Source organism: Diospyros lotus, chromosome 14 (assembly GCF_014633365.1).
Source record: "Diospyros lotus cultivar Yz01 chromosome 14, ASM1463336v1, whole genome shotgun sequence".
NCBI lineage: Eukaryota > Viridiplantae > Streptophyta > Magnoliopsida > Ericales > Ebenaceae > Diospyros > Diospyros lotus.
Window position 1 is genome coordinate 32,815,173 of NC_068351.1, and position 126,815 is coordinate 32,941,987.

At 35.1% G+C, this 126,815-nt stretch overlaps 7 protein-coding genes, 1 long non-coding RNA gene, 1 other non-coding gene and 1 pseudogene across 12 annotated transcripts; 5 read left to right on the forward strand and 5 right to left on the reverse strand.

Annotated features, from left to right (window-relative positions):
- Positions 1-16,174: 16,174 nt before the first annotated feature.
- LOC127790737 (nucleolar protein 56-like) lies at positions 16,175-20,969 on the forward strand. 2 transcript variants are annotated; one of them, XM_052320379.1, is made up of 8 exons: positions 16,175-16,447; positions 17,700-17,914; positions 18,032-18,189; positions 18,397-18,584; positions 18,923-19,175; positions 19,610-19,758; positions 19,837-19,971; positions 20,315-20,969. In XM_052320379.1, exons 1-8 carry the CDS (start codon positions 16,243-16,245, stop codon positions 20,656-20,658), a joined length of 1,647 nt encoding a protein of 548 aa, XP_052176339.1. In that variant the 5' UTR covers positions 16,175-16,242; the 3' UTR covers positions 20,659-20,969. The 2 variants fall into 2 exon arrangements, with proteins under 2 accessions (XP_052176339.1, XP_052176340.1); XM_052320380.1 differs by having other exon boundaries at positions 20,321-20,969.
- Positions 20,970-27,594: 6,625 nt separating this feature from the next.
- LOC127789552 (adenylate kinase 4-like) lies at positions 27,595-36,251 on the forward strand. Of its 2 annotated transcripts, none has more exons than XR_008020615.1 (6): positions 27,595-27,858; positions 32,524-32,669; positions 32,758-32,877; positions 32,988-33,243; positions 33,558-33,647; positions 35,430-35,488. XR_008020615.1 is itself a non-coding variant. In XM_052318460.1 (6 exons), exons 1-6 carry the CDS (start codon positions 27,747-27,749, stop codon positions 35,529-35,531), a joined length of 738 nt encoding a protein of 245 aa, XP_052174420.1. In that variant the 5' UTR covers positions 27,597-27,746; the 3' UTR covers positions 35,532-36,251. The 2 variants fall into 2 exon arrangements, 1 of the variants encoding a protein (XP_052174420.1); XM_052318460.1 differs by having other exon boundaries at positions 27,597-27,858; positions 32,988-33,155; positions 35,430-36,251.
- A 1,188-nt stretch (positions 36,252-37,439) lies between these two features.
- LOC127791251 (U5 spliceosomal RNA) lies at positions 37,440-37,557 on the reverse strand. Its single transcript, XR_008020893.1, has one exon. It is a non-coding gene; the product is annotated as a U5 spliceosomal RNA (small nuclear RNA).
- Positions 37,558-43,285: 5,728 nt separating this feature from the next.
- On the forward strand, positions 43,286-45,788 carry LOC127790312 (O-fucosyltransferase 37). Its single transcript, XM_052319753.1, has 6 exons — positions 43,286-43,866; positions 44,324-44,492; positions 44,652-44,741; positions 44,846-45,129; positions 45,207-45,465; positions 45,570-45,788. Exons 1-6 carry the CDS (start codon positions 43,286-43,288, stop codon positions 45,786-45,788), a joined length of 1,602 nt encoding a protein of 533 aa, XP_052175713.1.
- A 54-nt stretch (positions 45,789-45,842) lies between these two features.
- On the reverse strand, positions 45,843-49,403 carry LOC127790311 (transcription factor GTE10-like; annotated as a pseudogene).
- A 2,173-nt stretch (positions 49,404-51,576) lies between these two features.
- Positions 51,577-71,463, forward strand: LOC127789937 (transcription factor GTE10-like). Of its 2 annotated transcripts, XM_052319046.1 has the most exons (11): positions 51,577-51,979; positions 52,320-53,666; positions 53,779-53,827; positions 53,954-54,109; positions 69,310-69,383; positions 69,550-69,598; positions 69,721-69,798; positions 69,878-69,993; positions 70,093-70,159; positions 70,265-70,395; positions 70,500-71,463. In XM_052319046.1, the coding sequence occupies exons 2-11, from the start codon at positions 52,338-52,340 to the stop codon at positions 70,773-70,775; spliced, it is 2,325 nt and encodes a 774-aa protein (XP_052175006.1). In that variant the 5' UTR covers positions 51,577-51,979; positions 52,320-52,337; the 3' UTR covers positions 70,776-71,463. The 2 variants fall into 2 exon arrangements, with proteins under 2 accessions (XP_052175006.1, XP_052175007.1); XM_052319047.1 differs by having other exon boundaries at positions 51,577-53,666.
- A 1,140-nt stretch (positions 71,464-72,603) lies between these two features.
- LOC127791125 (3-oxoacyl-[acyl-carrier-protein] reductase 4-like) lies at positions 72,604-80,183 on the forward strand. Its single transcript, XM_052320912.1, has 11 exons — positions 72,604-72,897; positions 73,611-73,753; positions 74,371-74,424; positions 76,028-76,108; positions 76,203-76,248; positions 76,326-76,420; positions 76,493-76,525; positions 78,891-79,025; positions 79,139-79,232; positions 79,625-79,707; positions 79,820-80,183. Exons 1-11 carry the CDS (start codon positions 72,705-72,707, stop codon positions 79,850-79,852), a joined length of 990 nt encoding a protein of 329 aa, XP_052176872.1. The 5' UTR covers positions 72,604-72,704; the 3' UTR covers positions 79,853-80,183.
- Positions 80,184-82,918: 2,735 nt separating this feature from the next.
- On the reverse strand, positions 82,919-92,750 carry LOC127790864 (protein PLASTID TRANSCRIPTIONALLY ACTIVE 10). The gene is made up of 12 exons (XM_052320590.1): positions 91,967-92,750; positions 91,427-91,486; positions 91,292-91,321; positions 89,404-89,477; positions 88,481-88,562; positions 87,792-87,865; positions 87,554-87,620; positions 87,147-87,239; positions 85,382-85,558; positions 85,239-85,289; positions 84,513-84,664; positions 82,919-83,564 (listed from the first exon to the last, which is right to left on the reverse strand). Exons 1-12 carry the CDS (start codon positions 92,708-92,710, stop codon positions 83,108-83,110), a joined length of 2,061 nt encoding a protein of 686 aa, XP_052176550.1. The 5' UTR covers positions 92,711-92,750; the 3' UTR covers positions 82,919-83,107.
- A 2,609-nt stretch (positions 92,751-95,359) lies between these two features.
- Positions 95,360-99,109, reverse strand: LOC127790409 (glyceraldehyde-3-phosphate dehydrogenase, cytosolic). Its single transcript, XM_052319923.1, has 12 exons — positions 98,972-99,109; positions 98,838-98,861; positions 98,643-98,743; positions 98,062-98,177; positions 97,848-97,947; positions 97,139-97,285; positions 96,962-97,022; positions 96,791-96,888; positions 96,524-96,666; positions 96,309-96,392; positions 95,923-96,012; positions 95,360-95,719 (listed from the first exon to the last, which is right to left on the reverse strand). The coding sequence occupies exons 1-12, from the start codon at positions 98,973-98,975 to the stop codon at positions 95,671-95,673; spliced, it is 1,017 nt and encodes a 338-aa protein (XP_052175883.1). The 5' UTR covers positions 98,976-99,109; the 3' UTR covers positions 95,360-95,670.
- A 6,873-nt stretch (positions 99,110-105,982) lies between these two features.
- Positions 105,983-114,962, reverse strand: LOC127789569 (uncharacterized). The gene is made up of 3 exons (XR_008020619.1): positions 114,758-114,962; positions 106,678-109,355; positions 105,983-106,579 (listed from the first exon to the last, which is right to left on the reverse strand). It is a non-coding gene; the product is annotated as an uncharacterized LOC127789569 (long non-coding RNA).
- Positions 114,963-126,815: the final 11,853 nt, after the last annotated feature.

Sequence of the window (126,815 nt, forward strand, 5' to 3'; positions counted from 1 at the left end):
AGAGATGGGATGAGGATGAGGAAAATGGGGAGAACAAACCTGGGATTTGAATGGCTTGGACAACCAAGTCTTCAACATCTTCATCAAATAGGCTAGACCAAGATAAGATGAATAAAGGGCTTTAGATAGGGAAACTAATAGGCTTAAACCAAAAAGGGTTGGGCTTGGTTCTTGTTTGAGCAATTGGGTCAAACCTGCTTTCGTTAAAGGCAAGATAAATTTACTTGGGTCATCTTCTTATCGGGCTTTCTATAAGTGGGTTTGAACCTTTTCTTTAAATTTTTCAATCACGGGTCGAAGCTTATGATAGTTTTATACTTACTCGATCTTACAATCATCGCTTTGGACTTGTTAGGTATCACACCCCAACAAATCTCTACCTTGATACCTAACAAGGCTTGCATACAAGTAAACAATACATTAGTTGATGAAAGTACCAAACAAATTAGAATGTTCACTTACCTGTACCAATGTTTAGAAGTGCAAGACAATTTCTAAATTTAGCCAATGTGAGAACCTTAGTTCCCATATCTGAAGGGTTATACTCAGACAAGACATTCTCAAGCCTAACAACATCTTGAGACATAATGTCACGTATAAAATGAATTCTGACATCTATGTGTTTAATGCATTCTTGAAACACTAAATTTTTACATAGATGAATAGCAGATTGACTATTTGAATATACGATCACATTATTACTTAAAACACTTAATTCTTTAAGTAAGCCCTTAAACCACATAACTTTTTTAATAGTTTCAGTGGCAACTATATATTCTAATTTAGTGGTAGAGAGTGCAACAATATGTTAGATTTGTGACTTCCAACTAATGCAAGAATCACACAAAGTAAACACATAGGAAGATGTAGATTTCCTATTATTCTTATCACCCGCATAATCAAAATCGGTAAAATCCTTTTAGTTTCACTTCTTCAGTTGTGTGTTTATACACCAAGCTAATATCATAGTAACCCTTCAAATATCTTAATAATTATTTCAGTGCCTCCCAGTGTTTAGGACTAGGATTAGACATAAACTTGCTATATAAGTGTACTAACTGCGTGAGCTAAGTCAGGTCTAGTACAAACCATTAAATACATTACCGATCCAACGATATTAGCATATGATATTTTCCTCATCTATTCTTTTTCTTCTTCATTAGTAGGGGATTGTTCCTTAGAAAATATGAAATGGTTAGCTAGAGGTAAGGTGACAGGTTTACAATCATGCATGCAAATTTTTTTCAATATTTTCAAGATATAAGATGATTGATGTAAAAATAAACATGAATTTGATTTCTCCCTTTCAATCTCTATGCCTAGGATTTTTCTAGCATTCCCTAGATCTTTTATATCAAATTCTTTATTTATAGTTATTTTTATCTCATTTATCATCTTTAAATCTGGGCCAATTAAAAGCATATCATCAACATATAATAATAAGAACACACAGTTATTATCGTGTTGCTGAAAATATAGGTAATGATCAAATTCACTCATTTTAAACCTAATGGAATGCAAAAAAGAGTCAAAGCATTTGTACCATTGCCTAGGGTACTACTTCAAACCATATAATGATTTTTTAAGATAACACACATGATCAAGACCGACCCTGGGGGTAGGCAACCAAGGCAGTTGCCTAAGCCCTCCATACCAAGGCCGATTTTGGCCTAAGCGACCTGGGCCCAGGCAGCCTTGTTGGCATGGGTCGATCGCACATTTTAATAAATTAGCTTGGGCCCTGTTTAATTAATTTTAAATCAAAAAAATTAAACTTATGAAAAGAAGACAATAAATTGAGATTTGATGGAAGACAGGCGATAGGCGCATGATTGCGCCTGCAGGAAGAAATTTGAAAACCACCCTCATTCCTCTCCTCGGGCCCTGTTTAATTAATTTTACTGTTGCTCCAACCTCCAGTGCATGCATGCAACTGTGTCCCTCTCATCTTCTTCTTTCTTCTTGTTGTCTGGTAATTCTTGTTAAGCACAGTACACACAACCATTGAGCCACATAGTAAATAGTAATACACAACATTAGTACACTAGCAGTTTAGCACTGGCGGTCCGACAACGGGTTTGAAAATAAGAAATAACCTGATTATATAATATATATATTTACAGCAATTTCTATTCTGTTTCTACTCTAATCTCTACATATAATATATCTCTTATTCTATCGCTTGTGTTCTTCTAATATTGTCTCTACTCTAATCTCTACATATAACATATCTTTTATTTTGTCTCTTGTGTTCTTCTAATATTTTGTTTTGCAGGAAGATTTTAATTCAAAATTTCAATTATCAGATTTATCCAGGTTCTATTGTTCCTCAATTACATTTGAATTTGATATTGTATTAATTTTTGTATTTAAATTAATTTATTATGTCTACTAAAAAATATTTATTTGGAAATAAAAAGAGAAAAAAACAAAAAAAAAAGCTCAAGAGTTTATTCTATCTCAAGCAAGAGCTTTAGATAAGTTTGTCACTAGAAATATTAGTAATACAATAGAAAATGAAGAATGCGATAATTTGGTAGTAGATAAAGAGGAACAGCATGAATTAGGGGATACTAAAAATGGAAACGAGCAAGAACATAAAAATGTTGATACAGAATGCTTAGGTTGCTCTTTGGACGTAATTGATCTAGATAATTGAAAAAATATTGATCAAAATTTTATAGATTTGTTGGTAGAAAAAAGTCATGTAAGAGGTAATGTAGTTGATTTTCTTAAAAATTCAAAAGATAGGCATTTCTCTTCTACATATTATACTCCTCATTTATCAAATGGTGAAAAAAGTGATAAAAAATGGTTAATCTACTCCGTTTCATTAGATAAAGTATTTTGCTTTTGTTGCAAGTTATTTAAACAAGAACGAAACAATATTCAATTAGCTAGTGAAAGGACAAGTGATTGAAAATTTTTTAGCTCTAAACTTAAAAGCCATGAAACATGTAATGGGCACATGGATAACATGAGAAAATTGATTGAATTGGAAAGATGATTACAAAAGAATTTAACAATTGATAAAGTTGTGCAAGATTAAATCAACAAAGATATAAAACATTGGAGAGAAGTTTTTGTGAGAATAGTTTCAATTGTTAGCTCTCTTAGTAAGAATAATTTGGCATTTCATAGAAGTAGTGAAAAATTATATGAAGAAGATAATGAGACTTTTCTAGGTTTGATTGAAATGATCGCTGAGTTTGATCCAATTATGAAAGAACACGTTCGACATATTCAAGAAAAGAAAATTTACTATCATTATTTGAGTCATAAAATTCAAAATGAATTCATACTCATTTTAGTAGGTGAGATCAAAAGTGCAATCATTAAAACAGTTAAAGAATCAAAATATTTTTCAGTGATACTTGACTGTACACTAGGTATAAGTTATGAAGAACAGATGTCTCTAATCATACGATGTGTAAATGTCTTAGCAAGTCTAGTTAAGGTAGAAGAGTTTTTTTTAGGATTCCTTAAGGTAGACGATACTTTGAGACAATGATTGTTTGATGAATTGATAAATGTTTTACAAACACTTGAACTTGATATTGGTGACTTAAGATGTCAAGGTTATGAAAATGGTTCTAATATGAAAGGAAAGCATAAAGGTGTGCAGAAAAGAGTATTAGAAGTAAATCCAAGGGCTTTTTACACTCCGTGTGGTTGTCATAGTCTTAATCTTGCACTATGTGATATGGCAAATTCCTGCATAAAAGCTAAATCTTTTTTTTGAATTGTGCAACGTTTATATATATCGTTTTCATCATCTACAAAATGATGGAAAGTTTTGAAAGATAATGTGGAAGGCCTGACACTTAAGTCAATATTACAAACACGTTGGGAAAGTCGAGTTAAAAGTATTAAAGCAATCAAATTTCAAACTCCATAAATAAAAGTTGCTTTAACAAACTTGATGGAAATATGTGATGACCCTAAGGCATTTCGAGATGCCAAAAGTCTATTAGAAGACATTATGGATTTTGAATTCTTATTTGGCATGGTTATTTGGTATAATATATTGTCTGCTATTAATAGAGTAAGGAAAATATTGCAAAGTAATGATATGGTCATTGATGTTGCTGTAAGTCACTTGAAAACATGAATTTCTTTTTTTGAAACCTATAGAGAAACTAGATTTGAATCTGACATAATTATTGCTAAAGAAATTGTTGCTTAAATGTAAATTGAACCTACTTTTCAAGAAAAACGTATTTTTCATAGAAATAAACAATTTGATGAAAATGTCAATAATGAGATAATACATTCAGATGAAGAATCTTTTAGAGTTGATTATTTCTTCTATGTAGTTGATCAAAGCTCTTTCTTTACTTAAGTGTAGGTTTGAACAACTTCAAGAATATGAAAATATTTTTGGATTTCTATTTGATTTGAAAAAATTATATTCTACAGATGATGATTGTTTGAAGAGATCATCTGATAAGTTAGAAGAATTTTTGACATATAAGTTGGATTCGGATATTGATGTAAGTTGGATTCAGATATTGATGGACAAGAGTTATTTTTTAAGTTAAAAGTTATGAGATGTTTGCTAGAAGAGACCAAGAAGTCAATTGAAATATTAGACTACATTAAGACGATGGATTGTTGTTTTTTGAATGTGTGGATTGCATATAGAATACTTTTGACCATATCAATTACAGTTGTCTCTGCAGAGCAAAGTTTCTTAAAATTAAAGTTGATAAAATCTTACATTTGGTCAATAATGTCACAAGAAAGATTGAATGGATTGGCAATGGTGTCTATTGAAAGACATATATTAGAACAAATTGATTGTAATAGTTTAATTATTGTTTTTTCATCTAAAAATGCTAGAAGAGTAAATTTAAAGTGAAATATTGTAAATTTTAAACAATTATTGTGAAAATTTTGAATGCTTTTATATAATAAAATAAATTTATTCGTATTCGTTACATGTAATTTTATTTTTAAAAATAGGGCCCCATATAAAATTTCGCTTAGGGCCCCAAACATCTCAGGGCCGGCTCTTCACGTGATTAGGTTTATCTTTATCTTCAAAACTCTTGGTTTGAGACATAAATCTTTTCTTCAAGATCACTATGCAAGAATGTAGTTTTCATGTCAAGCTGTTCAAGTTCCCAAGTTAAAATATGCAACTAAGGCTAACATGACATGTATAGTGGTATACTTGACAACTAGAGAAAAGATTTCATTATAGTCTATGTAATATCCTGAATTTTTTAAAGGGCTCAATAGTAATTTTAACTTGGGCCATAGGTGAAATTATCAAAAGACTAGGGGTTAAAGTATAATTTTTTACAGTTATCAGTACCAAATTGACTATAGGGAGTGCCCTGGAGCATAGATAACTAAGGAAAAGTGTTAAGCCAACTTGCTCATATTAATTAAATTTTGATGATTAATAAAAATATTTTTATGATATAAATGTATTTCTTTCTTATATAAAAAAATAAATTTATTTTGAATTAAAAGTAGGTACAAAGAGTAAATTTATTTTGAATTAAAGGTAGATTGTCTTTAAACATGTTTCTTTCTTTTGATCATTTATGTCTCAAAAGTTTATGTTTAAATTTTTATTTATTGGTAAATACTTTTATTACTTATGCAAAAAGTATATTTATTTTGAATTAAATGAGAATTACTTTTAGACATGTTTTCTCTTTCTTATATAAAAAGTAAATTTATTTTGAATTAAAGAGAATTGGTTTTAAACATGTTTTTCTCTTACTCATGCAAAATATAAATTTATTTTGAATTAAAGGAGATTGCTTTTAGATATGTTTTCTTGTTTTAATCATTTATGTATCAAAAACTTATATTTGAATTTTCAAATCTTGATTTCTCATGCAAAAAGTAAATTTATTTTGAATTAAAGGTGAGACATGTTTTGTTATTGTTTGAGAAGGCGTAAACATTTTTTGAATTTCAAACTTCATATTAACCCTTTTTTAAGTAGCTAAAATGCTTATAAATACCCCCCCGAACTCATTTTTTGAGTATCCATTGCACATATTGCACATCCAAAGCTCTCAAGCTAATTTTCAAACATTTCAAGGTTCTCAAAGATTCATTGTTCATCTACCGAAAATCCACAAGACAAGAGGAGAAAAAGATATCGCAAAGCCGAATTCGATCTTCTCCATTCAAACTGAGGTCATCACTTATTTATTTATTTAAATATTATTGTCTTGTATAGTTTGTTCTTAATTGCTTATTTATATCCAAGTGTGGATAAATTATTTGTAACATTTAAATTACTATTGTGGATTGTATAGGTTTCTTAGAACCGTTAAAATCTAGGTGAATCTAGTTTCCAAGTAAGTTAGGGAGAAAATTTTGATGTTGGTGGTTTTCCTTAAACCCATTGTAATTTAGGAGTGTATTTAGTTTCCAATGTGAGCTAGTATACAAATTTTGGTGAGATTAGTGGAACCCCAAGGGTGATTGAGACCTTGGGAGAGTGGAATAGATGTGTGTGGAGACACTGAACCACTATAAATTGTCTTGTGCCTCATTTATTTATTATTACTATATCTTGTGGCTTGCAATTTATTAATCTCAAGCTTACATATACATAGTTATAAAATCTTAATTTGTTTAAAATTAAATAACAAGAATTTAATTAAAAGAAAAATAATTTATATATATTCTTAGAGAAAATTATTAATTAAGAATATTTATTAAAATTGAGAGAAATTTTAAACACTAAATTCACCCTTCCTCTTGAGTGGTCATACCTTAAGGGACCAACAAAAAGGATATGGTATAGACGAGCATTCCGAGATAGAATTTATGGTCTTAAAAGAAATCGGAATCGAGACAGTTTTCGGTACAGTTTCGACTCAGGTTGAAAAATTGAATTGTCGTAGGAGAGTCCTGGGAAGTCAACGGAACCCTGAGGGGGTTTCGGTTTTTCATAAGGATCAATTTTGAAGTAGTTTCAGAATGAAACAAGGGGTCTCATGAGGGCGCGTGGATGAAATCATCCTTATCGAGTAAAGCCGTGAATTATTAATTTTGAATTTTCAGTATCCTAATGCAAATTAATTTGATGATTGGGGATGTATTTGCAATTTGAGGATCATTCAAATGAAATAAATAGGAATTTGGGATTTAAATGTGTAATTTTTCCATTTATATAGAAATATGTTATATATATATATGTATATACTTATGCGTGAAGCAGTGGGCTGCAAATTGTGTAAATTGAAAGCATAGAGGCAATCGTGGGCAACATGATTTGAGGAATCAATTTGAAAGAATCATGGAGTAGGTAAGGTAGAAAGATTTGAGGGTTTGATTAATTAAATGTGATGTGTAATATATATATAATACGTGTGTGTGAAGCTATGCCCTGCAACCTGATGGCCAAGTTTCCTGCAAGATTTATGAGAGATTTACACGCAATAGGTGATGGCCAAGGATGTTTTGGGGCAGTGAGTTTGCCTATAAATAGCAAGCAGAATAAGTGGAGAAAATAAAAAGTTTAGAAAGAGAGAAATGGACGAGAGAAGCTGATAGCAGGGGTGATGGTGGCTGGCGTCTAGAGGTTGCGTTGGTGGCAGCAACGGTCGGTTGGGAGGTTGTAACAAGTTGTGGTGGTGGCCGACGATTGGGCGTGGCCATGGCAGCCATTGCCACAATGTAGCAACTACGAGGAGACGGGCGCAACGACGGCGAAAGCCTGAGGCGGCAATGGCCGGAAGCTCACGGAGATGGGCGGCAATAGCGCGGGGTGCAACGAGGGCCGACGGAGGTGGCGGGCGGCTAGTAGTTGTTATGCATGGCAGTTGTGCATTGCAAGAGGTAGGAAGAAGAAGAAGAAGAAGAAAGGAAGAAAAGAAAAAAGAAAAAGAAAATGAAGGAAAAGAAAGAAAAATAAGGAAAAAATAGGAGGAAACTTCCGAAAATTCTAGGAATTAATTTGGGGCTAAAGGAGCATGCCCGAAGCCAGGAAATTGATCGGGCACACGTTTTGAGGTCATGACACATATACTGAGAAAGCCTAAGAGGCTAAGTTAAGTTAAGTAAAATTTTCTAGAAAATCAAGAAAGTTATTTTATGAATTGTTATAGAGAAATATTTGAGAAATATTTAGTTTTGATTTATTGATGAAAAATAGGAAGAAATAGAGGGAAGTTATGAGAAAATTAGGAAAAATAAAATATTGATATATTTGAATAAATATGATAACCAAGGAATGTTGAGGTTCTGAATTGAGGTCGTTAAAAGGCTGGCACGAGAATCAAAGATGTTATGAGATATGTATGAGGTAAGTGGTTCTGCCTTAAACCCGATTTTATGTAAATGATTGTATCATGTTGTCATACCTTGATGTGAATATGTCATGTAGATATCATTTACATGTTATGATGAAATATGTATATGTACACAATGATATTATTGATCATGCATTCGCATAAGGGTTTGAGAGTATGGGCCGGTACCACTACTCTTTCAAAGGTGCACCCATACACCTCGGCATGTTGCAGGAAGCCGTAAAAATGAGGAGTAGCATTAAGGTACAGTCGGCTCAAATCGAAATGAAATGAAAAAGGATATTTTGCATTCATGCACGAAATATGTTTATTGTACCCTTGCTTAGATGATTCATCATCTAACTTAGGCTTTGCTACTGGAATATTCAAACATTCCAGATGGAGATTGTAGCAGAAACGAGAATGAATGAGACATGAAATGGCACTTAGCAAAGTGTAAGATGTAATGATTGAATGTTATGTAGCCATGTATTTAAGTTCTACTACTTTGAATTTGAACGTTTTGAGGAATGATAATGTATAACCTTATTTTTTGTTAATGTTAAAGTTAAGGTTTGATTCAAGCTTCCACATTTGATGATATGATAATTCTCATTTGAGATAGATGAAAATTTTGGGATGAATGTGAGCAACGATATGGTTTAGTTGTAGTTTTGAATAAATAAAAATTATTATTCCAGAATTATCATAAATTATAACACACCCGAGAAAATGGGGTGTTACAGTCTACCCCCTCTTTTTGGGTGAATCGCTTAGCTACCAATCTAACTTTAAATTTTATTGGTTCATCCCTACTAGTATCTTGTTTAACTTTCTAAATCCATTTACAACCCACCAAGGATTTGTCATTTGGCTTAAGGTACTAATTCTCAAGTTTGATTTTTATAGAGGGACCTCATGTCCTCTTTCATTGCTTTGATCTATTTATTAGAGTTTTCACTTTTAATTGTCTCATCATATGTATTTGACTCTTTATCAACTAATTCTTGATATCTAGTATAACTAAGACTATAATCGATTACCAATCTTTTGGGAGTTCTATGTGGTCTTCTCTCTTTATCTTAATCCAATTGATAATTGGTTAAATGATCATGGTCACAAGATATTCTTTTATTATATCCCCACTACTCTCTTCCTTAGTAATAGGCTAATCTTGTGTGTCATTCTCCACCTTACTTGAGGTAACGGGAATATGGGTACTCACTTTCTCCACCTTATCCTTAGACTCTTCACTAACACTATCTTGTTGTTTCTCACTCACCAAATCAGACTCATCCTTAAAACATGACATATCTAATTCATTAAATGTGACATCCCGACTAATAATGATTTTAACAACCTTTTGTCTTTTATCCCATAATCTATATCCCTTGACACCTTTAAAGTAACCTAAGAAAACACACTTCTTAGCTCTAGGATCTAGCTTTCCCTCACTCTGATGAGAGAAAACGACACAATCAAAGGTTCTTAACACAAAATAGTCAGTGCATTTACCATACCAACATTCATAAGGAGTATCACCATTCAAAATGATAGAGGGAGTCAAATTGGTCAAATAACAAGCAGTCATAATCGCTTCACCCCAGAATGACTTAGGCAAACCAAAACTCAACATCATACATCTAACTTTATCAAGTAAAGTCCTATTCATCATTTCAACAACTTCATTCTGTTGTGGAGTATAAGGAACTGTTTTATATCTATTGATGTCATTCTCAATGCACATATTATTATCAGTTTGATTTTTAAATTTTTGGAAAGTATCGAATTTTTCTTTTAATAGATAGATCTAGATATGCCTAGAGTAATCATCGATGATAGATAAAAAATATTTATTGTCTCTAAAAGTGGAATTGCTCCCAGGACCCCACAAGTCTGTATGAATGTACTCTAAGATATCTTATGACTGCTAGATGAGAAAAAAGCCCGTGGTGTTTGCCAAGCACGCAGTGGTCACAAAATGACAAATCTGCAGTCCTTACCAAACACACCCTTATTGTTGAGGAATTTAAGTCCCTTAACACTTACATGGACTAACCTATTATGCCACTTTTGTGTGTAATCAGTGTTAATAGATGCAATAGTAGGAGTAGTGCCACTAATTACTTTTATAAATGCCATTTTTTCTAATTGCCTTAAAGGCTCTAAGTGTGTCTTTAAACATTTTAGATTTGTAATTAGATTTGTACCTATCTTCTCTAATTCTACTACATAAATTAGATTTGTACCCATTTGTGAAATGTACCTGATGCCATTCAGTGTATACACAAAGCCATTTTCAAATTTAACAGTTATGTCACCAACACCAACCACTTTATAAGCAACATTATCACACGTGATGACATGCTCATGATCAGACTCATGTAAGTTTTCAAACCAATGTTTATGAGACGTGACATGAAAAGATGCACCGGAATCTAGAATCCACTCATGCATATGAGAGTTCATAGATAGGTTAATCTTAGAGAGTTCAGGTTCCATTAACATATATATATCTCTTCGATCTCACATTGAGAAGATATAACATTGGCTGCATTTTTTCTTTCTCTTTGTTTGTTTTTCTCTACATAATAGTTTTTTATAAAATGCTTTATTTTTCCACAACCATAGCATTTTTTACCTTTCACCTTCCCTTATGACTTAGACCTATTACCTTTTTTCTTGCCACTCTTACTTTGTCTCTTACCACCCTTAGTTTGACACCTTCCCCTCACAAGATGTATTTCTCCATCTCTTCTCTCGTTTTTTTAAACTTTAATTTCTCTCTCATAACACTTGAGAGATTCAACTACAATATCTAGGGTAAAAGTCTCTTTCCCATATTTGATAGCATTCTTGACCTCTTTATATAGGTCAGGAATAACATTTAAAAGAATGATAGCTTTATATTCTTCGATAATTTTTTCACCATAATTAGTGATATCTTGAACAAGTTTATTGAAAATATCAAGATTATCATCTATATCTTTCAAGGGATCAATTTTAAAGCTAAAGAAACTTTCAAGTAAGAAGAGTTTGTTAGGAGTGGATTGAGTAAAATAGAGTTTCTCTAGTTTTTTCTAAAGTTCTTGAGTAATATCATGTTTACCAAATTTGCGTAAAACCTAGACAGACAAATGCAAGATAACATAAGTATATGCAAGTTCATCACTTTTTTGTTTTTCTTTATTAGTGACAGATTTATCAAAAGAATTATCAATAGCTTTTGAAATCTTTTGTTGAACTAAAATTCATTTCATTTTCTGTTGCCAAATTGTAAAATTACATTTTCCATTAAACACACCTAATTCAAAGTGTTGTGTAGCCATAAGATGCAGAAAGCATGCAAGTTGCAACAAGAAACAGATTCAAGTAAGCCTTTTTGGATTACAAATACACACTACTTTTAGACTCTCTAGATGCCAACCTAAACAAATTCTTAGACTACGGAAGAGGACTAATACATGTATGGTTTGTGACGCCCTGTCCCCACTACCAGGTGTCACCGTAACCCAAGGTTACATCAAAAGGTCCCACTTTGGAGGCCGGCTATGCCCTAACAACAGGGGGAAAGAAAATAAGGTAGGCGCTCTGGGTGAGGTTCAGGCTTCACCGCTTTTGGCCATTGAGAACTCGAGGTCTAAGACTCATAAGCAGCGGAATGACACTCGAGTCTCGAATCTGACCTATGCCTTATGAGCAGATTAATAAACAACAATTAGGATATATCACAACTTACTCACACAAAGCACTCATTAGAAGTAACAAGTCAAACTGGGAAATACAAATAGCGTTCAACACAACTACAAAATAATTACATGACAGACACGAGTTACTAGGCCACATTCCCAACATGGGTTGCCACTCTCATCATTCAGCTGATATTCGGCATACACCGCCTTCTTCTTACCGGACCCCGAGCTATCTGTGTGGTTAGTGGGAATGAAGGGGTGAGTCTTGGGACTCAATAAAGGTAATATGAAATGCAATAAATTATTAAGCATGACATCATAGATAAATATGAAGTGCAACATGCATGCAAGTCCATCCACCGCATCTATCTCAGGCTCTAGGTGGCCCCTAGTTGTTTCCTCCAAGACCCTATGTCGAGACTCCCACGGTCAAAAATCCATTACCTAATGCCTAGGCACTCCCTCAACATCTTATGCAAACTATGACAAAAGAAATTTACGCACAGAGTATATTAAACTCTTACCTCGAGATACGTGCCGTATAATAATTTGTACCGTTGACGCACCCAAATCCCTTGAGAGAATATTTACAAAGCAAGGTCAAGAATTAATTTAGCAACCCATAATTAAATTCATTTGGCTAGCGAGTCTACTGAATTAACAAATTCTTTAATCGACTAATTTCTTAAATTAGCTAATCTAAACATCAACTATCAAATTAATTAGCTTAAAGATTAACTAATCACTAATTAACTAATTTAGACAGATTATTTACCTCAAGCTGATGAATCCTTTACACCTCTTCTCTACCTTGCTTCTTCTTGCCTTCAATTTGCTTCAGGTCTTCACGTCCAAATTCCCTTATTTATACCCAAATTTTACACTCATTAGATTGCATTGCAGATTCCACTCAAATTATTCTCGGCAAAATATCATCATTTTATTTCTTCAATTTCCTAGGGCATCATTTGGTAGTCCACTCTTGAGTATAACATCATTCATATTCTCCTCAAGTTCCAAAAGTATTTGTATGTTATAGTATATTATATAATACTCATCAAGTGAACCCATTGATTTCACCCACAAACTTGGCCATGCGTACATATACATATTATAAAGCTTATTTGCACACCCATATAACATATGCCTCATTGCACATGTGCATATATAATTTATATAATGTATTATATAATAAAAATTACATATAAATTTATAAATTATATTCATACTCTCACTTTAACCTTTCACATTACAATTAAATCCTCAATATCAATTTTATTTAGATTAAAATATCAAAATTCCAAGATTAATAATTCAAGGTTTACTCGATAAAGGCCAATTTTGTCCGTACGCCTATACGGGATCTTTATTCCACCCGAAAATACTTCAGGGTTGCCTCACTGGCAAAACCGAACCACCCCTAGGGTCCCCTTAGCTTCCTAGAGATCCCCTACGACCATTCGGTACCAACATCCATTCGGGTTTATATACAAATTATTCTATAATTTATTTTCGGTTTGACTGTTTCCAGCATCATTAGCCCTACCTCAAGATGCTTACTAATCTCATGCCCTCTTCTCTGGACATCCAAGTCCCAAGAAATTTCCTACTGTCGATTCAACAATTTATTAATTATTTCCAAAATCAGGGATGTTACATGGTTTCAAGGTGCAATTTTAATAGCAACTAAACAAGTAGGAAATCAACAAAAAAACTGCCCCTTAGACACAAAGAATGTTAAAACAAGAAACACAGTTAATGAAGGCAAAAAATCACAGTTAACCCTATTTCTAGCAACACGTAATGGTTACAACCACAGTGTAACCCTCAGTCCTAATGGCCACTCTCACACAATGGCCTACTAGTTGTTGGAATTTAAATCAGGGTTAAAATATTTCTCACCGAGCGAACTGATTTTACAGTCCGTGAAAGAGAGATGGGGAAATCAAACCACGTAAGAATGATGGGCTCGTTGATCTAAGCACGTTGTTCGAAGTCACGTCTGCTGAAGTCCCACTCTAGAGGTTCAAGTCTCATGTGCCACACCCACAGGTGCACCTCGACGTCGGGAGACTAATGAAGGGTCTCCCGCGTCCTAATATGAATGGAGAATGAAGATCTAGGCCAATCTTCAAATATGGGTTAGGGTTTTGAGAAATCTACCAAGATCGTAACCAAGCTCTGATACCAGTTTGTTGAGTAAATATCTCGCAAAACCCACAAAACTCACTAAGTAAATTGAAGAAAAAAAATGCACAAAACAGTGAGTTAAAACCAAAACGAGAAATTTAAAAAAACCAAAACAAAAACCTCCATGTTGTGCCCGACGATGGAAAAGATGAAAGTGGGGCTTCAAGGCTCAGATTGATCGGTCCAAGACCCACTAAGGTAAAGCCAAGAATCGACCCCAAGGAAAACCCAAAACCAATCTTAGATTGAACCAAAATCTACCTAATTGAAAGAAAACCCCAACCCAATAATGACAAGCACACAAGGTCGAAAAAACCCCACACAGAAGAACACTAACAGCCATTCTTTTTCTTCTCTTCTCACTTTCAGCTATCTCTATCACTCTCTCTTTTTCTCTATCTTTTCTCACCTCTTAAAAAACCACCCCTATAAACACAATATATAGATAACCATCGAAGAACCAGATAGCATTCCACCAAGATAAGGATAAGCTCCCTTGGTATTTGGAAGATATGAGATGAGGGTGAAGAAAAAAGGGAGAACAAGCCTGGATTTGAATGGCTTGGACGACCAAGTCTTCAATATCTTCATCAAATAGGCTAGACCAAGATAAGATGAATAAAGGGCTTTAGATAGGGCATCAGCTAATGGGCTTAGACCGAAATATGTTGGGTTTGGTTCTTGTTTGAACAACTGGGCCAAGCCCACTTTCCTCAAAGGTAAGATAAATTTACTTGGGCTATCTTCTTATTGGGCTTCGTATTTCTCTTGCTCGATAAGGGCGGAGATAGTGGTGGAGTAAAGATCGCAAAAACAAACCTCGCAGACTATATCCTTGGACGCTTCGCCGACCAAATCTCGAGATCATTTGTCGCTGACTAGATCTCCTTGGAAGCATGTAGCACTTGGACCCTTTGAGATGATGTCAGAGAACTAGAGAAAGACTAGAGATCGAAAGAAAATGGGCAAATGAAGGATGTTGTCGGTCTGGTATGACAGGGGTTGGGTAAAAAGAAAGAATGAAAGATTATATTAGTTGATTAAAGTTTCACCCTTTTATATTTTATAATTTATTTTATAATGTTTATTATTAAACTACTCAAGTAGTTCGATTCTTAACAGAGAAATCATCAAATCGCAAACCGCATGGTTTGAGGATTCCTCAAACCATGCCAAACCTACCCCCAAAAAATCGCACAGGGCGGTCAATTTTTGTAGTTTGACGATTTTTTTAAACACCCATAATTTTAAATAGAACTATTATAAATTTTATTCGTTTGTGAGTATATCATTTTCAATATATAATATATGCAACCATCATTAAGTGTTTAAATCTCAAAATATAAATTTGTAGTTTTCTATTTAAATTTCAAATCTATTCTACTATGAAATATAATAAAAAAAATTGGCATTTTAAAATTTTTAAAAGTTCATATGGCAATCAAATAGATAAATATGGTCTAAATTTGGTTCGTTGTTGCCAAAATCCCAAGGTGAACAAGTAGCGGATGTCTACTTGTGAAAATAAACAATAAGTGACTCTGTTATCTTGGTGAAAGGAAAAGGGTTACTTGGGAGGACTTCAGTCTCTAGGTCTTTCGAGTATACTCATTTTCTAGGCATATGTTACAACATTGTAAAAATTTTAAATTTAGTGCTAAATTTAAAATTTTGAAATAGATTCAAGGGTTTAAATTTGAACATTATGGTAAATTTCAAATATTTAAGTAATATATTTGAATATAAATATCTAATATATATAATATAAATTTAAATAGGTAAAACTTTAAAGATTTAAATTTAAATATTTAGGAAAAAAGAATTTGGTCCGGCCCGGTCTAGCTATGCCCTTAAGCCGCGCTGGCCCACCCCAAAATATTGGGCCTGGCCCGACGCAGCCTCCAGGGCGGTTATTATAGCAATTATCAAAAGTATCTGGGCAAAGAGGCGATAAAAAGAAAAAGAGGGGTGTATGTGAAATAAGCCAAAAAAGCAAAACCCTAAACCCTAGTCTTCATATATACCAAAAGAAAGGTGAAAGAGAGAGAAAGGGAGGGGAACAATCTCAAGAGGGTCTTCGATACAGCGCACGAATGGCACTGTATCTTCTATATGAATCGGCGTCAGGCTACGCTCTGTTGGAAGCTCATGGCCTTGACGAAATCGGCCAGAATACGGAGGCCGTTCGGAACTCAGTCGCCGATCTCAACCGCTTCGGTAAAGTCGTCAAGCTCGCTGCCTTCACCCCTTTCGAGTCCGCTCTCGACGCTCTCAATCAATGTAACGCCATAACTGAAGGTGAAGAAAGACCTACCTCGTACTCTGTGTGTGTGTGTGTGTGTGTGTGTGTGCTTATCTGTATGTTTATATTAGACGTAAATCTTATGTAACTGTAGTTGGATGGAAGTTAAACATCAATCAGATGTGTATTTATTGAGTTGTTAGGTTGCTTTTGACATGCGCGATGCGATGTTACTTGGGGCTTAGTTATAAAATGTTCAATGAGGAGAATATAGTGAAGCGTTTGCACGATTTTCGTGCCGTGTTTTCTTGTTATTCTTGTGTCGCGATGCTGAAAAAATTGTATTTTGCATTGATGTGGATATGGGAGCAGAGCTTTGTCGGCTGCAGGGGGGTTCAGTTGAGATGGGTGTTTTAGTTTTTTAGGAACAAAGGAGGACGGAGCATAATAATGGGCAAATTCACTTTTGTTAGAAATGTCGTATTGGGGATATATGCGAGCTCTTTTGGACCATGAATAGTTTTTTCCCGTCTTTTCTTTTCTATTTGAAGCTCCTGTTCTGCATGTTTTTTGTTTGCATAGAATTGTATGGTGGTTTTGAGTGTTGTGCCATTACTATATTCCATTTACCCTTTCTACCTTTTAATTTCTTGAAAAGCTATTGGAGAAAGGAAATAGCATAGTTGACAGTTATTCATTTGGTTCTGCTTTTTGGAATTCAATCTGGGCTTTTATTATAAGCTTCCTGGCATTTTAGTGTAGGAGTTTGCTGAATATGGTTGATCTTGTAGGGCAAAGGAGATACAAAAAGTTTTGTGTTAATGTTGGTACCCTTGGATAACAATGACATGAAATGAAAATGAGTTGCCACCTTAGTTTCACTAAGTAATACTTTAGGCCATTGATATGTGGATTTGTGTTTCTGTACTTTTGTGTAATGAAATACAATTGGTCTCAAAATTACAGTTTCGCCTCGACTTAGTTTCACTAAATAATGCTTTTAGGCCATTGATATGTGGATTTGTGTTTCTGTACTTTTGGGCAATGAAATAAAATTAGTTTTAAAATTTATGCCCTCGATATTATTTTTTGAGTTTTGTTTGATCAAAACTGACATGTACTACTAAAGCCATGTTTTCCAAGAAATGGAATTTCATTTTCAGGAGCAGTTTCATTGGTCATCTGGTTTGGGTTCTTGTTCTAAAATGTTTTAAATTCATCATAAATCATAACAGGAAAAAAAGTCTCTTGTGCTTATGATGGTTTGAATCATTTGACATTTTTTTTTTTTTTTTGTTGGTATTTTAGGACAGATGACTGATGAATTAAGGAACTTTTTGGAGCGCTCTCTCCCAAAAGTTAAGGAAGGAAAGAAGCCGAAGTTCAGTTTAGGAGTTGCAGAGCCTAAGATTGGATCGCATATCTTTGAAGCGACCAAGATCCCATGTCAAAGTAATGAGTTTGTTCTTGAGCTTCTTCGAGGTGTGAGGTTGCATTTTGATAAGTTCATTGAGAACTTGAAGGTTTGCACTTTCTTTCTTTTCCATCTCCTTTTCTTCCAGTGCCTTGAAGGTCTGTTTGTTTTCTGAAAATCCTTTTACCTACTTTTTTGTTCTTATCTTCTTCCCTAACTACTGTAGGATGGTGACTTGGAGAAAGCTCAACTTGGCCTGGGACATAGTTACAGCAGGGCAAAGGTCAAGTTCAATGTTAATCGTGTTGACAATATGGTTATTCAGGCAATCTTCCTTCTTGATACTCTTGATAAGGATATCAATTCCTTCTCCATGAGAGTCAGGTTCGTCACATCTACAAAGCAGTTTATTCATCATTCATTATGTCTTTGAAGCTAGATTCTTTTCTTGCTATTAAGATGCTGGTGCAATGCATGAGAATTTCTTGGAGCAAATTTATCTTTAACCATGGCTTTGGCATTAATCATTTAAGAGGTACTTATTTATAACATTTGGGTTTAAGTTACTCTCTTATTTGTCTCTTATTGCAGAGAATGGTACTCTTGGCATTTCCCTGAACTAGTAAAGATTGTCAATGACAACTATCTTTATGCTAAAGTATCAAAATTTATTGAAAACAAATCAGAATTGTCTGAAGACAAATTACCAGGCTTGATTGACACAGTAGGAGATGAAGATAAGGCAAAGGAAATTGTAGAAGCCGCCAAAGCATCCATGGGTACTGTCTGCTGGGCCACTTGGTTTGGTTTTTAAAAAGTTTTTTCTATGTTAAGAGCATAAATGTTTGAAGAATATGGAAAACACACTTGGTTGGAACTGTTTTTGGAGAACATTTCTGAAAATCAGCCATGTTTGGAAATAGTTTTAAATTGATTCTTTTACTTCTTCAAAAAATCTTCTTGTCCAACTTCCAGTGATTTATATTTGTAAGCAAGATAAAGAATGCCATGAACTAGAAATGAGAAAACTAAATGATATGCAGAGGGGGGCCTTAGATGTCTTTATTGGAAAGTTGCATGGAACTTTTATTCTCATGCTGCTTTTTTTTTTCCTCAGGACAGGACTTGTCTCCGGTTGACTTGATCAATGTCAAACAATTCGCCCAGAGGGTAATGGACCTTTCAGAGTACAGGAAGAAGCTCTATGATTATCTGGTCACCAAAATGAATGATATTGCACCCAATTTAGCAGCACTAATTGGTGAAGTTGTTGGAGCTCGTTTGATTTCCCATGCCGGTAGCCTCACAAATTTGGCAAAGTGCCCTTCTTCTACCCTTCAAATCCTTGGCGCAGAGAAGGCACTTTTCAGGTGGTCTACTTCTGTACTTGACAGTTTGTGATCGTTAACACTTCATATAAGAATTGGATCACTTGTTTAGATATGGCCAAAGATAGAAAGGATTGGTGAGTTAGAATTGATGTAGCTGACCCTACCTGGAGGGATTAAGGCTTAATATCTTGTTGTAGTTAGATAGGTTACTTGTAAATATGTTGCTCAGAAATATTTCTAAATGACCACATTTGGGTTATCATTGAGCTGAACTGTATATTTTTGAGAGTTGCATGTGGCTTTATTTAATTACTAGAGTTGCGATGTGCACTTCCATTTTCTGAAACCACATGTAATATCATTGCAACTTGTTTTTTTAATTATGGGTGAATTTTTAAGCATTAATAATGGATTATACTTTAATTATGTTTGTCCTGATTATAAAGGTTAATCTGTTTACCTGTTTGCAACAGAGCATTGAAAACCCGAGGGAACACCCCAAAGTACGGCCTCATATTCCATTCCTCCTTTATTGGCCGTGCTTCTGCTCGAAACAAAGGTCGAATGGCTCGCTATCTTGCAAACAAGTGCTCAATTGCATCTCGCATTGACTGTTTCTTGGGTAAGTTTTTGTACAAAGTATGACGATATCAAGGATTTGTGCTTGGTGAAATAAAGTGTTAGTTGCTTCTAAATGCAGAGAAGAATACCACAGCTTATGGAGAGAAACTCCGCGAACAGGTCGAGGAACGGCTAGATTTTTATGACAAGGGGGTCGCACCTCGTAAAAATTTGGATGTGATGAAGGCTGCATTTGAGGTTGCCCAAAACAATGGTGGGTGGATGATGTATCTATATATATATATATATTTATAAATAAATGCATGAATTGATAGGACCTAAACAACAATTATCTTATCTAGGCATGCAATATTCTTTCAATTGTTTATGGCTTTATGCACAACACCTTACCTTTCAGCCATAAGTTTGAAGTTAGTTTACCGCAGCTTTGGTCTGGTAGTATTATATTTCATCAACTTCAGCACTGGGTTTGTACCATGAGAACTACTAAGCCCATCTCTAAACCGGCTACGACCTTGTTATCAGTAACACTTCAACCTCATTACACTTTAAGTGTGGTTACTGCAATTCATTCTGCCTGATAATGCCTTCTTCAGGTACAGACATGGACGTGGAGAAGGCACCCGCTGAGACGCCAGTGAAGAAAAGCAAGAAAAAGAAGTCAAAAGCAGAGGCTACAGAAAATGGTGATCCTATGGATGAGCCAGTTGCTGATATGAATGGGGATGCTAACGACGAACCTAAAAGTGGGAAGAAGAAGAAGAAGGAGAAACAAAAATTAGAACAGGAGCCAGATGCTGAACAAGATGAGGCTGCAGAGGATGGGATGACTGAAAAGAAGAAAAGAAAGAGCAAGGACAAAGGCCTACAGGATGTTCCAGCTGCTGCTAGCGAAGGTAAGAAGAAAAAGAAGAAGTCCAGAACAGGAGATGGAGAGTAAATTTTGTGATGAGGTTAAGTTCAGCTTTTCTGCTTGTTTGTTGCCAACCTAAAGATTATGATCAGTGCATGTGGTTTAGTAGAATTGGCTACTTTGCTTCCCATCTTTGTATCTCATGGTGTTTGGCTTTGGCCTTGCAAGATGGGTGTGGCAGTGGTATGACCATGTAGATGGAGAATTGATACTATATTCTATCTGCTTAAGAATTTCCTATTAAATTGTCTGTTTTGTAACATCTTTTGTTAAAAACTTTTTCCGATCCATCCTCTCACCCCAACCCAATGAGAAGACTCTTTTCGGTCTTTTGTTTACATGGTCAAAGCATTTTAATTGTGTTTTATGTATCTTATCTTTGATAATAGTTATTTCAATTTCATTAAGGGTGTGTTTGATTGAAGGGTGAAAATTGAGGTGGAATTCTAATTTCATAGAATCTCAATTCTCAGCTTATTCTTTCTTGATTTTAAGAAAATTTTTTACTTTTTGAACTAATATGGAATTCGAATTTTATAAAAAAAAAAAAAATTGTTTGATGAAATATATTAGAATTTGAAAAAAAAATAAATTCCACTGTCATTTTCTAACCTTATTAAACGCAACCTAAGAGTAAGTTGTTTAAGAGACAAATAAAAGGAGAAAGAGGGAATTTGATGTTGGTCAACAAATGTGGCATTAAAGTCTTTTTAAGTGTTGTGTTAGGACTTTGGCCATGCTCGTTAAAAACTACAGTGACTTGTTTGACACTACTTCTGAGTTGTTTTATATATTTAATCACTTGGCATCAAACACATCTAAGAATTATATGGATTTTAGCTTTGTAATTATTTCTATTTGCATTCATATTTTTTATAGAATCATGTTAAATATCTTGCGTCTCTATGCACCTCATGATGGATTTTTTTGTCATTGATACACTTTTATATAATTTAATATATACATAAAGATGTACTAATAATATTTTTCAATTATTAATGTATCCATCACTTAAGCATTCGTCAAAATTGGTCTCCAAAACATGGGACTGTTCTCTTCGTATTTTAACTTTTAATTTTATATTTTATATCTATTTTAATCTTAATTTCTCTCTCCTTCTTCGTCTCTCCCTCCTCTCCTTATTTTATGATTAAACATTGTTTTTCTAGTTAAAAGAATATGCTATAACAAAAAAAAAATACATAATTACATTATTAAAAAATATATAATTGAAATAAAAAAATTATAATTATTTATTACAAAAAATAGTAGAAAATAGTTTTTTAATCACAAAAAACATTTCAGTTTTCTTTTCTAAATTTATACTGTCTTTTTCTAATCTTTATATATAAAGTAAATATATAATATTTTCATCAATATGTTTTTTATTTTGTAATTAACTTTAAATTATACTGAAAAAACTGCTACAGAGGAGGAGGGAGAGAAGATTGACCATTTAAGAGGAGGAAGGTTGCAAATAATCAAATTTTCTATTAATCGGAGATTAGGGTTTCTACAAGAAGATTAACCATTTAAGAAAATAAAATTTGTAGATAATCAAATTCTCTACAAATAATTCAATTCTTTGCAAACCGAGCTTCAAATTGCAGGTCCTTGTGCGACTTGAGGTGATTTAGGGCTAGTTTCGCTATGCGTCTTGATTTATAGCTTCTAAGCTATTTAAATTTTAAGTGATATAAAGCTTTTAAATTAGATAGTGCTTAAGTTAATAACGTGTTTGAATAAATTTACTTTTAAGCTATCAACTAATAGTTATGTGTTTAATTTAAAATAATTGATAAACTATTAGAATTTGATAAAAAAACAAAAATAGACATGTTGATTGTTGAATAATATAAAATTTTATCATTAGATATTGATAAATTATACATAATTATTAAAACAAATATTAATATAATATATACATCTTTTATTTTTTTCCTTCAAATATATTATAGATTAATATATATATAAACTATAGAAACTGGGGCGACGACGAGATGTGCACGACTAAGGCTAGGACGACAATGAGATGCAAACGTTGATGGTGATAGGTTGGGGCGACGACGAGATGCAAACGTTGACAGTGATGGGTTGGGGTAATGACAACAACAATGGCGATAGCTAGAGATGGGTCTGGTGGCGAGAGATGAGTTAATGCGGAAGATGAAGATGGGGGTATGGGTGGAAATAGTTTGACGTTACGAGGGTAAAATTGTCCTTTACTCGATCAACTCAAATAAGCTAAGGTAGCGTTTTGAAAAAACTAGAGCTGGACAGCTTTTGAAAAAAGTTGATACGAGAGCTTTTAAGTTCTTTAAACCATCCAAACACATAACAAAATAAGTTTGATAATAACTTATAAGCGGTCAAACCACGTTGCCAAATGAAGTCTTAATACAATGAAAGTTATTTTGTAGTCGGTAGTGACAAAAGATAACTTGCTTAATGTAGCAACCATGGCAATCACTTGTTATAGATAGTGGTGATGAAGAATAGCAATGGCGTCTAACGAGAAAAAATGTAAATGATGCTACTCAAAAAGAGAATGAAGAAAAATTCATCAAACAAAGGTTGCGTTCAGAGACAATAAATTTAAATAGTTAAGTCAGGCATTAATCAAGAACACAAAAGAGAAAGAGAACACGTACGGAAACGATAAATAGATATAATATAAGAGCATTTTGATTATATTTGAATATTTAACAAGGGAAAAATGCAACATGATATTAAATTTTAAGAATATTTTTTTTTTCAAACACCAAAAATATCATCCATATTTATCTTAAACCTCATATGTTGCATTTTATTAAAATTTATACACTTAAGATGACTATACCACTATTTGATGATTAGACCCAAAGTGCAAAGGTCATGTTGCTTCATGTGCTTTAGCATATTTAAAAAGGAAAGATTTATATAGTTTTGTCAGTTCGGTGAGTCGTGATTTCAGTTCTTGTCTTACTCACACTTGGAATAATCATTCCAAGTGAGAGTCGCATAAAAATAATCATTCCAAAAAATAATTTATAACGTGATTGAAAAATTATAATTTCAAATACATTTTTTTTAGTCTTTGAATTTTGTTGCGGTTGGAAATACAACCATCCCCCCATTCCCTATTTTGCCAAAAAAAAAATGCTTCTTTAAGACATCATAATAAATCTTAAAACCATAATAAAGCTGAATCCCAAAAAATCCTAGACTGGAAGCTCATTTTTTTCAATTTATTTAAGAGATAAATTATTAGAAATTCATAAAATAAATAATAAAAATATAAAAATTCCTTTAGAAAAATAGTAGATGCACGCGTTCGAGAAAATAAATAAATTATAAACAATTATTATTATTTTCAAATGATTTTGTTTTACTAAAAATCATATAATAATACATCCAAAATGAAAATAAAAACAATCAGTAAGCATAATGGCATGAAATATTTCTTTTAAAATGATTTATTAATTTGAAAATATTATTTTTTAAAATTAGTTAAATGCCATGTATTTGCAAAAAGGCATGAAATAATATATGAAAAATACGATAAAATCTAGAAAAAAAATTAGGAAGGAAAATGATATTTTTAAAAAAATTGCACCTAACAACCAATTTTGGGGTGGAAAATATTTTGTGTATAATGTGGACGAATTTTGATAAGAAATATTTTGTACTATATAGAAATTTTCTCTCTTTAATTTTGGAAAACGTTTCGTATTTAACGGAACTAAGGGCGTGTTTGATTGATCATATTTTTCATGAAAAATAGTCATTTTCTACCCAAATTACAACTGCGCTTGCCACGTGTCTTCTGGGCTTTAAGTGGGTAAGCTTTAATACGGGCCCTACTGGTGGGCCGCCTGGTACGCATCCTGCCGGAAGACGATGAGGACGAGGAAGATGCACCCGATGACGGGCAAGAGTGGAGGTTCGGGTAGTCGGGTCGGCCCGAGGACCCCGGCCTTCGGAATTGGAAAGAGATCCTACCCCGTCAGGAGATGGGGTCTACTCCCGATGAGGTTTGTTACGGTGAACACACTGCGGGTGTCGTTCTACCGTCGTCGTCGATGCGCCAGGGGGCTCTACGATGAGAGGATCTGCCCCCAGCAACCTTGTGACTATGAGGACCCCGCACTCGGATTATCTGAACTACCCCTCGTTGGGTCCAGGTGTGAACGAGCGTGCGGGGAGGCGCATCCGTCTGAAGTCGCTCAACATCGACGGGTTCGTGACCCTAGAAGGCCATCCGACCAGGATGAACGCTGTGGCTCTAGGCATCCCCAGCCCGGGGAGGGGATGCCGTGATGGATCAGGCCCTCGAGGACCATTCCACCTGCAGATCCGGGATCGGGTGCCTCTACATCGTGTTGGACTAGGAGCCCAACCCTGTGTCCGCACTCGACTCGTCCGACGTGTTCGACGTCGGGACCGGGCACATTCGATCCTACGTGGGGTGCCACGTTCGCAGGGACATGATCAGCAAGTTCCGCGTGGTGTGTTGTCAGACCTTCAACTTCGTTGACCCAGCCCTTCGGGTCCCGCATCCTGCTGAACCGTTACATCCGACTCGGTGCCAATCGATCGTGCTCGATCGTCAGGTTCAGGGACTAGGACGTCGAAGTGTCCGGTCGGTACAGCAACCTGCTGGACAATGCGCTCATGGTGTACCTGGTGTGGGACAGCTGTAATAAATGAGGGATTAGTGCTGTAATTAACAGTCGTTTGACGTTTTATGATCAATAAAATGATGGAATTTGTTACATCATGTTCCTTATTTTGTCTTTTTCCCTAAACCCTTAACGTTAACAGTTAACTCTTTAATGAAGACTGGGATGCGCAGCATTAAATGCCCCGAGCTTAACAATTAACATTCATAATAGAATACAGATTAACAATTAACAGGGTTGGGTTACACAGACAGTTGATCCCAACCACATGATATTTTTTAAAAAATTGCACCTAGCAACCAATTTTGGGGTGGGAAATATTGTGTATAATGTGGACGAAATTTGATAAGAAATATTTCGTACTAAATAGAGATTTTCTTTCTTTAATTTTGGAAAACATTTCGTATTTAACGGAACTAAGAGTTTGTTTGATTGACCATATTTTTCATGAAAAAAGTCATTTTCTACCCAAATTATAACTTTTGAGGTATTTGATTGATCAAATTTTTCATAGAAAATATTTTTCAAACTGTGGTCACGTTATACTCTTTTCCCACTTTTGCTGAAAAAGAAATTCCCATCAAGGAATGAGGAGAGAATAAATTTTCTAGGCAATTACACTCTCAATCTCGGCCATTCATTCATCCTTTGTTTAGATTTTCAACTTCCTCCAAGATCTGCAAGTAGATTTGCAGCGAGATAGGGGGAGAGGTAGCGACGGACTAAGTAAGAGAGAGGGCGACCAAATGAGAGGCAACGACTGAGTGAGTGAGTGAGAGCGATAGTGAGTGATCGAGGGGTGAACGGGGATGGTAGCGGTGGCTACTAACAGCGGCGGTCAGTGACGGCGGCTCGTTCATCCTTTTGCTGTGTGTATGTATATTTGTGTATGTATATTTAATTTTCTTTTTGAATATTTTGTGTATGTATATTTGATTTATTTTTTGAATATATGTATATTTAATTATTTTATGTAATTGATTATTGATTTGTGTATTTATTGATTATCTGCATATGTGTATGTGATTATTTTCATGAAAAATAATGACAATCAAACACTAAAAATTAAAAAAAATATAACAATTTTTAGGTAAAAAATTAAACTATTCAAACACTTTCAATTGACATTTTTCCTGAAATTTAATTCCAAACAATTCAATTAAATAGAAAATATTTTCTTTCCATATAAATTCAATGCTTGCAATCAAGCATACCCTAATTCTAAAAAATGTTCGTGCACAATGGCACAAACTTTTGATAAAAACTTTCATCTATATTAAAGACGTAATTTATTCTATCTCTAATTCCGTCTATCTTTGACAGAGACAGAATATTGTTTTGCTTCTAATTGCGTCTAGAGATGGAAAACCTTATGTGTCAAATTCCATCTCTAGCAGAGACGAAAATACTCCTATCTCTAATTGAGATGGAATGGCTTCTCTAAAGATGAAAAAAAATTCATCTCGAACTCAATTATGTCTCTACTAGAGACTAAACATCTTTTGTGTCAAATTTCGTCTCTAGCATATATGAAAATACTCCAACCTCTAATTGAGACAAAACGTTTTTTCTTAGAGATAAAAAATAAAATCCATCTCTAACTCAATTCTGTCTATACCAAAGATGAAACACTACTATGTCAAACTTCGCCTTTGGCAAAGACAAAAATATTCCGATCTCTAATTGAGAATGAATGCCTTCCCTTATAGATAGGAAAAAATTACATCTCAACTCAATTATGTCTCTAGCAGAAACAAAACACCTTATATGTCAAATTTCGTCTCTAGCATAGACGAAAATACTCTTACCTCTAATTGAAACAGAATGTCATCCCTTAGAGATAGGAAAAATTCTATCTCTAACTCAATTTTGTCTTTATTAAAAATAAAATAAGTTTGTCGTCCTCACGTTTGCAGTAATGATAAGGGTTGAAACCTACTTGTTAGATTCTTTGATTTACCTCTCCAACTGAAATCGTGGAGCCGAACAGCAGGAAACCTTTGTGATGATGCGTTAACAAAAAAAAATATTTTTCATTTCTAATTAGGTCTACCATCTTTAATTTTGCAATAAAAAAATTTTCGTCTCTGATTCAATATTTGACGTAGATGAAGCTCGAAATCTTTTAAAGACAAAATGTCTTTTCTCATGGACACAATTTTTTTTTTGTTTTTTTTGTCAAAATTGCCGTCTCTAATTCTGCCACCAATTCAGGACACGTTGGAAAACTTTTTTTTTCCTTACAATAATTAATTATTTTTTATTAACTTACAATTAAAATTCCTGGGCCTCCCCTTCCCTTTTGTTCGAGTATTTGTGTTCTAGAGACCGCCGGTTTTGGCTTTGGGAGGTCCAGTCCCAGTGTTCCGGGCAAGCAGAATGCAAAGTCCCCCCAAATCAGTCGGCCATTCGAAGCGCATCTGAGAAACCCTAGGAAAGGAACTAAGGACGAAAATGGCGTCCTCATCGGTGAATTTGGAGGACGTCCCTTTGATGGATCTCATGATGGAACTCCTGCGCCGCATGAAGTGTTCCACCAAGCCCGACAAACGCCTCATTCTCATCGGTGAGTAATCCTCTTCACTTGCTTAATATATATATATATATATATTATTTATTTATGTGTATTTGAAATTTGGAATAGAAGAACAGGTAGGTTTGGGTGAAATTACGGAGGACGTGTTTAGTTAGGAGCTTCGCTATTTTTGTTAGTGAAAGGAATTGCATAATTGGGGGTTTATGCTAACTGTTTCTATGGTTTTCCCGCCAGTTCTGTTGGATTCTGCGTTTTCTGTAGTATTTGCTTCTTTATTGTTTAGGAATAGGCTTTTTTTTTTATGGTGGATCTGGTTTGAACAATTATTTGATCAGGAAGTTGCTTGCTTTTCTGGGTCGTCCATGCTTAGGTTACTGCGTTTGGTGCTCTCTCGTGGGCTTGTTAACAGAAGGGACGTAATTCGGATAGTAGTAGGAACAGGGAAAAAAGAGAAGAAAATGAAAGGAGAATTGTTTCCCTTTGCCTGATCTCCAAGGGAAGAGGGAAAAATACATTCAGTTTCTCTTCTTTCATTTCTTTTTTTCACCTTGAAAAAAATAGGGAAGAAAATTTTATTTTTTCATTATTCACTCTATTCCTCAAGTTCCAAAGACACCTGTTGTGCCTGACTACAGTTCACGTTAATCATATATAGTGGCAAAGCTCATTTTTAATTAATTAGAATGATTGTCAATTAAGTCAATACCATCATTCTATTGGAAGGGCTTCACCAAATGTTCTATATCATTCCTTAAAATAAATTACCACACTTCCACTAAGAGTAAGTTACTCGTATTACTTCTCAATTTTCATAAATTATGTTGATTTCTGTGGCAGACTTAACTGTGAATGTGTTTTGGCTCATATTAACCATTGATGCTTACAATAACCGACAAGTAGACAAATTACTCATAAGATCACCTGTGGCATGGAATGTTAGCTAGTAAAGCACTAACATATGCAAAATATGAGCGTGATTGAGATGAAAATGTGAGGGTGAAATTAGAAATGAAGTTATTAATAATAGAGTTGTAGTGGCTCATATTAAGGATAAGATTCGTAAGATGTTTTAAAGATGGTTTAGTCATGTGAGAATAATAATAAAAGCTCCTAATAAAATTGGATGAATGAAATAAGCTTGTAGTAGAAGCAGTGGAGTAAGACCAAGAATTTGGTGAGGAACTCCTAGGTATGATGTGGATTATAATGACCTTAGAAAAGAACATGATCGTTGGTGTAATCAAACTAGTAATTTATATTTCACTAATGCTATTTATAATTAACTAATTTACATTTATAATCAAGTATAAACAGCATACCAAGCCTTTACCCCACTATGCGAGGTCAATTATATGAATTCTAGATTTTAGCTTTCCTTTTTGTGTCTATCTATGACTTATTGTTTGCAAGGCACATATATTAACTTAGAACTAATCCATGTTATTTACTTAAAACTGATCCATCCCTGAACAAAATCATCCCATAACTAGCCTTAACCCTATCAACAACACCTTCCTTCTCCAATATTGATCATCCCAATGCTGGCAAACCCTCGCGAACCTGCTGCCAAGCCCTCCCACAACCATCCCTACAGCTGCCAAGCCCTATCTCCATAGATACTACATCAACCCAAATCTAGCCACTACCGCCAACCTCTCAACCAAAGCTTCACACCACTGACTTATAGTCAACTACGTCCCAGTTTTCCTTTCTCAAGTTTAGAGATTGCATTCTCCCCTCTTTCTTTCCACTGTGGAAAATCATATCCCTACTTGTAGCCAACTACATCCCTTGCCCATGATGAAAATACAGCTACCAACCACAGCAAGCCATAGCCCATGCTCTTGTTATTCACAATCAACCACTGTAAACCCAGTAATGGGTTTGTTGTGCAACAAAAAATCTGATTAAATGTACTTTTCAGGGACAAGGTTGGGTGATTTGGTTTTGGGGTTAAGGGATTTATGGGTTTGATCGATTTGATTTATTGAGTCAAATGTCCAAAGTTACCATGTAAATACCAACTTAACCATAGATTTTTGACACCTTGTTGCAATTGAGAAGGGGTCTTATTTTTTGCATTTGATCCTAGCTTCCTTAGATGTAACCACCACCATTTCACTATCTTCCCAGACTTTAGACCTGGGCTTGGCCTAGTTTTCACATAGCGGAGAAAGATAGATTTGGCAGATCCCAAATTTGGATGGCCAGTACGAGACATTACTTTTTCACCTTCATTTGTTTTGATCAATTAGTGCCTTTGGGAGAAGGGGTGGGGGCGTTGAATTTAGCCAATTGGCTAAGAGGTGATTAAGGTTTTGTCCATTCAATGGCTTAACTAGGATCGCAAATGAGCCAAGCTATTCACGAGCTACTCGGTGTTCGGCTTGATAGAAGCTTGTTCTGTCGCTCGTTAAGGTAAATGAGCACAGCTTGAGCCTCAATTTGTAAATGAGGTAACTTAAGCTCAATTCGTTAAGGCTCGTGAACAAACTCAATTAAGGGCTCGTGAATATGCTCGAGTAAAAGTTGGCAAATAGGCTCGTGAACAGACTCATTTATAAATACATTAATAAATTTATTTATAATTTTGCAAATATATTATTTAACATAAAAATATCAAGATTTAAATTTATGTTTTAATAGAGATGATATTAGAGATGGAATATTTTTGTCTCTAATTTGAAATTTTGTCATTGAGGTGGAAGTAGAGACGAAATAATTTCCGTCTCTACACAAGATTGGGGTTTAATCCCTAATCTCTTCCTTCCTTTTCCTATTTTTCTCAAATCTCCTATTGTTCTCAAATATCAACCGTCTCCCTCACCTTCATTGTCGTCGTCATTCGTCTCCTTCACCGTTGATGTCGCTAGTTGCCTTCGTCTCCACCTCTGTCACCTCCGTCGTTGTCTCTATTGTCACCGCCTCCGCCATCTACTACTAATAGCACTGTCGACGTTGTCCCCTTCTCTCACTATTCTCTCATTGTTTCCAAGGTTCACCTTCTCTTGATGTTTCCATAATCTTGTCATGAGCTCGAGTTGCTCGCCAAAAGCTAAACGAGCTACTTGTGAGCTGAGTTTGAGCTTGACTATTGTAAATCAAGTGTTATGGTCCACTGCAAGGTATGAGACTTATCTCAGATCGAAAGTTTAGGCTCTTGGTGTGGGATTTATAACCTCTTGGGCACCCTTTCCTTGACAACTAACTTTTGAGGGTGAGTTCTACCCAAGGGGTGTAACATCGAGCTCAAGCTCGAACAAATTTTCAAGCTCGATTCGAGCACGAGCTCAGTATTTTTCTACAGAGCCGAGCATGAGCTCATCAAAGCTCAGCTTGGCTTGATTGCATCCCTAAGCTTAGCTAAGCTTATAGGAGGGATTTGGGTAGCGGGGTTGTCTTGGTGAGAAAGAAGACAATTAAAATAATAAATTTTAAAAAGAAATGATGAAGTAGTAATACCACAAGGATGCAAATTACTGAGAGTCATCTATAATTTAGTAATACCACAAGGGTGCAAATTATCCATAATTTTAAGTGTTATAAAATGAGGAGAAAGAGAGAGAAACGATTGTCAAACATGGCTAGGGACAAACCATTTTTTAAGAATAAACGCTCAAAATATTCTTTTCACAAATGGTGTGAAGCCCATCAATTGACAATCTCTAATAGGAGATATTACTGTAATTTATGAAAACTAAGTGGTGCCATGTGTATTTACGATGCCTCAACAGTGTAATTTGCTCTTAATTTTTTTAATTGTTTAAATTATAAATTAGATAACTACAAATTTGAGTGAAAATTATCAGTTGTTTTAGGTTAAAATTAATCATAAAAATCCATATATCAGCTTTCATTTACTCTTCCATAAAAAGAGAATGTGTTTCACCTAAATAGTCATATTCTTCTTTGCTCATCATCTTGATAATAGTTTCTCAATTTTAATTTAGTACTAGCTCAATCAGAAACTTTAGTTTTTTTTTTTAACATTCATTAATCAGTGATTGGACTACTGATAGGGATCAAGAACAAAACTTTGAATATATGAAGACACCATACAAGCACAACTATGTCTGCTGTATGGCACCCACATTCTGGAATTGTCTTGTAATATGAAAGATATTGTAATACGAGGACTCATGGAATATGGAAGGTCAAGAGTTCAGTAAGATGAAGAGTCATGATTTTTAGGCTGTTGATTTTTTTTATTTTTTTATTTTTTTTTTTGGGGGGGGGAGGGGGGGAAAGGGGTCTAGGAAAAAAAGGGTCCATTTGTAGTCATCCTCTAGAGCTTAAAGCATTCTTAAATTTAATAGGGTGATCTTGAACTTCTCTCTAGCCATGCTTACTTCCTCTATTGATTGTTCCCAAGGCACACGAGGATTAGGCTAGCTTAGAAATCAATGGGGCTTGGATTGTGCCAAGTGCCACGCAACGTACTTGAGGGTAATCTGTTTGTGACAAAATGCTTTACTTTTTCAGTTTTGATTTATTCTAACATGCTTTTTGCTTTTTGGGTGGAATAGTCTGCCCCTGCCATTAAACTAAGCATAAAGATTCATGAATGCTGTGTAACACTGTATCATATTTTAAAGTAAAATTGTTTCTAAGGTGCCTGGGAATTTCTGATTGTGAATGTTTTCTCCTGCTGACTATTTCATTATTCATTTTCATTTGAAAGTTCTAATTTCACAGGTCCTCCTGGATCTGGAAAAGGTACTCAATCACCAGTAATTAAGGATGAGTACTGCTTATGTCATTTGGCTACTGGTGATATGCTAAGGGCTGCTGTTGCTGCTAAAACCCCTCTTGGTATTAAGGCCAAACAAGCTATGGACAAGGTCCATTTCATGTTCAGTTTTCACTTACAGTTTATTGCATTGCTTACCTTGTATTTTCTTCTTACTATGCTTTTTTTAACTATTTCAGGGTGAACTTGTCTCTGATGATTTGGTGGTTGGGATAATTGATGAAGCTTTGAAGAAGCCTTCATGTCAAAAAGGTTTCATCCTTGATGGATTTCCAAGGACTGTTGTCCAAGCAGAGAAGGTCTTGCCTTAGTTTAAGATATGGAATATGTCAAATAAAATTGATTGACAGACACAATTTATTCCCCTAATCTTAGTTCTTAATTATGCCTTTGTTTTTTTGCCTTGCAGCTTGATGAGTTACTCAAAAGTCGTGGGGTTAAGGTAGATAAGGTCCTGAACTTTGCAATTGATGATTCGATATTGGAGGAAAGGATTACTGGTCGCTGGATGCACCCTGCTAGTGGTCGCACCTACCATACTAAATATGCACCTCCTAAAGTTCCTGGTGTAGATGATGTAAGAGTGTAAACAGTTAACATTTCTTTGCTTGATGAAATGTTCGAGTTATAAAAACAGTCTCTTTGGAGAGGGAAAAAAAAAAAAGGTAAGGGAAAGCTGTGTACAAATATGACTCTTACTAGGGACACCCATTATACATACTGCCTGAGTGGTATTATGGTATTAAGTAAGTGTATGGGAGATAATTCTTCTGATATGCATTTGGGATGAAAACTTTCTAGTTCTGTGTATGGCTTTTTATAACACATGATGGAGTTTGGGCCCTTGTTTCCTGCTTGTTGATTTAGTCTGTTTCTTTTTCTGTTATCCTGTACAAGCTGCATCATTGTTTCATATTCTCTCAAATTGGTCAATGATTTTACTCTAATGGACTCGCTTCTCTTTTGATTACTTTGGAAGGTCACGGGAGAACCTCTGATTCAACGTAAAGATGATACAGCAGCTGTTCTTAAGTCAAGGCTGGAGGCATTTCATAAGCAGACTGAACCGGTATGGTCTTGATTCTTTTGTTCATTTGCTCTAATAGCTGAGTGGATCTTGTAATTGTTTAGTTGGATAAAATATTTAAGAATTTTATCCTCATGGTAGAAAATAACTTTTCCGGATCTAAAGTTGGATTCGGCTATATGAATTCCTTGTTCAATAATTCTGAATCTCCTACTAATTCTGTGTTCATGGTAGAAAATAACTTTTTTAAGAATTTTGTGTTCGATAACTTTTTGGCTATATGAATTCTAAGTCTCCATCCATTTCTATCTCTGTCCATATCCTTTGTAAACCTATTATATGCTATGTTACATTTAAGATTTTTCCACCAAGTTTTCTTTGGTTTGCCTCTCTTTTACTACAAGCTTCCTCAATTTTATCCACTCACTTCACAAATGTGTCCATTGGTCATCTTCTCACATATCCAAACCATTTAAAATTAACTCACATCTTTTTATCAGTAGGTGCCACTCTATTCTTATTACATATGAAGTTGTTTCTTTTTCTTTTTTTTTTGTACGACCAAACATAGAAAATAAAATACTAGATATAGAGTGCATCTGTTTTCACGTTGTGATGACCTATAAAAGATGGTTGATGGTGAATGACCTTTCAATGAATGTGGTAGTCCTCTTTGACCACAGAAAGTACACCTGTGATGTTTATGTGGCACTTTCTTGTCTATCTTATTATAAACAGGTAGTGAGATGGAGAAGCCTTGCATACCCTTCTTGTCCACCTGTTGAAATGTAGAAGACTCTACAGGCTTATCATAGATTTGTGTAGCTTTGTAATACCCTTATTACTCAGCTGAGAAAAGCCAATAATCTCTCTCTTGTGGGAGGCTGCCAATCTTTTGTACCCCAAGTGAGCGAAATTTGGTCTTCCTGGTAGATTTTACTAGATCATCCGTCTGGCTTACCTCCAGAAACTGAGAGTTTACACCAAAGGCTTACTGAATTTATTCAGGGGTATTTCAACTTTCATGCTATTTATGCAAACAGTTTTAACACAGAAAAATATTAGTGACCGGACACTAAACTAATTGATGTTACATTCGAGGATAATTACAAAAAAAAATACCTATGATTTGCCGTATTGTTCACTTTCCATTAAACTTACTATCACCTGACAAGAAATCTCTTGCATAGTTTTCTCAAGACTCTTAAGACCACTTTTTGGTTTTTGACCTTTTATCATCTGAAATGGTTCTAAAACTCACTTACAGTGGACTTTTTATACATAAAACCCCTCAACTGATTTTTTTTTTTGGGGGGGGAAATTTACCAATTCTTTTATCTATCCTTGGCAAATGTGTTGACTATTTTTGCAAAATTTTCCTCCATGAAAATTTAGACTTTAGGCAGGTCTTTATTGAGTTAAAAATTGTCCAGGTAGGTTTCTGTCGGACCTTAGGTAGATTTTTGTAATTATCCTTAAATTCTATACACAAATGCCAAGTAGATTAGCTTGTACTGTTATTCATACAGAGGGGAAGGGCAGCAAATAAAGTTAAAATAACGAGTGATCTATGCCCCATCCAATTGCAATAAACCATGTCTATATGAATATCAAGTACTTAGCTTTTCCTGTCAGAATAACGCGTTGTTTGTATCATATAGAAGCTGCCCTATACTTTCTGGTTTGGTTTTGGATACTTGTTGATGTTACACTCTTGATAACTTAGCATAATGTAGGATCTTTGAACTCAAAGTTCCATGGCATATTCAGTTCTATAATTGATCCTGTAGCAAGTATGAAAGTGTCCTCAATTTCGGAATGCAGGTAATTGACTACTATTCCAAGAAGAGTATCGTTGCAAACCTCCCGGCTGACAAACCCCCGAAGGAAGTCACAGCTGAGATTCAGAAGGTGCTGTCCTCATGACATGCAGACAAACCCTAAAAGTTTAGGGCCATGGTGTATACAATGTTAAATTACTACCCGGCCGCCTTTTCCTTTACCTAAACAGAACCCAACCAGTAGCATTTTCTCAGCCGTTGAGCTAATAGAAGTTTGTAGGACCAATGTGGCCGCTTGCTTTTGGATGGTTCTCTTGGTTCTTGCAATTAGAATATCGGATTTGAAATTAGGGGCCAAATTGGGTGTTTATGGTTTAGCGTCCTAGAATTAGGGGAGAACATTCGGTTATAACCAATCGAACCGTTAATTTTTTCACCAATCGAACCAAACCAATCATAGCCCACTAACCGAGTCAAACAATAGGATATGCTAATCGAAAAATCGAAATCGAAATAACCAGTATAACCGAACTTCACTAAAACTTATCGAATGGGCGAGCATGATCGGAGGGAGAGAGATGTAGCTGGGGCTGTGTCGGCCTCTACATAGGAAGAAAACGAAACGCCAGAGACAAAGATGAATGGCCAGCCTTTATTCGGTTCGACCCTTCGCTCAACCAGAGGCCCAAATAGCCCTTCATCTTCAACTGTCATGTGGCCATGAGATAGAGAGACTGTCGTGAGGCGGCGAGAGGGAGGTGACGTTCGTGAGGTGGCAAGAGGGGGGCGACGAAGGTGAGGCAATGACAATGAGATCGAGATCAAAAGAGAGAAAGAGAGGGGTCTTGAGAACGAGAACTGAGAGGCCACGCAAGTAGGAGGGAAGCGATGGACTAGTGGTGAGGTCAGAGGGAGAGAGCAATGGATCGATTGGCGCACACGAGAGAGAGGGGGGGGGGGGGGAGGGACAAAGGGGGAGTCCGACATCATGAGGCTGAGAGGTTTGGGGTGAGGGAGAGAGAAGTTTGGGGGGGAGGGGGAGGGGGAGGGAACCAGAGACTTTTTGACAGTGTCAGGGGGTCACATGGGAAGAGGCAGCGTGAGGGAGAGGGAAAAGTTTGGGGGGGGGGGGGGGGGGGGTTTGTGAAACTATGGGTAGGAAAAAATAACGGGCGATGGAGGAGAATTTAGTTATTTTAGTTAATTGAAATATTCAAATTTTTTATAAATATAACTAAACCGATCGGTTCGGTTAGTTCGGTTGAACGAAAAAATGCACACTCCTACCTAAAATATTTGTGAAAAAATAGGATTGACAATTGAGTCATATGTTCCCACACCTTCTGGTTCAATCCCCATTTACTTAATTCATCAAAATTGAGTGTCTGCAAACCCATCTTCCTCATCCCATTGAGCCTGTTATTTCGAATTAATACTAAAACTTTCAAAGAGTTTGAGAACTGCTGGAACAAATGAACTCATAAATAACAGAATTTGAAGATTCTGCAAGACATTAACCTTAAAGAATTGCAAATGACTCGAGTTGTTCACGAATAATTTGATGTTCGATACGACAAAATTTTGTTCATTAAAATAAACAAATCAAGTCAATTTATAAACAAGTCAATTTTAAGTGTGAAACTCGATTTATTAAAGATGAAGAGATATTTGAAAGAATGGAGTCTATTTAAGAGTTACAAATATATTCAATTAGAAATTTTTAAATAATTCTTTAACAAACTGATTTATAAACATATTAATACATTTATTTATAATTTTATTAATATAATATTTAATATAAAATTATTAAATATTAATTTAATTATTAAATATAATATAATATTAAAATAAACTTACATAAAATAACAAGTTCTAAATAAATTTACATATAATAACAAGTTAATGGTTTTGATGAGTTAAGAGACTGGCATTGTGACTTCCTGCTCGATTGAGCTCAAGCTTAACTCAAATGCAACCCTAAACCCCCACCAAATTCGAAGTTCCTTTTGTACCCAAGATAAGGCCAATTCTTAAAACCCGGAGTTTGGGGAATGGGAACCTATTCGGGTTCCCCTCCAAAAATAGGCGTATGCCGCTTTTCTGCGGCGGGCACACGGTATTCTTTAGTAAAAGGCGAAAGAATAGTTCGCTCTGTGCCCCCCGCTCGGCTGCGTGATTGTTGTGGCCCCGCGCAACCATCTATATAGTCTTCTCCCTCAGCTATCTACTCGCAGCTAGTCGATGTGGGACAAACTGCTTCCCCCATTTGAACTACGCCCAATTATATATATATATATGTATGTATGTATGTTGGTGTGAGTTTTGCTACCCACTGTGGTCTGCACATTATTTGCTGGGAAACCCAATAGAAAGAATTACAATCTCAAAATTGAAGTAATTCCATTATATGTTTTTCCTTATTCGGTTTGGTCTTAAAGTTTAAGAACTTGATTGAGTCCAAGCCCAATTATCAGGTTTGTTGATAATACTACAAGTCAAATGAGTTGTTTAGTATGGATTTGCTATACATATTTTGGGTTTTCAAGTAAGATGCATAATTTGTTCATGCACATTTTTTATGATATTTTAAATTTATTTAAAAGATAATTTTTGGTGTGACGATACAAGTATTCATCGATATTGACACCCAATCAAGTCATACTCGATTTTGATTGAAATAGGTTAGTATGATTTTGTCTTATAAGGCTATTTCTAACAAAGATGACAATCTTGCCGTTTTGTCATCTCTAATGAAACAGCATTTCATCACGCCATTCTGACATGGTGACCAGTGAAATGTCATTTTTATCATTTTACTGTTTGAACAAAAAAATGTTAATTTTGTTTTATGAGGAAAAATTTATGGCCAAATCTCTCCCCCTCCCTCTCCGATGTGAAAAAATGTTATATCCTCTTATGTCTCCTCTTAATTTTATTTTTGTTATATGTATTTTATGTTCGCATGAAGTGGATTGGACTCGACCTTATAGGTCGGCCCAATCACCCGAGGCCCAACAAGCCAAGGTGGAGGTTGTTAGTTCCAGGTTGCACGTTGCCTAACTTTGAGCTTTGATCGCGAACCATGCGAGCTCCCAGCGACACTCTCAGTTCGCAGACCGCGGGATCGATCAACTCGCAGACTGACCATTTAGCTCGCACGAGCAAGAAGACCACAGAATAATGATAGGTTAGGCATCATTCTGGCTGGACTGTCCGAGCGAGCCCAATCTAGCCTCTCTCTCGGCCCATCTCTTGGCCCATGACAATCCCAGCTTGGCCCCATACCAACCTGCAGCAATATTGTTGCAGTCTCTATTGGGTATTCGTGCGTCTGCCTTTGATCCCATCCACATTAATGAAGGTCCCGTCAACATCATGCTGTCACCTGAGAACCCTCATCGGTGCCAATATTCAGTCCCATCTCCTACAAAAGCACAATACATGTGGAAATGACATCTCCTCCTCTTATATTAGCTGGCTCTCTTCAAAGCCAAGGTACGCTCTCATTCTCTAACTTGATAATACACAGCTTACTCCCTTACTTACTTGGACGTCGGAGTGTTTGCAGGTGTCGGTCGTCGGAGTGCTGACTGAACCATTCAGATCTCCCTGGTGCGTCTTTTCTTTTCCCTTTTCACATTCATTTCTTAGAACGGGCAAAACGAATCACGATCGACCAAATCCGAACGTCGACGGTTTTAATATGTATAATTATTTATTTTGATCTTAATTTGTGTATTTAATTTTATCATTCTTTTTTAACAACATAATAAATAAAAATTAAGTAAAAAAAATTATAATTATTTAACAAGATAAAATAAATAATTTCATAAAATTTATTTAAGCTGCAATTACATAAATAATTAAATAATCTTTTGAAATAAATTGATTGTTATGAATTAAAGAAATAAGGAAATAGAAATAATATTGTTCATTTGATATAAAATTTTGTGTAATGGGTTGAGATAACTTGTTAGGATAGTCTGAAAGTTGTACCATTTTAATATAAAAATTGCACCATTTTGAAGTTTTGGGTTGGAGATGGTTTAAGAGAATTAGTTTTGGGTCCAAAATTATAATCGCAATTATGATTGGATTGAATATAGGTTTATATATACCTAACTTAATCAGATTCATGAATAATTTTAATTTAATATAGTATCCTCTTAATCTGATAATAAAATGGTAATTTCTAAAATTGATTGAATGATAATTAAGGGTGTTCGCGATTTGGTCTGGCCGATTTTGAGCTGATTTAATGCGCCAAATCGCAAGTTCGGTTTTCTTCATAATCAAATCGAGCGGTTTGATTTGGTGTAGAAAAATCGCACTGAATTTTGCAGTTCGGTGTGGTTCAATTACCACAATTTCTTGCAACACAAAGCAGATTCGTGATGTTGAAAACCCGCACTACAACTCACCCAAAGGCCAGAACATGCCATGTGTTCCAAACATGGCATAATCAACGGAGTGAAAGCATACTTATTGCGATTATGCCGCAATTCAAACAGCAACACAACTAGCGATGGGAATGGGAGGAGGAAGAAAATGGGGCGACGGGGCAATCGAAATGGGAAAGCCAAGAAGGCGCTCAAGCCTACGACGGCGGGCGACTACAATGGGACTGGGGCCGATCGATGTCAGAGTAGGGGATCAGAAAGGGTGCTGCTAGTTGCGACAACGTGGGGTCGTCGGTGGGTTGGGGTCGATCGGCAATGGTCCAATGGAAATGGCAAAGAGGAGAGCAAGAAGATGCGGCGGGGGTTGGGTGTAAAATGGCAAATTTTAGGGTTTGTGGGCTTTTTATACTTTATATTATTTTTTTTAATTTTATAAAATATATGCAGGCAATTGCCGGTCTTTCAAATCGCGAACCACACGATTTGGAAGTTCTCCAAACCGAATCGGACTGCTAATTTTTAAAAACTGATTGGCTCAATTCAATCCGGTGCAGTTTGACCAGAAAATCACGATCCAACGATTTTTTTGTACACTCCTAATGATAATGCATGCCTTTTATTGCCATGGAATCTCTGTTAGGAGTGAGTAAAAAAAAAAATTTATGTAAAAAAATTCAAATTGAGAAAAATTATGGGTAAAGAGAAAAATATTAATATGATGATATTAGTATAATAATTTATATGTATTGAATATTTATTTATAGAGCTAATATTTATATATAGATATATGCAAAAAAATATTACTCTATATATATATCTATGTTTTAATCAAAAGATGAGACATAAAAATAAATTTTTAATTGTAAGTGTATCTTAATTACAATAAAATTTAAATTTTAGATCACAATTATCACATATATATAATAATTTGGAGTAAGACCTTAAAACAATCAAAATGTCATAAACTTTTTTACCTTAATTTTAACAGTGCAAATTAATAACTTTTGTGGCGTAGTTTAATTAATTAACAACTCAAATCACCCAAATCGCGGCTACATTTGGGTAGTTTTAAATATATAATGATTTAATTATGATTAGAAAATAGATAAATTGTCAAGATTTATCTCAAAAAATACATTTCAAATTGCCCCTAGACACTCATAATTCTCACATCTTGTCTATTTTTATTATTAATAATACACTAAAGTAGTGTTTGTTAATTAATATATAAATTAAAAAAATAAAATATAAAAAATATTTCAAATAAAAATATTTTTTATTATATTTATTCGTGTATTCTTTCCCGCAAGTAAACAGAATCGTAACAAGTAATATAATGATAAATAAAGTATCGTTCCCACGAGGATTAGCTTTTAATCTTTACTTTAACCACTATTAGCTTTAATAAACTACACACAATTAAAAGAATACTCACTATAATTTTTATATTAACTAAAACTAACTCATTAAATGGAAAACACAAAATAATTCTTTAGGTTCTAAATGTAGAAATTTAATGCACTAGGGTTCGTGAATACACCGTAATTCTTTAATTAATTTAATCTTTAAGTGATCGGGTTTTATAATTCTTGCTTGAAGTTGAAAATCAATGATCCTAAGTTAATCAAAAGCCTCTCTCGATGGTCGATTGAATCTATGCTTACATATGAGATTAATTATCTCTAATTAATTTGTAAATATAAAAACATGCATTTATTCACAATGATCATCTAAATAAGATTTCACAAGGCATAACGGTATCTCTACCTATTATCCAACCTCATGTCATTTATTACCAAGTGCTAATCTATATTGAATCTCTCAAAAGCAATATAAATCACAAACACGTTCTAATGGCGGCCAAACATCAAAACGGAATTAGTGCATAACAAACGATCAACCCGAAATACAAGAATATAATAAAACCCAAATACTTTTAATTAAACCATCATTGAATTAGGTTTCATCAATCACCCTAGCAACAAAGTACTTAGCCTAACATAGTTTTAGCCAATGAAAGAATAATAAAAACAAAGTTCATGATGTTGGAGATAAGAAAGAATGGAAAAATACAACCAAACCGAAGATCTTCAAGAAAATCTCATTCTTCTTCCTAGACTTGGCGTCTTCTTCTCCTCCAAAAGCTGTTTAATCTCCCAAGAATCCTTCTTTTTATAATACTTTTTAGGTCTTCAAAGTCGTGCCCCTTGAGAGAGCCCATCTCCACTTGATTTGAAAGGAAACAGGCTCAAAACGGCCTTTTTACGAAGCTTAGAGCCTTACCGTGGCCTTACCACGGAATGCTTTCCGTGATAAGGTCGTGAGCCACAGAATGAAAATCTTGTCACGGGCTTACCATAGAATGCTTTCCGTGGTAAGGTCATGAGTTACAGAACACTTCTTCAACCACGGGCTTACCACACAATGCTTTCCGCGATAAAGCCGTGAGCCACAGAAAATAATTCTTACCACGACCCTACCACACAATGCTTTGCGTGACAGCACCGTGAGCCGTTTCTCTTTGATTTCCAACACTTCACCAATGACGTCATTCTTCCGGTGCTTTGCAACATCATCATCCTCAACCTCGAATGGACCTTTGACCTTGCCTTTACTGCCATTTTAGCTCAAAAAATGCAACATCATCATCACTTTTTGCTCCAATTGTTTTTAACATATGGTCCACATCTACATAACCATATATAGAACCAAATCAAGTAGAAATCATGCTCATTGAATGTATAAATGCTAAGTTTATATAACAAAATAAGTGTATAAAAGACACTTATCAATATTTATTAAATTTATCTGACGATTCTTAAAAAAAAGTCACATAACTTCTTATCTGATATTTTTTAAATATAGTTCTTTTTCTCCTTCTCCAAATAAATATATTTTAGACTTTAAAGATAAAAAAAATAATGTATATGTTATCTAATGTATTCTAAAAAAATTAATAAATAATTTAATAAAAATCTTAAAATACTAATTATTCTATATCTTGATTCAAAAAATATTTCAATCTTATCTTTATATATTTTAATAAATATTACTTAAATAAATTTATTAGACACACATAATATTTATTTTGTGTCCCAATTACAAAGTTAAAAACGAATTTTCTGTTTGAGTCATAATTAGTTTTTATAATTTTTACTTATTTATTATATTATTTATTATTATTATAAATATCAATTTTTGTTGCCCTTAAATAATTTGCTCATGTTTTTCAACCCCTTAAAGCAAACGTTTTGAGTCCCAACTTCTTCATTGGACCAAGAAACCCTTCCCAAACACCGCCTTGATTACCTCATTTCCATCAACGCCAAAGTAATTATAAAAAAAACCAAGGGCACTACAGACTTTTCACCGTCATCGACCACCAGCCCTCTTATTTACACAACATTTGGTCTGTTCTCTTCAAGAACCCTTCTGCAAGTCCCAAAAACACCAAAGAAGAAGAAGAAGATTACGAAAGATTCAATCTTTTAGAGCTTTCATGACGAGCACCGGAGACCCCAAGAATCTACTCATCACCCTGAACCCACAAATTTTCCTGCACTTTCCGTCACTTTCTCATCTCAGTTCACTGATTTTCCCGCCCAAGAAAATCCCAAGAAACCACCATCTCTGTTCTCCTCTCTGCCTCTCCATCATCTCTGTCTCACTCTCTCTGCTCATCTTGATCATTTTCCTGGGAATTTCAGCCCCTTTCTTCAGACCCATTTCTCAGAATTCATCTCCCCTGTTCTTTGCCTCTCTTTCAGCCATTGTTTCAGACTCCAATGAAGATCAGCCAACGCTGTCAAGAAGCGCAATGGCGCCGTTGCCGGATCACGGGATTGCCCGGAATCTGTCCGAGGACGAGAGGCGGTTCTGGCAGCAGCCGGACGGGGAAGGCTACCGGCCGTGCCTCCATTTTAGCATCGAGTACCGTAAAGCATCGGAGAGGATTTCCAGGGAGAAGAACAGGCTCTTGGTGGTGAGGCTCTCTGGAGGACTCAACCAGAAGAGGAATCAGATCATTGAAGCAGTTGTGATCGCCAGAATCCTCGAGGCTGCCCTGTTCCTGCCAGTTCCGTAAGCATTCTCAAAATGGCAAATGATTTGAGTGCTGATTCAATCAGGCCGACAGGGGCAAAATCGTAATTTTACCCCTACGTCCTGAACTCCATAGAAAATTTTCAACACCCCGGTTTTGATTTTCTCCCAAGCCTTCATTTTCGTGGGAATGCAACAAAATGGGAAATGGTTTTGAGCGCTGATTCTATAAGGCCAACAAGGGCAAAATCGTAATTTTATCCATGCAAGCCAAACTCCTCTGAAAATTTTCAACACCCTGGTTTTGATTTTCTCCCAAGCCTTCATTTTCTTGGAAAATGCAATCAAGAACTCAATTTTAGTTCTGGGTTTTGGTGGGTTTTTCTTTCTTTGCCAGTAACAGGATGGAAAAGAAAATTTTCCGGATTAAGAATTGGTGATTCCAAATTTTGTTGATGTGAATATGAATTTGAGAACTTGATGTGAAATTTTGCAGTGAATTCTCTGAGATCTTTGATGCTGAACATCTTAGAAAGACTCTACAAGCCGATGTTCGAGTTGTGTCGGTTCTTCCTTCCATGTATTTGGCTTCAAGAGCAGCTGTTGAAGCTCAAATTCCTCACAACGTTCCTCCATTTTGGATCCGTGCCAGGTTCTTCAAACAAGTAAGAGAAGATCCAGTTCTTCTTTATCTTTTAGTTTCTTCCATTTTCTCAGCCACCAAACAGGACAAAACTAATCATCTCTGAAGTTGCTTCCACCACTTTAATCTGATTAGCAGTTTTCTATGTAGCAAAACTAATTTGTCCATTAGATTCGTGTAGCTCGATGAAGAAGGCCTCCTCGTACTGAAAGGGTTAGATTCTAAGCTCTCCAAGAATCTGCCTCCTGATCTTCAAAAGCTTAGGTGTAAGGTAAGAACAAGAACGGTCACAAACCTTAATCCTACTAGGTGGGATTGATTATGTGAAGTTGTGAACTGAAAAGCTACATTTAATTCCCTCTTCATACATTGCAGGTAGCCTTTCATGCCTTAAGATTTGCTGCTCCAATCCGGGAGCTTGGAAACCGGCTTGCTAGGAGAATGTGGATTGAAGGTCCGTACGTAGCCATCCATCTCGCCCTAGAGAAGGATATCTGGATCAAAACGGGATGCCTGACCGGTTTAGGATCAGAATACGACGAAATTATCGACAGGGAAAGGGAGTTTTCCCCAGATTTCCTCACTGGGATGTTGAACATGAGCAGCAGTCTAAGGAGACTTGCTGGACTTTGTCCTCTCAATGCACTAGAACTAGCCCGGTAAGTTTGAGATCAGTCGGCTGTTCAACCATGGCTCGCTTGATAGCGAGCTGCCTCTAAAGCAAGTACCTTTGCAGGTTGCTGAAGGCACTTGGAGCACCAAAAGATGTGCGAATATACATTGCAGGAGAGCAGCCATTTGGTGGCAGCCGAGCTCTGGAGCCACTGGTGGCAGAATTCACCAACTTAGTGACGAAGGAGAAGCTGGTGAAAGAAGGAGAGCTCGCACCCTACATCAACCGGTCATCTGTTCTGGCTGCCATTGACTACACGGTCTCCCTGAGCAGCAATGTCTTCCTTCCTTCTCACGGTGGAGACATGGCCAGAGCCCTGCAGGTATGCTTAAGACGATCATCAGTATCATTGCCTCAACATCTCTATACCCTAAACCGTAAATCTTAAACTTGTTAGAACAATGATTTTGTGCGATGGATTCACAGGGCCACCGGGCATATGTGGGGCATAGGAAGTTCATAAGGCCCAGCAAGAGCGCCATGCTGCCTTTCTTCGATAAAGCTTCATCGATCTCTGATGCAGAGTTCAGCAGCATCATGAAGAAGCTGCATAGAGGATCTCAGGGGCAGCCGGAGCCAAGGACTAACAAGAGAGACCGGGATGTGATAGCTTACCCTGTGCCGGAGTGCATGTGTAATCACTAACCTTAATCAGTCGATAAAAGAAATTGTATCCCATTTGATACTCTCAAATCAAATTCTTTTGCTCTCAGCTGTTGGGATTGGAATGCTTTCTTGTCCTCCATTTTTGGGAGCTGAAAGAGCAAGCAAAGAAGACGATCTCTCTGCCTTGGTGCCCCTTTGATCACATCTTTCCTTTAAGAGGGGATGTAGGAACTGTAAGCACAGCACAGCGGAATAAAGGTCTTTTTTTTTTTTTTTTTTGCTTTTCTTATTTCTTTTCACTAGTAGCATTTACAGGATTAGAAAGGTTGTCCTACTAGGAATGACAAAAGATTGGGTTTAGACCGAATACCTATTTTGGGCGTCTCGATTCATATATTCTCTTTTTTCTTCTCATCTCCGTTACCACAAAGTAAAGGATACCCATTAAACACTCGTTACTCCATGTCATGCTCGTTGGGAACAGAGCTGGATTTTGGCAGGGAGAAAATGGAAATTTTAATTTTAACATCATAAATATCACATACTTAACTTGAAATCATTTAAATTAAATAATGCGATCATAAATATTATTAATTAATAATCTTTTTTACATCATATTAGTCAGAAAATTTTCTAGGTGATGAGTGTTGATTTAATGCTATTTTTTGTTTAAAATAATTACCAAGATTGAAGGCATTAATTAAGCACTAATTATGCTTATTAATTGTGAAAGAAATTTTAATTTTGGCTACATTGATAATTATGGAAAGTACCTATTGATATCATTTTCTTCTTAAAGTTTATAAAATTGCAAATTATACCCCCTTTTTTTAGCCTTGGATGTATTGTAAGCTTTATAAAACATTTGCCTACAGTATGCCTCATATCTGTTCATAAGTTTGGTCAAACCCTAACAGTACAAGGGGTCCTTCAATTCTCTAAAGTATAACATCGACAGTGTATGGGTCTTAGATAATTTCCTGAAGCTGCTAGTCTTTCCCAGGATGAAGCCTACAGGATCATGATGATGCCCATAAACTTCTATTTTCTTCTCATTTGATTTCTGTCTACTTTCCTATGTTTTAAGTCCTTTAACTACAAAATACATGCTGCCCTTATGTGCTCCAGAGATCACAAAATGGAAGATAAATCTTATAAGAGCAATATATATATATACGAAGTTTCAGAAGGAGACATACGACTGGAAGAAGAGGCTGAGCTGCTAATGGAGCCACTTGAACTATTACTGCATTGGCCGGTTCTAATAGCCGTGTCTTTTTCTATCTCAACTGGGGGATAGCTTGCTTGAGATGGGGGGGTCATATTCATTCCCACCAATGTCAACATCTTCATAAACAGGATCATTGCCTGTAAATATATGAGAAAAAAGTGGGTTACATGCATTACATTCATGCCTCTTTGAGTGTCAGATCAGCTCCTCAGTTACACACAAATTGGATTTAGGAGCCCAGGGACAGTAAATATATAACCTTTACATTGTTCAGCTGCCAAGGTGCTAAAACCTGAATCATGAGGAAGCTACATCAAGATTTTCAAGAGAGAGAGAGAGAGGGCAACCATGCCATCAGAATAAGAGCATCGAGATTGAGATCAATCTCAATCTCATCGTCCTCAGTTTGACTTGCATCATCATCATAACTTTGCTTTTTAAGGAAGTCGATAATACTCAATCTCAGGCATTTCTGCTAGTAGAGACTCCAATTCTGTGCTAAGTTTAATCTTCTCCTCAGCAGTCATGACCCGCTTCACAGGTTCTTGCTTGACCTTGTTATCTATTGGTGTAATTTTCCTCCTCTTCTTAGGAGTAGGAGGCGTTTGATTGGGAATTTCAGTTTCCATGTGAACACTTGATGTTAAATGTACTGGCGCATCCATCATCAATGCTAACAGGAAGCTTCTTCTCCTCAATGGATTTCCGTCTTCCTTCAAAATATTTACTAAGGTCCCCAGCCATGACATGGACATCATTTCCAGGCCAGGTGGTTGTATGTCTGTGCATTGTCAAAAGTAAGTCTCACATCTGCAGCAAAGCCCAATGGACTTGGATACTTGCCCTCTAACAATTTATTTTTCACTGTACCTAGATCCATGGGATGTTTTATGACATTGAAATAATCAGGGATCATCAGCGAGACCACATCCATGGGATTATTAAAAACCCAAGCATATGCGTGAGACATCATCTTATTCAGCAATGATTCACACTGCTACATCAAAGTAGCATTTGAGTTACTGGATGGCACAGCCTGCTTTACTGATTTAACACGCCCTCCAGCAGCCCGTCTAGTAAATGACCCGTTACGACCAGGAGGAGCCCATTTCTTTCCCTTTGATGTGGGCACATCAACTGACCTTTGTAAGATTTCTACAGAGGCACGTTTCTGTCCGTCACAACAACTACGAGTATTACTGGAGGGAGACAAAACTACAGCACCAGGATTCACAGAGCCAATTTTTTCCTGAAGAAGCCTAACTTGTTCAAGTTCACTTTTCAACCTCAGCTCCAAACCCTTCCTCTCTGTCTGTGACATCTTTGACAAGGATAGAACTTGCAAGGGAACCCCAAATTGATCATAATTATCCACATTCAGATTAATGCATTTTCTTTTGGGGGCATATGAATCCTCTGACACAGTCATCTCTGTGTCAACTCGTCCTGAACTACCAAACCCTTCTGACTCAGCCACGGTCTCTACCAGATGACGATTATCTGGGACAAAACCAGTAGAATTTCTCTTCGGGAACTTCCTTGTTTTCCCCATCATCACACTATGATTTCTCTGTAGGTAGGCTTTTGATTCCCACTGTCCAATGTATTCTATGGGAACAGTTGGTGCCATAAGATCAGTCCCCGGTTTCTGCACATATCAACTCAGGTTTGAATTTTATTCTCTAATACTACTCTTCAAAAACCCAATCCACATATGTTGTCTTTATTGGAAATATCTATGTACTTTTTCAGAATGATACAAGTTTCAAATTCCTAGAATATTAAATTCCTCAATTATCCGATCAAAAGCAACGAAGCCATCCTAGCTCCCAAAAAGACAACATCCAACGACGAAGTCGAATTACATATTCCATTTCAACTTACCCATTTCAATCATCAAATTGAATAAATAATGTGGAAACCAGGGAATAGGGAAAAAAGAAGCAGAAGAAATTTAGAGAGGGGGGGAGGGGGAACCCTAACCTTGACACATTAGCTGAGTCAAGCCAAGCTACCAAACCTTGTATCCTCCATGACGACCCTGACCCTCAAGACACTATCCCCTTCCACTCCGAGTCAGATCGAAAGCTACCAAGAACAAAAGAACGAATCGAAGTGACGGGCAAAACTAAACCCTAGATCAAAAAGATTGGCCGAAGAAACGGAAAGCGAACCGAAACAATGGACGCAAGGTGGTGAGAGAAAACCCCAGCCATGACATGGACATCATATCCAGTCCAGGTGCGTTGTATCATGTCTGTGCATTGTCAAAAGTAAGCCTCACATCCGCAGCAAAGCCCAATGGACTTGGATGCTCGCCCCCCAGCCGTGATTCACACTGCTTCATCCAAGTAGCATTTGATTTAGTGGATGGCACAATCTGATTTACTGATTTAACGCGCCTCCCAACAGCCCGCTTAGGTAGGGTTTGCTAAAATCACGAGATTCAAATATTTTTCAAATCATTATATGTTATAGTTAAGGTAAGGCTTATATATTTTTCCAATCAAAATACATTATACTCAATATAAGATTGAAAATTATTTTAATATTTTTTTAATGTACCGGAGAATATATATGTTATTTTTTTTGTCTGTAAAGTTTAAAATATGTTTTATCTTGAGGGGGAGAGATAAATATATATGAAAAATATTAAATAAAAAATCACTTAACTTTTTTTAATTGTCGTTAGATAAGTTTAACAAATACATTGAAAATGACAAAAGTTTGTAATACAATTTTTTTTTTTTTTATCTATATTTCAGTTAGTAAATACCGTCTTAATAAATGATCCGTTACGACCAATAAAAGTCCATTTCTTTCATTTCGATGTGGATACATCGATTGACCTTTTTATAGAGCCACATGTCCACTGTGGCGTGAATATTATTAATTAATAATTCTTTTAACATCGCATTAATTAGAAAACAAAATTATAGGTGATGAGTGCTAATTTAATGCTATTTTTTTGTTTAAGAAAATTGTCCATATTATTTATGGCATTTATTTTTAATCAGTTGGCAAGCTAAAGGAAATTAATAACCAATATGGAAGGCATTCATTAAGCACTAATTATGCTTATTAATTGTGAAAGAAAATTTAATTTTGGCTACATTGATGATTATGAAAAGTCCCTACTCATGTCATTTTATTCCTAAAGTTTATAAAATTACAAATTATACCCCATTGGATGCATTGTAATCGATATTTTTATGTTTTATTAGTTAAGAGTTTTATTTTTAATTTCTTATATATTTAGCTGTTTGATAATTAAAATATAAATAAAAAAATAAATTATGAAAAACATTTAAAACAAAAGTTATTTTTATTTTATTTGTTAAATTTATCTGACGATCATTAAAAAATAAGTTGCATAACTTATTATCTGAGTTTTTTCAAATAAATTTATTTTTCTCATCCTTTAAATAAATTTAGTTTGGTCCTTACAAATAATAAAAAATGACACACGTGTCATCTAATGCATTCCAACAAATTTAACAAACTATTTGATAAAAATGTTGGAATGTTTTATAATCTCGTCTTAACCATTTTATATTTTGGTTCGAAAAATATTTAAATTTTATCTTACTTATTTTAATAAATGCTACCTTAATTTATGATTTTTTGAAAAAAAATAGTAAATTACATACCTAATATTTAGTTTTTATAGAGTTGAGAGGCAATTAAAGGCAAATTTAAGAAAAAAAATGTAAATTACATACTTAACATGATTTCTTTGTTAAATTATAAGGTAAATAAGGCAATCGTCATTTTACACGTGGCTTTACTTGTGCCTTATAAAGATAAAAAGGAATAAGAAAATAAAAAGAATTGAAAACTCGGTGGCTGAACACTTCAAGAGAACTGGTTTTCTTTGTCGAAGCAACAACTTCCCTTCCATTATTCTCTTTCAAGCATCGTGATGGAAAAATTTGTAAGTGTGTGTCTTTCTATTTTTTTTTTTAGTTTCAACGATAATTAAGATTTAGATTTAAATTATAGTAATGGTTGAAACTTATACTTAAAACCCAAATCTATATTTTGAATGAAATTTCAATGATAGCTACTGGAATCAACGAGGATTCGATAATGGTTGAAATTGAGCAAATTTAATTTGCTCTGATCTTGTTTTTTTTTAAATTTATTTCGATTGTAATTAAGAATAATTTTAATTTAATTTGATTTTAAGTAAGAGATAGGGACATAGGGTTATACCACAAGAAATATTTAAGCGAAAGGCCCAAATCATATGACAAATTACCAAAAATAAAAAATTCAGCCCAGACTAGGCTTTTACTTTCATAGAAGTCGGTGGTGGGATTAATGATACCCAAGGGGCTATTGAGTTATTACCTAAACTTTAAGAAAGTTTCTACCATGTACTGGAGCGCACGCGGAGATCCGTGAGTTGCAATCCGTTGGATTAGAGAAAGGAAAAAGAGGGGTTTCGATCACCGTCCGATCTAGATCTTGCGGCGGAAAAGGAAAAGCCGTACGATCGGTTGGATTTGTTATAAATTTCCACGGACGGTCAGGATTTATCATCGAGCGGCGGGCGAGGGGCCAAGTGGTCTATATAAGGCGAGGAGCCCAACCGAAGCGATCACGAATTGGCCTTTCTCTCGCGAAATCGCATTTCGAGCTGGAGGTTGACGGTGGGAGGGTTTCGCTTCTAGGGTTCCGAAAGGGAGGCTCGCGCGCAAGGCCCCAACGGCTCTTTCGAGAGATCCAGGTTTTGAATTGGAATCTCCTCCCGTGAATCAATCGTGTCTAGGGTTTTCTCCCACCACCTTGCGTCCATTGTTTCGTTTCGCTTTCCGTTTCTCGGCCAATCTTTTTGATCTAGGGTTTAGGTTAGCCCGTCACTTCGATTCGTTCTTCTGTTCTTGGTAGCTTTCGATCTGACTCGTAGTGGAAGGGGAGTAGTGTCTTGAGGGTCAGGGTCGTCATGGATGATACAAGGTTTGGTAGCTTGGCTTGACTCAACTAATGTGTCAAGGTTAGGGTTCCCCCGCTCTAAATTTCTTCTGTTTCTTTTTTCCCTATTCCCTGGTTTCCACAAATTTTTATTACATTAATTATTTAATTTGACGATTGAAATGGGTAAGTTCAAATGGAATATGTAATTCGACTTCGTCGTTGGATGTTGTCTTGTTGGAAGCTAGGATGGCTTCGTTGCTTTTGATCAGATAATCGAGGAATTTAATATTCTAGGAATTTGAAACTTGTATCATTCTGAAAAAGTACCTAGATATTTCCAATAAAAACAACATGTGTGGATTGGGTTTTTGAAGAGTTGTATTAGAGAATAAAATTCAAACCTGAGTTGATATGTGCAGAAACCGGGGATTGATCTTATGGCACCAACTGTTCCCATAGAATACATTGGACAGTGGGAATCGAAAGCTTGCCTACAGAGAAATCATAGTGTGATGATGGGGAAAACAAGGAAGTTCCCAAAGGGAAATTCTACTGGTTTTGTCCCAGATAATCGTCATCTGATAGAGACCGTGGCTGAGTCAGAAGGGTTTGGTAGTTCAGGACGAGTTGACACAGAGATGACTGTGTCAGAGGATTCATATGCCCCCAAAAGAAAATGCATTAATCTGAATGTGGATAATTATGATCAATTTGGTGTTCCCTTACAAGTTCTATCCTTGTCAAAGATGTCACAGTCTGAGAGGAAGGGTTTGGAGATGAGGTTGAAAAGTGAACTCGAACAAGTTAGATTTCTTCAGAAAAAAATTGGCTCTGTGAATCCCAGTGCTGTAGTTTTGTCTCCCTCCAGTGATATTCGCAGTTGTAGTGAGGGACAGAAACGTGCCTCTGTAGAAATCTTACAAAGGTCAGTTGATGTGCCCACATCAAAGGGAAAGAAATGGGCTCCTCCTGGTCGTAATGGGTCACTTACTAAACAGGCTGCTGGAGGGCGCGTTAAATCAGTAAAGCAGGCTGTGCCATCCAGTAACTCAAATGCTACTTGGAAGAAGCAGTGTGAATCATTGCTGAATAAGACGATGTCTCAAGGGCACGCTTGGGTTTTTAATAGTCCCGTGGATGTGGTCAAGCTGAAGATCCCTGATTATTTCAATGTTATAAAACATCCCATGGATCTAGGTACAGTGAAAAATAAATTGTTAGAGAGCAAGTATCCAAGTCCATTGGGCTTTGCTGCAGATGTGAGGCTTACTTTTGACAATGCACAGACATACAACCCACCTGGAAATGATGTCCATGTCATGGCTGTGGAACTTAGTAAATATTTTGAACGAAGATGGAAATTGATTGAGAAGAAGTTTCCTGTTAGCATTGATGCGCCAGTACATTTAACATCAAGTGGTCACATAGAAACTGAAATTCCCAATCTAATGCCTCCTTCTCCGTCTAAGAAGAGGAAAATTACACCAATAGATAACAAGGTCAAGCAAGAACCTGTGAAGCGGGTCATGACTGCTGAGGAGAAGATTAAACTTAGCACAGAATTGGAGTCTCTAGTAGAATTGCCTGAGAGTATTATCGACTTCCTTAAAAAGCAAAGTTATGATGCAAGTCAAATTGAGGATGATGAGATTGAGATTGATCTTGATGCTCTTACTGATGACACTTTGTTCACATTGCGAAAACTATTAGATGACTTTTTGCTGGATCAACAGAAAAAGCAGGGAGGAGCTGAACCTCGGGATATGGTAGTGTATATATCTCCTTTGAACAGTTACTGTACATTACTCTTTTTTGGGGGAAATTTTACTGATTTCTGACGGTATTGATGCCCTCTCTCTCTTGAAAATCTTGATGCAGCTTCCTCATGATTCAGGTTTTAGCAATGTGGCAGCTGAACAATGTAAAGGTTAGTTACTGTCCCTGGGCTCCTAAATCCAAAATCCAATTTGTTTAACTGAGGAGCTGATCTGACATTCAAGAGGCATGAATGTAATGCATGTAATGTAACCCACTTTTTCTCATATATTTTCAGGCAATGATCCTGTTGATGAAGATGTAGACATTGGTGGGAATGATCCCCCCATCTTAAGCTATCCCCCAGTTGAGATAGAAAAAGATACGGCTATTAGAACCAGCCAATGCAGTAGTTCAAGTGGCTCCAGTAGCAGCTCAGCCTCTTCTTCCAGTGGTATGTCTCCTTCTGGAACTTCATATATATATATATATATATATTGCTCTTATAAGATTTATCTTCCATTTTGTGATCTCTGGAGCGCACAAGTATTTATCTGGCTACTGTTTATTGTCCAGCCGGGAGGGGGGGGGGGGAAGGAGTTTAGGCTTAGGAACTTGATGCTTGGAAATTTCTTTCTTGTTGATTATCTTCTTTTATATCTTTATTAATTTATTTAGGTTTTCCATTGGTTGTAGTATTCAGATTCATATTTGGGTTTGAGTGGCTAATATCCTCCCCCAACAATGAAAAAAAAAAAAAAATGAATATTTGACAATGCTTATCGTGGTCCTTTAGCTTGTATATGGACATGGAGATGGGACAACATTGGTTGTCTGATATGGCAATCTTAAAAAATTTTAGAATTTGGTACTAAAGGGCAGCATGTATTTTGTAGTTAAAGGACTTCAAACATAGAAAAGTAGATAGAAATGTTAAATTTTGGAAAAAATAACCTTACTGTCTCACTTTTTTATTCACAAGAAAAACTTGATTTATACAAGCTTCTTTACAAGATTAGGAAACAACTAACTTTAGGAAAGAATCCTAGTATCTATACAATTTAGGATACAACTAAGATAGGAAACATAAACTAATCTGGAAGATACAATTTTACTTTTAGGAAACAATATATATAGTCAATCACCAATCATCAATTAATCAATCATCAATCAATGATTGAATCATTCATCCATATCAGCTGCCATCTTTCCCATACAGAAACAATACTCTTGTTGCTGTTTCATGTTACCTAGGAAAACCCTAGCTGCTGACACTCCCCCTCAAGATTGGGCGTGTATATCTTGCATCCCAATCTCGCTTATCATCCTATTAAACACTGGTGCAGACAAGCCCTTAGTTAGCATGTCTGCTAATTGATCTTGTGATGAGATGTATGGTGTGCATATCAGCCCACTATCCAATTTCTCCTTGATAAAGTATCCATCTACTTCAATGTGCTTTGTCCTATCATGTTGAACCTGATTATGAGCGATTATGATTGCCGATTTGTTGTCACAATAGAGCTTCATAGGCATAGTCCACTCAATCTTGAGATCATTTATAAGAATTTTTAACCACAATAATTTACACACACCTAGAGCCATGGAACGAAATTCTACCTCAGCACTTGACCTAGCCACCACATTTTGTTTTTTGCTCCTCCATGTTATCAAATTGCCTCCCAATATAGTACAATAGCCGGAAGTAGATCTTCTATCTACAATAAAGCATGCATAATCTACATCTGTGTAGGCCTCAAGGGTCATAGCTTTTCCCTTTTTGAACAAAATGCCTCTTCCAGGTGCACCTTTTAGATAGTAGAGTATTCGATACACAGCTTTGAGATGGACTTCCCCTAGGTTATGCATGGATTGACTAACCACCCCCACAACATAGGCTATATCTGGCCGAGTATGGGCTAAATATATTAGCTTTTCAACCAGCCTTTGGTAAACTCCCTTGTCAACCTTATCTTCTTCTAGAGCTTCTCCCAACTTATGATTTGGGTCAATGGGTGTGTTGCTTGCTTTGCAGCCTAGCAATTTGGTCTCCTTTAAAAGGTCTACCACATATTTTTGCTGAGATATTAATATGCCATCTCTAGACTGAGCCACCTCTATTCCCAAGAAATATTTTAATCTCCCCAAATCTTTGATTTCAAACCCCTTTAACAAGCACTCCTTTAATTGAGCCATTCCTTCTTTGTTGTTGCCGATAACAATAATATCTACATACACAATTAACACTGTTACTCCCCCTGTGGCTGAATGTTGAATAAAAAGAGTATGGTCTGCTTGGCTTTGTCTATACCCCATGCCAATCATAACACTCGTGGATCTCCCAAACCAAGCTCGTGGGAACTGTTTCAATCCATACAGGGCTTTTTTTAGTTTGCATACAACTGACCCTTGTGTGGCTATTACATAACCTGGTGGTATTTCCATATATACCTCCTCCTCTAGGTTACCATGTAAAAGTGCATTTTTCACATCAAACTAATGCAATGACCAACCTAGATTAGCAGCTAACGAAAGGAGGACTCTGTATTTAGTTTAGCCACCAGTGCAAAAGTGTCCAAATAGTCTACCCCATACACTTGTGTATATTCCTTGGCAACCAATCTTGCTTTGTACTGATCTAGAGATCCATCGGACCTATATTTTACAATATAGACCCATTTACAACCCGTTGGATATTTTCCTTTAAGCAATTTTACCACTTCCCAGGTCTAATTTTTTTCCAAGGTTGCCATCTCAATTTCCATGGCATCCTTCCAATTCTTATTCCCTATAGCTTTAGAGAAACTTTTTGGAATAGGGATGGTATGTAGGCTGGTAAGAAAGGCTTTATGGGTAGGAGACAACTTAGAAAAGGAATGAAATAGGTGTAACAAATGTTTGGTACAAGTTCTTTTCCCGTTTCTTAGAGCAATGGGCCAATCAAAGTCATAGGTATCTAGCTGGACAATAGCTTCAGTAGGTTTTGTAGAGCTCATATGAGTCATATCAAGAGAATTGGTTATAGGAATACCTGGTGATGACTCTGAATATCAGTGCTAGTCTTGCTTGTAGAGACCGCATAACATATAGGACTTGTAGGGGATGCAGGAGCTTGCATAGGACTAGATTCGTTTTTCTTCCTCCTTGAGTATACCTACATAGGCCGAGGAGCAGAAGGTGAAGCTTTCTCAGGTGTCATGTTTGCCGAGTCCTTCCATTTAGGAGATGGGTTCAAGGATAGCATATTAGGGTCAGGAAGAAATGAGGAATCCCTATTAATCAAGGTCTGATTTTGTTCTAAAATAGTTGATGATCTAAAGTATGACTCATTTTTAGCAAAGTAACATCAGCAGATACAAAATATTTTTTTGGAGGAGGATGATAGTATTGATAGCCTTTTTGTGTAGATGAATATCCAATAAATACACATTTTAAGGCACGAGGATCTAGTTTCCCTCTATTGGCTGTTGGAATATGAACATAGGCCGTGCACCTGGATACTTGGGCTGCCAATTACTAGTCACATGGAAGTTAGGAAAATGACTCATCAATAGTTGAATATGACTTTGAGATTCTAGGGTTTTAGATGGCAATTTGTTGATAAGAGTGGTGGCAGTTAGGGCTGTTTCTCCCCAATAATGTTGAGGGACATTATGGTGAAAAAGAAGTGCTCCAATAACAGTTAGAAGATGACAATTTTTCCTATCGGCGACCTCATTTTGTTGAGGGGGGTGTAAGGACAAGAAGACTCGTGAATAATATCTTTTTGTTGAAAGAAAACGGATAGAGTGTGGCTGAAGAAATCTCTAGCATTATCAGATCTAAACCGCTTTACATTTACCCCAAATTGAGTTTTAACCATGTTGTAAAAATTGGGAAAAACATGGCTTACTTCTGACTTGGCTTTCAACAAATATAACCACACCACCCTAGTACAATCATCAACAAATAAGACAAATCATCTTGCCCTAGAAATATTGGGAACGCTTGATGGACCCCAAATGTCACTATGGATTAAAGAGAAGGGGAAATCAGTCCTTTTGTTATAAAGAGGGAAAGAAACCCTTCTATGTTTGGCAAGTTCACAATCAACACAATAAAAGTAACTAAAAACCAGACCTTTAGCTAAATTAGGAAACATTAATTTGAGAGTAAGAAAGGAGGGATGACCCATTCTATAATGTTGTAACCACATTTTATCCTCGTTGGACTGAGCTAGGCATAACACAAGAGGAAGAGACTCCTCCTTGTCCGGCCCTACTGATTCCTCGAGGTAATAAAGCCCCTCTCTAGCCCTAGCAAGCCCAATCATCCTCTTCTTGCCCTGTTCCTGTATCTCACATATATTAGAATAAAAAGATACACTGCAATTACTATCCTCAATAAGTTTTTGAACAGATGTAAGATTAGCAAATAATTTGGGGACATGAAGGACCTTCTTGTGGGTTAGGTGATCATTGAGAAGAATATCTCCTGACCAGCAACAGTAATGAGTGAGACATCTGCCATTGTAATTTTTCTAGAACTAGGGCAAGGATTATAGGAAGTAAACAATTGTGGTCATGTGGTTTGAACCACCCAAGTCTAGGATTCAACAATGTTGGTGTAAAGTTTTTGAAGCATGTAGGGAAAAAGTGGAGGAAGAAATACCTGTGAGAGCAAGAGAGCTACCTTTTTGTCTAGAGATTCGAGAAAATTTTTTAGTCTTTTAATTTTTGCCTTGTTGAGTTCAAGAGACTCTCCCCCATGCTCCAATCCTCTTGGTTCCAGTTGCTGTTGACTGTTGGCTACTGCTATATGCACTTGACTCCTTGCTGGTCCCCCTTTGGATGGCTTTTCATGGAGCTTCTAGCACTTCTCTATGGTGTGCCAAGGTTTTTTACAAAAAATACACCATAAAGAATCCCTATCCACTGGTTTCTTTTCATCCCTAGGGCCTTTGTTTTGATTATGACTTTTTAAAGACACTAAGGCAGAACTCTCACCGGAGATAGCTTCTAGCATCACACCCCTTCTCCCTCCTTTTGCCCTTATTAAGGAGATTACCTCATTCAAGGAAGGTAAATCCTCCTTGCCAAGAATCCCGCACTCTGACCGCATCAAATTCACTGTTGAGGTGGGCCAAGAAGTCATATATCCGCTCTTTTTCAACAAATCTCTTATGGAGTGCAACATCCTCACTACATTTCATCTTCAAACACTAGTAGTGATGTAGCTCCTACCATAGAGTTTGCAACATATTAACATACTCCATGATGGTCTTGAAGCCTTGTTTGGTTGCTGCCACCCTTGCCCACATTTCATAGATTTGGGCTGCATCTTTAACCTTGGAATAAATCAAGTTTATGGCCTCCCAAATATCCTTGTCCTGATCTCTGAAACTATGGAATTCTAGAGCCAGGACATTATTTAGGAATCTTCCTCGTCCCATGTTGTGAACACTGGATCACCTTCTTTTGGGCCCGTTCCTAACAAGTGGCTAAGCTTCTCCTTCCCTTTAAGAAAGGTCCGGATCAGCCGTGATCACTTTAGGTAGTTTTTTCCGTTCAAACGATAGGCTGCTTGGAGACTTTGCAATTCTCCTCCCAAAGCCCCATTTTGAGTTCTAGCAATTGGAACTTTTGAGGTATGGTAGGAATTGGCTGTATCAGATGTAGGTTCTTGAACGGAAGACGTCTCTTGACCAAGGTTCGGATGACAAACAAAAGGTGGGAAGACTAGTACGGATAGGCTTTGTAGATCCTAGAGAATTGTAGAATAGAAACAATCCCTAGGGCTTTGATATTATGTTAAGTTTTGGAAAAAATAACCTTGCTGTCTCATTTTTTCACAAGAAAAGCTTGATTTATATAAGCTTTTTTACAAGATTAGGAAACAACTAACTTTAAGAAAGAATCCTAGGATCTATACAATTTAGGATACAACCAAGATAGGAAACATAAACTAATCTGTAAGATACAATTTTACTCTTAGTAAACAATATGTACAGTCAATCAATCTAGGAAACATATATAATCAATCACCAATCAATGATTGAATCATTCATCCATATCAGCTGCCATCTTTCCCATACAGAAACAATACTCTTGTTGCTGTTTCCTGTTACCTAGGGAAACCCTAGCTGCTGACAAGAAATGAGAAGAAAATAGAAGTTTATGGGCATCATGATCCTGTAGGCTTCTTCCTGGGAAAGACTAAGAGCTTCAAGAAATTATCTAAAGGGTCATGCTATTTGTACAGAACATTTATAGGGCAATCAAAATATCCATTTTGCCCTTGCAATTAATGACCCAAATGCCCTAAATGCAGCATCTCTCTCTCCTTCTGTCTCTCTCTCGCTCTCCCTCTCACACCGTCGGCCCCAGCGGCGAGGTGAGGCGCGGCGGCAAGGTAGCCGAGGCCAGGCACGGCGGCAAGGCAGCCGAGGCGACGCGATGAGGCAGCAGAGGCGACGAGGTGAGGCAGTAGAGGTGACGGGCGAGGCGGCGAAGGTTGCAGCGGCGAGGCGAGAGTAGGTGGAGGCGAAGTTGCAGCGGCAAGGGAAGGGGGGAGAGGGAGAAGGGGATGAACAAGATCAAAATATCACGAAATATCGCGATATTTTGATTGTCAATATATCGCGATATATCATTTCTGTAAACATTCTGTACAAAAGCTCCTGTACAAATAGCATTTTCCTTATCTAAAACCTATACACTGTCGATGTTATACCTTAGAGAATTGAAGGACCCCTTGTACTGTTAGGGTTTGACCAAACTTATGAAAAGATATGAGGCATGCTGTCAGTGCCAATGTGGCAAATTTTTGGAAAATTAGAACATGACATGACAAGAGCACCAGAAAAGGACATACTTTATATATATTTATTCAAGAACCAAAAAAGTTTATTTGAAATCAAGTTATAGGATATTTTTGTGCAGTATAATTATTGTTTTCAGTATTTTATTAAAATTGCAAAATATCTTTGTTGTCATCTAGTTTATTTCTTAAATGAGCTATCAGTTGAATGGGTGTATAATTGTGGGAAATGCGTCCCAACAATGAACACATTTTGGATGATTGATGGACTTGCATTGGGGTCATGATACAAGACACTTTCTAGTATGCACGTAGATCTTAAAACTATCAAAACCTACCTTGTACAAATGTTTTATAAAGCTTACTAAATCATAGAAAGAGAGGAACATGCCCACCTAGGCCAGTCAATCTTATTGTACGAATATCCTAACCTTGAAATTATGCATGTTTTCAATTAATTGCCAATTGAGTTCAGCAATTAAGGCTGGTTTCCACTCTTAGTTACAAATGCGATTATTTAACTTTGTTTTTTCTTCCTTGTTCTTTGTTTTGATTGCCTCACTAGCATTTTCATATCATCTCCTTTAAATTTGCCATTGTTGTTTGGGCTCTGTTTTGTATGATCAGGGATCGTTTCCTTGTTTCACCTTATTATATTTGAAGGATACAAACAGTTTTACTTGATTTTATGGAGTGTGGTTCTTGTCTCTTTCAGAATTTGGAACTACATTGATTGTAGTTTTTATCTATACAAGTATTATGTCCACTGGATTTTATGTACCAAGTGTGCTCACGAGCTAAAAGTTATGAGAGTTTTGGTCAATAAACATGTGCCTAGAGAGTTCATTCACATTAGCATGCCCCAGGTAATGAACAGGACATGCTTATATGTAGATGTGATCTAGGAAGTGTGAACACACTATTTTGTGTGTTGAAAGTATTTAGTTGATGTTGGATATCATGAAAATGCATGTTGAGCTGAAACGTGGATATGATTTCATTTTAACTAAAAAACTATTAAAATAAGTTATATACTTGTAAATTTCAGCAAAGCGCATCCCATCATATTTTAGCAACCGGCATATAAGTATCACAAAAGTTAGATGATGCAGTAAGTTTGAAGGAGGAGATTTGCCGTTTGAAGGGAGAGCTGAGAGTCTCTTTGATTTGATAGTCTCTTCAGATTTCTTTATTTTTTTTTATTGGCTGCCAACTCTTAATTTTTTTTTCTTTTGATTTATTGTTTATTTAGTATTTAGTTATAATTAGAATTGGAATAGGAAAAGTTTCCTTTTCCTATTAGTATTTAGTGGTTTGTGTAATTTACCCTTTTTAAAGTTTATAAGCACTCTATACAAAAGCCTTTGTAAGTTGATAGCTTCCATTCTTAACTTGTTTGACAGCAAATTAATCCAGTTTTTTATCAAGAAATGATCCGTTATCAGCACCTTATTTCCATCCCATTTTTAAATTTTGCATTTATCTTATTCCTGTAATAGTTTGTGGGCTAAGCATTGCTTACTTTGTTATTTTTGTATTAGTGATATTAGAGTGAGAGCCGGCCATGTGTATTGGGAGGCAGAAGGAATATAGTTTGTTAGAATTGTACCAGGTGTGGGCCCACCTCTGACAAGAGAATATCTCCTCCAAACGGCCTATATATCCACTCCTTTCCACAGATGAAATCATGAATGAGAATATCGAATTCTGTTTTTCTCCTTCCATTTTTTGTTCTCTCTCCCTCTGATTCGCTCTCTCTCAATTTCTCTATTCTATCCTTTGAATCGCTCCTCAATTCCCACTGGATTAGGAGTAATTCCTATTGTAAGGGTGACACAACGTGTAGCGCGCGTGTGAAAAAACACATCAAAATAAACCCTTGAAAGAGCAAACTTCAATGGCCGAAGCTTGGCTTTCAAGAAGACGCAAAAACAAGACTGTTTTGCTAAGAAAACACAAATAAGTTGCTGAAATTTAATTAAGAAAAACTTGATTACAAACTCTAGATCCTAGGCATATTTATAGTATTTGGCTAATCCAAATCCATCTAATATTTGGAAAACAAAATCCAACTAGAATTCCAATAGAAATAAATCCTAAATAAAAGTCAACTACAATCCTAATAAAAATAAAACTCTAATAAAACATGAAGTAGAATCCTAAATCAAGTAGAAACATGAAATAGAATCCTAAATCAAGTAGAAATATAAAATAGAATCCTAAATCAAGTAGAATTCTAAAACTTAAGAAGTATTAAAATAACATTATAACACTACTATTTTGGTGATATTGTTCCGGTTTGGTTGGGTCGGCCTTGGGCCGAGTCTTGATTGGTGACCGCATCATTCACCTTCACTTGAGAAAAAATTCGACCTCGAATTTTGATCCTGTTTGGACAAATCCACATCCGGTAAGTACAAAGAGAGATTAGCCACATTGAATGTTTGGAAATATTCATATGATTAGGCAAATCCACAACATAAGCATTATCATTTATCTTCTTTGTAATCTTGTAAGGATCATACTTCTTTGGCTTGAGTTTGTTCTGTTGTCTTGCTGGAATCTGTTCCTTCTTCAAGAATATCATGACTTCATCTTCAATCTCAAATACCTTGTGTTCTCTATGCTTGTCAGCTATTGCCATGTACTTCTTATTTGTGCAACCTTTGCTTGACACCTTCCTAAACTGCTTGAACTTTTCTGCTAAGGGAACATGAACAAAGACATTCCTCCCCTTCTTAGCCATATCTGCATTGGCATGGGTCCAACCATTGCTATGTTTGTTGCCCTCTGCCTCCATTATATTATTACTGTATTATTACTGTTAGATTGAGGAGGTTGAATATTCCATCTTGAGCGCTTCTCTAATTTGGTAGATGTTATCACAAGTCTTTCTCCTCTCATTAGCTTTCTTGATTTTGACTCCTCAACGGCTTCTAAATTCATTCATAGATTTTTCTTGCCAGGAGAAGCATTCTTTTACACTGTTTCGAATAAAAGCTTATTCCATGACTACCAGCAGTCTCTCCATCACTTAAAATATTGATGCTTGAATCCTCCTTTGGTCTAAGCACTTGATCAGTTATAGCAGCAGTTGAGTTAACTAGCCTAGGAGATCCAACACCCCTATCCACAAAGAGACCCATGTGACCATCTTGCTTTTGCAATTGTGAAGGTGAATATGTTCTTATTGCCTTAGATTCAACCATGCCAGAGCTTGAATAAACTATAGAAGGATTTGTTACCATGACCTCCATCTCCTTTACAGTCGCAGGTTGATAAGAGGAAACACCACCATCCTTGGGTTGCGAAGCAATGCTTAAGCCATCGGCACTGGAAAATACCCTAGTATGAGTCAATAACCTTGGAGTTTCTGTTATGTTAGCAGCATAAATCAAACCTAAGTTTGCAAACGTTGAAATTGCTGGGACAACATAATCTTCGAAATCAAGCTCCACTTTAGAAGCTTTAGTTTGATTCTTTTCCACTATGGGTAACAAAGTATAACGCACACCTTCTTTCTCAAGCTGATATGTGTTCTTCCTACTCGAGTGCTTAGCATCCACATCAAATTGCCAAGGCCTCCCAAATAAAATATGGCAAGCATCCATATCAACAATATCACAATAGACTTCGTCGAAGTACTTACCAATAGAGAAAGGCACCCTGCAACGTTCATCCACATGTATGCCACCAACTTCTTTGATCCATCCAATCATGCAAGGGCTTGGATGTTTTTCAGGAGTTAACTGCATCTTTGCCACCACGTCTCTTCCTATGATGTTCTCCTGACTTCCACTATCAATAATCAACTCAAAGATTTTTCCTTTCACCGTCTACCTCGTGCGAAAAAGCTTATGCCATTGAGTAGTATCTTCATTCTTTTGAGATAGCATTAACTTCCTCACTACACAGGTATATTGCCCGTGTCCATAATCTTCTTCGTCATCCTCCCCATCAGGCTCGCAATATACTTCCTCTTCAGCAACATCTTCCTCTTCCTTTTCTACAATGTTAACTGTTTTCCTTCTTGGACAATCACTAGATCGATGCCCAACCGCATTGCACTTGAAACATTTTAAAAGAATAGGCTTTGCATAAGGATTAGGGGATTTTGGAAGATTAGAAGTAGTACCTCGAATGTTTCCCCCCGTTGTAGCCTTATTAGAGTTGACTGTATGGGTTGGATTGGAGGGTTGCGCTCCTTGAACCGACTTGCCTTTATCAAAAGCTAGTTGTTTATTTTTATTCCCACTATACTGACGATAGTTATCATTACGAGATCTCTCAGTCAACATTAACTCAGCCTTTAAAGCTAAGTTCCTTGCTTCTTACACACTCAGAACCATCTGAACCCCAATTTTATCACGAATAGCAGGTTTCAATCCATTCTTCTGACAATTGGTTTCTCTCCGCCAATCGCAGAAAGTCAGAGGTATATTCATTCACACTCTTCATTCCCTGTGCACAAAATAAGCTTAAAACATATATTGTTCATAGTCAGGGGGCAAAAACCTACCTCTTAACAGCTGTTTCATTCATCTCCATGTCTGAACCGGCTGTCGGCCTTCCCTCAATCTCATTTCTCTTAATCGTTCCCACCAAACAGAAGCACCGTCCTTCAACCTGTAAGCCACTAACTTTACTTGTCGTTCATTTGGGATTTCCATGTATTCGAAAAAACGGTCAACCTCAGTGATCCAATCCAGGAACCCCTCAATATCAAGATCTCCACTAAAGGTAGGAATATCAACTTTTAGTTTATATTCATCGTTGCCCCAGTGGTTGTGCTGATGCGCATTCCTCCTAACCCCTCTACCACTAGGGTTAGCTATTGTTCGACCAAAATCATCCTCTTCATCGCTATCTTCAATCACTGGTCTTCTAGGATTAACAAGGACATGATTAATGGGTGGTCTTCCCGCTCCGGCTTGATTCACCCCATTATTCAGGTTCTTGTCAACTCATAGTAAGGTGCCCAATTGGTTGCTATGTTGCTCCAATCGTTGCTGGATATTACAAGTTACTTCCCGCTGTTCTTCGATTGCTCTCCAAACTGCGGACAACCCCTGATCACAGTCACGAGGCTGGTTGCTACCGTTACCTTCAAGATTGGCCATCTGATTGGTTGATGAACTGCTCTGATACCATCTGACGTAGCGTGTAGCGCGAGTGTGAAGAAAACACACCAAAATAAACCCTTGAAAGAGCAAACTTCAATGGCCGAAGCTTGGCTTTCAAGAAGACGCAAAAACAAGACTGTTTTGCTAAGAAAACCCAAATAGGTTGCTGAAATTTAATTAAGAAAAACTTGATTACAAATTCTAGATTCTAGGCATATTTATAGTATATTTGGCTAATCCAAATCCATCTAATATTTGGAAAACAAAATCCAACTAGAATTCTAGTAGAAATAAATTCTAAATAAAAGTCAACTACAATCTTAATAAAAATAAAACCCCAATCAAACATGAAGTAGAATCTTAAATCAAGTAGAAACATGAAATAGAATCCTAAATCAATTAGAAATATAAAGTAGAATCTTAAATCAAGTAGAATTCTAAAACTTAAGAAGTATTAAAATAATATTATAACACTACTATTTTGGTGATACTGTTCCAGTTTGGTTGGGTCGGCTTTGGGCCGAGTCTTGATTGGTGACCGCATCAAAGGGTGAGGTCGTGACATTTTTTCTTTTAACTTAACAGGAAAAAAAAAAAGTTTCATAATACAGCTTATTAAATTTTGATCCTTAATTATTTTTTCATATTTTGACATTATTTTGTTCTTATAATTGGACAGGAGAGTGGTCTGCCCCCCCCCCCCCCCCCCAAAAAAAAAAAGGGAACCTTTTTCGAGAAGATATATTTATAGGACATGCAATTCTCATATTTTTTCGAAATTACTAAGACTTTCTAATGTTATATTTGTTTTTTCTACACTTATTTAATACTTTGAAGAAATACTCCTTCCATTTGGCACTATTTGCACCCTTGACTAGTAGTTTATGTACTTGGTTTAAAATTTCTTTTTTCTTTTTGCCTTCTAATTTCTTTCCTTGGTTTCTCATGTCATACTGATATAAATTATCTCACACGTTCCAACTCTTTTTTCATCGACTACTTTCTTTGATTCCTTATAAGTGAAAATATACATCTTCAAAAAATTTTAATAGTTAATATGGAAAATATTATAGCAAGCTCTGGTGGTTTTAATTTTCTTTTTTGTTTTCCCTCCCCAGTATCTTCTTACTATATTACCACGATTTATTGTAGTAGTCTTTTCATTCATTGTTGAATTAGCCTCACATTTTACTATTTAATCTTTTTCATCACACACTCTATAAGTTATCTTTTTAGCTTTAAAAGCATGAGATCTCTTTAGGTAGTTAATAAGCTATTTTTATATGTGATTTAATGTTTATCCCAACTCTTGAAAGTGGCATTAGCTGCCATGAGATTGTATGCTATGTTAACTGAAATATATTAGCTGCCAGGGGGGTGTTAATTTTTCTTCAATGCCATAAGGCCCATAACCTCTATACACATTTCTATATCTATTCACATTCTATATCTATTCACTTCTGTTCACGTGTCTGTTTAATTCATCTTCATAATGGTATTTCCCCTTTAGGCATCCCTTGCAACAATCCTAGTAAGTTTCTAAAAAATTGCCTTTATCTCTGTGCATGTGCATTGACAATTTAGAATCTTTTCTACTAGAGTAACTTTAATTATGATGATCCTATCTCACGGCCACTGAACATCTACTTACCCACAGCCTTTAAAATCAATATTGTTCTATCCGTATCTTGTATGATCTTTCCCTGCCTATTACTGTCGCAAACATGCCAATCTATCTAATCTTTGGAAGCTAAATGACATTGATTCTTCTCTTGATCATCACATGATCACTTTCATACATTTTCTTGTCAAAGTTCTAATACTTCATGGTCTAATAATCTTAAGCCTCTGGTCCAATTTCTTTACTTGCATTATTCTGTGAAAATGTGAGAATATTTGTGAATTTAACACTATATGGGATGTGGCAACCCTATCTTATTTTGGCGGGTACAGTGTATTGCTGACAGGGTTACACTTGAACTAACTGTTGTCAGTGTCTAGAATTGATGTCAAAATATTCATTAGGTTAGGGATCTTGTTTCTCTGGAGGCGCTGGAGTTCACATGGGTAAAAGAATTTTGATTGTGCATGATGTCTTGAGATGGATTTTTGAGGCGAGCATGATAATTGGGCCTTTCAAGATTGTGAATAACCTTTTTGTTTAAAAGGGTATGTTCTTGGTGCATGAGGCTTCCCAATTTGGTGAGGGATACTTGTTTTTATACACTGTTTCTTGCCTTTGAAAGAGGTTATTTTCACAACTAAAATATGTAACTTATCAGCCTCAAAATAACCTTTTGTTTAAATTGGAAATTATTCTACCTCTTTTCTATAGTTGATATTGTTTCAAGTCATTCTTGAATATTAGGCTTGCATTTTTTTCAGGTTTTCGTGGGTACCATCTGGATTTATACAGCTGTACCTGAGTTACTTTGGTTGTGTAACTGCCTTTTGAAACAAAATATAATATGAATTTAGACTCAGTTTTTATCCCCTTCTTTTGTTAATGAGCTGTATTGCTTGATGCCTCTTTCATTTATAGCGGGCATTTGGAGCCGTCCTCAATGCACAAGGTTCCCTGCATTTCCGGGCTTGTATTCTTACATTTTTTTTTTTGCAAAGAGGCTAGTTTCACAACTCCAACTTATGATATTTTGGTAACAAAGGAGTGACCTTACCATTGCTAAAAGGCTTACCCTCCTGGAGCTCCTTAAAAAAATGTGGTTGTATAGATATACTTCTTCAAAAGCACCTACAATGTATCAGTATCATACAAAGTCAACTCACAGTTTGGCCCAGTTATGTGGAGTGTGAACTTTGGGTCAACCCTAAATTCGAAAATATTTTTTGTTGAACCATAAACCTTAAACGCAGGCTTACTTGACTTGTAAATTGCGAATGCATAGGATAGATTTTACTTCTTAGATGTGGGTTCAATATGCTTGTGTATTGGGCATTTTCCATGTCATCTTAAGAAAAGAGTTCATGGAAAGGCATCTTATGTTTTATTTGCAATGTGTAAAACCTAGTGATTGTGTTTTGTGAGGTGTTGGATTTTGTGATGCTCCTTGATTATTTTGTGTGCTTTGTGCATTAAATATGCCCAGTTTTTATGTTTATGCTCCGTGTTTGCTGTCATGTTTCCATATAGAGATTGGTTGTCATGGAAGACGATGATATCAGCTATCTTCATTTACCACAATCTCATGAAACTTTTCCATATAAGATGGTGTTGCAACTTTATCTCATCACTCTGTCTCTAGAGGGTTGTCTTTGGGAAGGCATCTGAGATAAAATTTTGCCACATTTCTCTTGCATGGAGTTGCATTGTGAATGACTTTTAGAAGTCAATTGCCATTATGAATGCCATGCTGCTGACCCCAATTTAGGACAAGATGCAGTTAATGATGATGATACTCCATGATTGTATATGTGCGTTCGAGTGTTAAATATGTACTTTTGAATTTGAGTTCCTTGTCATCTAAAAGAGGAATCCTGCAAAGGAGGCTTAAATGTAATTTATCAAGTGAAACACCAAATATTGTACGTGTTTATTTTTTATTTATGGTGCTCTGTGAATCCTTGTAGTTCAGTGGTCCACTTTCACACTATGACTGATGGAGCGAAAAGTACAAGGGCCAATTGAACTTTCATCCCGTGTTTAATAACTATACTTTTCTCAATGTCTTTTATTTTCATTTATGTTCTTATTGTCTTGGTAAAACTGTTCCAGATTCAGATTCAGGCAGTTCTGGCAGTGAATCAGATGGTGGTCCTAGAGCTCCAGTTCTAGCAGTGGGTACAAAGGTACATTTAAATAGCGCTCTAATTAAGTGGAACTTGAGTGCCTGATTGTTAGGTTCTGTGCTGAAGGTTAAATATTGATGCATTTTTACTGTCTGCTACTGCTCATATGTATTTTAGTATGGTAAATTTCTTATGTTGCGCTTTTTTTTTTTTGCCCCCATGTTAGGAGGACATAGATTCTGGAGCCAATATAGACCAGAAGAAAAATGATCAAGGTGATCCAGATTTTGGCATTCTTCAGTACAATTGTTTGCTGCTTGTGCTTCAGAACAAAATGTGCTAGCTTGTTTCTTTTGTAACTCATCTGAGGTTCTTCTATTCTCTTTTTATTTTACAGATTTGTTAAATGGGCTGAGCAAAGTTGAGCAGAATTCCCAGCCTAATGCACTTACTGTTGATGTGAAAGGTCTCGAGGGTAAGAAATGAAAATATGAAGAAACTGTATGCTGTTAGTTTTGCAGCATCATCTTACGCATCATGCTATACCATTTTAGGGGAGAGTGCTCCATCTGGGAGGCAAGTCTCCCCGGAAAAGCTTTATCGTGCTGCTCTGTTAAGAAGTCGTTTTGCAGACACCATCCTTAAAGCTCAAGAAAAGACCCTTGAAAAGGTTGGTTTCAATCTTGGCATTGTTAAATAGCCAGTTTCATGTGTCAGGTGAGTTTTATTCGGTTATGTGGTTATTAATGATGTGACACGTCAAGTACAGGGTGAAAAGCAGGATTCTGAGAAATTGCGTCTTGAGAGAGAGGAGCTTGAGAGGCGTAGAAGAGAAGGTAATAATTTTGCAATTGACGATGCAATTTATGCCAATGATGTTCAAAGATCTCATAATTGCATTTTCGTTAATTTTTAATTATGTGCCTTTGTGGATTTTTCAGAAAAAGCTCGATTACAGGCAGAAGCCAAGGCTGCAGAAGAAGCCAGGAGGAAAGCTGAAGCAGATGCTGCTGCTGAAGCCAAAAGAAAAAGAGAACTTGAGAGAGCAGCGGCACGCCAGGCTCTACAAAAGGTAAAAGCAGATTCATTAGGATGGAAGGCTGAAGCCAATTGCAATTTGCGACTCTCTATCATTGTCAACAAATGCAGCTGAATCTTCCCTCTCTCCTATTGCAGATGGAGAAGACAGTCGATATTAACGAGGGTTGTCAATTTATGGAAGATCTAGAAATGCTTAGGACGTCTGCAGCTGATGAAATGGCGAGGTTCGTGGATGATGCAAGCCCAGAACATTCTCAAAACGCCCTGGGAAGTTTCAAATTCCAGGGGAGCAGTAATCCCTTGGAGCAACTTGGATTGTACATGAAAGTGGACGACGAAGAGGAAGATGAAGGCGAGTCCCACCCCTTGCCAGATGCAGGAAACGACACAGAGGAAGGCGAGATCGATTGATCGGTTTTTCCCCTTAATATCAAGGGGGGTGCGTGGTTTTAAACTTGGAACTCGGGGCTTGATGTATGCCCTGTGTTTCCTGTACCTTGTGTTCATCGAGACGGCGTAATCTTTCCAATGAACTTATTGAGCTTGAAAAGAAAAGACAAGGCGGCCTATAATGGGGGAAGCCGATCGATCCACCAGCAGCAGCAGCAGCAGGATCTGGCTCTGGACCGGTCATGCAAAGCTGAATGAGATAAACAAGTATGGGAAGCTCTTCTCCGAGACCCTTTTTGGGCCCCAAGGAAGTTGGTATGGTGTTATGGTAGGTTGTGGATTTTTCTTGGTTTTTTTTTTCTTTTTTTTTTTGGGGGGGGGGGGGGGGAGGGGGTAGAGAATTGTATTAATTCGGAATTTTTGTTTTGTTTTTTTGGGTTCTTTCTTGTTGGTGGTGGTGTAGCTGTAAAAAAGTAAACTTTTTCATATTTGTAGCAGTAATTTTGTTGATCAAATGATCTGATAGCAATTTTGTTTGCTTAGGTTACTACAGGTACCAAGATGGATCACTTCATCTTGTGGTGGCCATTAGTGAATCTTAGAATTGTTTTTATTTATGTTAGGTATGAGGTGGTGTGTTGGATGATGTTGCCCAAGGAATATATTAAAAAGTTATTAATGATTATTTACTATTTACTATTTAAGTTAATGTCATCTCATTTATTTTCACCAACTCTCTCAGCTATCACAATGATTTTGAGTGGAAGTCTGTCTCAATAAATTAGAAATGTTATTGGGGTATTGAAACTTGATACTTATAGTCCTGACTTTCTGTATTAATATCTCGTATTGCGTTAAGTGTTATAATCAATGTAGAGTATAGGAAAAGTATCAAATTTAAGTATTTAAATAATATTTTTGATATTAAATAAGAATTTTTTTTATAGTATAGCATAGTATTTTATATATGTATTTGGTAAAATTAGTAAGATAAAGTTGTATTAAAATAAAGTTTATTTTTTTTTTAAATTAAGATATAGAATGGTTCAGATACGATTAAAAAATATTTTAAGATTTTTATCAAATTATTTATTAAATTTTTTGGAATGTATTGGAGGACAGAAGTGTTATTTTTTTTTATTTGTAAAGATCAAGATATATTTATTTTAAGAGAGAGAGATAAACATATTTTAAAAATTCAAATAAAAAATCACGTGATTTTTTTTTTAAGAGTCATTAGATAAGTTTAACAAACACATTAAAAAAAATAAAAGTATAAAATACTTTTCATATCTTATCTTTTTCGATCTATATCTTGATTAACAAATACTATTATAACAAATATTTTATACCATACCACATATATTTACAATATAAAAGCTATTCCTTTGCATCACTTGACAGGCTTACTATGCTGCTTACAGAAAAAGGACAAAAAGATAATTTTGCCCCCACCCACTGCTGCTTTCTCCTCGTTGCTCATCTCCCTTCCATGACCGTTGTCTCGCTGCGCCGTCGCACCTCACGCCCATCGCCTCGTTGCTCTTGCGTCGCCTCCGCCTCTATCGTCGCCTCGCCTCGCTGCACCGACGCCACCTTGAGGCGGCGATGGCAACGAGGCGATAAGGGCGGCGACCATGGAAGTGAGACGAGCGATCAGGGAGAGAGCAGCAGCGGCCCACTTTGCAAATTTGCAAAGTGGGTGAGGGCAAAATCGTTATTTTACCCCCTTTCGATAGGGCGGTCGGTGAGCTCGTCAGGCTCTTTAGACTTTTCCCTTTAAATATTGATACTAAAATAAAAATTTTCCTTCTTCACTCTTCCAAACACGGTCTTGCTGTTCACATTTTGGCTACCCCTCTCCCTCCCCCCTCCCCCTCACTCTCTCCCTCTCTCTCTCTCTCCACTTTTTCGTTCTTCCGCTAGACTGTCCGAAGTGTTTTTTCTTCAATGGGTGCATCAGCCGCCATAGCCTTCACCTCCGTCAAGATTCCGGTGAAATTGGCCGCTTCCGGTGGCCCAATCGCTCGCCAAATCTCTCATTTCCGCTCTCCCTCTCCGATCTCGGCCGCCCTTAGAGCTTCTCCCTTCCTGCCAATACCTGCTTTGCAATTCCGCTCCTCCTCTTCCCCTCCTCCTTCAGGTATTTCCTACCTTGTAAATGTAGCCAAATTTTATGCTCCGCGTGTGTATCTGCAGCGTTGTGTCCTCTATTTCTTCACTCCGAAGTGTAGGAAAACCAGCGGATCAAAGTTAACTTTGTTTGTTTGTTTATTTTGGTTGGAAACCGAGAAGAAAATGAGAAGATAAAAAGAAAAAATGGTCAAGTGGGCTCCGAGGAAGGTCAATTGTACTTACCCTTACCCTTACATAACAATGATGCTGTTTCTGGACTTGAACTTGTGACCTATACGTCAAAATGAAAACATACTCTGTATATTTATGTTGTTTTAGTTTGGTTAACCATGTAAATGTACATGAATAAGTGGTTTTATTTCCCAATCTCTTGACAAATCCTAGTTCCAAATTTAGCATTGAAAGCATCTTTTCTCCTTGGAGTGCACGTGGGGGTTTACTAGTTGTATAACGGTATTGTTGTTGGAATTGATTGTCATTTGGTGCATCCTAGTAATAATCTTCCCGTAATTAAGCTAGGTGTCTTTCTGTGGTTGCAAGTTTTTTATGCCAAGTACACCTACCAGGGATATGTTTTAAGTTGATACTGGTATTTTGTGGGATTGAACTGAAAACTACCAACTCTGCATATGTGAAGTCAAAAATGTAGATTCCGTGCTGAAATATAAGTGTGAATTTGCATGTGCTTCTGCAATTTGAGTGGGAGAATGACATCTGCAGGTGTTAGAGCTCAGGTTTCTGCAGTTGAACAAGAAGGTGCCAGCATTACTCAGAATGTTGAAGCGCCTGTTGTTATTGTCACTGGAGCTTCTAGAGGAATTGGCAGGGCAATTGCATTAACTTTAGGGAAAGCTGGTTGCAAGGTCAGCAATGCTTCTCTTTTGTCTTTTCAGAAATGATTTTTAAATTCAATAAAAAATAATAACTACATGTGTTTTGCGATAACTGTTCTAGGTTTCAGAATGTGGATGCTTAGTATGATTTTATTTCCCTTGGTACTAAGAGTTAGAAAATGTTAAGCTATGTATAGTGTTATGCATACATATGCTTTACTACCTATGCAAAGAGTCATAAAAAATTGTCATAAATAATAACTACATGTTTATCGTGTCCTATGTTTTCTCTAGTTGCTTTTTTTATGAGGATGCTAGAAAATAAGCCATTCATGAGGTATCTTTTTCACCGTAGTAAACCTTTTGATGTTATTTTGACTTTGCTTTTATTGTAAGTAGTCATTTACCTCTTGGCCATGAACTTCTGCTATTTTAGAGCTGTCTAAATTGCCTCTTATTACTGTTGTGAATGAGGCTCTCTGTTGTAGCACTATAGAGTTGTGTGAAATAGCCTTGATGATCCAAAGAAATCATTTTCCCTATTGTCTGCTCAAATTCTTTAATTATGTTGCTTGACATAATCTTGCATTATTCAACTTATATTGTTCAAACATGTTATATTTATGGACTCTGTTGTGCTTTAACAGGTTCTAGTGAACTATGCAAGATCATCCAAACAGGCCGAAGAAGTTTCCAAAGAGGTGCCATTTATTTTCTAATCATCATAATCAGCATTTGATAGATTTTTATAGTTCAATACAAAAATTTCTGCTTTCATTTTACTTGATTGAATTAGGTTAAGATGTTTGGCTGTAATCCTATGTATATGTGCTGGACATTCTAGAATGCACTGTCTGAATCACTAAGCCATTTGCATCTTTGCTAGGAGGTTTTCTGCAGAAAGCCAAATTAAGATATCTAAATGTGTTTAAAGGTATAATGTATGCTTAATGAGGAACTTTTAAGTATGTCTAAAACAATGTTTGTTGACAAAATCAAGTTGTGCAAGAAAAGCCTGTTCAGATTGGTAGATTAACTAGAAGGGTGTTGTTTAAACAAAGCAAAACAAAACTGTGTCTTCTTATCTCTTGGTCGTGCTGCATAATCAAAATTTTCAACTTTGGCAAACTGCAGGGAACTATCATTTAAAGTCTTACAAATCCATTGAGATCTTCCTCTTGAAAGTATCAATTTTTTCCTTAAAATTTAAGTAACCAGAACATCTTCAAGCATGCCAAAACAAGAAGCTAGCCTTAGTCAGAATCTTTTCAACAAACAATTCCTTTTTCTTGTTGAAATTCCCTTTTGCATGTCATCTTACCTGGTGGGGTGTTTTTTTTTTTTTTTTTTTGTGGGGGGGGTTGGGGTTGGGGTTTTTTGGAATGACTACATTAAGGTGCTTCTGTAGTTTCACAATGATGTTGTACTGAATCCATTAGCTCTAGAAGCTTGTGTTTGAATTCATAACGAGGGTCTTGTTAGATGGATCTATCTTTAGTGAAGTGCAAACCTACAGTAGTAGTTATATTAGTTATATACAAAGATAAAGCAGGCCAGAAGGTGAAGTCGTTCCTGTAGAAGTTAATCCCACTAATCTACGCTTGTACACTTGGCATGAAAAGTAGAGGCAAGTTTTGACCATTCTTATGGAACTTCCTTAATAACATACTACCATGCTGTTTCAAGGTCAACTCCTATGAGACCTTGTTCAATTTTTGTCTTAATATTTGAATTGTGGAAGTGCTGTGCTTTTCTACTTTCATTATTATGGAAGTACTTTTTAATGAAAACGGCTGTGCATAAACTCGTAGAAATGTTACTTGATCCCATCACATTACAAGCTTCTGGTATAACTAATAAAGAAGCTTGGGGTACGTATTTATGTTATGCACTAAAGTGAAATCAGAAGGACCATACGAGGATAACTTGCAAAAGAACTATCAGAACTAGTTTACAGGGTCTGTCAGTCCAACTGTGAATGGAAAATGAACAGCATGTAGTTTATGTCAGATTTTCATGTCTGGACCCGCATTTTCATCTAATCAAAGTTTCAATCTTTTCTTTATTCCCATTCAAAATTGATAAAGAATGTCAATGGGAGAAACTCTCTATTGACATATTTATGATGAAAATGTTCTTTGGATTTAGTTACTCAGCCATGACTAGGTTTCAGGAATCATCTTGTAGGCTGTTCTATTTATATGTTTATCTACTTTCATGTCATGTATTATGTTCTTTATTTGATAATATGGAAGCTTTTGCTTAAGACAACAGAGTTGTGAGCAATTACAGTTCACTGTGTAGATTGAGGCCTGTGGCGGTCAAGCTCTTACCTTTGGAGGGGATGTTTCAAAGGAAGATGATGTAGAATCAATGATAAATACAGTGAGCAATATCATCTCAGAGTGTCAAATTTACTTTTGAATTTCATATGATAGTTGGACTGCAACAAGGTTACATATGGTTCTTATGTGTGCAGGCAGTTAATCAATGGGGAACAGTTGACGTATTAATAAACAATGCAGGTTTCAACCATTAATGTGCAAGTTTCGATGGAGTCTTTTATTTCCTTCTTCATATGATGTTTTTACAATGGCTTTAGGAATCACAAAGGATGGACTGTTGATGAGAATGAAAAAATCCCAATGGCAGGATGTTATTGATTTGAATCTTACAGGAGTATTTCTCTGCACACAGGTCTGTGCAATTAGTTAATATGGTTATTTGTAGCATACTCCCCATTTCTAACTAACATCATTCCAATTGCAGGCTGCAGCCAAAATTATGATGAAAAAGAGAAAGGTAATTTTCAAATCCTCTCTCATCTTGCACATAATCTACTTCACCCTGCTTGCAGTTAATGCATGTTAGTCTCAAATTCGGGATTCCATTTAGCAGAGCTTCTTTTTTATTTTTGTTCAGGTAGGAATGTATCAGACCTAAAATTGATTCAGCTCACTAAAGAAAACCTCTTTCTTACCTTGTGAGTTTGGCTACACAGGTCCATTTTGTCTGGAGGTCCCTTTTAACAAGAAACCATTATGTTTGCTTAGACGTTTACTTGTCCTTTCGCATGCAGAGCATTTGTACCAACATACTCTCTTGGTGCTAATTGGTTTTAATTGCAGTTGGTGCTAATTCCTCTCGTTTTCACCTGTTCCTGGACCTCCTATTGTTTCACACAAATGACTTTATATCAACATTATATCTTTCTAGCTCCCTGAAAATATTTATGGCCAATTTTTTCAGAGGTCTAAACCAATAAAGTGGGCTTGCAGCTAGTGCCTGCATGGCAATCGTAGTATCAGTTTTGATAAATGAGAAAAAGCTAGGAACAGTTGTGATAATCAGATGTATTTCTTGTTTGGTATTTAGAAGATTGTTTTGGACACATAAGGAAAAGACATTTAGACCCACTTGTGAAACAAGTGGATCAAATGAAGTTAGTTTGTAGTAAAAGAGCTAGAGAAAACCAAATAACACTTGGTGGGAAACCCTTAAGCATGATATAGGATATTGGTCTTATGGATTGTATGGCCATAGATTGAGATGGTTGAGGAGCAATGATTTATGTACCTAGTGGTATTAAGGCTTACAATTGTTTGTTGTTGTGTGTTTGGTGTCTGGACTTGGAATTAGCAACATAGATATTCAAGTGTTAGACCTTAATGTTTAGGAATCACACAGAATTCTGAGAAATTCTAGTTGTGGTGAACAAGGTTTAGTTTGTATCTAAGCAGCGGGTAGTTGCCCCAACTAAACTTATTTAGGGTAGTTCGGTTGTAATTGGTCCATCACATGTTTATTTCTCAGTTGGATTAATTTACATGTTAGTTGATAGTCTTTTGGCATTTACTATTTGCTATATATTATTCTTTTGCCCTTAACAAGGTCAAAACTCATTGAAATTTTATTTGGCAAACTTCCAGAACTTGGTAAAATCTTTTTCCTTACCCTAGAGGATTTATCTCGGGACACCTTTAGGCGTTTCATTGCTGAATGAGCTTGGAAAAGCAGTACTAGCTGGATATGGGAGAGTGAAAGTTGATACTTGATACCACTATTTGTTAGCTTATGTGTTAGCAAATGATGAAGATGGAGCATCAAGTATATCCTTCTGGGCTACTGAGACATAAGTATGTTACATGATCGGTAGGCATGTCATGGGACCACCATTTTTCCCCTTTAGCACCATATTCACCAGTGCCAATAGTGGTCTTCGTTGCACATGAGAGCATGGCCAAATCATTAAAACAACCATTTCTTAGGAATACCGACCTGAGTAACATTTTGTACCTCTTAAGTCATATCATAAAACTGCACCTGCCAAAGTGTGATATAGTTGTTATAAGAACTTGCTAAAAATTTGTTGCTGCAACCCATCCATAGTTAAATTACTGCCAGCTGTCCAATTTTGTTGTTCAAGCGGATATAGTGTTTATGAAATGCCTGGCATATAAGTAGTGATGATAGGTGTACCGATCCTATGGCCAGCCTGAGGCTGCCCATTCTGTTTTGTACAACATTCCCTTGATGCTACTACACTCAAATACTTCTAAACATTGGTCCTTAGTGTCAATGGGATGGGAATTTGCCGCCTACATGTTGCATTTGAACTTCAAGCCTCAACTTCAGTGAATACCATTGCTTTAACCTGTATGTATTTCAATTAGTGCCTGCTGGACCTCAGCTAATGTTGGAAACTGGACTCCAAACAAAATTTAAGCTGACAATCTTTGCACACACACACAGACCTATGTATACCTGTAAATTTGCATTAGTACTTGTAAATATAAACATTGAAATGAATAGTAGCATTTAGCTTTTCAAGTATAGCTCAGAAATTTCCTCCAGTTCTATATATACAAAAAAAGCTAAGAGCATCGATAAGAACATGAATGCCTAGACAAGGCAATTTTTGGAAAAACTATAGCAAAAGAAGTCAGTAGAATATACAAATGTATGATGGTCCCCAATGCAGGAGGCACTCCCTGCTTTAAGAAGGTTGGGGGAGGGATATTTTTGTACACAGCCTTACCTTCTTAGAAACATCCAGCTTCGCTTCAAACTGGACTTGTTCAATCTAATATGCATAGGCTTTATTTGATGCATAACTATCTCTTGCCTATACTTGCTCAGTTGTTAGTCAGCAATCACAATTTTGTAGGGAAGAATAATCAATATAGCATCTGTCGTTGGTTTGGTTGGCAATGCTGGCCAAGCCAATTACAGTGCTGCAAAAGCTGGAGTCATTGGCTTAACCAAGAGTGTCGCAAAGGAATATGCTAGCAGGAATATAAATGTAAGTGGCCTGAACTAATTCCTGTGCACCATGGTGTTGAAATAGTTTGGCATATTCTTGTAGTGTGTAACATTATTAATACGATATAGCTGAAGCTGTCTTTTTTTCCATAGGTTAATGCTGTGGCTCCAGGGTTTATTGCGTCTGATATGACAGCCAAGGTTGGAGAAGACATTGAAAAGAAAATTTTAGGGACCATCCCCTTGGGTAAGAATGCAGATGATCCATTTTGCCATTAAAAACTTTTATAATTGAAAATGCTTGTTTTAATTTCAGTCCCTTGGTCTTGCTCTCCAATATGCCTAATGGAAATAATTCTTGATGAATGTATAATGTCTCTTGTGGATCTTTCATGGGTGGCACACCCTTTCAGCAGCATGCATTAGCATAACTAATTATGATCTTTAGTTGGTTGGCTCTTTTTCCCCTGGGATTCAGATTCAAGCTAGAAAATTTTCATTTCACTATTTGCAGATTATCCTTGTTGCAGAAAGTTTTTGGTTGATAGAGAACAGGGCCATTTAATCACCTGATTAGGTATAACTGAATTTTCTTGTAATATCATCCCAACTTAATCCTTCATTACATTGTGATCACAGGGCGATATGGGCAACCGGAAGAAGTTGCCGGCCTAGTTGAATTCTTGGCTCTTAGCCCTGCGGCAGGTTACATTACTGGACAGGTACTACTGAATGCTGACTAATTTGATATTCAAGTTTTTAATGTGAATTGCAGTATATTCAATACTGTTTGGGGGATGTAATGATCAGAGAAATTCAATTGTACTAATGCAGGTTTACACCATCGATGGAGGGATGGTGATGTAAGAACCCTTACAGAGCCCGCACTACCAGGTTCGTCCTTAACTGACAGTCCAATTAGTAACCTCCGGAACATCAGGACCAGGTTTTTTGTTACAGTTAACACCGTTATCAGTAGTATGGTACCCCAACAAGGATTCACTTTTTTCTGCTATTCACTTTTTTGTGCCTGCTTCTTCGGGATGAACTTTTTACCTTCAGAATCTGAGCTTGATGCAGTTATGTTTCCGACTTGATCATGAGTGCTATATTTCTGTTATTTAGCCAATGCTAATGGCCACACACTTGTATTGTTATATAGAAAATGAAAGGGTGCTGATGTGAAGTAGCTTATCAATGTGCCCATACGTAGATGCCACTTCCTTTCATTTTGGTCATTTGTTGATAGAGGTGAGCAAAATTTCAGTTAAATTGAAACATAACTAAATCAAATTGGCCAAAAGTGGTGGTTCGGTTCGATTCAATTTGCAAACTCGTTCAGTTCAATTCGGTCTCCTTATTGAAAAAAATTGAAATAACTGAATCGACCAAAATCTTTATGCTCGAATTATTAATTCATTTAGGTAGTGTTTGTTAACCAATATATAAATTGAAAAAAGAGAGATGGAAATCATTTTAGAAAAAAAAAATATTTTTAATTGTGTTTGTTAAATTTATTTGATAATTCTTAACAAAATTAAGTGATTTTTTATTTTGAATTATTTAGAAAAATTTATCTTAGATCTTATAAATAAGAAAAAATGATCTATATATCAACTAATGTATCTCAAAAAATTTAACAAATAATTTGATAAAAATTTTAAAATGTTTCATAGTTGTATTTTGATTATTTCATATATTGGTCTGTAAAATATTTTAACCTTATCTTAATATAATCTTATATTGCTCATTTTAATAAATGCTATCTAAAAAGTTATTCTTAAATTTTAACAAACGCTACTTAAGAAGTTATTCTTAATCGAGTAATTAAATGTTTTAATTGAGTAATAATTATTAGATAAGAGTGTTAGTTTTTATACTCAATTTATTAATCGATTAAAAAAAAATTAATCGAGTAATATCATTTATACTCAAGTAACAAATCTTTTTAATCGAATAATATTTCTATATTGAAATTTACTTACAAAAGCTAATCAAGTAAAAATTATTCTTAATCAAATAATATTCTTTTTATTCGAGTAAATATTGTTTTTTGATTTTTTAAATTTGAGCAATTATTTGGTTAGTTTAATTTGTTTTTAAAAAAAAAACTCGTTTTTTGATTTTTTTTTTTTCACTTTGAGCAACTATTTAGTAGGTTTTGAAGGGGTTTAAAAATGTGGTTGATTCCATTTTTTATTCCACCTTTCAGAAAGTTAGAAAAAGTATTCGTTGTAACTATGATTATCAATTATCATGTATTTATAATTTGAAAACAATTGGTATTAATTATCATGTATTTCACTTGGGGGGAGGGGTAACCAACTATTTGAAACACAAGCATCGTGAAATAGAAAGAGTCAAGATTTATTGTCCCCATTAGCTGTTCCCTTTCTTGTTTACCTAATAAAAATTAGTCACATCACTCATTTTTAAATAGTAATTTTTTTGTTTGATTTTAAAAAAAATATTTTTTTAAAAAAAATTACTATTTGAATTTTTTTTTATAAAATCTTTTATAACTTTTTTAAAAAAATAATTATTTGAAAATAGGTGATGTGGCTGATTTTTTTTGAATGGACAGCTCAAAGAAAAAGGAGGTGATGGCACCAAAAAATCTGCCAAGAAAGATGGGACGTTTATATGGAAAAATACACCATGGATAGTAATTTTTTTGAAAGGTTTCATTCTGGAATTAATAATTTGATTAGAACATGTCTTATTACATCATAAGTCTTGATTATAGTGAATTGAGATTGGTTGTAATAAGAAGAAATACTTTCAATACTATAAAGTATAAAAAGTTTAGGATAAATTATATCGAGTATTCTTGAGGTTTGGTAAAATAGCACGATTTTGACATATAAAAAATGATAGAAACTCTTGTATTGTTAACTTTTTGTATGAATTTAAGTGAATTATTTTGTCTATTTTTAAAGTCTTCACTCTTTCTCTATTCTCTTCCGGCCCTCTCTCTTCCATGGAAGGATGGTTGGTTCTTTTTTCCAACAAAGATCACTTCTTCGTAATGGTATTAATCTCATTTTTCTAAGAGCCCTTTCTCCTTTTATATTTTTTTTTCTCTCTACAGGATGCAAAATCGAATTTAAGATATGTTTAATAATATTTAGTTGGAAAAGAAAATATTTTTCAACTTGTATGAAAAATAAAATTTACCTCCCCTAAATGAAATTTTTTATGAAAAATAAGTCAAATAATATTTTAATAATTGTATTATAGAATTCAATTCCATGAAAAATATAGTGTCAAACAACAAAAATAGAATTCAATTCTTTGAATGAGGCATTTTCTATTAAATTTCTATATTATCAAACAAACTCTTAATAGTGGGATTTGATTGAACCCTAGTAGGGCTCGATCTACAATTTGTGATGAGTGATGGCCATTTACTACATTGGCTATTTGATTATTGCCAATGGTGGTTGGCCAAGCATTACAGGTGTTATATTTTTTTTTTACTTTTTTTATATTTTACTTTTACATAATTACACAAAAAGAAGGAAGATTATTTTGGGTATTAATAAAAAATTAACTAGTGTTTATTCATAGTCATGGTGGGGACAAAATGATGCCCAATCTATAGCCTCAATAGAGATGTTTTATCATTTTTAATATGTTAAGAATGACTATTTCATTTTGTCAAACCTCGAGAATGATTGGTGTAATTTACCTAAAAATTAACCTGTAAGCAAGGTTATGTAAAGATCTCCGATAATGACATTGTTGTAACATCAATTTTTATAAAAAAGGAATTCATCTACTTCTAATAAATAGACCAAAAACCATTACATCATTCAGACTTTCTATACTGTAATATTATATTAGGAAATACTTAAAAGAAAGCATATTATTTTAGTTACATTTTTATACCAAGTTTCATTTGCATACCAATGACCTGTGTAAGAGAACAAATCAAAAGAATAGATCATTTCCTAATTTTCATTTACTAAGCAATAATAATACACTACAAGAAGACTAAAATTCAGACTAATAATAGATAGATGTTTGCTCGAACAAAAATGGGATTGCCTACTTTCAAGTGTCCTCTCTTTTGCTCTGTGTACAACTGTACAGACAAAAACAGTTACAGCTATCATGTCCCTAATCCTCAAACATACCTTCATCAGACATTCTGGAGGACTCAGTCCCATTAACAAGAGGTTGATCTGAAAAATCCATATTTGGGTCAGCTAGAATGCTATAATCAAAGTCCTCATCGTCGTCGTCGTCTTCATCCTCATCATCACCATGTTCTCTTTCTTCATAATCTTTAGCATCAGCTTCTCTCAGAACCGCTCCCTTCAGCTGGGCTTCCCTTTCCATCTGTTGATTGATGGCATCTTCATATGACATTTCATACCAAACTGTGCCTTTGCCAACAATAGACTTATTGTGGGCATCCGTCATTCTCTCTTGCCTACTCTTCTCTGAGTTTTTGGGTTCCCCCCAGTAGTCGTATCGATACAATGGGCTCGAAGGATCGTATTGGTCTTTCCCAAAAAAACTGGCATCCTTGTACCTTCCAGGTTCTTCCAATGGAAGGCCCAGTGCTTGGCGGCTGTGATGGAATTGTGCATTAGATAGAGCAAAAATTGGAAAATTGCATATAATCTTCGCACTTAAACATAACGGCAGGTGCAAACTTGCCACCCAATGTGACAGAAGCAGGATAAACTACGAGATCCAAGTTGAAGGCAAATGTATTTAAATTTGAGTATCTGAAAAACAAAAGCTCAAGCTACCTTTTAGGATGGTTATCATCCAACAGACAACTACGACAAGAAGCAAGAACCCTTGAATGAAAACTGAGTTTAACTGGCAATCATCACATATGAAATGCTACCACAGAACAACAGTCAAAATTGCATTTATTGAGATAATTAGATATTTTAACTTGAATCTAAAATGTATTAAGAGTGCATTAATCTGACAAAGGAAAAAAATAAAATAAAATCAACAGCTAAGGCATTGTTTTGTACAGCGTTACCTTCTTAAGGCATTATTTTGTCAGTATATATTTGCTTATCAAAAATAAAGTAATATTCACGAAGTAAATGTCTAAGATCCAAAAGCCCAATATGTGATGTACCTTAACCATTTATGATATCTAAATTATACAGAATGGGAATCCAATGAAATTGAAGGCTAATTTTATCTCTGATACCAATGTAAAAGAAGTGAATTTATCTAGGACAGGGCATTACATAGGTAAAGGCACCTTTTAAGAAGTGAATTTAACTGCTGCTTCAAACGGTTGAACTACTATCAATATGTTGCACCCATTGCAAAGCTAGCTGCTTAGCAAAATTTACTACATGGAAAATCAAAACAACAGGAGGGCAGAATGGTTGGGTGTGATTATTAGGCTCAGTTCTTTCACTTTTTATGGTGGAAAGCAATGTTAGTCCACTCTGTTCAATCATCAACAGGCAATCAGAAACAAAAGTCTTAGTACAGCTTCCTCGTATGTTGTATGTTAAAGTGAAAATTAAACAAATGAGATTACCAGCTGATATCTCGGAGTAGAGCTTCTCTTTCCTCGAATGACCGATGCCAATGGATAAAGTCATATTCATCCATTTCAATATTTCGTCTCAATTTGGTAACTTTATATTTCTCTCCTCTTTCTTTTGCTTCTTTCCTTAGCTTGTTATGGTGCTGAAATAGAAGACAGTATATACTATGATTACAATGGACAACACAACCTACAAAAAAGGCTTTAAGATAGAGACAGATTGCTAATAAACATATATTCTTTTCCAAAATCAAGGTCCACAGCCTTAAGCCTTCTCATGATGATGTTCAAATTAACAAATAGAACACAGGCATGAGTGCAGGAAGAAGACTAGAAGAGTGTGGAAGAAACAGAGAAAAATAAGCCAAGGATATGTATTCAAGAAGGCAGGATATGAAAATAAGATAAGGATGGGTATTCAAAAAGGCAGGATGCTATTGACCCTGATTTTCCTCAAAACCAAGCTTGCGGCCACAAAAAGAGTCTGACCTAAGAAATAAGGGAACAGAAGCTATAAAAGTTCCTTCTGATTGTCTGAACAATTGAGGTTCTTTCAGGTTTATAAATAGCCTTTAAGAACCAAATGAAATTAAGCAGAACAAGTCCTACAGTTTGAGAGAAAAAAAAAAAACATGCCTGGTAACCCAGACTTCCAAAAACATGTGTCATAATAGTGCAATATCTAGTAACCAAGGTCATAATTTATATTAAGTTAACCTCTCTCTCAGCAAGTGCAGCTTCCAAGTCAAGTTCTTTGACACTTTGTTTCTGCCAAACAGGAGCTCCTATGTCAGCAAAATGAGAAAAAAGAAAAAAAAAACAAATAGAGTGCAGTTTACACCTGAAAGGAATATGCTTACCAGAATAACTTTTGGCAGTAAAGTTTTCTTATAGTAAGCTTGGGTATATTCAACACTGTTTTCTTCATCAAAATCATCATCATCAGTCAACTCTGACAATTTTTTATCTTTATATTTATCAGGATTATTTTCCATATCATCCAGAATCATTTGTTCAGCAACATGGATCTGCCATAACTGCAAAACAAGAAAATATTTCAAAGTTTGTTACAGTTCACAGATGAACCAGGGTGCATCAGATTCCCAGTGAACACAAACAAAATGTCCAGCACATGCATTCAGTAAAAACATGAATGCTCAGCATCAAACATGTAGGCCAAAGAGATCATGATACAGGGTGTAAATATACTAATACGCTCCCCAAGAAAAAATTTGCCAATTAGGTCAAAAGAGGGAAATCCACATCATAATTTAAGCACCCAAGGCAATTTATCACTGTGATAAATTAAATTTAACATATTCATTTTACATTTATAATTGCCTAAACTAGTCAAGTGTACTACGTTTCAAAAACAAATGTTAAGTTTATTTGCTTCAAAGTGGGTTGCATCTATTGCTTCCTAGGATGATTATTGTACTTCTCTACCCCAAATGCATGCATAGGTTACAAAAAAATAAAATAGACCAAATTATCAAAAACTATTAATAGTTATAATATTAGTAATAAACAAAATGCTAACTTCCTAGAATATAGATCTTTCTAGCAAGCATGTTATGCAACAACAAAAGCAATTCCAAGCTATAATCCTGCTGGGTGAATTCAGTTACATGAATTCTAGCTTTCTAACCATTTCCATTGATCGCCATACCTTCTACAAGGTCATTATATCCCCATCATGTTTAAAGGTTTCCAATTAAATTTTCTTCAGTCTTCCCCCGCCTTTTTGGCTACTTATTAATTCAAGCATACACAAAATTACTTATTAATTTATCTTTTATCTTTTCAACTGTAATTATTTATTGAATCAGACATACAATTATAACACATCTTAGTGCCACAACCTGATTTTGCACCACAAGCAATTCATGTAGCAGTTACCATAAAAAAAAAAAATCCATTTCTTACAAGCAAACATTTCACAGAAAAAGCTCAAGATTCACATATTAAAGACCAATTCACATAACAAAGTTAAAATATGGGGTGTACCAGATAGCCCAATACTGAAAACCATGAAAACAAGAGAAACATAATACTGAAAACCATGAAAACAAGAGAAACATACTGTCTACCAAGCTTGTGTCCTAAATATTCATTTTATTCAGATTGTAGCAACTCTCTAATAGCATTTGACAAATTACTACCTCCCCATATGGGAGCCAAACATCACGAGCACATCAAGTATCCAACTGACCTACCCATGGATGACTTAATTTAGTAAACCTTAAACCTCAGAAAATTAAAAGGGTGTAAGAGTTCAGGCATCTAATACTATCTATGTTAATAACAAAGGTAGAGAACTAACATAATGCATGCCATTTAAGACACTTGTACCCCTAAATATTATTGTATATGTTCCAGGAAAGATTTTCTTTGGTGGCACAGTGAGGCTATGTCCTCTCATCTTACCATATTGGTAGTGTTTGTGTGTAAATAAAAATCTAGTTACAGGCCAGCCTTGTCATTGCAGAATATTTCTAGCATGTGTAGAACCCTTTTGTATATATGAATATCAGGATAGAGGTATCTCCACAACTGGAATATTTAATTAGTAAACTTTTGTGAAATGCCAACTTTGTTGTGAAGAATTTGAAATAAGAGAAATACCTTGTCAACGTATGGGTGATTTGACAACAGAGGTTCCTCTTCCACTTTGATTCCTGGATCTTTCCTTGGAATAGGAGGTCTTCCACAGTCACGCTGCAAATGAAGGACATCAAGCAAAAGCAGATTATTAAAACTAATAAAGCAAGCATCAGGATGTTAGAAATCTTCACTCTGCAACTAGACCACAAAAGACAACGAGCAGGATGCACCAATAGATGGATCCTGCCACAGATAAAGCAATTTATACAAGGTTCGAAAACAATAGACCTGTCAAGGTTAAAACATCGGTGGCTAAAAGAAAATTATAGTCTTTGTAAATTGTCTATCCAGATGCACACATGACCAAACCATCTGGGAAGATGGATAAATAGAAGGTGGTGGCACTTTTAAAGAAGAATGGCACTCACACGTATTTCATCTGGATTAGTATCCTCATCATGATGAAATATTGGCGGGAATTCAAATTTGTTAAAGCTGCAAGCATAGTGTGAAAAAGAAATACAGGAAGATGTAAGAAAAAAGTAGCAAGCAATTATAACTCAAAACAGATTGCTAAGCCATCTTCCAGCTCAGTGTAACTTAACCTTAAGATGTAACAAAGTAGACATCAAGAGTGAAGAATATCATCAAGTACTAACTACATACATCAGGTGATCTATGTTAGGATCAACAAAGCGCATCTCAATAGGAAAGCGGAACCGGTATGGGTCACGTTTTGCCTGCAAGTTAGATGATAATCAAACAATTAAAATCCAGAATAAATTAAATGATCTTGTTATCAGGAACAAAAAGCTAAGTTCAACTCTACAGTGTTGACCAAAGTAACATTTGTTTCATGCATTTCCAGTGAAAATAGATCCTAGATATGGTTCCTATGCTCTTCTACCACATAACTAGTGTCATTTTCTCAAGGTGGTTTCTGGATTAGATACAGATGAAACTGACCGATTTTCCTTTTACCTTTTCTTTTGATAAATAATTCATTACTGAACTTTTTTCCTCCAAAGTAATAATAACATGAGAGTGAACCCTTAAGAGTCATCTGCCAGCATTATGATAGCCAGAGCTTCCAGCCACAGCATAAGAATCACATTCAAAAGGACAGTCTCTAGCCAATAAGTTTACTGGTAAACAAACTTCAGTCAACTTATTTTCCTAGTGACAACAGGATTTATGGACAATAAAGAGGACCAAATGAAAAGATAATTAACCATTGCAGTATTTTACAATTCTTTTTTCCCCACCAACATACAAAATAAATATATAAAATAATAGAGGACATTTGCAATATATGTTCATTTTACAAACAATGAAAAATAGGCAGCATTACTCACCAGAATTTCAACAATGACATGCATACCAACTTTTATATGATGGCGGATCCAGTACCAATCATTCCGTTTTATGGGGACCCACCTGAAACACAAAGAGATAACGTTAGCATCTCAGGAAAACAAAAGCTACCATACCATCAAAAGTCTTATTTCTTATACTAATTTATAGTTTTGGGTAAACTAGAAAGGTTGAACTATTTCTCCATAATCTGGTTCAAATCAGAACCATCGCTATTTTGAACAAGATAAGCAGTCAAATAATCTGATAGATAGCAAATTCAAACTAGTGGCAACAAGAGGTAGCAATCAACTGAAAGATTAAGATCATATAAGGCATCCTATTAGTCCATATGACCCAAATCCCACCTAAACCTCAATATCAGGGAAGGGCCTCAGGAGATCTCGTAAACAATCACCATCTCACTAGCCCTCACCAAGAATACTACAACAGACATGGATGTTGGGTCAAGCTAAACTTTCCAGTGGTGCTCTACTTCATGCATCCCAGAACTATGAGTAGAACTCTACTTTTTTATGATGAAACTTGGGATATGAGAGAAGAATGGAAAAGAAAACAATTTGAACTTAAAAATGAAGACGTACCAGGAAAAAACATATAACGACAGAACCTAAATTGCTGTAAACATCATTCCAAGAATAAATAAATTTCAACTGCCACCAACAGCTTATGTAAAAAGCTTACATATTTATTGAAAGAAAGTATATGCTTTTTGCCTTTTATTAGTCTCAAAATATTGCCCAGAGACCCTAAAAGGTACTGTCTATATTCAGGTTTGCCAGTCAGTACTTGCAACTGTGCATTCTATTACTTGTGTTCAACATATACTCTCATAACATCAATTAACCTTTTTACAAATTTAGATTTACTAAGACCGCACAAGCCCGTGTTAAATGATACTTACCCATCATAGACACCTCCAATGTCAACAAATGCTCCTTGATAAAGGTGTAAAGTGGTCACTTTACCTGAACAAATCTGCAAAGACATTTCTATGATGTTACACTTCATATTGTCAAATTTCAGCCAAGATAAGCTGCTTGAGCAATTATTAAAATAAATATGCACGTGCACATTCTGTTGTTTTAAATTATCAAACACTATCTTTCACATATACGTGAAGGGACAAGCTGCAACAGGCCCATCCAAAGATGATGTTAAATAAAAGGGAAACTAAGAGAGAAAGCCATTCAACATGTTAGGCTCCTACAAATAAGGATGACCGAATGATGCAGAATCCAATCCAAAGAAACAAGAGTAATCTCGATTACTCAAAACCAATATCAATATTCAATATTATTCATCAAATCCTGTTATTCAATACTTCAATAAAGGATTATTTATAGACAACTAATAGGTAAAAACCTATTCTATCTAGGATTCCTTGATATAATCTAATTAAGATTCTAGGAAATAAAATAAATTAAAAGAAACTAGGAAACAAATTAAAATAAAGAAACTAGTAAAACAGTATTAATTTCTACTTTCATGCCTAAAATATTGTTTCCCAAAATATTTGTCCCTATGACCTTCATCACTGAAAGGTCTGTTGGGTTTAGAATTACTCTTGTTATGAGCACAAAGTGACACCCTCAAACTCAAAATTGCATTCTCATACAAGAGAGGATAGAGCTAAATCAGCACTCAAAACTGGCTTTAGACCATTGTATTTATGGCAATTATAATGTGGCAAAATAAGTTTACACATTCTGTGAATGTTTTTGTCCTTGCAAATTTGATTTCACAACCATGTGATAGATCTCTTGATTGCCTAAAATATCGAGTAACTTGTAATGAGTTGCAATCAGATCCAAACATCAAGACGTCTTGGTAAGCTCAACAATTTGGAGCGGAAAATGCTATGCTCTCAGGCCATACATCAAAAGAAAGAGTTATAAGAAATCTAGCGCGAAAAAGAACAAAATAAAGAAAAGAAAAAGAAAGAAAAGAGTTCTAGCTATAAAGGAGCAAGTTAGTTACACTAAGCAGCCTTGATCTAACAAGCAAGTAATTCATGTAAGTTCTGTAACAAAGATGGACTAGTAATGTTACCACACCATTAGAGTTTATTGTTTTTCTAATTTCTTCCCTAGCAGAGTGCGAGAGATTACATTTTGATTACCAGACGCATAAGAAGAATAAGTAGCAGGCTATCAAACTGAATATTCAGGTATTAATTTGGGTCATTTTACGTCACTTTGTATTTAAATCTACTAGTTTCATCATTATTTAACGGTTATTTACTTGAGAGTAAATACATCAATCTATCTCTCCATTTTCTATGAAAAGGAGGACAATGACTAGAATTTCAGAGAAGTGAAAGTTCGCAACAATTAGCAAGTTGGTCATATCCTAATATGAACTAATCAAGAAAGACCTCAGAGACTTAAAACCTTGACTTCCCTGAACTGGCACAGCTATTTGTTGGCTCTGACTCTAGCCAGAAAGGTGATGGCTTGGAGTGGAGGCTAAATGAAATAAAAATCTCCCCAAGTACAACTTGATCCAAGCAGTACTGCTGTAGCAGGAGATGGGAATCAGAAAACCTTCCCATCCAGTATTGAAGACGTAACTGACAAATCATGCCCCACCGAACAGAAGCTAACCAACTAAAACTGGTAATGCAAATGGGAACGGCACACTTCATATCTAGCTAATTCATATTCTTTTGAAATGTATGTTCTTATCCACTTTCAGTATGCTGAGGATGTATAGCTAAGATGATAAGTTCAACTTTGTAACTAAACTTGAAATTTGTCAATGGAAGAACGGAAAAGAATTAAAGAACTTACTTGTCCAGGATAATAAAATGGGAGCTCGTACTGCAGAGATTAAAAAAAAAAAAAGATTAATGATGCTGTCTTTCTTCACTTGGCTTAACTTTATATAAATTCATACTACAATGGAAAGTAAAACTGGTTATATACCATGCCTTCTTTGTAGTCCTTGCCTCTTTTCCTCCTACCAGGATAGTAATCCTGATCATACTGTATAGAAATCAAAATATTTAATATTAGCCCATAGCTACACAAAATAAGCATGCATATCCTATGTAGAAATAGTTCCTACGCGGCACACAATGCTTTTAGTACAGAGTATTGGTCCAACTACTTCCGCTAAAATGCAATGCAACTTCAGGCTGCATGATAGATTCAGTTATTTAATAATTTTTTACATAGAATTCGTGACACAGTTAATGCAGCGGATTATCTTAGCCAAATAATTTGAAAATGCCATTATTCTTCAAATTTTCAGCTTAATTCGACTCAAAATATACTACAATTCTATTCAGTTTGCGCTTTGCCACTGTATTAGGTACTACATTCTTGGTAACTATTATGTCCCCAAATAAGTGCAACAAGCAACAATTACATAAACAATCAGCTTTAATGGGAAAGTGTAAAGAGATAAGTGCACACACAAGAACATATCATTTAAAAATAGAAGATCAAAAGCTCATAGCAAACCTTATAAGACTCCTCTTCCAGTCTATCCTTATTTGCGGTGACCCACTCGTTATACTGTTTCAGGAACACCTTATACCTATCCAAGGACAAATCCTCGGTGTCAGTCCTTGCCTCCTTCTCCACCTGCTCCAGATCAACTGTCACCGCCTGCAACAAATGCGCCTCCCTAATAAATTCCAACTCCTTCCTGTCCACCTCCCACCCCCGGGGAGGCCAGTCCCGGGGCGGCACGTGTCGGACCACCAGCGGCCCGGCCCAAATGGTGTTCAACGGCTCGGGAATTTCTCCCTTGATGTCAAACTGCTTGGCGTAATAATCATCCTCGGTCAAGCCCATTGCCTCCATCTTCTGCTTTCGGTACATGGGGCTCAACATCCTGAAAGCCTCGATGGCTTCGGGGGTCTGAAGAGCGACTTCCTCGCCCTCGTTGAGGGATTTCCGGGCGAAATCGGCCTCCGGCGAGAGGATTTCCTCCCAGGGAGCCCAGCCCAGCTCGATCCAGTTGCGTCGGCGGGCTTCTTCCTCGGACTCCTTCTCTTTGGGGCCGAAGGAGTCGAGGAAGGTCTCGTCGACGGGGAACTCGTCGGAGCTGAAGGAGTGGACGGCGGAGCTTCTTCCGGAGAGGCGGAGGAGAGTTCCGGGGAGGCATTTGGGGCTAGGATTTTGGGAGGTGTAGGGTTTTGGGAGGGTTTTGGGTGGTGGAAGAGATTGGAAGAAGAGAGGAGAGGTTTGGAGAGTCAGCATTTTTGCTGGGAATGGGAAGCTTTTTTCCCTCTCTCTCGGATAAAGTTTAGTTTCATCAGTTGTATTATTATTATTATTATTATTATTATTATATGGAATTAATTACATTTCCCCCCTCCAACTATTCACTACTGTCACTTTAAACCCCTCATTTACTCCTACACCTCAATCACACCCTTCTAGCCCTAATTTTTCAATTAATAAGGCAAGGCCAAATCCGCAAAGGGCCACCATACCATGCGTGCAAATGGATCTTTATCTATTCCATAAATCGTGGTCAGTTATTTTGTCACTAGAACCCCTAAAACTAAGTTATTTAATGTTAAAACGTAATGTACAAATAAAAAGAAAGCGATTATAGCAAATTTTAGTTAATTCCACTAAATAAAATTAATAAAAATTTATATATTTATCTCAATATTTTTATATTATTTTTGGTGTCGTCCTTCAAAATTTTGCTATTTCGATTATAATTTTATATTTATATTTTTAAGTTTCTAATCAATGTGCTATTTTTTTTATATTTCAAAATATAAAAATTAAATTAATTTAAAATTTTAAATATAAGAGTGCAAATAAAATAATAAAAAATTAACATACATAAATTAAATTGATTTTAAAATATAAATTTATAAATATAATTAAAAAATAAAAAAATTTAAAACATACCTTAAAAAGCGTAAAAAAATAAGTTTGGCCAATCTCCACTCATAAATATGTATGCCATTTTTGTCAATTTAATTTTTTAAATGTTTCCCATAGAACTCCTGCAAAATTTTTATTTTTAGTTTCCATTTTATATACTTACGTGACTAAGTGCATACATCAGTATTTTAGTTATTGGGCCTGTTTATTGCAGTTTAAAAGTTACAATTTTTATCTTCTAATTTAAAAAAAAAGTAAGAATGTAGTGTTTGTTTTAGTTTGTAGAATTCTAACTTATAACTTTTACTAACTTTTAGAAGGGGTAGAACCTGATTTTTTCAAAACTGGAGTACCCCAACTTCTACAATTTCTGATTAAACAGTCATTTTTTTGTGACAATTTTGCCCCTATTTTTAACAAAGAATTACTCTTCTGTCCACGCAATCAAGGATCTCTCTTCTCTACCGTCATCTCCATTTTCAGATCTTTTTTTCTCTCTCGCCATCTCCCTTTCTCTCTATACAATAATTAATTTTTTTATAACACTTGAAACTTATACATATACACTAATTAATTTTTAAATTATCATTTTATAACTATTAATGGTATTATGGACAATTATACAAAAATAAGTTATTTTACAACTTATGGTATCAAACACCACAACTGTTTAACTACAACTTTTGAGAAATTGTAACAAACAAGTTTACAATTTATTCAATTTATTCTAAGTTTTAGAAGCTATAATTTAAAAAGTTAAAAACTATAATTTCTCTAATTAAGCTGCAACAAACGAGGCCATTATATATATTTTCTGCTCGCATAAAGCAGGCTAAACTCGACCCAGTAGATCGGTTCAATCTCTTGAAACCCAATGGGCCTAAAGCTAAGCTTGCCAGAACGAGGTAAGACATCACCCACTTCGAGCTCAAATTGCGGGATCATACGAGCTCCCAGCAACGCATAAAGCTCGCAAATCGTGGAACCCAAACGAGCTCTCAGCGACACACTCAGCTCGCAGGCCGACCATTCAGCTCGCGTATGCAAGAAGACCACGAAACAACCAGAGAACCATCATGGGCTAGGCATTATTCTAGTTGGGCTGACCAAGCCCAATCTCGGCCCATGTCGGTTCTATCATGTCCCTATACTAGTCTACAGCAATATCTTTGCAGCCTTTACTGAATATCTACATGTCCATCTAAATCCACATTAATGAGGTCCCGTCAACACCATGCTGTCACCTGGGAATCCTCGTCGACGCTAATATTCAGTCTTATCACCTGCAAAGGCACAGCGCAAACTAAGGACATCTCTTCCTATATAAACAAGCTCTCTTTATAGTCAAGGTATGTTTTTTCTGACTTAACCTATTGATATATTGTTGCTCTTTAATCTCATACTCACTTGAGCATCAGAATACTTGTAGGTACCAACAATCGGAACACCAACTTAACCACCCAAAACCTCCTTGGTGCGTCTTCTTTTCTCCCCTTTTGTGTCCATTTTTCAGAGCAAGCGAACGAATCACGATCAACTAAATCCACACGTCGACACTAATCATACATTTAAACTATGGTTAGCGTTCTTCTCCCTCATTTCATGGTTTGTCAAGTGTGAATTAATTATATGGTCATTACACCAAATTTTTTCATATTTGCACATATGATAAGTACAAACATAGATCATTTACGTGTATAAATCCCGATTGCGTCATGTCTATATCACGAGGAGGAATTGTAGAGAGAGAGAGACCCCGGTTGAGATAAATATTTTGGGCCTGGGCTTGGGCTCAATAAGAATAAGCCCAAGTCTACCCGTAATTGAGAAAGTACAAAAGGATTTGTCGAACTTACAAAATTATTTCAGTTAACATATTCTTATATTCAAAAACATACAAACAAAATACAACTCATCATTATATACCCTTGAAATTACTTACGAATCAATCATAATAATAATAATAAATTACGCATGGCAAATGCAGGCAAGTAGAAGCAGAGATTTTAACAGTAACAGTGGCTCAAGATAGATTAACATATTAAAAAGGCAAAAGGCAAAAGGCAAAAGGCAAGAGGGTTCATAGAACAAAGTTGAAAACATGGGGCGCATCCGATGCCCCTCATCCGATGACACTGGAAAACCATGAAAACAGAGATATATATAAAAAAAAACATACAAACTCTCTCAAGACATATACTCTTGTCCAGGAAGAGCTTATCATGTCCTATAGACTACCCCTCAATTTTATTTGGATTCTTTCGCAACATTGCGACCACATCAACAGACGACCCTCTCCTGGATGACGGTCCTACTTAGCAGCGAGTCTTCGCCATATGGGTGATCAAGTCAACCACACGGGTGCTGCATGAAAAAAAAAAGGCAAAAGAAGAAAAATTTTAGATAAAATCACAAGGCAACTCAAAAGTCCTGGTGGTTGCAATCATAAATCCTGGGATGTATTGCCCAACCACCACCATCATGATGCCGCGGGGAACTTAAAAAAGTAATAGAAACTTTATGCGTTTGATATTTTTATGCACTAACGAGGGAACATAGGATTTTACCTGTATCCCATCTCGTTGTCATACCAGGCCACCAGCTTCACAAAGTTCTCGTTCAAGGCAATCCCGGCCTTGGCATCAAAGATGCTTGACCTGGAAATTCAACGTAAGTTACATCCCAGAACGGTGACATTTCATTCACTAATACCACCGTTAAAAATTCATAAAAAGTTAAATCACACTCAAAATATACTGAAGCCATGCATGTCATTATCCCAGTAGAAATACGTTTTTTAAGAAGTTAAAGAGGACCCAAGGAAGACATAACACCACAGAACCAATATTAGCATCACATGCACTGAATAAGATACCGCTTAACTAAAAAACAAACAAAATCAAACACAAAATAAATAAACAAAAAAGAATCCTTGTGACTTCTAGTATCCCACCTGTTGTCACCAATGAAGTCAGTGGAGACCACGTCATCTTCAGTGTAACCCAAGATTCCCTTCAGATTTCCCTCGGACTCCTTCCTGTTGTCCACTCAAAAGAGATAAGCATCAACGCGAGAATAGCAGAACTTGGGCATAAAATAAAGAAACCCTCAAAAGTAAAAACGACCACAGATACAAAATCCACTAGACAAGTCATTCTCTATCCTTACTTGATAGCAGCTTTTATCTGTTCATATGTAGCCGCCTTCTCTAGCCTCACAGTGAGGTCAACAACTGATACATCTACAGTAGGAACTCGGAAAGCCATTCCCGTCAATTTCCCATTAAGTGCAGGCAGCACCTTACCAACAGCCTTGAAGAGATCAAAAAACGCCATATGCGAACTAGAGTTAGTAATAAATATAACTTGAGCAGGAAACTGGCTAAGCAGAACAAAACAATCACAGTGATAAATCAAAGCTCAGAATCCAAACTACCTTAGCTGCTCCAGTGCTGCTAGGAATAATATTGAAAGAAGCAGCTCTTCCACCTCTCCAGTCCTTGCTTGATGGTCCATCAACAGTTTTCTGTGTGGCTGAATTGCAAAGGCAGAATAAATATGCAGCCCAATAAAAACACGATAAATACAAAGGTACCAAACAACTCACCTGTGATGGAGTGAACAGTAGTCATAAGACCTTCCACAATACCAAACTTGTCATGAATAACCTGCGCATTCGATCATAATTTATATCAATACATGACCATACAATATTACTAATTAAAGGAATTAAAAAAAAAAAGCCAGTTAGAACATCAAAACAAAGAGTATGTAGTACGGAGACCTTAGCAAGGGGAGCAAGGCAGTTGGTTGTGCAGCTAGCATTAGAAACTATGTGAATATCAGGCTTGTATTCCTTTTCATTGACGCCCACAACAAACATGGGAGCATCCTTACTAGGAGCTGAAATGATGACCTTCTTTGCACCACCCTGATGACCAAAGAAGCCAAATTAATAACACTCAATTTATTTTCCCAGCAAGAGATATATTTGGAGAACGCAAAGGAACCACATTGTCACTTTTGCTGTTACCAGGAAAAAAAAAGAAAAACACAAATAACATTGAAGATGCTTCACTGCTCGGCCATAGAAATAATTAAAATTTCACGCCACTGACTTGAATGAAAAACAGATATACGTAATAACATAAACCCGCAGTAGTTTCAACATTTGACCACCAAGAAAAAGCCATACAAATGGTTGAGCAACAAATACATGTTTAGCAGTCTCTAGTCATCATGTGCAGAGACGTTGTTTGTTGACCTTTATTATTATTCTTCATAAAACAAAAAACCACTGTTTCCAGCCAAAAACAAAAAAAAGGATAACCACTGTTAAAACAATCCTATCGTGAAGAGAACCATGGTTCTCAAGCCCAACTTATTGAGCTTCACCATAAAACCTTAGCTGTCACCATTTCACAGATCCAACAGCAAACACACAAGTGTAGATACAGATTTAAATGCAACTATGTTTATGTTTGACAATCGACCTTCAAGTGAGCAGCAGCCTTCTCCTTGTCAGTGAAGACACCAGTGGACTCCACAACGTATTCAGCTCCAGCCTCAGCCCATGGGATCTCCTCTGGGTTCCTAACAATACAGTAGGTGGAATAAGTTAGATAAAATCCCCACTAATAAGTTACATAATCTCATACCCATACATTTGAATTTATCATATTAACAATCTAGGCGTGTAAAGTATACCTGAGACCAAAGACAGCAACCGGGTGGTCACCAAATAGGAGGGTCTTGGAGTCTTTAACTTTGAGTTCATGGTGCTTCCATGGACCATGAACACTGTCGTACTTGAACATGTATGTCTGCAGCAGCAAATGATTTAAAGATGAGCCCTAGCACCAAACCCCATAACAGGCATACCATATGATTGAAAGGAAAGTGAAACCAATTACTCATATGTACACGGTTATTATATACAGATGAAACCAAAAAGACAAAGTGGGAGGGCCCTGGTTACTCCTAATCTCATAGTCCGTTTAAAACCAACCAAAGAACGATAACTTATAGCTCCATTCCGAGCGTTTCCTTAACTTTTATCCTTAGCGTTTCATTTCCTCTACAAGCACTAAATCCAAGCACAGTAAAAGTCAAAACTACTAACTCAAGACCCAACCGAAACAGGAAATTCAACAGATCAGGACCATCGAAGCAAAACACGTGATTCGATTTTCCAGTCTGGACCACTGAGAGCTCCGATCTACAACAAACTCGCTCACCACAAAGCAACAGTAAAGATCTCTACATCCAAAGGCAGTTAAGTACCGTACCATATAATCGGTAGTGATGAAGGGATCGTTAACAGCCACGAGCTCGACATCGTCCCTTCCCAGAATCACTCGAGCCACTAAACGGCCGATCCTTCCGAAACCTACACAACCACCATCAATACTCAACTGATAAGCACAAAGGGGAGTCGCCAGATCCGAAACAAAAACAACGGAAAGCGAGATCAAATCCAGTACCGTTGATTCCGATCTTGATCTTGCCTGTCCATAAACCAAACAAAAAACCAGAGTCACATCACAATCACGATCGCGATCGCAGCAGGAAGAAAAGCTAAAGAAATAACGAAAACAAAGTGGAAATGATAACTCACCCATGGATCTAGAGAGAGAGTGAGACAGAGCTTAGAGAGAGAATAAGGGTTCTAGAGAGATCGAGCGAAGAGGCGACAGACTGTAGGGTTTATTAATATAGCGGCACCGCTCTCGTTGGGTGGGTGCTACCGGTGTATGGCAGCTTATCTTTATTGCGAAAGGGCTGACGTATGACGTGTCGACACGTGGGTGACCAATTTTATTTAAAAGAAAATATATAAGACGCGATTAAGATATTTATTTTGACAAATAGACCGTTTGTTTGCTGCAGTTTAATTAAATAAATTATAATTTCTATCTTCTTAAATTATAGTTTTTAAAATTTAGAATAAGTTGTGAACTTGTTTGTTACAACTTCTCAAAAATTATAGTTAAACAACTGTGATGTTTGATACTATAAGTTGTAAAATGACCATGTTTGTTGCAGTTTAATTAAATAAATTATAACTTTTAACTTCTTAAATTATAATTTCTAAAACTTAGAATAAGTTGTGAACTTGTTTATTACAACTTTTCAGAAGTTGTAGTTAAACAGTTGTGGTGTTTGATACCATAAGTTGTAAAATAACTTATTTTTGTATAATTGTCCATAATACCCTTAATAATTATAGAATGATAATTTAAAAATTAATTAGTATATATGTATAAGTTTCAAGTCTTATAAAAAAATTAATTAGTGTATAGAGAGAAAGGGAGATGGCGAGAAGAAAAAGAGATTTGAAAATAGAGATGACGGTAGAGAAGAGAGACCCTTGATTACATGGACAGAAGAGTAATTTTTTGTTAAAAATATAGGCAAAATTATCAAAAAAATGTAACTGTTTAATCAAAAGTTGTAAAAGCTGGAGTACCCCAACTTTGAAAAAGTCAGCTTCTACCCCTTCTAAAAGCTAGTAGAAGCTATAAGTTAGAATTCTAAAAACTAAAATAAACACTACATACCCACTTTTTTGAAGTTAGAAGCTAAAAGTTATAACTTTTAAGCTGCAACAAACAGGCTCAATAACTTATTTTTGTATAATTGTCCACAATACCCTTAATAGTTATAGAATGATAATTTAAAAATTAATTAGTATATATGTATAAGTTTCAAGTGTTATAAAAAATTAATTAGTGTATAGAGAGAAAGGGAGATAGCGAGAAAAAAAGAAGAGATTTGAAAATTGAGATGGCGGTGGAGAAGAGAGACTCTTGATTGCGTGGACATAAGAGTAATTCTTTGTTAAAAATAAGGGCAAAATTGTCAAAAAAATGTAACTGTTTAATCAGAAGTTGTAGAAGGTGGGGTACCCCAGCTTTGAAAAAGCCAGCTTCTAACCCTTCTAAAAGTTAGTAGAAACTATAAGTTAGAATTCTAAAAGCTAAAACAAACACTACATATCCACTTTTTTAAAGCTAGAAGTTAAAAGTTACAGCTTTTAAGCTACAACAAATAGGCCCAATATTAGAAACTTATGTAATAGAAAAATTAATAACAAAATGTATGTAATATAATATAAATAAATTTGGAAATTACAATACATCTATATATATATATTATAACAAAATAGCCGTCAATTTTTTGCCCCACCCATTTCCACTTTCTATTTCAGTATTTTATTATATTTTGTTTATTTTTTATTACCCGAAATGAATTTTTTATAGGTCATTAATTAAGTTTAGATTTGTGAAAAACGTGTAGGAACCTATAAATGGTTTTATTCATGGTTTAATAGTGTTTGAAGAGTGTATAAGGTATATGAAGAGGCAAAATCTAATCAATATTATTAATTTTTAAATATTAACACAAAATTTTAATTAAAATAAATTACAAAAAAAATAAACTTTTTTAAATAAGGAGAAATTTTGAGATATCAAGTAATATCGTCAAATACCGACTGCCAAATATGTTTTTTAAAAATTAAATTAAATTTTTTATTTTATTTCCCATAATTTATCTTTCATTCTCTCTTAATAAAGCCACCACTCAAAACTCTAAAACCCTTAATTAGTTTCATGCAAAAAAAAGTATAAATCTTATATATGTTTATGTTAGTACTTAATTTTGAAAAATAATTAATTTGTAGATTATGTTAAATTAGTTATTTAGGCAAAATTGAATTATTTTAAATAAGTCGTTTAAGTTATTTTGACAAAATTAATATTTTGTATAGGCTATTTATATTTACCATATGTAGTCATATTTCTTTTGAAAATTTTATTATGTTTTATATTTTTATTATTTATGTTACTAATTTATCATATGTTATCATATTATTTATTATTTTATATAATCTATTTATATTTATCATATGTTAAATTAATTATTAGTTTATAAAAAATATATAGTTCTTGAAATCTGTAGATGAAATTTATAATCATGAGGTTGTCAATTTTAAATAAATTCAATACATATGAATTTTCGTGCGTTGCGTCGCATGGGGGATGAATTAGTGTTTATTATAATCCGATAATATAAGCTGGCATTCAGTTTTAATTATAGATGATCAAAATTTCGGTTAAGTCGAAATGACCGAAGTAGTAAATTGACTTAATTTGGGAGTACAATTTGGTTTAATTTGTGGATGGATTCATTTTGATTTTCAAATTTAAAGTTGTGTTTTTTTTACTTTTAATTTTTAGTTTTAAATTTAAATTTATTTTAAATTTTTTATTTTGATAATTTATTTTCAAAATATAAAAAACGCATTTTGTTTGTCATTTTGAAAAATTATTTGTTAAAACAAAAAATTAAAAAACATGTTCTATTTAAAATTTTGAAAATAAAATTTTATTTAATAAATTAGAACTATTTAATATTAATATATTATTAAGAAATATATACATTTTAAAATTGGTAAATCTTACAACATTTTTTTCTGTTACAAGAATAAAATACGAATAAATAAATAGATTACCTCCTATTTTTTTGTGTTTTAGTTGTTTTGACTAAAAATAGTTAAAATGATTTTTTGTTATTTTGAGTTTTTTTTACATTTTTTTTATTTTTAAAAATATGTTTTTGATAAAAATAAAGTAAATGTGTTTTCACTATTTTAAAAAATTAAAAATAACCTGAAAACAGTAAAAAGAGCTGATGCTAAATTTTTTGATTATTTTAATTTGATTCGATCTCTTTATTAAAAGAAAATTAAAATCACTAAGCTGATCGAAATATTACAAACAATTACTCTTTTAACCAAAATTAGCCGATAAGATTCATTTATTTTGGCTTAACTAAAATTTTGCTTACCTTTAATTTTTGTTATCTATTTGCACTTTATTATTTTTTATTTTTTTTCAATTTTTTGGCTTTTAGCAATTATTTTGTCAATTCGATTCAATTTTTAGAAAGTATTCGATCTATTCAAATTGACGATTAATTTGAAAATCAAATCATTTGAATCCTCAGCCCTAATTTTGACACTCACATAATTAATACATTCCTTATATAATATTATTAATTTTGTATTAATTAAAATTGTAGGTGATTCTACCATTAATTATTATTAAGCTCAACTTTATAATAACATATTTTAAATATATTTTTTATTTTTCTTATAAACATTATTTTTATTTAAATATTTCATTTCACCAAAAATAAATTCTTTTTAATGCTTAAATTTACACCTTTTTATTGTTTAATATAATTAAGTAAATTTTATACACTTTTATATATAGTTTGAGTCATTTATAAGAAAATCTCTTCTACATTCAAAATGTCTATGCAAGGGCTTATGGCCGAAAGTAAGAAAATTTTTAATTAAATTCAAATAATAGAATTAAATTGACTTTTCAATTTGTAGATCGATTCATTTTAGTTTTTAAATTTGATATTTTCGTTTATTTTGATTTGGTCCACTCTCTTTATTGAAATAAATTAAAATAATCAAATAAATTGAAATGTCATATTTATTTAAGTTAGATAATTTTTTAAATTGAATAATATCATTTTTACTTAAATAATAATTTTTGTAATTAAATAACATTCTTCTTACTTAAATAACACTTATTTATACTCGATTAATATTTATTTTTATTTCATTAACAAATCTTTTTAATCAAATAATATTTTTACACTAAAATTTATTCATAAAGATTAATTAATAAAAATTATTTTTAATCAAATAATATTCTTTTTATTCAATTAACACTTATTTTCAATTCAGTAACACTTATTTCTAGTTTTTTTTTTATTTTTTGTGATTTTTTAATTTTTTTAATTTAAACAATAATTTAATTGATTCAGTTTAACTTTTAACAATTACTCGATTTAAATAATTCAATCAATTTGACTAAAAATAAATTCTTTTTAATGCTTAAATTTACACCTACATGGTGTTGGGTATAACTAAGTAAATTTTATACCCAATTTATAATTTAGAGTTTAAAATTTAGAGTTTTATACAAATTTGATAGTTGGAGTCATTTATAAGAAAATATTTTTTACTTTAAAAATATCTTTGCAAGTACTTATTACTTCCTATTTTTACTCAAACACATGGTTCGGAGAGATAATTATGATGCAAAACATACATTGATGTGATGTTGGACGGATACATTAACCTTCTTTCCCTTTCTCATGATGTTGACTTAGATTGTACATAAATAAAAATTAAAAAAATTATAATATAAAATAAAAATAAAAGATAACATTTAAAAAATTAAAATATAAAAAAAATAATATAAGGCACATACGAGATTAACGAGACTAGATATTATGTCGTTTGAGGTGCTCGAACAAAAGAATAAAGAGTAATTAATATGACTTGTAAAAATAAATCGACAAAATGAATTATCAAAAATAAATGAAAGAATAAAAAAAATGAGATAACATCACGTGGCCAGACGAAAGCCCCAGCATGCGTAGTTGCGACTAGCCACTATGGCACCTCCGTGCGTCTTAACATGCCCAAGCCCACACAGCCGTGCAACCTAACATCCACATGAGATCTTGCGCTTGCGCACGCGCCGCCTGCGCGCACCTCTAGGTAACCCTCACTCGAGGGTGCCCTACGTGGCCCTACTCGTGCCCATGCCCCAGGGTGTCATAGGCGAGCCTTCGTGCCCACACTTGCGATCCACGTATCATCACCCCCATGAAACCCGATCAAAACTACATTTGACTTACTTGTAAAGAAAATTGAGTCACCCAACAACTGATAGCCTCTTTCATTGATATAAATAGAGTGACACTTGACACCTCCCATTCGGTATATAATCTCTCACACTCACGTCTCCTTCTCACATTTGACTACTCTACACTTTCGAGAAACTAATTTAGTCATCGGAAGGTTTGCGTGGGGATCCTCACCTACGCCCCTAACCAATCTATTTTTTGGATAGGTTATCTATCGCTTTCAACTTAGCCGAGAGATTCATTCATTGCTGTTGTTATCGCTGGAAAAATCATCCATCGTTGTTGCTCCATCCTGAGAGAGTCATCAATCCCCCAAGTGAGTCACTCATCGCTCAAGCAAGCCACACATGAGTCATCCATCGGCGGTTTCTCATCTACAAATTTATTGTTATAACCGAGCAACAACAATTATGAAACAACACGAAATATTTTCATAATTACAGAAACAGTTTGAAAATGATTTTTTTTTTTTGCTTTTTTGACATTTCAAAAACAGAGATATTCAAAAACGCCGAAAGAGTCTTGAGTGCTTTTGGCAATGCTGGAGCGAAGCGGCCTGAATGAAGCAAATTCATCAATTTGTTAGAAAGATGTTAGGTTGTAGGATTATGCCTTTACAATGCTTAGTCTAATATAATAAAATTAAATTAAATGCAAAAGTAATAAGTTGGTTGCAAGTTACCATCATCCTGTTTTACTTAATACTTACTATATTAAGAACAACCACAACCACTATGTTTGAAACCAGAGGGGCACTCTGATTGAAATCCAAAATTGACTGCCACCATTTAATTGCCTTTAATTGGAATACTAGGCTTAATAAAAACAACTGTGGAGGAAACTTAGATCTCTAAAAGTTAAGGTAAATCAGCTGCTAAAGCATAAAGTTACCCACTAAGTGAAAGTAGTGGACAAAGATATGAATTTGGCCCGAATAAAACTAACTGATAATAGAAGACAAATCATGCTCTCCTGTGACATTTTTATGAGGTTTGGAATTACCGTCCTTGCGTAGTTTCTAGCTATTCGTGCCTTCGATTTCGATAGAGGAGGTAAATCACAGGTGAAGACTTTGACTCACTGCACAGGATAATAAATCGAACCCATGATCTACTGATGCAAATTCCAATTTATCGTGGTCCAATCACTTAATCTATGCCCTGAAAACAAATTATGAGGCTTGATTGTTATGAAGAATGTCTGTCTATGTGGCTCCATCAGAGCCGGCCCAACAGAGTTGGGAGTCTTAGGTGAAAAAGTTTGTTTAGACTTTTCAGTATTAATTTTTTTATAAAAAAATAAATAATATATTTTTTTACATAAATATTTCATCATTTTATTAAATAAAAAAAATTAAAATTCAATCAATTACAAAATATAATAATCTCTTAACAATAATAATTTTTCAACTAAAATATACTGTCTCAGAAAAAAAAAAAAGCCAAACAACTTATAATAATAAACAAAAAAAAAAAACAAAACTATTTTTTTTTTAAAGTCTACGAAGATCAGTGCGACCAAAAAATTATATATTCATGATTTTTTTATAGAGAGAAACAAAACATAACATTAAACTGATGTATTAAAGGATAAAATTCACCAACAATAACTTTTCATTCTACAAATATGTGTTGGACTATCTTCATCTTTATATAAAATCAATTTTTCTTATCTTTTGAAATGCAAAATTGTTGATTAAATCTCCATAATCAAGTTTATTTAATAAATTATGAGTTTTATGGAGAACACCACAGCAACGGTTAAAAAATGAAAAATGGAAAAGGAAGTTAAAAAAAATTAAAATGTTTTATATTTAATTTTTAATAAAATATTAAATATTAAAAAATAAAAAATATATATAAAATATTAAAATTTTTCTAAAATATGGGGCCTTCTAATTTAGGGGGCCTAATGTGCATAAATGGCTTCAAGGTAGAGCCGGCCTGGGCTCCATAAATAATCACAAAAAAGCAACTAAAAGAGAGAGGGATTTCTAATTCACACTGTATCAAACAGATCATAAGCTCAATTTATTCCAAAAATGTACTAAGAACGATCAATACAATGACAAAACAGGGCCATAAGCTCACAATTTCCTCCCATCCCACAAGACTGTGGAGTTGAGTAAGAATACAGAAGTGACAGAACCTAACCATCAAACAGAAAGCAAACAGAAGGGGAGATTTTGTGCACAGAGAAATAAGCCAAGTTGCTCAAACTATCCCGTGAATAATTATTATTCACAGTCCAATAAGTTCTCACAAAAAAAAAAAAAAGACCCAATAAGTTATACAGATCACAGGCAAGTAATATCGATGAAATTACAGCAACAATCAGCTTTGCTTTAGTAGTGTATAATGGATGGATGTTCTCCAGATAAGTAAAAACAAACAAAATTGGAAATATGACAAAAGACTGTATTGTTGACAAGATACAATAATAAATTTTTTTGTGCGAGAGAGTGTCTCAGGTGTAATTTTTGAGAGACCTGCAAGGTGTAAATCAGTTAGGGGTCAAGCCCTCCGATACTTAGGTCAGTCTCATGCCAAAAGTGAAATTATAGTTTCAGCAAGATTGTAAGCATACCTTTACTAGAGGATGAGTCTCATGTTTATAGAGAGGAGAAGACAGGTGAAGAGAGACCCACAATCTTTGACAGATATTTCGGCTCTCTTCCGAATTTGTAAACAAGGATATTGGAATAGCCGGCCCACGAAAGTCTTCCAAATAGCAATTGCTGAGTGACTCATGAATTCTTGAGAGGGTCTTTTGAAGACATCGAGAGAGGCTTTTAGGTGAGATCACTTGGTCTCGATCTTAGTCATTCGGGTTGAGGGTCAAGTCTCTTGCAAGCCTCTCGTCTAAGTCTCCCGCAAGCCTCTCAGTCAATTCTCTAGCAAGCCCCTCAGCCTTAGTCTTGCGGGTGACTTCATGCACCTATGGGTTATTTCTCTCTCTCTATATTTTTTTCTAGATAGGCTTTTGGGCTTCTTTCTTTAGGCTTGAGCTAATTCTCGGGCATGGACATACTTTTTTGGACACAACAACTTGAATAAGTGAATCAAAATACACTTAATTCAATTAGAGCTGAAAATTCGGTTTACTTGTGTCCATCTTATGTTCAAATTGAAAAAATAAATGATATATTAAAAAAGGTAAATGAAAAATAAATAATTAAAAAAGAAATTCTCCAAGCCCTGAAATTGAAAACACAGACTTATCAGAGATAGAGAGAGAGAGAGCTATCCAAGCCCCCTCGATTGCACCCCCAAGACATGTATTCGCTGAGTATGCAGGGAATCACATAACAGCCAACAAAGCAGACATCTCCAAAAGTAGAAGCAACTGAATAAAAGCATCCATAATCAAGCCAATCATCTTGGGTATAGATGGAAACACCAGCCCACCAATTCCAAAGATCCTATCCCAGATGCACAGCCAAACTTGGGCAAAACATCAATAACAGGAAGAAACCAACAAATGCCTCGGGTATACAAACCATCTATATCATTGAAAAACCCATAGTTCTCCATAGATTATCCAACAAGCCCAAATTGGATAGCAGAAACCCAATACTGGAAAACTTGAAACCAAAAATCAGCTACAGATTAGCACATAAGACAGGCAAAACATATCCGGAAATCAGCACAAAACAGAGCACTTAGACATCTCAACAAAACAACACAACCAGCAAGCAAACCCACAATTGCAATCAATCAAAAAGGGCAGCAACAAAACAGGTTATCCCAAAACTAACCCCATAACAGAAACACCAAGAAAAAAAGCCCCAAACAGAACTACCTGCTCCATATGAAGCTCAGTAACCAGCCATAAACCTCAAGACACCAAGCCACTTGAGCAGCAACCAAGAAAGACTTGGCCAACTTTCAAGTTTCAACCAACCACCAAGTATAGTTGTCAAAGTTGCAAAGTGTTTTGAGGCCTGGGCGGGAGGCACAAGGAATATATATATATATATATATATATTAAAAATATGTATAGAATAATAACTTTCTGAAGAATAAATAGAAAATTAGTTTCAAAATAGCATAAAACACATTAAAACAAATTTATTTAGACAAATGAAAGAAAAACATAATTTAAAAGTACATAAAAAAGAAGTTTCACCATAAAAGAAGAAATAACATTAAAAGTAATATAATTAGTTAAAAATAAAAAGATATCTGACCACTTATATGTTATTAAGAAGAAAACACCAAATAAATGTGAGCTTGCACAAATGTTAACTTTCACATCAAACAGGGGATTAAGTCAAAAGTATGCTTTTGACACCCTAAATCAGTGTTTGGGGAGTACCCGTATGTCTTCATCACCAATATTGACATTCACGTGAATATACCATTCTAATACTTAGGGACATTAAGGTATTGACAGATTCTGATTTTATTTGTGGCCTCCCAAAATTTGCCCCGATTCTTGTTCCTAGGCTTAGGGAGGTTTGATGATGATGCCTTTTGACAGTTTGCGTTTTATGGAGCTATTATATAGAAGGCTTCCGCCGACTCTTGTATATTATTCTATATAGTTTGTTTTTGTTTTGTCCAAAAAAAGCTTTTTCTTTTGCTAGTTTTATCTCTATGAAGTTTATTTTCGTTGTAATGCTTGGGGTATGCCCTATTAGATAGTTATAGATGCTTTTGTGATTTTCTGAAATTCTTATTTACAGCAAAATAAACAGGCTGCAGGCATCAGTATTCAGAGGAAAAATAAAAGGGGAATGTAGCAGCGAATAAACAGAAACAGAAAAAAACAGGTCGTTGCGTTAAGAGTCCCCAGAAACAGGTCGCTGGAGGTTGTTCACCACTTCGCCTGCCCCCGGCGACCCTGATGATGAAAACAGGTGGCCATCGCTGAGGTTCACACTCATCATGAGTGGCCTGTTCATTGGAGTGTGATCCCCACATGCGTATAGTCGCTAGCGCAGGACAGCTCCAGCCCTCCAGCTTCCACCAACAGGTCTGCCCAGCACCAATCTACCCTAAATATGCACTCGGTTGAACAGTTGAAGAGCTTCAGAGTTGTTTTCTTTTGCTTTTTTTTTTCCCCCCCCTCAGTTTAAGAGTTTGTCCTCTTAGCATTTGGAGGGTTTAATACAGCTGCAAATAAGGCACATGATGCGTGCGCCTTGTGCATCCACAGGAGGTGTGTGCCTCATGAACCTTCGCAGCATCTTTTGAATGGTACTGCGGCTCAGCCATGAAAAGTCGCATAGGGCGCCTTGCGCCTAGGAGTGCCTTTGACAACTATGCCACCAAGCAGAAAAGACAAATCAAATCCATACCATGAGGTCCCCATCCCTCCAAATAGCACTTATAGCCAAGGAATCGGTGCAATAATTGCATTATTTCCTATCGCTAAAGCATAATTCAGAGCTTGGTATAACCAAGCTGTCCTCTAGCTAAACAGGAGATGTAGTTGAAGATATCATTATCCTAAATTCTACACAACCCACTTAACAATGATGGGGATAAAAAGACAGGGATCAAAATCCCATTTACTTTTTCATCAACAGGAAAATTGAGGCCATTGCAAATATGCTAGCAAAAGAGGACTATTAGAGACATCCACCATAAACTGTGTAGTGCGGTCTATAATTACTCAATCTTCTATCCAAAAACTATAGTTACTCTGTCAGTAACAGGAAATTTGGGCCCATTGTGAGGATGGAAAAGTCTAGAGAGCCCGACGGACTTACCAACCGCCTTATCAAAAGGGGGCAAAAAGACGATTTTGCCCCGCCCACTTTGCAAATTTGCAAAGTAGGCCGCTGCTGCTCTCTCCCTGCTCACTCGTCTCCCTTCCATAGCCGCCGCCGCCTCGCCTCGCTGCCTCGCCTCACCTTGCCGATTGTCGCTGCATCTTGAAGATGCACCCTCGCCTTGCTTAACCTCGCCGACTATTGTTGCATCTTGAAGATGTGGCGACGGTCGGCGAGGCGAGGACAACGGCCATGGAAGGGAAACGAGCGAGCAGAGAGAGAGCAACAGTGGCCTACTTTGCAAATTTGCAAAGTGGGCAGGGGCAAAATTATCTTTTTGCCCCATTTCTGTAAGGGGCTTGGTAAGCCCGTCGGGCCCTGTAGAACGACTCTGTGAGGATCAAAATAAAAACTTTTTTCCTCTGAATAATTTTGAACCCATTCTTTTGTCTAACAATGAATGCCCTTAGATCAGCTCAACACAAAAATCATGTATAGAACATTAAACTAGAGGATGCACATTATAGATTCCAATATTCACTAACATGGTTCAAAGAAGCATAGCAAATTGCAGTAAACACAATCACTTTAAGAGGCCACTTTGAAAACGAAGATTTAAAAATCAAGCAAAGAAGTCACAGCAGGTCATTCTATCCTCATTGGGATTACCCAAGGCTCTATATAACACCCAAATAAATCAAGAAATAAATAATCCATCAAAACAGAATGCTTTCATCTTGCACCTTGTGTACATGGCTTCTTGTTACTTACTAAAAGAGCACAAAAAAAGCCCAAAGCACTGACTTCAGTTTAAACTTTCAGCTATTATCAATCAGTAGGGCAGTGATGACTTTTAAATCAAGGAAATTTTACCCATTCAAGTTTCTTGAGGCATGGAATATACTACCTGGCCATGTGTGTCCTGCTTAAGGTTAAGTTGATTATTGGCCTGCATTAGCTGGCTAGCTTAGTCTTACTTCCAAAAAAAAAAATGCCAAAAGGCTAGGATTCCTACTTTGAAGTCTTGATCCTACATTAAGAGAATATATCACCTTATACAGATGTATAAGATTAATTCATGTAAGCTTAATATTCATTAATAATTATGAAATAAATTGTATGTATGATGATTAATCCATAAAATGGTGATGTGAAAGACCTTCCTTCATGACACTTCTCCCTTTTTCATAGTTTAAGCTTTAGAACCTAACCAATCCCGGACCCAAAAAAAAATACTAACTCAACCTCAAATACCTATGTGCCAAGCCTAAATGCTGAGTTGTAATAGAGATAAAGACGTTATAATGGATGTAACTAAATGAGATTTAACTGTAATAAGGACGAAATGGCTCCTATAGAAGATAAGATGCATAAGACATGATTAAAATGGTTGATTCATGTAACACCCCGTCTCGCCGGGCATGTCACTATAAGGGTATTCCCGGGATTTCTTTTTTTTTCCCTTTAAATTCAACACGCGAGGTATTTCAAAAACAATCTTCACATGCAGAAACAAAACCCCGCGAACCCCAGTCTTGCCCGTTTAACTATCAAGATCAATAATCTTAAACTAAACGAGTCTTAATACAACGCAGCGGATACACTAATACCAAAACACCATAGTTCTTACATTTTATTTCCATAGCAAAATATGTAATACAGATCAAATGATAAAATTGCTATATACAACTGTTCATTTACAACTTGAAATGCATATTAAATCCTCCAAACGTTACAGCGACTTAACAAAATAAGCACCATTGGCCCTCAACCGGCCACATCCTTGCCCTCGCAGCAGTTCCTGACTGGAACATTAAACGTTCCAGGGGCATAGCCCAAATTAGATGATAAACATCTAAGTGACGGTATAGAAACAGATTATACAATGCATGAGAGACACACGAGCATGGCATATTCAGACAAGCAGCAACATGCAAAACATGTCTAACTCGAGATATCACCTTGACATACTTAATCCCTCGAATGTCCCACTGTGGCACACGTTCACCTGGTCCAACGTTAATCCCTCGGGTGCACCGTCGTGACACCCGTTCACCTGGTTTAACATTATTCCTTCGAGTGCCCCAGTGTGACACCCGTTCACCTGGATTAACATTGTCCCAATCTCAAGCAGACCCCAACCCGTCCCACTCAGAAACAACATTGACACGAATATCAATACTCCGATGATATGAAAATCACTCGCCATGCACCGACTCTTTTGAAAGTAAAAACAGTTGATGCAATATATCACATGTACAAAATAAAAATGATGACGTAAATACATAAGTGAAACGCTTTCGCAGAACAACCCAAGTTCCGGAGGGTTAAACCGCTCACTAGAACTGGTTCCAATTGCGTGTAACCTAAGTTCGGGAGGGTAACACCGCCCACCTGAACCCACTACACACCTTCCAACATATTTTTAAGATAAGGTAAAGACAGGATCAGACCACTCACCTCGAATGTATTCAGATCGCCTCGATCCTCGTGCAACGCCTCGGTTTGCATGCCAAATCCCAAATGCTTGAACTTATACTCAACCTCGAGCCACAATAATTCCTAAACACCATATTTAATTAAGGAAGCATTAAAATCCATTTTCCTCAATTTTTCATAATTTTCTCTATTTTCTCCTCGTTAATTCCAAAATAATTATTTCTTCAACTATTTTCCGAAATATTTCAACACAATAATTCCTAGAATAATTAAATAAAAATATTGGAATTAAAATTACCAAAATAGCCCTTCGCACGCGCTCTTACGCACCCTGCTCGTGGCTGCGCGTGGAGGCTGGCACGTGTAGCCACGCGCGTCGTCTTCTTCCTCAAGACCGGCCGGCGACGACCCCTCCGATGACTGATCTGAGCACACCCCCTTCAAGCTCTCGATGAGTCGATCCCATTGGCACCATTTTTAGGCCGAAAGCTCGCCGAAAAATGGCCCAAACGGCCAGTTGCAGGTCGGCGGTGGCGGACCGCCTCCGATTCTCAGCCGAACTCGAACAACCCTCAAACTCACACCAAAATGCTTCAAATTACTCCCAATCTCTTCTCCTCGATGCAAGGATCAAAAGCCCCTTAATCACTCTCTCGAAAACATCCAAAAACACGATCGATTTTGAGCTCCAAAATTCGAAACCCTCGGCCCCTTTTATACCCAAAAATCGGTCGAAATTCGGCCAATCACCGGCCATAGCTTGGTCACCAAGCATCCTCGCGCCGGCTACCACCTCCCCCAGGTCGCCCTTGGCCATCCCTTTGCCGAGATCGGCCTCCACGTGCAAAGATTTGCGGCGGCCGAAATCTGGTTGCTGTGTTCACACTATGCAAGTTTGATAATTTGCACTTTCACCCCTTTGACTTTCCAAATGACATTTCTGCCCCCTTCCAAAGCACCCCTAATAAATCCAATTATATCACCATGTCCCGCAAGTTTAGTACATCTCATCAGGCCCTTGAAACTCCTGAAAAATCACCGTTTTGACCTCTCTCGGGCAAAATTAGAAAACTGCACTTAGGCCCGACTGGTCAAATTGACCTTAAATCCTTTTGATTCAACCTAAAATCGCTTAAGGGTTGTTCTACACCTTAAATATTAGTCCTTGACATGCTTCATTGACCCTCCGGATGTCTCCTATGTCGATTCGATTTTCTCAGCCCAGCCAACAGCTGTACCGAAAACTGTTCCTGATCCAATTGATTTCATCACTAAAAATCATAATTCGAATCACTTGTCGATATTATACCATTTTCCTTGGCTATCTAAGGTCCGGGGTACTCCCTCGAGCCACTTCGGTCTTTTAAGACTGCAATAGTGTGTCCTAAAGCCTTATTCTTTTGATAATTTCACTTGTATCATTCATCAAATATTATTTATGACCTCAAATCATTCCTGGGTATTACAATTCATGTGAGAAGAAGACCAATACAAAGCCTTGTGAGGAGAGTCAATGGAAGGATGAAGTTTTTAGCAAAAAAGGTGTAGGAAGACCAAGAAAAATTTGGTGAAAAACTCTCAAGTACTATAATGGAAGCCTTAATGCTAAGTGAAATAGAGATGAAGATGTTATAATGGGTGTAATTAAAAATGAGATTAACTGTAATAGGGTAAAAATGGATCCTATTAAAGATAAGATGCATAAGACATGATTAAGATGGTTGTGGAAGAAGATCAAGAAAAATTTGGTGAAAAACTCTTCGACACTATAATGGCTTTACAAAAGATATCCCATAGATAAAGATGATTGGCTAGCTAGAACTGATGTAGCCAACCACACCTAATGCGAGCTTGATACTTTGTTGTTTTATCGATGATTGGTCAATTTTTTTAGCTACTCCTGCCTACAGTGAAATGATGTTTAGGTGTTTCACAAAAACTCTACCCAACTACTACATCGCCAAATTTTAAGATACAGGAGGTGGTGTTACCTGGCAGGGACAATTCCGGCTAAAAAATAAAAATCATTACTAAAAGTTGTCCAAGATCTAGAAAACTCAATGGACGTTGAATTTTCATACCAGGAAAAAGAAAAAGTTCCGTGGCTGGAGAGTTTAGCTCATGAAAATAGTTTGAGCAAAAGCATGAAGATGCTCGGAATCTAATTAGACCTGCTAGACACCAAATGCCAGTAAATGTCAGGATTCCAGTGACAGCAAAGCCGTAAACAATGATTAACACTTTATTAATCAAGGGTAAGGCAAATTCTGAATAACTGACAACCAAATAAACAAATATTTATTCAAGTCGGGGCTTCAAGATCAACGCGGTAGTTGCTTCATTTTTTCTCTCCTTCCTTTATTTCATACAAGTTCATGTGCCAATCTTGGTTCAGTTGATGATTAACAAACGCTCACCAAAATTAGAAGTAAAAATCTAAAACGTGTTTCAAATCAAAGTGTTTCGGCAGATTAGGGCACAAGAAGAACAAATAAATGGCATGCTTACGCAAAATCAGGATCAATTTCATGAGAATGATGCTCCGACTTCTGAGAAAATCCCTATACTTGTCAATTCACCTTCCTCCCAAACGCCAATGCGATTCAATCGGACACCGAATGTCATCCGGAACCATTAGTCTCGCGCCCCCTTTCCGCTCGCTTTCGTCGCCGCCGTTGTCGGGGAGGATCGCCGGGAGCTGCCAAAGACAGAAGGCCAAAGGCCACTATACTGTTGAGGTTTACAATTTAGTCCTTAATATTCTTGCAGCAAAATTTTAATTAAATCAAAATAATCAAATTCTGAGTTCAGTTTAATTTGTAGATTAATTTAGTTTGATTTTTTTTTCTGATTATTTCGACTCAGTTTGAATTTTTTATTAAAAATATATATATAAAATAACTAAATCGACCAAAATTTACTCATAAAAATTAATCAACTAAAAATTATTTTTAATCAAATAATATTATTTTTATTCCACTAACATTTATTTTTACTTAATTAATAAATCTTTTCAATCAAGTAATATTTCTGAACTAAAATCTACTCACGAAAATTAATCAAGTAGTATTTTTTTTACTAGAGTAATGTTTATCGTAATTATTTTTATTTTTTAATTATTTTAATTTTTTAGTTTAAACAACTATTTGATCAATTCGATTTGATTTTTAAAAAATATTTAATTTATTTAATTTAAATAATTGAGACAATTCAATAAATTTAGTCCGTTCAATAATCAAACTCACTGAAAGCTCAATCATAATTTTTATATTTTATTTTTATTAAAAATATTTTTTAATATTATTTCATATAAAAAATTAAATTTACAAGAAAAAAATACAAATCCCCAATTAACTTATATAATTATATTATTATAAATTAATTAAAAATAAAAATACCAAACTTATCCTTGTGATTATGCCTCTTACGCTATCCCACACCACCGAGCCCCAATGAACAGTGCAAGAGATAAATTAGGGAATCTGATTGTTCTTTCTAACTATGACAAAACATATTCTTTTTGGGACCAAACTTACCCTTGAATAGAGAAAAGTTGTGCCCAGCGAGGATATGAGAATAAAGAGTAAAAAAAAAAAAAATAACAATTAACATTTATCAAATTTTAACTCAAATTTTATGTTTATTTTTAAATTAAATAATTATTTTTATATTAAAAATTATATTTATAAAAAGACTCAAATTTTTTTATTTACATATTTTCCTACCACTTGGTGTCTTACTTTTGGAAACAATGTCATTTTTACATTTTTATTTCTTATCGTTGGGCAAATAGCAAAAAAAAACCCAATTTTTTTTTTTGAATTTACAAAATTATCTAAATATTTTAATTTTGACAATTATACCCCAATTAGTTCAATTGCGTATAATTTTATGCAATACCTAAAATTAACTTAGGAGACGTGTGTTATTGCTAGCGTGATAAATTACCTATCATAAAAAAATGAGTGACACCCACACGTATAGTTTATTTTTTTATTTTTTTCATATGTGTACATGTGGTTTCACTCATATATTTTTTTTATGATAAATGACACGTCACATCAATAATGACACAAATTTTCTAAATTAATTTCAAGTGTTGGATAAAATTACACTCTATTAGAATATAATTGTCAAAATTGAAACTTTTGGATAAATTTACAAACGCGACAAAATTTAATGTTTTTTTTTTTTTACAATTTATCCTATTCGTTTCCTATTTTTATTTATGTGCAACTTAAATTGATCAAACTGAAGGCTGTTCTAATTATCTTTTATCATTCAAGACCAAGAAGCTTACAATCATTGAGGCCATTACATGGAATTAACAACAGACTCTACATATTGACGGGGATTGTGAGTAATCGCAGCGACAACAGAAGGTGTTTGGCAGCGAACAGTTATGTATGGCGCAAACTGTTCATTCAACAAATCAAAAGCTAAGTTAATAATGATTCAATCAATTAAGATAAGATAAGATGAGGAGAGGGGAGGGGAATTATACCCACACCCGGGTCGAGTTTCAAGTCTTTAGGGTTAACAGTCAGAGGGGAGAAGCGACCACTGGCAGTGGCAATGTCCAGCTCGAACTGGGTAGCAAACACCACCAAGAACAGCACACAGACTGTCATCGCAAATGGCTTCATGATGCTGATGATGATATTGATTAGATGAAAACTTTTAGGGTTTTTGAGCAAATATCTTTGACAGGGATTGCTTAATTTCAAGTTAGTCCAAATTATTTATAAGCAAAATTCACATTCATTGATTAATTAAGTGGTGCATCTTTGTTGGAAAGATTTCGATAAGATTGTCAGAATATCTTTGTAATCTTTGTAAGATTTAAAGTATCTTTGTAATCTTTGTAAGATTGCGATATGGTAAAAATCACACACTATTAATGACTAAAATCGACTAAATCTTTTCAAAATTTAAAATAAAATTGTTAGAATATATTTGTGATCTTTGTAATATTGTGATATATGGTAAGAATCATGTATCATTAATGACTAAAAGCGACTAAATCTTTTTAAAATTTATGATAAGATTGTTAGGGTATCTTTGAAATCTTTGTAATATTGCAATATAGTGAAAAGATTTTGATAATGTTAGAGTAATCTTTGTAATATGATAAAAATCATGCATAATTAATAATTAAAACAGACTATGTAATACCCCATATCTGTGTGAGGTCACCACGTAATTTGGATGAGTTTAAAATACTGAAAAGCGGGTTTGATAGTAAAATAAATCGCCGAATCAGCTACAGGGAGTACCCCAGGGCTTAGATGCCTAAAGAAAATGGTATATCAGTATCAAGTATTCCGAGATAAGATTTATGGCATGCAAAGAAATCGGATTTGAAATGATTTTCAGTACAGTTAGGATTCAGGCTGAGAAATCGAATAATGGTAAGGGATTCCCGGGAAGTCAATGGGATCTCGAGTAGGGCTATATTAAATATAAAAATAACCCTTAAGTGGTTTCAGAAAGAAACAAAAGGATTTTCGATAAAAACACGATCTTACGTATAATCAGGCCTAAGTGTAATTTATTAATTTTGGCCGAGAAAGGTAGAAATGATGGTTTTTCTGAGTCTTCGGAGGTGGAATGAAGGGTTTAGATCTTATGGGGCTTAGTGGAATAGTTGGATAATTCAGGGGCATGAGGAGTCTTCGGGGATGGAATGAAGGGTTTAGATCTTATGGGGCTTAGTGGAATAGTTGGATAATTCAGGGGCATGAGGATAAGGGCCAAAATGCAAAAGAAAGTTTCAAGGGGGTCAAAATACAATTTTTGAAAACCTGCACAAGCATGACAGATCTGGCCCCCAAGCTTGGCCGAAAAATTCGAAGAAATGACGGCCCAATCTCGTCAGGGCATGGCCAAAGATGGTCTAAGAGGCGTGTGTGAGAAGCTATGGCCGGTAATTGGCCACATGGGGGTCGGTTTTGGCTTATAAATAGCGAGGGCTTTTCGTCGATTTTAGAGCAACAAATTGCTCGAGCTTGAGGGTGAATCGAAGGAAGCCAATAAGGGGCTTTTGATCCTTGAGTCAAGAGAAGAGTTTTTGGAAATTTTTGTGGGTTTTCGAGGTGGTTCGAGGGTGTTTCGTGGGTGGCCGAAAAGTCATGCGTGGTGGCCGGATCGGGTCTGATTTTGCTTGATTTGGAGGCCCTTCGGTGGTCGTTTCAATCGGGCACCCAAAGATACCCTCGTGATCAACTTGGAGAGGGTTACCAGTTGGTGTAGTCGGAGAAAATTTCCGGCCGTCGACTGGCGAGGAGCTCGCCAGAGAAGAAGGCGCGCGTGGCCTTCACGCGCGGCTGCCACGCTCAGCCCACTCGCTTGGCGTGTGGGGGCACGTGCCAAAGAGGTATTTTTCGATTCTTTTCTAAAATTCTTGAAAAATTATTTTATGTATGATTATGCAAAAATAGTTGAGGAAATAGTTGTGTAAATATTTATTTTGCATTGTTAGTGAGAAAAATGGGAGGAAAAAATAGAAAAATGTGAGGAAATTAAGGAAAAAAATTATATTTTGATGATTATTGGATAAATATGATGATTATGGTGCTTTGCGACTTAAGGTGAAGTGACTTGTGCGAAATTTGAGGTTGGCAAGTAAATCGAGACATTTCACGCTTTTCGAGAAAATTTGAGTTGCGTCTAAAGGTGAGTGGTTTTACCAAAAAAACTTGTTTGTGGCATGTGAATGGTTTACTGTGAGTTGTTCAATCCAATTCTTGTGCATATTCTTGTTACTTTGATCACTTTTGATTTATCGTGAGCGGTTGATTTCGTGTGATGGTTCGTCCAAACGATTATTTACACATGCATTGAATTTTGTACGGTAAATTGCATACATTGAAATGTTGATTTTATGTCATGCATGTTATGATTTTTGGCATTGGCATGTTATGTGTTAGCCATGTGGGATGTGGGTTATTAACTTGTGACGTGGCTCTTGAGTGACAACACTCGGGATGCGTGCCAAGGATTAATGCTATATGACTAGCTTGGGATGGGACTGAGACGGAATTCACCCTATGGTACTCAAGTGATGGGGCTGAGAGTGGACCCTACCCCGGTTGTTGGCTCAAGTGGCGGGACTGAGAGTGGACACCACCCCAGGTTCCTTTGAGCAATAGTATTAATACTAATGTGTCGTTGATTCCGGGGATAGTGCTGATGTGGTACTCTTGGGGCTAGGGTTGCGTTAGGTTTTGGAATGCTTTTGAGTAGGAGCGTAATGCCTAACAATGATAATGAGGTGATTCCCTGGTTCATATGTCGAGGTTGTCCATCTTAAATAAGATTGTGGTTGCCAATGGGTCGATGTGGTCGTGTCGCCTTTTGCATTTTCCCCGGTTAAGGCTAAGTGCTATGTGAGATTCTCTTAGGCTGGGGTATGTCAGGATTTGTCGGTTTTATATATGATTTCACATATATTCATGAAAATATTTTTGAACTATCACTTAGATGATTCAACATCTAATTTGAACTATGTCATTGGAATATTCAAACGTTTCAGGTGAAAGCAGTGGTGCTAAGAGAAAGAATGTCGTCGAGATGTAGCTGCTATGTTTAGTTTTCATAGGTTTTTGTCTATGATTACGATGTTCAGAGATTATGTAATATTTTGATATTTTCATGTGAAATATCGATTTGATTATTTAATTGTAAAAGGAATTTGTCAGTTATATATCATTGAGGTTTCAATATTGCTTCCGGTGATGTGATTGATAATACCTGTTTTAGTCTATTAATTTTTTTTAAATTTTGATATGTTGAGAAGGTATAATCGAGATTGTCGGGAAATGATTATGATGAGGGTATGTATATTGAGAGACTTATATTGGTTGTATGATGTTAAAAAAAAAAAAAAAAAATATCCTCAAAATCACAAGGTAATGCGTGTTCTAGGAAAACGAGGTGTTACAGACTAAATCTTCCTAAAATTTATAATGAGATTGTTAGAGTATATTTGTAATCTTTGTAATATTGTGATATGGTAAAAATCATACATCATTAATTACTAAAATCTATTAAATCTTTTCAAAATTTACAATAAGATTGTTAGAATATTTTTGAAATCTTTGTAATATTGTGATATGATGAAAAGATTTTGATAAAATTATTAGAGTATCTTTGTAATATTACGATACAATAAAAATCATGCATCATTAATGACTAGAATCGACTAAATCTTTTCAAAATTTATAATAAGATTGTTAGAACATATATTGTAATATCTGTAATATTGGGATATAATGAAAAGATTTTGATAATATTATTAGAGTATCTTGATAATCTTTGTGATATTGCGATACGATGAAAATCATATATCATTAATGACTAAAATCTACTAAATCTTTTCAAAATTAACAATGAGATTGTTAAAGTATATTTGAAATCTTTGTAATATTGCGGTATGGTGATTTTTTTTTGATAAGATTGATAGAGAAATCTTTGTAATATTGCGATATGATAAAAATCATGCATCATTAATGACTAAAATCTATTAAATCTTTTTAAAATTTATAATAAGATTGTTAGACCATGTTTGTAATTTTTGTAATATTGCAATATGTTGAAAAGATTTTGATAAGATTGTTAGAGTAATATTTGTAATATTGCGATATGGTAAAAATCATAAATTATTAATGACTAAAATCGACTAAATTTTTCAAAATTTACAATAAGAATGTTAGAGTATATTTGTAATCTTTGTAATATTGCGATACGGTGAAAATCATACATCATTAATGACTAAAATCTACTAAATCTTTTCAAAATTTACAATAAGATTGTTAGAGTATATTTGTAATCTTTGTAATATTGGGATACGGTAAAAAGATATTGACAAGATTATTAGAGTATCTTTGTAATCTTTTTAACATTGTGATATGGTAAAAATCATGTGTCATTAATTACTAAAATCTACTAAAGTTTTTCAAAATTTACAGTAAAATTGTTAGAGTATCTTTGTAATATTGCGATATGGCGAAAATCATGCATCATTAATGATTAAAATCTAGCTACTAAATCTTTTCAAAATTTATAATTTGAGACAGTTAATCTGCTTGTCATTTTATTTTTGGCCAAAAATCCCATTTGTCATCATTTTTCAAGTAAAAAAAAATTAGATTTAAAAGACAGAAGAAAAAGAAAATGACCATAATGTCCTAATTGATTTCAAATATTAGCACACAATTCTATTCTTACAAATTAACTGAAAAAAAATAAAATTAAACTTACTCTTAAGTGGAGGAAAGTGGCACAAATTGATGATTGGAGAGACAAATATAGAAAAAAAAAGTGACAATATATAACCACTAACGTAATTAGTCCCTAAATGCAAATAAAATTTTTATTTATCTCAAAAGAAATGAAAAAATCAATAAGTCCATAACCTAAATGAAATCCAATTCATTTTTGAATCACAAAGGCAAATTAGTCTCAAATTTATCTTTGATTTGTGAAAGCAAAGTAACTTCCAAAGAATTGAAATTTTAATTGAATTTTCTTATTTTTTTCCTAGTAAATATGGCTTTTAATTAATAAAATTTTCAAATATACGATTCTTTGATTTTTTTTATTTTTTTTCTCAATAAATGTAATTTTTGATTAAATTTTCAAACACTATGTTTTTGCTTCTAATTTTGAAAGTTGAAAATTACTTTGGTTCCATAATTCAAAGTTAAGTTGGAGACTAATTTGTTTCTATGACTTAAAGATAAATTGGATTTGGCTTAAGTTATAGACTAATTGGTTTTTGCACTTTTTTGGAGAAAAATTGAGATTTTGTTTTGGGTTCAAGGAATAATTAAGGTTAGTGGTTGCTTGTTTTCACATTTTTTTTTTATTTTTTGCTCTCAAATCATCATTTGGCAATAATTTTCTTGGATGACGATAAGTTTAGTCTTTTTATTTTTAATTGATTTATAATAATATAATTGTATGTAATTGTTTATTTAGGGCATTGTGGTCATTTTATTGGCACGTAAATCTAGTTTTTTCGTTAAAAAATGATGTTAAAGGGGATTTTTTTTATCAAAAATAAAATTATAAGGGAGTTAATCGTCTTAAGTTATAAATTCTAGAAGGGTTTAGTGAATTTTAGCTAAAAAGAAACCCAATTATCTTATTTTGATAGATTTATTTTCTTGCTCACGTTGGGTAACTCGACGCAGACATGCAAGGCATGCTTACGCAAAATCAGGATCAATTTCATGAGAATGATGCTCCGACTTTTGAGAAAATCCCTATACTTGTCAATTCACTTTCCTCCCAAGCACCAATGCGATTCAATCGAACACCGAATTTCATCCGGAACCATTAGTCTCTCTCTCCCTTTCTGCTCGCTTTCGTCGCAGTCGTTGTCGGGGAGGACCGTCGGGAGTTGCCAAAGACGAAAGGCCGAAGGCCACACTATACCGTTGAAGTTTACAATTTAGTCCTTAATATTATTGTGAGAGGAGCAAAATTTCAATTAAATCAAAATAATCAAATTAAATAGTCAAAATTGATAGTTGGATTCAGTTTAATTTATAGATGAATTCAGTTTGATTTTTGAATTTGAGTTTTTTTAATTATTTTGATTCAATTTAATGTTCTTATTGAAAAAAAAAGGCGAAATAATTGAACTGATCAAAATTTACTTAAAAAAATTAGTCGAGTAAAAATTATTTTTAATCAAATAATATTCTTTTTATTTGACTGACACTTATTTTTGTTCAATTAACAAATTTTTTTAATCAAGTAATATTTTAAAACTAAAATCTACTCACAAAGATTAATTGAGTAATATTTTCTTTATTTGGAAAACACTTACTCTTGATTTGGACAATTATTCGATTAATTCGGTTCAATTTTTTTTTTAAAAAAATTCAATTTATTTAATTTGAGCAATTCAGTCAATTTGATAATCAAACTGACCGAATACTCAATCTTAATTTGTATAGTTTATTTTTATTAAGAATATTTTAAATATTATTTTTTATAAAAAATAAATTTACATGCAAAAAAAACAAATCCCCAATTAACTTAAATAATTATATTATTATAAATTAATTAATAATGCAAATACCAAACTTACCCTTCATTAGAGAAAAGTTGTGCCTAATGACTATCCAAGAATAAAAAATAAAAAAAATAAAACAATTAACATTTATCATTCATCTATCAAATTCTAATTCAAAATTTATGTTTATTTTTAGATTAATTAACTACTTTTTATATTAAAAATTATATTTATAAAAAACCTAAATAATTTTTTAGTTACACATTTCTCTACCTTTCGTATCTTATTTTTTAGAAAAATATCGTTTTCACGTTTTTATTTCGTATCATATTCATTGGGCAAATAGCAAAAAAGAAAAAACTTCAACTTTTTTGCAAATTTACAAAAGTATTTTGGCAATTGTACCCCCAATTAGCTAAACTCTGTGCAATTTTATTTAACACCTAAAATCAATTTGGAAAGCGTGCATCATTGTTAATGTGGAAGTCACCTTGTTATAAAAAATATATATGAGTGGGACCCACATGTGTAATTTTATTTTATATTATTTTTTATATATGTACATGTTGGTTTCACTCATATTTTTTTTTTTATGACAAGTGACGTATCACATCAGTAATGATACAAGTTTTCTAAATTGATTTCAAGTATTGGATAAAATTATACTCGATTGGGATACAATTGACAAAATTAAAATGTTTGGATAAATTTACAAATGCTTCTATTTGTTTCCTATTTTCATTTCCGTCCACCTTAGATAGATCAAACTCGAGCCTGTTCTAATTATCTTTAATCACTAAAGATCATAATCATTGAGGCCATTACATGGAGAAAAGAAGCTTAACGCCAACCGTTAAAAAATTAACAACAGGCTTTACATATTGACGGGGACTTTGAGAAATCGCAGCGACAACAGAAGGTGCCTGGCAGCGAACAGTTAAGTATGGCGCAAGCTGTTCATTCAACAAATCAAAAGCTAAGTTAATAATGAATCAATCAACTAAGATAAGAAGAGGGGAGGGGATAGGAATTATACCCACCTGCGTCGAGTTTCAAGTCTTTAGGGTTAACAGTCAGAAGGGAGAAGCGACCACTGGCAGTGGCAATGTCCAGCTCGAACTGGGTAGCAAACACCACCAAGAACAGCACACAGACTGTCATCACAAATGGCTTCATGATGCTGATGATGATACTGATTAGATGAAAACTCTTAGGGTTTTTGGGCAAATATCTTTGATGGGGATTGCTTAATTTCAAGTTGGTCCAAATTATTTATAAGCAAAATTTACATTCATTGATTAATTAAGTGGTGCATCTTTGTTGGAAAAGATTTCAATAAGATCGTTAGTATCTTTGTAATCTTTGTACGTAAGATTGCGATATGGTAAAAATCACGCGTCATTAATGACTAAAATCGACTAAATCTTTTCAAAATTTACGATAAGATTGTTAGAATATATTTGTGATCTTTGTAATATTGTGATGTATGGTAAGAATCATGTATCATTAATGACTAAAATTGACTAAATCTTTTTAAAATTTATGATAAGATTGTTAGGGTATCTTTGAAATCTTTGTAATATTGCAATATAGTGAAAAGATTTTGATAAGATTGTTAGAGTAATCTTTGTAATATGATAAAAATCATGCATCATTAATGACTAAAATAGACTAAATCTTTCTAAAATTTATAATGAAGTTGTTAGAGTATATTTGTAATCTTTGTAATATTGCGATACGATAAAAATCATACATAATTAATTACTAAAATCTACTAAATCTTTTCAAAATTTACAATGAGATTGTTAGAATATTTTTGAAATCTTTGGAATATTGCGATATGGTAAAAATCATGTATCATTAATTACTAAAATCAACTAAATCTTTTTAAAATTTATAATAAGATTGTTAGAGCATATTTGTAATATCTGTAATATTGCGATATAATGAAAAGATTTTGATAATATTATTAGAGTATCTTGATAATCTTTGGAATATTGCGATGTGGTAAAAATCATAGTATTGTTTTTATTTTTGACCAAAAATCCCATTTGACATCATTTTTCAAGTAAAAAATTTAGATTTAAAAGACAAGAAAAAGAAAAAGAAAACAACCATAATGTCCTAATTAATTTAAATTATTAGCACACAATTCTATTCTTACAAATTAACTGAAAAAAAATAAAATTAAACTTACTCTTAAGTGGAGGAAAGTGGCACAAATTGATGATTGGAGAGGCAAATATAGAAAAAAAAAAGTGACAAAATATAACCACTAACGTAATTAGTCCCTAAATGCAAATAAAATTTTTATTTATCTCAAAAGAAATGCAAAAATCAATAAGTCCATAACCTAAATGAAATCCAATTCATTTTTGAATCACAAAAGGCAAATTAGTCTCAAATTTATCTTTGATTTGTGAAAGCAAAGTAACTTCCAAAGAATTGAAATTTTGATTGAATTTTCTTTTTTTTTCCTAGTAAATATGGTTTTTAATTAATAAAATTTTCAAATATACGATTCTTTGATTTTTTTTATTTTTTTCTCCATAAATGTAATTTTTGATTAAATTTTCAAACACTATATTTTTGCTTCTAATTTTGAAAGTTGAAAATTACTTTGGTTCCATAATTCAAAGTTAAGTGGGAGACTAATTTGTTTCTATGATTTAAAGATAAATTGGATTTCGCTTAAGTTACAGACTAATTGGTTTTTGCATTTTTTTTAAAATAAATTGAGATTTTGTTTGGGTTTAAGGAATAATTAAGGTTAGTGGTTGCTTGTCTTCACTTTTTTTTTTTTTTTTTCTGATTTTTTGCTCTCAAATCATCATTTGGCACAAATTTTCTTTAATTAAGGGTAAGTTTAGTCTTTTTATTTTTAATTGATTTATAATAATATAATTGCATGTAATTGTTCATTTAGTGCATTGTGGTCATTTTATTGGCACGTAAATCTAGTTTTTTGGTCAAAAAATGATGTTAAAGGGGATTTTTCATCAAAAATAAAATTATAAGGGAGTCAATCCTCCTAAGTTATAAATTCTAAAAGGGTTTAGTGAATTTTAGCTAAAGAGAAACCCAATCATCTCATTCTGATAGATTTATTTTTTCGTCCACGTTGGGTAACTCGATACAGGCATGTAAGGGAGAGTGTTTTTTTTTGGGAGGAGGGGTAGGGGGTTGGGTCCACGCTCCCCTCTCATTTTGTTTGCATCGAGCAAATATTATGTTATTCAATGCGAGCAACATAACATTCTCATTCTTTTTTATTCAATGGACATGTCATTTAGCCACTATTCGCTCATTCTTAAGCAAAGTGTGATATAAGTTAGAGTCATGCTACAGTGCCCGAATGGTTGATGCACGGAATGACAGAACGGAATGAAGCCTGCTGGGCCAAGGTTCGGCGGACTTTATCTAAGATGAAATCCACACTGCTATTAAAATTAAATAAAAATAAAAAATAATTAAAATTATAATATAAAAATTAAATTAAAATTATAATATAAAAAATAATTAAAATGAAATTCGCCCGAT

Excerpts from the sequence above, each read along its gene's own strand:
- LOC127790737 (XM_052320379.1), top strand. The coding sequence starts at position 16,243 with ATGGCACTGTATCTTCTATATGAATCGGCGTCAGGCTACGCTCTGTTG. Across the intron at positions 16,448-17,699 it reads ATGTAACGCCATAACTGAAG|GACAGATGACTGATGAATTA; the intron begins GTGAAGAAAGAC and ends TTGGTATTTTAG. Across the intron at positions 18,190-18,396 it reads TCCTTCTCCATGAGAGTCAG|AGAATGGTACTCTTGGCATT; the intron begins GTTCGTCACATC and ends CTCTTATTGCAG.
- LOC127789552 (XM_052318460.1), top strand. The coding sequence starts at position 27,747 with ATGGCGTCCTCATCGGTGAATTTGGAGGACGTCCCTTTGATGGATCTC. Across the intron at positions 32,670-32,757 it reads CCAAACAAGCTATGGACAAG|GGTGAACTTGTCTCTGATGA; the intron begins GTCCATTTCATG and ends TAACTATTTCAG. Across the intron at positions 33,156-33,557 it reads AAGTTCCTGGTGTAGATGAT|GTCACGGGAGAACCTCTGAT; the intron begins GTAAGAGTGTAA and ends TTACTTTGGAAG.
- LOC127790312 (XM_052319753.1), top strand. The coding sequence starts at position 43,286 with ATGACGAGCACCGGAGACCCCAAGAATCTACTCATCACCCTGAACCCA. Across the intron at positions 44,493-44,651 it reads GTGCCAGGTTCTTCAAACAA|CTCGATGAAGAAGGCCTCCT; the intron begins GTAAGAGAAGAT and ends AGATTCGTGTAG. Across the intron at positions 45,466-45,569 it reads ACATGGCCAGAGCCCTGCAG|GGCCACCGGGCATATGTGGG; the intron begins GTATGCTTAAGA and ends ATGGATTCACAG.
- LOC127789937 (XM_052319047.1), top strand. The coding sequence starts at position 52,338 with ATGGCACCAACTGTTCCCATAGAATACATTGGACAGTGGGAATCGAAA. Across the intron at positions 53,667-53,778 it reads GAGCTGAACCTCGGGATATG|CTTCCTCATGATTCAGGTTT; the intron begins GTAGTGTATATA and ends ATCTTGATGCAG. Across the intron at positions 70,160-70,264 it reads TGAGAGGCGTAGAAGAGAAG|AAAAAGCTCGATTACAGGCA; the intron begins GTAATAATTTTG and ends TGGATTTTTCAG.
- LOC127791125 (XM_052320912.1), top strand. The coding sequence starts at position 72,705 with ATGGGTGCATCAGCCGCCATAGCCTTCACCTCCGTCAAGATTCCGGTG. Across the intron at positions 72,898-73,610 it reads CTCTTCCCCTCCTCCTTCAG|GTGTTAGAGCTCAGGTTTCT; the intron begins GTATTTCCTACC and ends TGACATCTGCAG. Across the intron at positions 73,754-74,370 it reads TAGGGAAAGCTGGTTGCAAG|GTTCTAGTGAACTATGCAAG; the intron begins GTCAGCAATGCT and ends GTGCTTTAACAG.
- LOC127790864 (XM_052320590.1), bottom strand. The coding sequence starts at position 92,710 with ATGCTGACTCTCCAAACCTCTCCTCTCTTCTTCCAATCTCTTCCACCA. Across the intron at positions 91,322-91,426 it reads AGGACTACAAAGAAGGCATG|TACGAGCTCCCATTTTATTA; the intron begins GTATATAACCAG and ends TAATCTCTGCAG. Across the intron at positions 85,559-87,146 it reads ATCACCCATACGTTGACAAG|TTATGGCAGATCCATGTTGC; the intron begins GTATTTCTCTTA and ends CTTGTTTTGCAG.
- LOC127790409 (XM_052319923.1), bottom strand. Across the intron at positions 97,948-98,061 it reads GTTGCTGTCTTTGGTCTCAG|GAACCCAGAGGAGATCCCAT; the intron begins GTATACTTTACA and ends CTGTATTGTTAG. Across the intron at positions 96,013-96,308 it reads GACTTCATTGGTGACAACAG|GTCAAGCATCTTTGATGCCA; the intron begins GTGGGATACTAG and ends TTGAATTTCCAG.